The sequence below is a fragment of the Pelophylax lessonae genome (genome assembly GCF_965119305.1).
Source record: "Pelophylax lessonae genome assembly, chromosome: 9".
Classification (NCBI taxonomy): Eukaryota; Metazoa; Chordata; class Amphibia; order Anura; family Ranidae; genus Pelophylax; species Pelophylax lessonae.
In genome coordinates, this window is record NC_138776.1 from 96,553,847 (window position 1) to 96,698,025 (window position 144,179).

At 43.5% G+C, this 144,179-nt stretch overlaps 1 protein-coding gene across 2 annotated transcripts; it reads right to left on the bottom strand.

Moving 5' to 3' along the window:
• Window positions 1-25,979: 25,979 nt before the first annotated feature.
• On the bottom strand, window positions 25,980-117,728 carry WBP1L (WW domain binding protein 1 like). Of its 2 annotated transcripts, none has more exons than XM_082267516.1 (4): window positions 117,563-117,728; window positions 44,093-44,195; window positions 32,989-33,150; window positions 25,980-27,233 (listed from the first exon to the last, which is right to left on the bottom strand). In XM_082267516.1, exons 1-4 carry the CDS (start codon window positions 117,620-117,622, stop codon window positions 26,524-26,526), a joined length of 1,035 nt encoding a protein of 344 aa, XP_082123642.1. In that variant the 5' UTR covers window positions 117,623-117,728; the 3' UTR covers window positions 25,980-26,523. The 2 variants fall into 2 exon arrangements, with proteins under 2 accessions (XP_082123642.1, XP_082123643.1); XM_082267517.1 differs by lacking the exon at window positions 117,563-117,728 and adding an exon at window positions 72,674-72,827.
• Between the last annotated feature and the right edge of the window lie 26,451 nt (window positions 117,729-144,179).

Here is a 144,179-nt window from a genome sequence, read left to right on the forward strand (position 1 = left end):
CAAACTTTTCCACTATTAGTTGTAAATAAAAAAGGTTTTCACAGAGATTTTTACCATTTGATCACAAAATATACTTTAGGCCTCTTTCACACAGGCAGACTGTTCAGATCAGCCTGTAGTACATATTCCTATCGCACACCTTCCTGGTTTGTAGGCTCTTATGTGTTGGGTGCTGAAGCGATCACCAGTTGGCAACTGGATTAGATACAGGTAAATACATATTCGCCAGCACACCAAGGCTCTTGCAAAAGAAGTCCAAAATTTATTGAAGTTACGATCACATCAAAAATGGTGCAACATTTCGGAGCCGCACAGGACCCCTTCGTCAGGCATGTGATGACATGCCTGACGAAGGGGTCCTGTGCGGCTCCGAAACGTTGCACCATTTTTGATGTGATCGTAACTTCAATAAATTTTGGACTGCTTTTGCAAGAGCCTTGGTGTGCTGGCGAATATGTATTTACCTGTTCAGATCAGCCTGTCTGTTTTTTTGGCGGATCTGAACAGTCACCACATGCATCTCAATGGGGCATCGGATGTCAGCAGAGACATGTCCGCTGACATCCGATCTGATCTGTCAAATCTGGACGGATGGGAACCCTATTTTCCATCTGTCCAGCAGATCGGATCGGATCAGATGAGATGAGAACGGACAGATGATCTGTTCCCATCCAATTCACCCATAGAGATGCATGGGGACCTGACAGCTGTGTCTCCGCACACATCGCGGAGACACAGCTGTCATCGTCCTGCAGATCGATCCCCCTCTGAGAAAAACAGAGTCTGCCTGACAGACTCCGTGTGTGTGAGGGCCCTTACATTGAGAAGAACCTCTAGACCAGTTCTACACCACCAGGTGCATAAACAGAGAGACAAGCAATGTTAGCATAGGCCCACAGATAGTATTTTGGCCTTGTGATAATGTGGATCGGGCAACCCAAAAACAGACAACCACATTGTTCAGCATCCCAAAAAGTCTGCCATGACATTTTGATTTTATATCCTTTTTCTGTTCTGAACAAAAGACCAAGCAGCCCTGACTAGATCCCCCCCCCCCCCTTCAGCTATAATTCCAAAAGCGCATCTTCATAGGCATTCGGCTTGAGTAAACAAGGGGCCATGGATCTGGACACTGCAAAAGAACTTACTTAGGCTTAGCCATAAGCCACAGGTGTCAAACTGCTGCCCTTCAGCTTTTGCCAAACTACAAGCCCCATGAGGTTTTGCAAGGCTAACAATTACAAGCATAACTCCCAAAGGCAGAGACATGATGGGACTTCTAGTTCTGCAACAGCTAGAGGGCCGCTGTTTGACACCCCTGTAATGCGGGCCATTATTTAGCAGGTAAACCATAAACAAGAAATACGCAAGTACATTGTAATCTTCTAAAGATGGTTGTAGTTGGTTTGAATCTCAGCCGGTTTAGCAGGGACCAGTCGAGATTCGAACCATCTTTGGGCAGGCTGAATGTACCCAAGTCGATTCACTGTTTGAGTTGGGTACAACCAGCATGTTGTATTCCACACCTTGCTGGGAGAATCAAGCGATTTTCTTTCTGGTTACCAAGAAAATCACCCCATTTATGGCCTGCTTAAATGTCTGCTTACAAACATCTGGCAAGGTTATAAGTTTCCTCTGAGGGAATAAGAATTGACCCCTATTGTAAAACTAGAACACAAACTTTCAGTTCTGTCACCTATGGTATGCAGGCTAATTAAATACATGGCTGGATTTAAAATGTCCTACCTTGGCTGGATATGGTAAAGGCATTTAGGCCTGGTCCCTGACTAATACATATTCCCGTCTTGCTGGATATTAGCAAAGAATCCAAAAAAGTTGTGTATTTTATAACTGCTGAAATATTAACAGTACAGCAAGAACATTACAGACATATTTACTTCTATCAGAAAATTAGCAGCATTTTGAGCCCCAACACCACTACCCTAGGGAGTACTGGGAGCGGAATCAGCCCAACTCCCCTCCTAGGTAAAGTAGACATCCAACAACTCTCATGTTTATATCCATTTAATAATACGCAAGTTCGAAAACTGTAACATGTAGGTATTCAAAGATATTAATACCTATAGAGAACTTGATCTGGGACACAGTGACTGGTCTCAAACGTGAATTTTTACTACATTTTGGAGCCTCCACCTGCCTTTAGTAGAATAACAAATCGTATACAGGTTCTATTTTATAAGAACCAGCCAGGGCAAGTATGGAGGCAGCCACTGCTTCCCTCGCTTTCATAAAATACTAGGGAAATCAAGCTTTAACCACTTTAAGACCAGGCCTATTTTGACACTTTTTGTTTACAAGTTAAAATCAGTATTTTTTGCAAGAAAACTACTTAAAATCCCCAAACATTATATACGTTTTTTTAGCAAAGACTCTGGAGAATAAAATGGCGGTCATTGCAATATTTTTGTCACACTGTATTTACGCGGTAGTCTTTCAAACGCCATTTTTTTGGGAAAATGACAAAAAAAATCATATTTCACTGCATTTAAAAAAACTAAACAGTAAAGTTAGCCCATTACTTTTGTATATTGTGAGAGATGATGTCACAACGAGTAAATAGATAACCAACATGTTACGGTTTAAAATTGCGCACACCCGCAGAATGGCGACAAACTACGGTCAATAAAAATCTCCATGGGCGACGCTTTAAATTTTTTTAACGGTTACCAGTTTAGAGTTAGAGTGTAGCCCTTTTTTTTAAATTATTGCTCACGTTCTGGCGATACCTCACATTTGTGGTTTGAGCAGCGATTTAATTTGCGGCTCGACTTCCATATACGTTTTCTTTCGTGCGCGAGCTAATGGCCACGGGGGCGGCTACATTTTTTTTTCCTATTTATTTATTTTTTTTAATTTTAACACCGGTTTTAAAAAAAAAAAAAAAAAATCTGATCACTTTTATTGCTGTCACAAGCAATGTAAAACAACCCTTGTGACAGCAATATGCAGTGACAGGTACTCTTTATGGAGGCATTGCGACCCTAGACCCCTCCTCCACTACACTTCCATGTATTCAAAACGCAGAAAACAGCATTTTTGAATACATTCACTTTTTGAAACTGCCGCCTTTAGCAGCCGAGTAACCCGGATGTGACGTCATGGACGCCGCCTCCGGGTTATCTCATCAGAGACCCGATCAAAGCCACTTCCGGCTTAGATCGGGACTCCATCCAGCCAGCGGACGCGCCGGCTGGGTGCTCGGGTTTCCCGGTGGGACGGGAGACCCGGGCAGAACCGCGGAAGGCGGCGGGAGGGGGGGATGTCCCCTCCCAATCACCGGGGTAACGATCAAGCGGCTCCGGAGCCGCATCTGTTGTTACCGCCGGAAAGCCGACCGCCGGCTCTAAAAAACGGAACCGGGATGATGACTCTAGCAAGAGGCATCTTCCCGGTATAACCACGCAAAGCCAGCCGACGTAGGTCTACGTCGCTGGTCGTAAAGTGGTTAAAGCAGAATTAAACCCACAAACAAAAACATATTAAATTGCAGCTCACCAATTTTTAGATGTGGTGGCTGCATTCATTTTCTTTGGTGATCCAGCCAGTAAATCTGGCCATTTATGGTGCGATTATCTTTCCTGCAACCACAGTCAGTGTTTATGGTCAAAACCCTCCTGTGGAGCCATTGCGTTCTCCCAGCGAAGGGGGGGATCGGTCCTGGCCGAGAGAACACACAGTAATTATTGATAACGTCTATAGCCACTGGCAATCGCATGAGAAATCCTACAGGCTGGTTGTACCCAAGCTGATTAATCAATTAGCCTGTCCATACATAGTTTGAATCTCGGCCAGTCCCTGCTGAACGGGCCAAGTTTAGTACAGTCTGTGGCCAGCTTGAAGGAGTTGTAAAGTCAGAAAGTTTTTTTTTTAATCTTAATGCATTCTAGGCATGAAGGTAAAAAGCCTGTGTGCAGCAGCCTCCCCAGCGCTCCCTCATACTTACCTGAACCCCATCTGTCCAGCGATAGGAGGAGAACCTCAACCACCCATAGATCATGGAGGAAGAGAGAATTGGGTTGGGGACTTTTAAGTTGCCAATAAATAAAGATTTTTTAAAAAGTTTACAAAATTTTATTGTTATATTTAAAATAACAAAGATGTGAAAGACATAACACACATATATTATTAAAATCAATTTATGAGCTGCATATACACTCAGTTCAAAAACAGATTATATCTGTATTGGTATCATGGAGTAGCAATCCCGACATTTTTCACCAAAATGGTTTCCTCGGGGGATAATTTCTGAGCTACCTCAATGAGGAGACCAATAAGGATTTACTTTCAATATAGTACCATGTTTTGGGTTGGTTAGAAAACGGATCAAGGGGCGCATACATAGGGTTAATAGGTCAACTAATTTTGCCTGAATATCCCTTAAGATCATCCCAGAGGAAATGCAGGGACAACATATCCAGAACACCAGGATAAACAATTTGGGCAATTTACTGCGGCAGTCAGCCCCGGCCAGGCAGAGTGACGAAGGTCTACGTCGCTCGCCTGTCACTGGGTTTTGAGCCAATAGCGGGCGAGCGCGCGCTCGCTGAGGCGCGCGCCCGCCTCGGCTCGTTCACGGAGGAGTGCGGGCGTGTGACACTACGATCGTCGGTAGAGCGGGAGAAAGGCAGAGCGGCTTATGTAAACAAGCCGCCTGTCATTCTCCCCTGTGTAAAAATGGAGATCAGACTGTTCTACTATGTAGAACCGTTGATCTCTGTTTTTACACTAGTAGCCATGTCCCACTACAGTTAGAATCACGCCCCTAGGACACACTTAACCCCTCCCTGTCTAATACAGTTAACCCCTTCCCTGCCAGTGTCATTTTTACAGTAACAGTGCATATGTATAGCACTGATTACTGCAGTAATGTCACTGGTACCCCCAAAAGTGTCAAAAATGTCAGTCAAGGGTCCGATCTGTCCGCCGCAATGTCGCAGTACCGCAAAAAGAAAAAAAAAAAAAAAAAAAAAATCGCAGATCGCCGCCATTACTCGTTAAAAAAAAAAAAAACCACCAAAAATGACAAAAATCTTTCCCTTTGTTAGTAAACGCGATAACTTTTGTGCAAACCAATCAAAATACGCTTTTTGCGATTTTTTTTACCAAACATATGTAGCATAAAACAAATTGGCCGAAAATGTTAAAAAATGTTGATTTTTACATTTTTTTTGGGGGGGGGGGGGAATTTCATATAAAAAAAAAGTGAAAAATATTGTTATTTTTGCAAAATCTACGCTCTTTTTTTGTTTATAGCGCATGATCAAAAAAAAAAAAAAAAAAAAAAAAAAAAAAAAAAAAAAATCGCACAGGTGATCAAATACCACCAAAAGAAAGCTCCGTTTGTGGGAAAAAAAGACGTGAAATTAGTTTAGGTACAGCGTCGCACGACCGCGCAATTGTCCGTTAAAGTCACGCAGTAAAAAAAAAAAAAAAAATCGCAAAAAAAAAACCCCTGGCCAGGAAGGGGGTAAAATATTCCGGGGCTTAAGTGGTTAAATATAACAACATTTTGTAAACTTTTTAAAAAAATCTTTGATTTATTGGCACCTTAAAAGTCCCCAACCCAATTCTCTCTTCCTCCTTGATCTATGGGTGGTTGAGGTTCTCCTCCTATTTCTATAATTGGGATGTGGTGCCTTTGGGTCCTTTTTCCAGACGTAGTTTCCTAGTTTCTGTCCAGCGATGTCCACAAGTCCCTCAGCCATCCAGGACTCTCCCTCGTGATTGGTTGAGACACAGCAGTGGCGCCATTGGCTCCAGCGGCTGTCAAAGTCAATCAGGGGAGAGAGGGGGCAGGGCCGAATGGTAGCCCTGTGTCTGAATAGACACAAGGAGCTGCGGATCCGCTTGGGTGCCCCCATAGCAAGCTGCTTGCTGTGGGGGCACTCAACTGAAGGGAGGGGCCAGGAGCAGCAAAGCAGGACCCGAGAAGAGGAGGATCCGGGCTGCCCTGTGCACAGAGGTGGTAAGTAGAATATGTTTGTTGTTTTAAAAAGAAGACTTTACAATCACTTTGTTTGTTATTTTTTATCTTACTTTAACAGACCAAGCTGTGCAGACAAAGTGGCAGGTAGATGGTTGAGAGAAACCATAACCAGACATCCCAAGTCTTCCATGGCTCATGGACACCCGCAAGTGCCGTGCGATCTCCCGGCTGCCGCGGTAGACTTAGGATGTCTGCAGTCAGTGACAGAGCCGTTGCTTCTTGTATAGTTCCGGCTCTGTCACAGGCGGAGTGATATGAAATGCACTTCACCTGTGACAGGAGCCATAAAAAGGAAGCAGCGGCTCTGCTCTCTACTGCAGTCGCTGCTTCCACATATCACCCACCTGACAGCCAATCATAAGGATTCTTCTGTCAGAGGGTGCACTTCCTTTATTTATTTTAGAGGTGACAAAATGTATTTATGTTACAGTGAAGAATCGATTTGCCAGCTACAATGTTTATCACATTTCGCCTCTTATATTTTTATTTTTGAACCCCGTCCCATCACCCATATAAATTAACATCTTCTGACAAGTTCCATGTGCCAAGGGGTGATACTTAACACCTTTTTAAATTTGCAGCTAAGTAATCCTCAGACATCTCAAGTTTCCCGTGGCTTGCGGGTGTCCATGAGCCGCCGGCCAAAGGCGGTAGACTCCTGCAAGCCGCAAGTGCCGTGCAATCTCCTGGCTGCCGTGGGAGTCTTAGGATGCCTGCTGAATCAGTGACAGAGCCGCTGCTTCCTGTAAAATTCCCGGTCTGTCACAGGCAGAGTGATATGAAATGCGAGGCGGAGCCATACAGGAAGCAGTGGCTCTGCTCTCTACTGCAGCTGTTGCTTCCTCCAGCAGTACCCACATGACCCGCCAGCAGTGCCAGCAGTACCCACCAGCATTACCAGCCAGCAGTACCCACTAGCAGTGCCCGCCAGCAGTCTGCAAAATAAGTAGAAAAGATACGTGCATTGGCATGTGTAAATTGTTGCAATATGTTTTTTAATAACTAGTTGTGTTTTGTCATAATAAGTCATGTCCTTGGTCATACAGTATCTCAAAAAAGTAAGTACACCCCTCACATTTTTGTAAATATATTATATATTTTCATGTGACAACACTGAAGAAATTACACTTTGCTACAATATATAGTGAGTGTACAGCTTATATAACAGTGTAAATTTGCTGTCCCCTCAAAATAACTCAACACACGGCTATTAATGTCTAAACCACTGGCAACAAAACAAAAGTGAGTGCACCCCTAAGTTAAAATGTCCAAATTGAGCCCAATTAGCCGTTTTTCCTCCCCAGTGTCATGTGACTCGTTAGTGTTACAAGGTCTCAGGTGTGAATGGGGAGCAGGTGTGTTAAATTTGGTGTTATCGCCCTCACTTTCTCATACTGGTCACTGGAAGTTCAACATGGCACCTCATGGCAAAGTATTGTTGCTCTAAATAAAGATGGTCTAGGTCAGTGGTTCTTAACCTTGTTGGAGGTACTGAACCCCACCAGTTTCATATGCGCATTCACCGAACCCTTCTTAATTGGAAAAATAAAATAAAATATGATTTTTTTCAAATTCAAAACATAGGTATATATTTAGGTATATATTTATACATAGGTGCACAGAATGAACAAAACCATTAAAGAACAAAACCCCAGCATGATATTCGCCATCTTCAACACAGCTGGTTTTATGAGTGTTTCACCAATGGTGTGTGGTTTGCCCTGCTTTGCGATCAGGTAAGCAACTTCTTACGATGCTATGAGGATCGGTTTGTTGATGGGTACAAAGCCGAGAACAGGCAGACTAGCCTTTTCATCGAATCTGGCTCTCCTCACCTTGAATTCAGCGAGCGTTGTGTTCTTGTATTTTCCATCTCCATGCAGCTTAAGGAAGTGTTCTCTTAGTTTTGCTGGTGCTAGACTAGAATTGCTCAACTTGGCATTGCGAATCATGCAGTTAGGACACTGACTCCCATCACGTTCCGTTATACATGTGAATCCATATTGTACATATTCGTCCGACCACTTTCATTTTTTGCTCGACATAGTTAGTATGAAGGGATTAAAATATTAAGAAAGAAATCACACAACGTACCATCACGACAGTTACAATTCGACTACTGGGCGCGCCAAATTCCCTGCAGCACAGATAGGCCAAGCGATGTTGCGTGATCACCTGCAGCCAATAAGCGGGCCGTGTCATCACGAATCATACGAGTCGGGTGTGTGTCTTGACCTCCGCCGAACCCGCGAGACTGACTCACCAAACCCCTGGGGTTCGATCGAACCCAGGTTAAGAACCACTGGTCTAGGTTATAACAAGATTGCCAAGACCCTGAAACTGAGCTGCAGCACGTGGTCAAGACCATACAGTATTTTAACAGGACAGGTTCCACTCAGAACAGGCCTCGCCATGGTCGATCAAAGAAGTTGAGTGCACATGCTCAGCGTCATATCCAGAGGTTGTCTTTGGGAAAGAGACGTATGAGTGCTGCCAGCATTGCTGCAGTGGTTGAAGGGGGTGGGGAGGGTCAGCCTGTCAGTGCTCAGACCATACGCCGCACACTGCATCAAATTGGTCTGCATGGCTGTTGTCCCAGAAGGAAGCCTCTTCCAAAGATGATGCACAAGAAAGCCTGCAAACAATTGTAAAAGGTGATGGACAGGCCAAGCATGTCTCCACACCTAAACCCTATTGAGCATCTGTGGGGCATCCTCAAATGGAAGGTGAAGGAGTGCAAGCTCTCTAACATCAACCAGCTTCATAATGTCATCTTTTAGAGGAGTGGAAGAGGACTCCAGTGGCAACCTGTGACGCTCTGGTGAACTCCATGCCCAAGAGGGTTAAGAGAGTAGTGGAAAAGAATGGGGCCACACAAAATATTGACACTTTGGGCCCAAGTTGGACATGTTCACTTAGGGGTGTACTCACTTTTGTTGCCAGTTGTTTAGACATTAATGGCTGTGTGTTTAGTAGGGAAAGCAAATTGACATTATGTTATACAAGCTGTACACTCACTACTTTACATTGTAGCAAAGTGTCATTTCTTCAGTTATTTTATTATATATTTTCATATGACATTTACAAAAATGTGATGGTGTACTCACTTTTGGGAGATACTGTACATGTATGAATAAGGACATGATATTTTCTGGCTGCCCAAGTCATATGTGCTAGGGGTGCAACTAAATAAGTACTGTAAATATCCCAGCATGTGCAGTGTCTCTGACTCCTACCACCATGACCACTTCAAATCACTGAAGTGGTCATGGTGGTTAGAGTGTCCCTTTAATGTTTGAGGAGGATGGGGGGGCCTAAAGACCGAAAGTGACCAAAATATATAGGGGCTGGAGGGGGGGGGGGGGACCAACCATCCCATGGAGGGGCCCACGTCAACCCCAAAACCCACCAGGGATAGCATTACAAGCTGGGTTAGTGTAGCCCCCCAATTCTTTTGTGAAGACTGAACAGAATAAATTATTTAACACTTTCGCCTTCTCTCGGTCCTCTGTGGCCAGATTCCCTTAATCTTCTTTTATGGGGCCAATGTGTTCTGGCCTTGCTTTCTTACTATTTATATACTTAAAGAATTTCTTGGGTTTTTTTTTTTTTTTACTCTCTTCAGCTATATGTCTCTCGTGTTCTATTTTAGCTGCCTTGATTTTGCCTTTACATTTCTTATTACATTCTTTGTAATGCTTGAATGTTGCTAATGACCCCTCAGTCTTGTATTTTTTGAAGGCCTTTTCTTTAGTATTAATATGCATTTTTATGTTGGAGTTTAGCCACCCAGGGTTTAGTTTTGCGCTTTTAAATGTATTTCCATTTGGAATGGACTGGCCAATCCCTTTGTTTAGTATGCTCTTGAAGCACTCCCATTTTTCCTCCGTGTTCTTTGTTCCCAGGGTTCTATCCCATTTGATATTTTCTAGCAAAGAGCGCAGTTTCGGGAAATTGGCTCTTTTGAAATTCAGTGTACTTATATTACCCTTGTGTCTCATGTTACTAGGGTTAATACTGAAACTTATTGACCTATGGTCACGGTTTCCTAAGTTGCCCCGTATTTCTATATCTGTGAGCAGGTCTGTATTGTTGGTAATCAGTAGGTCAAGTAACGCATTGTTTCTTGTCGGTGCATTTACCATCTGACACATAAAATTGTCCTGCAAAACATTTAGGAACTGCCGAGCCTTGGATGAATGCGCGGTTCCTTCTACCCAGTCTATATCTGGATAATTAAAGTTCCCCATTATAATGACATTTCCCATCCTTGCTGCCAATCCTATCTGTATATACATGAAAACAGCCGCGGTCTCCGGGTTGGAACGCCGCTTCCGCGGGGAGCCAGAAGTGACGAGGTAGCGCGATCACGATCCTACGTAGGGACGTCCCTTCCCGGCTCCCGGTGGAATGAAGGTGGACTGCGGAGGTGGCCTTTTAACCCGGAGACCGCGCCTGTTTTCATGTATATGCTTGGTACAAGCCTTTTACCATGTAAGTGCATCTGAGTAATTTTATTAAATTATACTTCATTAACGTACTTCACCATTTGAGTCCTCTTGTTTCTTCCTGGGTACGATATATGAGAGTCCATCCCCAGCAACAGTAAGTTATACAGGGAGGATCTGTTTGTAGTATATTGGAGGTGCTGCCTTATCCTGGTTATCGGCCTGTTAATACCATCGGTGTCCTGTCTCTGCTTGTATTGACCCCCTGTAAGTTAAGGGGTCCACTTCATCTGGTAAGCCTTGAGTACACACCGGGTGTTCCTGTTATTTTGGTGGAGGTGTTTAAGCGTATCAAGTACTGAAGTCATTACCATCAATTATTTATTCACATTGGACATTTATTGCAATATATATACATTTTTATGCTCGATTCATATTTTATATATATTTTTCACTTGATTTTTATGGATTTATGATTGCACAGATATCTCAGTATTTAACTTTATTTATTGCACTATACTATTCACCCACCTATGCACTATAATATAAGGTCAGCGTTTCTCACAAGTGTTATTTGGTTGAGCGCAACTCTATCTAGCAATATTTAATTTTTTCCACTATACTGATCAACAGGCAGGCGATTTTGAGACTCTTTCGCCAGGAAAACCGGGACCAATATTTTACACTCAAGTTGTTTTTTTTTTTCTTTTATTCAAACAGCGGGTTGAATGAAAAAACCTACAGTTCCTTGTATCCTCATAAGCAATCTAAATGCAGGGATCTCCCCTGTTGTGCTATTATATTCCTACAGGGGGCCTGGATCCAGGGATCTTCCACCTTGCGCTAATTGTATTCTGAAAGAGGCAGCTTTGATAAAGGTGTATCCCTCGCTGTTCAACAGAAGCCGCTCTAATGTTTAGCTTCCGATAAACAGAGAGGGGTTCACATTTATCTAAATTTGGCCAGTTGCTCCTGAATTTGCTAAATTTCAGTATGTGTATACCCAGCTTTACTCTCGGTTTATCCTTGGCCAGCAAGGCACACAAGACCAGTTTTAAACTCAAACTCTCCAATGTCTTTACCCCTCTGTATCCAATCTATGTTAGCATGATCAACTCCAAAAGGGTACGTTGCTACATATTAGGAGGGCCTGTCCCTCTTATTAAAACAGTTTGGGCTCAGATTCTCCAGTTAGAGATGTGTCCATTCCAAATTCTCCACAAGTTGTACTTTCTATGATTCCTGGATCCTTTGGAAAAATTTAAAAAAAAAAATTGGATTTTTGTCTTACCGTAAAAGCCTTTTCTCTCATGTTCATTGACGGACACAGCTCCAGATCTTCTTGACCATTGGGTTATGCTGCCCCCTAAAGGAGTAGGACACTAGGCAGGAAAAATACTTTACCACGCCTATGGGGCAGTCCCAGGGGGATATACTCCCACTGCCTGCTATAGGCACTCCGTTTTGTTGCAAGCAGTGTCAGAAAAAATATAATCCAACTCAATAGAGGGGTGGGTGCTGTGTCCCTTAACTAACATCAGAGAAAAGGATTTTACAGTAAGACAAAAATTCAACTCTGTCTTCCGTTCATTGAGGGACACAGCTCCAGATCTTTCCGACCATTGGGACGTCCCAAAGCAGTGTCAAACATGAGGGGTGGGGAAAAAAAAAAAAAAAAGCAGAAAAATTCCCAAAAAGGCTAAACCTAGCCAACCAGGTAACAAGCGCTCAACCAGGAACAACTGGAGCTCACCTGAAAAATACACCCTCAAAGAGGATTAGTTCTCTCAAACAGCAGGCTGCAAAACCTTGCGGCCAAAAGGCAGCGTCAGCAGATGCCAACACATCCCCTTTGTAAAGTTTTGTGAAAGTGTGCACAGACGAGGTAGCCGCCCTTGCAAACCTGCACCATGGACGCCTGATGACAAAAAGCCCAAGAGACACCAAGCGCCCTTGTAGAATGCGCCTTACCACAGGGAAAGGAGGATCCTGACCCTTAATGGAATAGGCCTGCACCACCGTCTACCTGATCCATCTGAAAATAGTCGCAGCAGACGCAGCCAGCCCTTTACAAGGTCCATCCGTAAGGACATATAGTGAGTCAGATTACGACTCAGTCACTGCCAGATACACCCCGATTGCCCGAACCATATTCAAAGAATGTAAGACAATCTCCTTAGGGTGTTTAGGCTTAGGACACAAGGAAGGCCATACATCTTCATTTAAATGGAAACCAGAAACAACCTTAGGAAGGAACGACAGAGGGACGAAGTACCACTTTATCTCTGTGGACCACCAGATAATGTGAACCACAAGACAACGCAGCCAACCCCGACACCCTGCGTGCAAAAGTAATAGCCACCAAGAAGGCTACCTTCTGTGTCAAAGTGAGCAGAGGAATCATCACGAATATTCTCAAAAGGTGGTTTTTGAAGAACCGACAGCAGCAAGTTGAGGTCCCACAGAGGCAACGGAGACCTCACCGGGGGAACCAAGTGGGGGACCCCTGAATAAAATTATGTGTCAAGGAGTGCGTAGCCAAAAGGGCATTGAAAGAAAAATCACCAAGGCCAAGCATTGATATAACCCCTGTTGGAGGAACTCCAAAATTCTAGCCACCAAAGGGAATGGGGGGGAAGACCCCCCCCTCCGAGCCTCAAGACCACAAAACTTATGCCTTCCAGACGTGATGATAAATCACTGATTCCAACACCCCTCTATTGCTCAGCACCGGGATTTCAATAGCCATGCTGTTAAAGCAGGAAGGAACATTGGCCCTTGAGCCAGAGGATCTTCTCTGAGAGGGAGTCTCCAAGGGACGTCGGCGACCAGCCATACCAGATTTGAATACCAAGAACGGCGAGGCCAGTCTGGGGCCACTAGGATGACTGGAACCCCTACTGCTTCGATTCATCGCAGAAGTCTTGGCAGAAGTTTTAGAGGCATATATCAGACGATACTGGTCCCAAGGGGCCACCAGAGTGTCTGTTGCGTCGGCCAGAGGATCCCGAGACCTTGCTACAAACCTCTGTACCTTCCTGTTGAGATGAGAGGCCAACAGGTCCACTTCGGGAGTTCCCCACCGAAAACACAACTGATGAAACACCCCCCGGAGGAAATGTCCAGTATATATCGATCAGTAGTCTGGATTCTTCCAGAGTCCAGACACCCTGAGCACAATCTGTGCCAAAAACGCCATCCTACTCAGACTGGCTGGCATCTGTGGTGACCACTGTCCCATACAGGGGAAGGAAAATTTTCCCTGTCGAAGCCCCGGAGAGCGAAGCCACCGAATCAGAGACCCTCTCAGACCCCGACTCAACAGGATCAGATTGTGAGGATTCTTGTCCCATTTTAAAAGGATCTCCTTTTTGCCCAGGGAGGCCAGTCTAGGGCCACAAGAATGATCGGAATTCCTTCTGCCTAAATCGTTTGCATCAATCTCGGTTTGAGAGGAGGGGGGCATAGGTCAGACGGTATTGCCCCCAAGGAGCCACCAATACGTCCGTAGCGTCGGCTAGAGGATCCCAACACCTTGCCACAAATCTCTGCACCTTCCTGTTGAGACGAGAGGCCAACCGATCCACCTCGGGAGTTCCTCACTGGAGACACAGTTGACAAAACCCCTCCAGATGAAGTGACCATTCTCCTTGGTCCAAAGCCTGTCGACTGAGGTAATCCGCCTGCCTATTCTCCACCCCTGGAATATGTACAGCAGACAAGGCTGGAATAAAGTGTTCTGCCCACCTTAGAATGCCAGCTACTTCTCTGGCTGCTAGGGCACTTTTGGTGCCCCTTGATTGACATATGCCACAGCTGTGGCACTGTCTGACTGAATCCTTACCGGGCACCCCTGCAGACGGTCCATCCACAGGGACAGGCAAAGCCTGATCACCCGAATCTCCAGGATATCGATTGGCAGACTGGACGCCTCCCGAGTCCAAACCCCTTGAGCCGAATCTGTGCCCAAGACACCTCCCCACTCGGACAGGCTGGCGTCCGTGGAAACCACTATCCAGTAAAGGGAGAAAGGCCTTCCCCTGTCAAAGAGCCGAGAAACAAAGCCACCAAATCAAGGATCCCCTCGCACCCCGGCTCAACAGGATCAGATTGTCCAGAGATTGAGGATTCTTGTCCCATTTGACAAGAATCCCCTTTTGCAGGTGCCTGGTATGGAACTTAAACAGAACTACCTCAAAAAGGTGGAGACCATCAAGCCCAGCACCTGCATGCAAGTCCTGAGAGACAACTGATGGTTAGACAACAGGAGGCGAATCGCATGCTGCTACTTCAGCAGTTTCATCCCCAGAAGAAACACCCTGGCTTCCAGCCAGGTAGTTCAGGCTGTTGGACGGAGTCAGAGGGGATTTTTAAAAATTCAGTGTCCAGCCAAACTCTTGCAGAGTTCGCATGTGATGTCTACATCCTCTTAAGACAGACAGAGACTCTGCTCGCAGAAGGAGATCATTGAGGTACCCCAGTACCCCGATCTCCCTCTGCCTGAACAAGGCTAACACTGGGGCTAACACTTTTGTGAACACCCGAGGAGCTGAGGCAAGACCAAAGGGTAACATCACAAATTGACAATGCTCCTCTCCCACGGCAAAGTGAAGAAAAAGCTGGTGCCTGAGATATATTGGGATCTGAAGGTAAGCGTCCTTGATATCGATCGAGGCCAGAAAATCCTCTTGATAAAAGGGACGCCACCACCGGACCCGCACAAAGCGATTCAGCACCTTGAGATCCAAGATTGGATGGACCTTGCCTTCCTTCCTGGGAACAGTAAACAGATTTGAAAAAAACCCTGAAAAAAAAAAAAAAAACGTTCCAACTATGGAACCGGCACATTATGGAAATACGTCGGCATGCGTGAAAGGCATCGACGAGTCACACTCATCTTGCATGTAATGGCGGTAATAGCGGCTACTGCTCCTGGGAATGGACAAAGTTCCAGTCTACCACAAAAAGCTAGACCACGATTATCAAAAATATGGGAATTCTTTAAACAGAGGCCAGATAAATATAAAGTTACCCTTTGTTCCCTTTGCATAACCGAAGTGGCGTACCACGGCAGCACAACTGCAATGCACAAGCACCTAAGAAAACATCCTGGCGCTCTCCGACCTCAAAAGGATGAGCCATCTTTGTAAGTAGTACTATATTTATTATTGCATACAATTAATTAATATATGCTAGGTAATAATTATGGATACATCCTTTATTGGTGCATGCTCAGGGGTACCCATTTGTTGCTGCTTTGCTTTAAGCTTTGTAGTGGCCAGCTCACGTTTTTTAAATGTTCCACAAGGCACTTTGCAGCCCTCAGTGTCTTGCTGATCTAGGGATCCCTCAGGGCATGGTTGACAACTAACTGCAATCTGACCAGCACACCTGAGAGAAGAGATGCCATGCTTTTCTTTCTTAAAAAAAAAAAAAAAAAAAAGATAAAAGCAGCGACATTTGCATTTATTTTTTGGCGCTTTATGTATGTCTTTTATGTATTTTTGCACATACAATGTTGAGCAGTGCTTTTTTTTAATTTATATGGCATTTTGAATGCTTCCGCTTCTGAATTAATGTAATTATCCGTGCCTGATGCTAAAGTGTTGTTTACATTTTATTTTTGGCACTTTATTTTTGTATACTGTAAAAACTGCAACCAAATGGAAGTATTTTTTGGAAAAAATGTAATAAAAAGTTGATTATTAGATTAGAAGTTGTACTTATTTTTTGTAAAGTTATTCAAAGGATTATTTAGCTAATCAAAAAAAATTGCAGCTCCACGGCACATAGTCAGGTTAAAAAAAAAAAAAAAAAAAAAAAAAAAAAACAGCGATGAAAACCCAACCATACAATCCCATATACACAATCCTAGACCCACAGTTGATCCAGAAGAAGGCGAAAAAACCCCAGCAGAGCATAATTCAATTTGCTACAGCAGGGGATAAAAATTCCTTCCTGATTCCCCGAGAGGCAATTGGATATTCCTTGGATCAACTTTACCTATAAATATATTAGTACCCATTTATATTATGTACACCCAGGAAAGAATCCAGGCCTTTTTAAAGCAATCTAGTGAGATAGGCAGAACCACCTCTGGAGGGAGTCTATTCCACATTTTCACAGCTCTTACGGTGAAGAAACCATTCCATATTTGGAGACAAGATCTGTTTTAATCTAGACATAAACAGTGCCCCCTTGTCCTCTATGTTGACCTTAATGTGAATTATTCAACACCAAGTTCACTATATGGACCCCTTATGTATTTATACATGTTGCTCATATCCCCCCTTAATTTCCTCTTCTCAAGCGAGAATAAATTCAGTGCCTCTAATCTTTTCTCATTGCTGAGCTCATCCATGCCTCTTATCAGTTTGGTTGCCCTTCTCTGCACTTTCTCCAGTTCCCGATACCCTTTTTAAGAACTGGTGCCCAAAACTCAACTGCATATTCCAGATGAGGCCTTACTAATGATTTGTACAGGGGCAAAATTCTCTCTCTCTGGAGTCCATGCCTCTGTTAATACAAGAAAGGACTTTGCTTGCTTTGGAAACTGCAGCTTGGCATTGGATCAACCAGAACACCCAGATCCTTCTCCGCTTAATTACACACACACACACACACACACACACACACAATGACTCCCTGCAATAGTAGATCCTGCAGCGCCCCGTAAAAGCCCTGCAGCCGATTCGGGGAGAAGCGCAAGTTGGAAGGGAAGAACCTTGCCAGAGGCAAGGACCGAAACTCGATCCTGTAACCAAACCGAACCAAATCCACCTCGTGGATTCATTTGTCTTGAATGAAAGAGATCCACAGGTCAGGAAAAAAAGCGAAGACGTCCCCCCACCCTAGATAAAGGTGAGGGCACCCCTTCAGGCAGAGGAGGGCTCATCTGCGGCATCAGTGGCAACCGCTTTTGACTTACCAGCCCAGGGCCTCTTGGAACCTCCCGCGACATTACGGGTGGATTTTTGTCCTTGATCCTGCGAGCCCGCAGAACGAAAGGGTCGTTTGGAAGCCAAGAAGAAAGGACCACGTTTACAACGAGGCTCTTTGCTCTTGGTAACCTGTGGAAGCCGAGTACTCTCCCCCCCCCCCCCCCCAAAACCTTTAATGATCTCTTCCATAGAAGCTCCGAACAGGTAGTCTCCTACAAAAAGGAGATCAGTCAACACCTTTTTGGAAGCCTGGACAGTAGACCAGTATTTCAGCCAAATCATGCAGCGAAGGATCACAGCTGTCACATACACTCTGCAGGCTATAGGGGGCACATCCAGAGAGGCATCATAGATATACTGTAATCCCTGTATCAACTGATCCGCAAGCTCAGGAGGATATTGACCCCTTTTTAAGTCCTGGTGTAGACGCTTTGCCCATTTCATTAAGGTCTGGGAGACCAAGGTAATAACAGAAAGCGGCCTCAAAATAGAACCTGCCACGAATTAAAAGGTATCGGACCAGTGCCTCAGCTCTCTTGTCCACATGGTCTATAAAAGACAGGGAATCCTCCACCGGAAGAAGTGTGGCTTTATTCAATCTAGAAACCTGAGAATCCACCACCCAAAAGGGGCTCTTCAAAAAGATACCTCCTAGCGAAACGCTTAGGTAGCCCAACTATGCGTTTCGGGGATCCCCATTGACTTGCGACAATCTTGTCGAAATAGGTTGGAAAGGGGGAACACCTTATTCACCTTGCATGGTCTGCGGGAAACCAAATTGCACTGACGCAGGATTAGCGGTGTCCTCCACTTTTAAAGTTTCCTGCACTGATACAATTAGTTATGCGCGGCTATAGTGGAAGAGGATTCATTCTGTCAGAGCACTCAGACGTAGACCTGGTGGGCCATATCAACTTTGGACATTAGTGCCTGCAGGACCGCCGTCATGGCAGACTGAGACCCAGAGGGTCCCGCAGCTTCTAAGAGTGGGTCAGGTGGTAACATATGCTCCAGGGACTCCATGGTTAACCCAGAGGCCGCCCGCAATATGTGGAAAAATTTCAATAAAACCCCCTCTCACCGCTGCAGTGGTAATACTACAAGTCCCAATGCACCAGCGGCGCTGCTATAGCAGAAAGAGGGAGCTGTATACCCGCAGGGACTCACCACCACCGACTTAGGGAAGACTGCAGAGCGCCAAGTTGCTTGCCATGCGGTGATCAGAGAGAGGAGGAGGAGGAGGAGGAGGAAGTGCAGTCACTGCCATTAGAGGCCCACCGCCACATCACCGCCCCACAGGCTACAAGAAAACGGCCGCCGCATTTATTTTAATGGAAAACTCTGAAAACATGGCTGCCGGACTACACAAACATGGCCGCTGAAGCTTCAGAACACCCATCCACAGTAAAATGGCGGCTTAGCACCCAAGACCCCCGACGGCCCTCTAGGGGATTTTAGTCCGCTCCCGCCCCCCCACCTCCAGCCCAACACTGCATGACCCCGTATCTTAAAGTAGCCATGCCAGCCCAGGAAGGGGGGACTAAGGGGGGTAGGTGAGGATGACATGTGCAGGGGAACCCCGCTAGTTAGGGGGGGCACCAGGCAGGAAGGAAGGACACAGAGGACCCAACAACCCGAAGAAAGGGTCCGCATCCACCCCAACCTTTTCCCAGGAGAAAGGGAAATCACTCACCACACCTGGGAATGAGCGGGTACCTTGGGCAGTCCACTGCACCATCTTGGAATGGGGGTGCTGCGGCCAGAGGTACTCTGCGACTCAGGTTGTGACCAGGGCTATGTGTCCTCGCAAGGTGTTTTACTCGTCGCCCAGCCTCCGTCCAGTGGGGCTACATCGCAGCCAACCTAGAGCGGAGCTAAAGTTGGGTCACGCTCGCCTGCCGGACTGGGAAGACCGTAAGGATCTTAGGATATCCAGTTCGTCGCCCAGTTCGGTAGTTGATTGTACTTCTCACAGGAACAGGAAATAATGAAAAAAATTCAATTTAAAAGGGGGGAAAAAAATGTCAGGACCAGAGATCCCAGCAAGGAACCAGGTCTTCCTTACTCCTGACTAGCAGAAAAAACTGAAATCCTATAGCAGGAAGTATACCCCCTAGGACTGCCCTAGGGGCATAGTCAAAATTTGTTTCCGCCTAGTCCTACGGAGAGCAGCATAACCCAAGGGTCAAAGAAGATATGGAGCTGAATTGGTCAATTAGCGAAAGAGAAATATGGCCGCCGGACTACACAAACATGGCCACTGATGGATACAGCAGCCGTGCACAGCAAAATGGCGGGCCGGCACGGCTCAAGGGACCCCAGAGGACCCCCAGAAAATGAATGGGCAGGAAGGGGGGCCCCCAGCAGGAGCCCCCACCAGGACCATTCCCCCAAAAATCGTGATTGTAGCAGCCGGTGGCGCACCCCCCCGCCCCGATCGCCTGTTCACATCTCCAAAACAGTCAGACCTGTGTGGGCACCCGGGGGGTGGTCCACAGCGGGAACCCAATGAATGAGGGGGGGATGCATGCTGGATGGACGGAAACTCGGGGGATCCGACCAACCCAAGGAGGGGCCCATATCCCCCCCAGCAAAAACACTACTTACTGCACCATTGAAACCGGGTGGGCACCGCTCCAGGCAGACCACCGCACCATCTTGGAATGGGGGTACTGCGGGCCAGAGATAGAAAGTGGGATACCACCTGGGACTGCCCCATAGGCATGGTAAAGTTTTTTTCCTGCCTAGTGTCCTGCTCCTGTAGGGCAGTGTTGCTCATCTTCGTTTAAAAAAGTAATTAGTTACAGTTACAAATTACTTCTCCCAAAAAGTAATTGAGTTACTGACTCAGTTACCATATTGAAAAAGTAATTAGTTACTCAGCAAAGTAACTGACTTTTTTCGTCGCCATTGTCGCTGACGGCTGGTGTGGCAGGTCTACGTCTACACTGGAGACCTGTTACCTATTGGTACACTCATTAAGAGTGATTTGGAGGTGAGCGGCTATTTCACCAGTGTGCCACGCCACCACCATCCAGGCAGCCTGGTGTACTCTCCTCCAATGATCAGACTTGTCCTGACACTCCCCCGCTGCAAGGCCATTCACTGGCAAGCTCAAGCTGCTGCTTCTCCTCCCCTGCTCTTATGCAGCTGAGAACAGAGTGAATGTGATTGTTTATTAAAAAGGGAAAAAGATAGTGTTTTTTTTTCTATATCTATAAAAAAATGTTTTGCCTTTCATTTCTATTTTAAACTGAATGAGTTGTTATACAACGTGATCGTTATACTTTAAAATGAACTGCCAGGACCCACATTTCCCTTGAATCAGCTGACATATGGATGCAGTACATGCTCTGTGAAGTACAGAGAAAAGAAAAAATTCTGTGACTAACTTGTTTGAAAACTGAAAGTATTCCACACGTTTAATGGCTAGAAATAATGCTCAGATCTGCTGCACTGTTTCCTTATATCAGGCGGTATATAGCTATCCTAAGTCGCATGTATCCTGCTTTCCTCAGTATCTGTAGTAATTCCGGACTCTTATATATGTATCTGTGCCGGTATCCAAGGTCTTTGTGGAAAGGGACAAATTGCACTTTGTAATCACGTAAACTCTTTGCTGGGGCAGTAATGTTGTAAAGCTGAAGAAATACCAAAATTGAATTCATTACAAAAAAGGTAAAGGCTTAATAAATTTAAAGTAACATGTCTTTTCACTGATCTATCAATAGCATGAGAGAGACCACTTGGGAGAATAGAAGGAAATGAACAATCAGCTCTGTTAATATGTTGGCGTTTTAGTCCACATAAAAACTGGACCTTCGTTTTCTTCCGAAAAAGGCCCTATGGATCTCTGAAATTGATGCCACCCTCCCATTCAAGCCACTTTTGTATACAGTATGTTCACTGACGCTGCCCCCAGAAATATAACATTTGGCACAACTGGGTGGAACACAGTTTACCTGGCTGTGAATGCTGCTGCTGGCGTCTGTCTTTATTGTGGGAGGGATCGGATCGGCATCTGCGCTGTTACCATCTTGCTTGCAGTGAGTCCGACGATCCACCGCCGCTCCCGCCGGATGTGACGTCATGCCGCTCATAGCGGCTGACGTAGGAAAGTACATCAGTGTATCCAATTGGAGTGCAGCAGGGGCCGGGGCTGCAGCGGCCCCAATGCTTTAAGCGGCCGGGGGCCCCCAATTATTGCTTAAAGCGGCCCTGTAGAGGAGAGGGGGAATACAATTACATCTACTGCCATCTAGTGGCGGTAGATGTAATTGCGGTAACGCGGCCGAAAGTAGCGGCAGCGGCGTTACAGGGATAGGACGGGTAATCAAATAGATTACTCGTTACCCTGAAAAGTAACTGCGTTAAGTAACGCCATTTACTTAAACGCAGTTACTACCATCACTGCTGTAGGGGCAGCATAAGGGTCAAGAAGTTCTGGAGCCGTTTCAGTCAACAAACGAAAGAGAAAGGACAATTTAAGACACTTTCTAACATAAGCTCGGGCAGTTATTACATGCCACTGGTGGTCAAAACAAGTTCCTACCCTTCTAAAATGGGCTTCTGTGATGGATCATATTGCATAAATGGAAATCATTCCTGGCACAGGAAATGGCAATCTATGGATGTTCTAATCAAACTTGGATTACCTAGATAGTATTCAGAGTATCTCAGGAATTGAAAGAGCTTCTCGATGAAGCGATATGCCTAGTTTATTCACACTCTGATTTGCCCCCTTAGGGCCCTCCGCTGGTTCCCCATTTCTGTACATTTAAATTTAATTTTTTATACATTTCTACCCCTTTCTCTGTTTCTGGCCCTAATTTCATACCCTGCTTTGTTTCCCCTCCTTCTCTTTATTGTTCCACCTTTCTAAATTTTCTATTATTGTGTTGTGTTGGTGTCCAGTTCATATGAAACCCTCTACAACGGGATACACATCAGTTTTATACTGTAATATATTCCTTACCTTGGACTGCTTTCCCTGTGGAATTTTCTTTCATATAGGTCTTAGAAACATCATCATATTCTAATACCCACCGTTTTGGATCTTGGAAATACTCCCTATGTACCTCTTAATGTATGAGATCACCTGTGATTTAGAATCATATCTTCACCTGAATGGACTATTTCTCTCCTCAGGATTAGCAAATTCTTAATAAAACAAGACTGAACTAAAAAAAATGTTTAGTTTAATGTAAGATAATTTCCAATCAGCATGCACAGCTGTATGGCAATGCGATTTTTAGTGAAGGCTTGTGTGTGTGTGTGTGTTTGTGGTGTAGGTGTGGGATCCACTTTAACAAATACACGTGTACAAAAAGAATAAAACCGGTATTCCAAACACCACAGCAAACCAGCTACAGGGCACAAGTAAATAGATGTGCAAGTGATGACCTTACAATGATTACAGCAAGAATGAGTGGGGTGATTTTGGTGCAAAAGACTGATTTTGCCAACTCTTGATGTCCTACATTGAGCTATTGAGTCATAATTATCTTAAAAAAATAAAAATTATTTATTTTAGGGGGTGTGTTTGGGCTGCATTTAGAGTAGTTTAGCTTATGTAGTGTTCTTTGTAGTTGTAAGTTTTTCCTTTTTTGTGTATTTAAATCGTTACATTTACTTTTTTCTCCACTGTATTTTTGTCTCTTCTGTAAAAGAAAGTAATAGTAAATAGTAATAATAAAAAATAATAATTATGGAATCCAGTGCATTTTTCTAAAAAGACAAAATATGGGGAAAAATCTCATGATTTTTGACAAAATTTCAGTAAAATTAAATTTTAGTTTCCCTTACCCCTAAAATACAACTCTATAAACCAGACAAAGGAAAAAAATCAGCAGGAAAGTCAATTTTATAGGGACCTCATTTACATGTACGCCATCATCAATTTCTGTGCCGTGGCTACAACAGGATTGCGTTAATAAACTTGGCAACCAATAAAAATTTCACCTTTTCTAGAGCAGATAAAGTTTAGTTTAATGTAAGATAATTTCCAATCAGCATGCACAGCTGTATGGCAATGCGATTTTTAGTGAAGGCTTGTGTGTGTGTGTGTTTGTGGTGTAGGTGTGGGATCCACTTTAACAAATACACGTGTACAAAAAGAATAAAACCGGTATTCCAAACACCACAGCAAACCAGCTACAGGGCACAAGTAAATAGATGTGCAAGTGATGACCTTACAATGATTACAGCAAGAATGAGTGGGGTGATTTTGGTGCAAAAGACTGATTTTGCCAACTCTTGATGTCCTACATTGAGCTATTGAGTCATAATTATCTTAAAAAAATAAAAATTATTTATTTTAGGGGGTGTGTTTGGGCTGCATTTAGAGTAGTTTAGCTTATGTAGTGTTCTTTGTAGTTGTAAGTTTTTCCTTTTTTGTGTATTTAAATCGTTACATTTACTTTTTTCTCCACTGTATTTTTGTCTCTTCTGTAAAAGAAAGTAATAGTAAATAGTAATAATAAAAAATAATAATTATGGAATCCAGTGCATTTTTCTAAAAAGACAAAATATGGGGAAAAATCTCATGATTTTTGACAAAATTTCAGTAAAATTAAATTTTAGTTTCCCTTACCCCTAAAATACAACTCTATAAACCAGACAAAGGAAAAAAATCAGCAGGAAAGTCAATTTTATAGGGACCTCATTTACATGTACGCCATCATCAATTTCTGTGCCGTGGCTAAAACAGGATTGCGTTAATAAACTTGGCAACCAATAAAAATTTCACCTTTTCTAGAGCAGATAAAGTGTGTAAAACTCACAAGTTTCTATTAAATATACTTACATTTAAAGGGTATAGGAGAGTCAAAACTATATTCAAATCTACAGCAAGGGATCTCCAGTACAAAGTAATCAGCTATGCAAATATGTGATGTCAATGAGCACAATCAGTGGACACTACACAGCATTTTATTCTCAAAAGTTTCCTTTAATTAATCAACAAAATGACAAAATCCAGTGCAAGAAAGTTGTCAATGTCGATGCGTGTTGCCACATAGATATTTTGTTGTAACAGAAGTGCACATTTTTTGCATCTTACCTAATGAAATATTACAAAAAAATATTCCATAAGCACAGAGCAGTCAGTGCTCAAAAAATGTACACTTCAAGAGTAGATTTGGTAGGATTGAACCTTCTTTAAATGCTTTCATTACATGCACATAGTGAGGCAGCCATCTTGGGGCTGAGTCAATAAAGCCTACCAATTCACCAGTAAATAGTGAAATGACAGCGTGGACACACGTTCACTCATTTCTAAGGAAATGACAACCTAGATTTGTGGAAAACGTGCTTCAACCTACAAACTAGCTCCCTCTAATGGCCAGAGTGAAAGGCACACTTAAAAGGGATTTCCATTTTTGATGGAAATCCCCCGATTGCCCGAGACCCATCTATGTAATACCCTTAAATAACCCTTCTGACAGCAGAGGGACCCATATTCTTTACAGTGCCTAAGGGACCCCTATTTTTTATTTTTATGGTCGCACCAGAATACCAGCTTTCATCCACAGATGGCACCACTGGACAAGCCTGAAATTTTAGGTCCCAATGCTGGTAAATCCTTGCAAGCTGGGCTAGGGAAAGATTGCTACCTATCTGCACAGAGGAGTCTCAGTCAGAAAATTTCAGTTAAAAACCTAAAAAATCGCTTTACGTCAGCGTCAGTCAACAGTAACATGGGTTGAACAGTCACTATCTGAATACAAGTATAATATCTCTAGTAGATTCATTAAAGACCAATTCTGACCCTTTTGTCTAAATCAAGGGAATGTTCAACTGGTTTAAGAAAAAAAAAATTAAACAAAATCTTGTAAATTAAAACTGCAGTAACATTACTACCACAAAGCTTACTGTATGGAATACAGACTTACACAAGCATGCATTCCCATAGGCAAAATCAATGTGACCATATCCATTTTCTTTTAGTGGTCATTTCAGAAACTGAATTGTTTCCAATATAACACATGAAAATACTGCTCATACAAAGTAGCTGTGCTCATTGTGGACAATGGATGGAGGAGTTGGTGTTCTACTGCATATGATACCACTAGTGCCAAGTCCACTGGAAAAGTAAGCACCTGGGACAGCTCTTGCTGATCATTCGTGACTTCCAACTCATGCAATAATCTATGTGCGCTACAGCGGCCTCTGAACAGCGGTAAGAGAGGCAACTACAGTATGTTCTGGGCAGACCAGCTGCGCAATAGGATTTTTCATTATGTCCATTCGGAAAAAAAAAAAAATACAAGAAAAATAAAAAAATTAATATAATTGCTATTTTCCCATTTTAGTTACAAAAAAGGAAAAGGGGGGGAACAAAGCTTATACATGTTTAAGGCTAGAAAATGACCCATTTTCTAAAATAGTGAGAACGATACACAAGATTCCCCCCCCCTCCACCTTGAGGTGAATTATAGGATTCCACCATGTAACATTGGGATGTCAACTAGTAGTGGAAAAACATTTGGGGTTAGTGTTTGCTTGCACCTATAATCTGTAAAGGCAAACACTTTACATACCCCATGCTACAAAAACACTGAAGCCCCCCACCCCTGCCTGTGGTTTTATTTGTTCACATCCTTCCATCACAATACTGGCGCATATTCTGTATTTCTCTTCTCTCGTGCCAAGGTCCTTCCAGTTGACAAGAGTAATGCTCCACTCTCATTCATCTAATCTCAGCATTTCCAGGTAGCTCTTAGTCTATCAGAACCAACATGTTGGCATTCTGATAAAAAAAAAAAAAAAAAAATCTTCTATAGGAAAGGAGCAACGAAACAAGGAGAGAAGCTCTTGTTCATATAAAACAAACGCAACAAAATCTGGACATTTTGCATGCTGAAGCCTCCACCTGAACCTATTAAGCTCCAGCTTCTGCTTTTATTGTCCTAGTATTCCATCACCAAAGTCATCCATACCAAAGCTCAATCTAGAAAAGGCATTGGTTAAAGCGTTGAGTGTGTACTTATGTTGTCTTCTCTCCAGCTTTGGTTGAACAGTTCTGAGTTTTTTTGTTTTACGTACAGGACAATGAAAAAAAAAAAAAAAAAAAAGTATGTGGTATGGGATCATTCACTGATGCTTTCCAGCATGAACGGATTATCCTTTAGCCACGGGAGCTACTGCTGTTGTGAGAATTTGGCGAGTCTTGTTCATTGATGGTATTCAGTAAGCTCAAAGGCTGTCGTGGATGATCCAGATCATGAGAGACCTCTGCATGATCAAACATCCCTTCTTCTTCGTCTCTGTGGGGGTGAGTGTCACATGACGTACAGCTGTCACAGAAGTTTTCACCTGTGTCATCAATTAAACCGTCGAGTTCTTTAAAGTCATCATGATGGCTCCGACTGCACAGGCACACTTCAATGCCCGAGTCACCGGTAAATCTTCGGTGTCTGCCAGGTGTTTTGTCTTTGCCATCAAAGAAACCGCTCTGATCAAAGCTTTCAGAGCTATAGTCCTTCAAGAATTCTTTTGACTCCTTGTCTAAGAAGGACACTTGATCTGCCATCTCTTCCAACTCAGCACCAGTGGTTGGATCGTTCGACTCAAGGCTGCTTGGTTTGAATGCTACTCTCTCTAGACACGTTGTTGAAGGTTCACCATCTACGATACTTGGAGGTCGTGTTTCACTACAGCTTGCTGCAGCTGGAGAACTTGTTTGGCTATGCTGCCCGGTCCTAACAGGGTCAATGGCTACAGCACTAGAACATGCTGCAACGCACTGCTGATGAAGGACAGTATATGGAGGAGGAGGAGTTGGAGGTCTGTTCACCACTTCTTCATAAGGAGGTAGTAAATAGTTTGGCAGAAACCCTGCAAAGACAGATAAATACAATCATTAGTAAAACATGTCCAAGACCTCATTAACATCGGCAATGACAAAAATGCATGTATATGCATCTATAAAACACATTTAAACCACTATATAGTGCATTCATAAAGTATTCAAACCCCCTTCACTTTTTTTCCAATTGGTTATATTGCAGCCTGATGATACTACAGTTTTTTAAATTCATTTTCTCATTAATCTACACTCCGTACCCCATAATGACAAAGTGGAAACAGTATTTTAAAAAACAACATTTGTGAATCTATTAAAGAGTATTCAGACCCTTTACTCAACACTAGTACATTTAGCAGCAATTACAGCCTCAAGTGTTTTTGGGTATGAAGCGAGAAGCTTTGCACACCTGGATTGGGGGATTTTCTGCCATATGTCATTGCAAATCATCTCAAGCTCAGTTAGGTTAGATGGGGACCATCGGTGGACAGCCATTATCAGGTCTCTCCAGAAATGTTCAACAGGGTTCTGGCTGGGCCGCTCTAGGACATTCACAGAGTTGTCCCTAAGCTTGTGTTGTGTTGACCGGGGGTCACGTTGAAAGGTGAGCCTTCGGCCCAGTCTAAGGTCCTGGGCGCTATGGTACAGGTTTTCATTGAGGATATCTCTGTACTTTGCTCCATTAAGCTTTCCCTTAACTCTGACCAGTCTACCAGTCCCTGCTGCTGAAAACACCCCCACATCCTGATTCTACCATCACCATGCTTCACTGTTGGGATGGTATTGGCCTGGTGATGAGCAGTGCTTGGCCTCCTCTCGACAAAATATTTAAACTGTAGCCAAACAGTTCCATCTTTGTTTTAATCAGACCAGAGTATATATATATATATATATATATATATATATATATATATATATATATATATATATATGGAGAGAGGTTGGGACTTTTTAATGAGGTTAAAACTTACCATTGTACCTTCATCCCTGTAATCGAGGACAAAGAAATAAAGGGTTGGGACTTTAAGTGAGGCATATAACGAAGTCTGATTGTAAAACAGAGTCAGGAAAGTAAAAATAAATATCCATTTTATTAGGTACAACACATGAGGACAATATTAAAACATGTAAAAATTCAAGATAACATACATAAATGATGCCAGTCTGACTAAAACTTATTAAGAGTGTACAGTGTATCAAATGATCTAAATGCTGGAATTCCAAAGTCAAGAAAATGGTTGAGACAGACCTATATAAATGGTATTTCAATATTGTTCATGAAGATTGCATCCTGTAATGCTCTACGCGTTTCGTGTTTCTACACTCGTCAGGAGCAGAAGCAATCGTTTATCAAAAAACAATATGAATATCAAAAGATATGTCAAAGTGTCTAGTAGTATCATCGCCAGGGCATGGCAATGTCTGTCACAATTGGTGGTCTACTTACTAGTTGGTTCAGACTGTCGCCACATGGGGCTATGAAGGAAGGTACTCAAAAACCGTCTAACCCGGGAATTGAGGGAGCGATACTATGCACTTGTGGGGTAGAAAAACGGAAGTGTAGGATAGGTGTCCTCTCCATGGGAGGAAACCACAGCCTCAGCTAGTAATCCAATAAAGTTCCTGAAAATATATAAAATGGTTCAGACTGTCGCCACATGGGGCTATGAAGGAAGGTACTCAAACTCAGTCTCACACCACTACATCCCTTTGCATATATTCGCTTTTTGTTTAGCACATGTGCTCTCTTTTTCTCTTCCTGGGTTTGGCACCTATTTCCAGCCTCACCATGCATGGTACTCAGCATTTACAGCATACTCCATTAAACCTTACGTTTGATACATGAATATATTCGCCTCATTATATATTTTTTCAGGAACTATATAGGATTACTAGCTGAGGCTGTGGTTTCCTCCAATGGAGAGGACACCTATCCTACACTTCCACTTTTCTACCCCACAAGCGCATAGTATCCTCCCTCAGTTCCCGGGTTAGACGGTTTTTGAGTACCTGCCTTCATGGCCCCATGTGGCGACAGTCTGAACCAACTAGTAAGTAGACCACCAACTGTGACAGACATTGCCATGCCCTGGCGATGATACTACTAGACACTTTGACATATCTTTTGGTAGATAAACGATTGCTTCAGCTCCTGATGAGTGTAGAAACACAACGCGTAGAGCATCACAGGATGCAATCTTCATGAACAATACTCAAATACCATTTATATATGTCTGTCTCAACCATTTTCTTACTTGACTTTGGAATGCCAGCATTTAGATCATTTGATACACTGTACACTCTTAATATGTTTTGGTCAGACTGGCATCATTTATGCATGTTATCCTGAATTTTTACATGTTTTAACATTGTCATCATTTGTTGTACCTAAAAAATGGATATTTATTTGTACTTCCCTGACTCAGTTTTACAATCAGACTTAGTTATATGCCTCACTCAAAGTCCCAACCCTTTTTTTCTTTAAACAGACCAGAGAATATTGGTTCCTCAGAGTCCTTCATGTGCTTTTTTGCAAACTCCTAGTAGGCTTCTGTTCAGCCACTCTCCCACAGAGCCCAGATCGGTGGAAGGCGGAAGTCATGGTTGTCCTTCTGGAACCGTTTCTCATCTACACATGGGATCTCTGGAGCTCAGAGTGACCATTGGGTTCTTGATCACCTCTCTTGCCAAGCCCCTCTCACCCGATTGCTCAGTTTGGCCGGGCAACAAACTCTTGGAAGAGTCCTGGTGGTGCTAAACTTCTTCCATTTGGGAATTCGGGAGGCCACTGTGCTCTTGAAAACCTTCAGTGCAGCAGACATTTTTTTGTAGACTTCCCCAGATCGGTGCATTGCAATAACCCGGTCTATGTGCTCTGAAGGCAGTTCCTTTGACCTAATGGCTTTTGCTCTAATACAGTATGCATTGTCAGCTGTGAGACCTTTTATAGAAAGGTGTGTACATTTGCAAATCACGTCCAATCAATTTAGATTTAATTTAACCTCAGGTGGACTCCAATCAGGGTGTAGAAACATCTTAGCAACAATCAAGAGAAATCTGAGGCATCTGAGCTAAATTTCAAGTGTTTGTACAAAGGGTCTGAATACCATTGCCAATGTGATTATGGGGTACTGAGCATAGATTAAATGAGGCAAAAATGTATTTAAACAACTGTAGTATCAGGCTAAAACATAACAATACTAGAAAAAAAAAAGTGAAGGGATTCAGAATACTTTATTCTTTGCTATCCCTGTAATAAATTCAAAAAAGATACAGTGCATTCATAAAGCATTAATCTACAAAAAATAAAATACATTTTTTTTACGTGCATTTATATCACACTGGGATTTCAAGCATTTAGTTTAGCACAGTTTACAGAAAAATATACTTGTGTCCTTGGGCAGATTAGATATCCTGAATGCGTCTACACGCATGAAAAACGCAATTACATTCAAATGCAGGAGCACTTGATCTGGGAAGCATAACGTTTGCTTTATTTATACTTCCCAAATAGTTTCCCCTGTGTTTTAATAAATGAATGGTACAGGGCCTGTGGGTGTGGGTGGCTGGCTGGCACCCACAGCAGCCCGGTGCCAGCCAGCCACCCACACCCACAGGCCCTGTACCAGCCAGCCACAGGCATTGTACCAGCCAGCCACCCACCCACAGGCCCTGTACCAGCCAGCCAGCCACCCACCCACCACAGGGTGCCAGCCAGCCAGCCACCCACCCACCACAGGGTGCCAGCCACCCACCACAGATGCTAGCCAGCCACCCACCACAGGGTGCCAGACAGCCAGCCACCCACCACAGGGTGCCAGACAGCCAGCCATTAAACAAATATTAACATGTTCAGTTCCAGATTTGCGTCTTTATTTTTCAAAACTTTAAACTTTAAAAGTACAAAATATTGGCCCATATCGGCTGATACCGATATGCGATGGCCAAAATATCGGTATTGGCAACGAAAAACTGATATTGGTCGATCCCTACTTTGAATGTAGCCTATGTGCACAGAACTGGTGACTTTACGGACTCTTTGTTACAAGAGGCCAACATGCCTTGAAAGTTTGCACTAAAATCTATTTAGTTAACCAATAAGTCTACAAATATAGGTGTGGTTTTTCCAGGTCTTCATTTTCCTGCCCGCCCCAAAAGGGATCTCACAAATTATTTCAAGGCAGAAGCTAGGGAAATTTTAAAGTGACCTTATCATTCCATTGAGTAACTTATACACAAAGCCAAGGCAGTGTAAAAAAAAAAAAAAAAAAAAAAAAAAACACACACACACAGGTGGTATATTTACCTTTCTGGTTTTGTGTTGAAATGGAAATGCTGCCTCTTTGCTTTGAGTATTCCACATTTCTGGGATTGCGAAATATATGCTTCCTTACCGTAATGCCATGGCTCTTTTCAAATAAGACATAAAATCCAGCCCAAGGACAATGGGGATAGAATGAATGTTGGTGGCAACATCCTAATGGATTGAACTTCTTGACTGCATCGGCCAATACTGAACTTGAGCCACTGCCACATGATTCAATGCCAAGTGAGTGCTCAACTGCACGTCTGAGCCATGAGTGCACTTTAGTGATGGTAATATATTCATGTGGCAGAATGTCCATTTGCAAGAAATGTCCAAAACTATCACTACAGTGCACTCATGGCTCAGGCATGCAGATGAGCACTTATGTGGCATGGGATCCGTTGGCAGTGGTTCAAGTTCAATATTTGCCAACGCAGTCAAACAGTTCAATTTATAAGGCCATTACACTCATTAAAATCCCCACTGGATTTTGTGTGCCGTTTGTTTGGTTTTTTCTATCCTCATGCAGGAATTCCTGGCAGCAGGACTACTGGGATTAAGTTGAACATTGGCTTCACAGGTTTAGCGCCTTGGTTGGCTTCTCACCAGCTCATACTTCCACTATTCGATGTAGAGCTGGCAGGCGAAACTACAGCATAAAGAGGAAGTTCTAGGTCTTATGTGCACCAGAAGGATTGAATACCTGCTGTGCGCCAAGGATCAGCGAAGCAGTGGCATTTCAGCCCATGGGCCACCGGAAGAGTAAAGCTTTTGTTATTTTACAGCCGGTCATTGTGAATAAGTGACTCTATAGTGACAAAGTCACTAAAATATAGTGGTTTAACCATAGGTGTGCGCACAGGGTGTGCCAGGTGTACCCAGGCACACCCCAATCACCCTGTGCAGCACAGATTACCCCTAGTGCCCTGGCTCCCCTCCCCCTTACCCCCACAGCTCTTCCAGCTTCCCTCTCCAGCCGACTGTTGCTGTGGGGGATGTTTTAGGATGAGTGGGGAAAGGGACCGGTAAATATATAATTTGCCGGCCCCCTCCCTTTCTGAATAAACATCATGAGTGAACGGTAGGGTGTGTTTGAGCTTTGGTGTGCACACCCTAATGCATTAGGCTGCGCACACCTATGGGTGTAACCTTTGTAAACTGATTTTTTATTTTATGGAAGCAACCTAGATACTTCAAGAAATTACACATGCAGCATAGGTGTTGACACATTTCAAAATAATCATTTTTTGAATTTGCCAATGCAATAATTTTAGACCAATAAAAATAGGGGCAAGGTAAATTAATATTTGTGATATATTATTCAATTGCCTTTCGATCAATGGACAGAGCGGCTCTGAATGCACCCATCCACCTTTCCACTTGACCTCAGAAATAAACAGACATAGTCGGAGTCACACCCTAGACAGATGGTGACCTTTGGCATACACACAGGTTTATAAATAGATAGATCAGTAACATACGGAAGTAAAATGGCACTGATGAGTAGCTGTGCGCTTCACGGTACGCTATGAGGTTGATCTCGTGTTGCCGTTGCTGTGCTTGAAGGCGGTGCTTGGCTCGCCGATGATGACAAACACAACAGCAGCTGAGTATTATGATTATTGTCCACACCAGCCAAAACCCTGCATGAGAAAATAAAAACACGCAATATTAAAAGTATAACTATTGTCTACATTTTTCATGGCTTCTATTTTGCAAAGATGTGCACATTTCTAAATAGGTCAATTTTGGATCCAAGGGCTCCTAACAAATTCAGTCACTGGGCATGTTCCCTAAAGTCTTCCAGGCTGGCATCTGTCATTCTGCAGAGTATTACTTGGAGGAATCTGGCCTCAGAATAGCCTCAAAAATGTGTGTATGAGTTGGTCTGCACAAAACAATGTAAGGGAAGCAGCCCAGGAGACAACACAAGGCTTACATCATACACAGGTCAGTCATAGAATAGGTATACAGAGTTGCTCCCCTTTTTTTGCTTTTTAGGCAGAATTCTGCAATAAAAGCAATTGCTTAAAGTGTTTCTAAACCCACAACAGTAAAATCAGTCTGTATATGCAGTAAAGCATGCTTGTTATACTCACTGTGGAACCTAAGGGGTTAATCCTCTGCATTGTGTAAAAAGGATGTTTGATCCTGTGTGCACAGATCTCCCCTTCTGGCATTGTCGCCAAAACAACTCTGGATAAGACAGTCATTGGAGTCAGTCTGCACATGCTCAGTTTGATGTGTATTGCTAGAGAGTGCATGTGATCAGCACAGGGCCAATCAGCACTGTCCAGACAGGGGGTCAGGGGTCCTGCATCCTTATAGGACATTCATGGGAGAATGAAAACTCCTCCTACAAGCTCTAACCAGGCACTGATAGAAGTCACATGGCTGCTATATACTGATGAGAAAATATTTAGCAGTTTATATTTACTAAAATTATTGCATTTCCATGTTCTGTGTGTTGTGGGTGACCAGATATATAGTGAATGCCGTGTCCTGGGTTTAGTAACACTTTAAACCCTAAACATCAACTGTAATTAAAGCGAACTTATATTTCTGCATTCTTGTAGCACAGTGTTTTAATGATTAAATTAGAGAACCCCCCCCACTGAGCCAATATCTTTGTCACATATCTGATGTGCAAATATAGCTCCACCCCCACGCACACAGCTGGTCCATATACATTTACAATTCTAATCTATAGACAGATACAGATTTTTTTGTTTTTCATCCATACTGTAAGGCTATAAGGAAAGGACTGTTACTGTTTGGGCCACATGCATACTAGGCCTTCAACCTGTGTGTGGCCAATCCTGACCATTTAGTGCACTCTGGACACACAGCTGAGCCATCAATCCCCCAATGCCTGCAGCCTGTCAAACTCTGACAGGCTGAAAGCTTCTGCAGCTGGATGAGGCTGACCACTTTACCAAGTGGTACTCTCGTTTAGGGCCCTACAGGTATGTGTTTAGGGACAAAATTGCATTAACACAAGCATTCTGAACATGACTTGGTACAGTTTGAAAGGTTCCAGGCAGTTGGGCTGGATGGTGCAGCTGTACCTCCCAGTGCATTAAATGTCAGGATTATCTGTACACATTACAGAACACATGCTAAATGCCTAGTGTACATATGGCCATAAAAAACTGATGTAAAAATTACACAACATCCTAAGTAAAATTTTACAAAATATTCAGTAGGCTGTGGACCTGAACTGGATAAGAAGCCTTTAAAGATCTAAAAACTGCCAAACTATGGTCAATAGTCTGCTCCCAGTGTATGTACGAGTCTGAAAAGTGTTAGGATCCCAAATGGTACCATACCTGGGGTTTTCCTTAAAAGGTGAATTACAAGCCCATGAAAAATCCCCTAATGTGCAGCTAACCGCCAGCTTTTCAAATAAATATAAACCCATTTTTTTTATTATCAATGTTGCCTTTGCATGAGAAAGCTGTAAAAGTTATTTACCCATGATGCTTTAAACTCATTTTTTTAAAAAAAAAATATAAAATGGTCTACATGGGGAGGGGGGTGAAGGGGGTTCCATAGTGGGCATACATCTTGCATTTGAAATTACATACCCCTGTTGGCATATGCAGTTACGTATCTGGGTGTGGTCTTAGGGTCTGCAAAGTGTTTGTTTAGTGCGCATAAACACACAATACGCGTGGCTGCGTTGCTTTTTAAAAGCCATAACCCAAAAGAACCTCACTGTGGTCTTCCCCGCAAAAATCGGGCTCCATCCCTCATTTTTTCGCTGACCCAGGTGTAGACAGAAGTGTACCATGCCCAAGTTATAGCCTGACAATCTGATCTGGGAATCTAACCGGCTCCCAACCACTAGATGAGATATTAGGGGATGGCACTCAAAAGATTTCAGTATGAAGGAGTCTCCACAAAATGCATCCAGCTAGCCTACATCTGCATAGATTTGGTCTTCTTATCCTGTGATATGTGGATTAGTTCTTACACTTCTGTAATATGAGCAACTCTCCAAGCCACCCACCCATAGAAGGGACCTGCTTTGATATCCAAGGCATCGAAACATGGAGTCTGGCTGCATGTGTATTGCCACAGATTTATGATATAGATGGGTAGATATTGTTGAAACGTGTAAAAGAAGATATGCTGGCGTAAATTCCAGAGGAAGGACAGACTTCTACCGTCATGGTGTGGACATGGCAGGGACTTTTTCTTTGCATTTCCCCATCCAGCAGCCCATTTAAATGACTTGACTGCAGGAAAATGTAAAGATGGGAACCTAGCCTTCGACAACATTCAAAACTAGCATCCTGCATTAAGGTTATAAACACAGGAAAAACTATCTAGAATATCTTGTTTCCCAGGTCAAGTTCTAGTGAGTTTCAATGTATTTGCCTTTACATGTGCTTATTTTTTTATTTAGTGTTGCACTTTTTCCCTACTAGTTGGTTGAATTTGGTATCACAAATTTTAGTACCTGCAGCGTATTTTTACAGTGCCCGAGCGCAGAGTTTCTCCATACTTATGTGTGTTTAAATGTTTTCAGAGTATTTCATATAACCCTGGAGACACATAACTCTATTTTCTCTAAACCCAACTAAACTGAACACCCCTAAACACAGGTGAACTCATAATGTGAATTTTACAATTAAAAAGTATTCTACATTTTTATGCGTTTAGAAATGACCTTTAAATGCATATAAACACATACTGTATCATTGCAGGTTTGTCAATGCCAGTGTGAATGAGGTCATAGAAGTGTTACTTTCATCCTCATCCAAGGGGAAGTTGCAATTTTCACCCACTCTGGGGGAAAAGTGGCCATGTTGTACAAGGGGGCAGACCAGCAGGGGGATTTAACCAGCCATTGCACAATATGCAGTCTATCAGCAGCCAGGAAGCGTACACTGGGGCTGATCTAGTGCTAACTTTTGCCCTTTATTTCTAATAACATTAGATCACCTAATATGCATATTAGATTGGTGTGCGGATTCCTTTACTAGAAGTAATCATTATTAAAGTGGTAGTAAAGGAAGAAGTTTTTTTTCACATTATTGCATTCTATGCATGAAGGTAAAATAACCTGTGTGCAGCAGCCGCCCTCATACTTACCCAAGCCCCATCTCGATCCAGCGATGTGCATGAGACCAGCTGCTCTCCCTTGTCTCTTCCTCCTCATTACCTCACACAGCAGTGGTAGCCATTAGCTCCCATTACGGTCAAATCACAGCTAATGAGCCAGGCGGGGTGGGGCCAAGCCACGCACAGGGTGTGAATGGACACACATAGCAGTGGCTCGGAAGTGAGCTTACTATGGGGGCACTCAGCAGGAAGGAGGGGCCAGGAGTGGTGGTGGGGGACCTGGTTAATAGGAAGATTGGGGCTGCACTGTGCAAAACCACTGCACAGAGCAGGAAAGTATGACATGTTTGTTATTTAAAAAAAATAAATAAATCAATAAAAATCTGCTTTTATTTCTGCCTCGTAAGGAGTAGAGGAGAAAACACAACTACTTTTCTAGCAACTTGAATTCTGTAGGAATTGTGCTCCATGGTAAAGTATCAGAAAATCTACATACGCCTTATTCTCTTATTCTCTGTGATAAATCCTGAAATAAAGAAAAGAACCTGAATGTCTTTTCATTATAAGTATAAAATATTCAGTTCCAGGTTGACATTTCAGTGAACCTGTATTTCATACATTCCACTGATTTTGCCCTTCCAACCAGTTCTAGTCCTGGTGGAGCTGGAGCAAATTCTTCCACATTCAGCACAGGATCTACTTTTATACACATCTTCCCACCTGCTGCTGTATCATATTCTTTAATCCCTGGCCGCATGAATGTGAATTGGAGTGCCAGTGATAACTGCAGAGGGCAATCGTATATTATTCCTGAGAACATGTTTATAGGGAGTTGAAACAGTTTGCTGATCATGAGCGATGTCTGGAACTGTCAGGTCTTGTTTACCAGAACTGAACATCCAAATACTTTTACACCCACCACACATGCAAGGCGGCTGGAGAAAAAGTCTGTTTATAAGAACTGCTGCCTGTCTTTAACAGCTCATCATGTTACAGAGGTCACGTTCTACCAAACTCTGCATTCCCCTTTTTAAAAACAACAACCCCAGAGGTCCAAACATTACTGCAGATTAAGGGAAGAGACAAATCGGACACTGGGATGTTTTTAGAAAAGTAGTTGCTTTAGCCCTCATTCCTACATTGAAAGGAGAACTTACTATTTCTAGATGGAGACAGAAAGTATTCTCATACTCGGTGCCCAGTGTCAGCGGCCATCATCCCTAGTCAGAGTGTATACAAAAAGAATTCCCCTTGTGGTATGGGACTATAAATGCCGCTGAACACTGTATACTGCATAAAATAATCTTTATTGATACAAAATAGGACAAATCATAAAAAACACAATATTTAGAAAAAGACACAATTGCACATACAGGGCATTAAAAATGCATGCATTTGACAGACCGAATACCGAACCAGGATGGGGACGCTAGGTACATAGGGCAATCATGGAACCGGAACCGACCCTACGCGTTTCGGGCATGGAATCAGCCCTTCCTCAGGGGTCACCCAGAGTTCCAAGTAGAGCGCCTAGTGTATCCTTTGTGTCCAACCAGTGGATTGTATCGGTCTGTCGAATAAAAACGGTATTGCTACCGTGTGGAGGAATGCCCAAGTTTCCCAAAGCCCGTTCAGGGCAAGAGAACTCCGTGAGAGTATGGAAAGTATAGTAGCAGTAGCTGCCCGGAGGGACCCGCAGGGCACCACGATGACCAGTCAGTAATGGCTCAGCATGGACCGCTCACATATAAGAGAGTATAATCATTTGTGATACCTTTAGTATGTGGAGTAAATGCGACCGCAGAGGGTCAAATGAAGTGGCTAGAGGATGCCAAGCCCACGAACACCCAGGGACAACAACTATCACAATTATGTCTACGCCAACATAAGACCTGTACCATAGCCACTTCATTTGACCCTCTGCGGTCGCATTTACTCCACATACTAAAGGTATCACAAATGATTATACTCTCTTATATGTGAGCGGTCCATGCTGAGCCATTACTGACTGGTCATCGTGGTGCCCTGCGGGTCCCTCCGGGCAGCTACTGCTACTATACTTTCCATACTCTCACGGAGTTCTCTTGCCCTGAACGGGCTTTGGGAAACTTGGGCATTCCTCCACACGGTAGCAATACCGTTTTTATTCGACAGACCGATACAATCCACTGGTTGGACACAAAGGATACACTAGGCGCTCTACTTGGAACTCTGGGTGACCCCTGAGGAAGGGCTGATTCCATGCCCGAAACGCGTAGGGTCGGTTCCGGTTCCATGATTGCCCTATGTACCTAGCGTCCCCATCCTGGTTCGGTATTCGGTCTGTCAAATGCATGCATTTTTAATGCCCTGTATGTGCAATTGTGTCTTTTTCTAAATATTGTGTTTTTTATGATTTGTCCTATTTTGTATCAATAAAGATTATTTTATGCAGTATACAGTGTTCAGCGGCATTTATAGTCCCATACCACAAGGGGAATTCTTTTTGTATATACTATTTCTAGATGTTCCTTTTAACTTAGCAGATCTTCACTTTAGTTAATTGTGCCCTAAGCAGAAACTCCTCCTGAACAGTAGCAGGGCGATTCCTGGTATGCGATGCTCTGGGTACTCCTAGGTCCCTACAGCCTACTATCAGTGTATCCGAAGTGTGAGATCTAAGGCACTGCTGCCTCTGATAATTTCAGATTTGGATGCAACTACTCTGCTGCTCACTCCTTGATAGAAGCTGGAAAGGTATCTTATACAGGTGCCTCTCATAAAATTGGATCATCATCAAAAACTTAATTTCAGTAATTTAAAAAAGTGAACTCATATATATATTTATATATTTATATATTAGGGCTGCAACTAACGATTAATTTGTCTGTCGACTAATCTATCGATTATTTTTACGATTAGTCGACTAATCTAACGATTATTTAAATGTTTTCTTTTTTTGCTTAATTGTTTTTTTGATTAGCTAATTAATCCTGTAATTAATACAGACCCCTCAGTAAGCCCCCCTCCCAGTACAGACCCCACAGTAAGCCCTCCCACCTAGTACAGACCACTTAGTAAGCCCCCCTCCCAGTGCAGACCCCTCAGTAAGCCCTCCCACCTAGTACAGACCACTTAGTAAGCCCCCCCTCCCAGTGCAGACCCCTCAGTAAGCCCTCCCACCTAGTACAGACCACTTAGTAAGCCCCCCTCACATTGCAGACCCCTCAGTAAGCCCTCCCACCTAGTACAGACCACTTAGTAAGCCCCCCTCCCATTGCAGACCCCTCAGTAAGCCCTCCCACCTAATACAGCTGGCTGACCCCATGAACCCCAATAACAGATCCTATACACCCCCAGCTGGCAGACCCCATGAACCCCAATGACAGATCCCATGTACCACCAGCTAGCAGACCCCATGAACCCCAATGACAGACCCCATGTACCCCAATGACAGACCCCATGTACCCCAATGACAGACCCCATGTACCCCAATGACAGACCCCATGTACCACCAGCTAGCAGACCCCATGAACCCCAATGACAGACCCCATGAACCCCAATGACAGACTCCATGAACCCCAATGACAGATCCTATACACCCCCAGCTGGCAGACCCCATGTACCCCAATGACAGATCCCATGTACCACCAGCTAGCAGACCCCATGAACCCCAATGACAGACCCCATGAACCCCAATGACAGATCCTATACACCCCCAGCAGGCAGACTCCATAAATCCCCAACAACAGATCCCACACACCCCCCAGCTGGCAGACCCCCATGTACCCCCCACTGACAGGTCCAATAGACTCTAATGACAGGTCCCATGTCCCCCCAGTATTAGATCCCATGTCTCCCATGCACCCCAATTCCAATCCCAGCATATGACTCCGGACACTCACTTAGTAAATGCCTCTTCCAGGTCTATGACCACCGCGGTCTTCTCTCCCCTGCGGTCTTCTCTCCCCCCGTCCCCAGCCCCTCGTACGGCGGCATCTCCTCCCCGGGCCCGGTGTTCTGCTGCTGCGCACTGATTTCTCCCGGCCGGCAATACTTCAAGCGGCGCTGCGGCCGGCCAGGGGGCGTGTGACGTCACACGTTGACGCGTCGACGCCTTTCATGCACGTCAATGATTTTTTGTAGTCGACGCGTCGTGGCAGCCCTAATAATATATATATATATATATATATATATATATATATATATATATATATATATATATATATATATATATGTGTGTGTTACACATCAGCAGGTGACATGGCTCCCCAAATCATCACTGACCTGTGGAAAATGTTGCATTTAAAATTTGGAAATCAAGGTCCAAGAGTCTTGAGAAAGTGTGGAAAGGCACAGAATCTAAAACCTAGTGCACAAGCAGCGATTATCGACCGACCGATAGTCCGTCTTTTGTCCAGAGTGGTGTCTGTTGGTTGGAATGTGCTCTAGACTGCACACAAATTTTCTCGCCCGACAAAATTCTACTTCAGAAGTGATGTCATGTGTTGGTTTGCTTTCTTTGTGTTCTTTCATCTCTGAGCATGCCCAGTCTTGCTCATTAGATTTTTCCCTGTCGAAATCTGTACTGACTGCACAAAAATCGGCCGTGTTTTGACGGCGGACAAAAATTTTATAGCCTGCACACCAGTTATTTTTTCGCCGAAAAGTCGGAGTCGGTTGTCGGAAGCATCATACTAACAAGCCGAAAATCGGCAGATCGGTCGTTGGATGAAAATTCCCTGCCGATTTTCGACGCGTGTGTACGAGGCTTAAGTTGCATGAGGTCCAGTGTGAAGTTTCCACAGTCAGTGATGATTTGGGGAGCCATGTCATCTGCTGGTGTTGGCCCACTGTGTTTTATCAAGTCCAAAGTCGGTGCAGCTCTCTACCAGGAAATTCTAGAGTACTTCATGCTTCCTTCTGCTTACCAGATTTATAGAGATGCTGATTTAATCTTCCAGAAGCACTTGGCACCTGCCCACACTGCCAAAAGTACCAATACCTGCTTTAATGATCATAGTATCACTGCGCTTAATTGGCCAGCAAACTCGCCTGACCTAAACCCCATAGAGAATCTGTGGGGTATTGTCAGGAGGAAGATGAGAGACACCTGACCCAACAATGCAGATGAGATGAAAGCCACTATCAAAGCAATTCGGGCTTCCATAACACCTCAGCAGTGCCACAGGCTAATCACCTCTGTGCCAAGCCGCATTAATGCAGTAATTTATGCAAAAGGAGCCCCGAGTTCTGAGTGCACACTATACTGTACATGGACATACTTTCCAGTAAGCCAACATTTCGGTATTAAAAATTATTTTTTTATTGGTCTTATTAAATATTCCAATTTTCTGTAGCTGTAAGCTAGAATGATCAAAATAAAAAAGAAAGAAATGATTGAACTATATCACTCTGTGTGTAATGCATCTATATAAAATACAGTGCCTTGCGAAAGTATTCGGCCCCCTTGAACTTTGCGACCTTTTGCCACATTTCATTCTTCAAACAAAGATATAAAACTGTATTTTTTTTGTGAATTATCAACAACAAGTGGGACACAATCATGAAGTGGAACGAAATTTATTGGATATTTCAAACTTTGTTAACAAATAAAAAAATTAAAAATTGGGCGTGCAAAATTATTCAGCCCCTTTACTTTCAGTGCAGCAAACTCTCTCCAGAAGTTCAGTGAGGATCTCTGAATGATCCAATGTTGACCTAAATGACTAATGATGATAAATAGAATCCACCTGTGTGTAATCAAGTCTCTGTATAAATGCACCTGCACTGTGATAGTCTCAGAGGTCTGTTTAAAGCGCAGATTCCACTTCATGATTGTGTCCCACTTGTTGATTCTTCACAAAAAAATTACAGTTTTATATCTTTATGTTTGAAGCATGAAATGTGGCAAAAGGTTGAAAAGTTCAAGGGGGCCGAATATCGCAATGCACTGTATTGGAGTTTCACTTTTTGAATTGGATTACTGAAATAAATTAACTTTTTGAGGATATTCTAATTTTTGGGATGCACCGTATATTTAAGATATGAAAGTTTTTTTTTAATGCGCACATTTATGTTACCCATGTTAGAAACCTTTGCTAAAATGTATCTCCAGCTTAAGTTAGGAAAGTGCACTCCGTAGGGAAAATTGCACACCCCGACCTACTGCATACAGGGCAGCTGGGAAACGTACTTTGTTCCCTCGTCCCTTCTTCTTAGATTGCAAGCTTTCTTCTCCTCCTGTATCATATTTTTTTCTGGAGTCCATGTTGCTCAGTGTTGTACTGAAGAACCTTAACAACTGTGACTGTTGAATTGGTGCATGCACACTGCAAGGCACTCAAGCTGCAAGGTGCCCGGGGACAATGCTGGAGATGCACATAGTATAATATGTTGTCCACCTTACCATTTGACTGAGAAAGATGGGGGGAGGGTGAAAAACAGACCCTGGACATTCATGTGGGGGAAACCAGGAGTAACCAAGTAAGCCACCAAGCAAAAGGGTGAGTATTTTATAATTTAAATATACTGCAGCTGCACTTGCTATCTTGCACTTTGTGCGTTAATGACCTGATTCTTAGTTACTTAATCCTGATCTCTGCATTCTCTGTGCTACTTACTCCTGACCTCTACTCTCCATGTATTACCTAATCCTGACCTCTTCTCCAGACGGGACCTCTGCCCTCTCTGCATTTCTTACTACCAACTTCTGTGGCATCCACATTAAGTAACACAGAGTTCAAGAGTAAGTAATATTGAGCTCTGCACTCTGGGCATTACTTACTCCTGAGCTCTACTCTGAGTTATTTACTCCTAACCCTACAGTCTGCACATTACATATTCCTGACCTCTGCTTTGCTTACTCCTCCCATACTCTGTGTTACATACTCCTGCCCTCTAGTTTCTCTGCGTTACTCCTGACCCCGTAACACTCTTCCTTACACACTCTTGACTTCTAGAAGCATTGGCTCAGGTTTATTTTACCCATACCCCTTTAAGCCGCTCCTACTGTAAGTGAAATTCCACCACACCCACAATTCCCCTTCTCATGGTGCACAAAACATTTTGTCTTTATATCTTGAATGACTGCCTCTTGTAAGAGTCTCTGACCAATGGTTTCGGGGCATAGTTTTCCAGGGTGACTTCAAATGGAGGTGTGTGTTTTGGGGGTGGTAACAGTGGGCATGGTCAGTAGAGTGTCCCTGGATATTCTTTTGAAAAATGGTTACCTTAGCACATGTAGAATATCAGACTGTGCCCCAAATGCGTGATTTTAAGCAAAACTAGGGCTCAGCTTTAAAGTTGTACAGGTAAGTAGACCATGCTTTTTTTTCCCATGGTTTAGTTTTTAGATAAGGAAGTCATGTCTGAACAATTTACTCTTGTATGTAAAGTACAGCTTGGCTGAGGAGCTGGACATACAAATATGTAGAATATATACAAGTGTTAATTTTTTACACCAGAGAGCCTGCTTGGGCACCATTGTTTTCTACTATGCAGAAAAAATAAATTGAAAATGAAACTCAGACTTACACCATAGCTCATAGTAGTAGTTGCAGCACTGAGATTGTCCACAGCAGTGACCCGTTTCACATGTGTAACTCTGATTGTTTAGTCCAATGCAGGTTTCCTTATCCTAAGAAAAAAAATAAGACAAAATGTCAGGTAAATAACATACATTTTCTTAAACACTATTTAAAAATAGAATTGTTTATTTGAATAAGCTGGTTAAAAACACCATGGGCTTAAAGAATTTGCATGGTCATTCCCCCAGTGAAAATGTGTGTACATTCATTGTGTGAATGGGGTTTAAAACAAACAGTCTATGTCCTGTGCTGTTCCAAAATAAATATTGGATTTAAAAAAGTATAAGTTCACCTTTACGGAGAAAATAAATAAATACAAACATTTCTGCAGGGAAAAAAAAAAATTATATTTTTTTCCCTACATAAGCCAGTAAAGCATTGCACCAGCAATCAGTGGAGCTGTCTGCCGCAGTGGAAGTCGGGATTTGTTCATTCATAGATCCCTGTGAATATCTGATGGGGCTGTGTGGGCGGAGCTTCAGAGCCAAGTGGATAGATTTTAAATGTGACTATTGCTACAGGGAAGAAGAAATGCAGCTGTAACATGCTCAAAGGTGAACTCAGCCTTTAAATGGAGAATACTGCATTTGGCCATTAGATGGGGCTAGGCATTATCAGAATTTTGTAAAATACTTAGCTCCGTCTAGTGGTCAAACGCAGTATTTTTTTTAAATTAACAATTAATTATTTAGATTTGCACACCACTGGATATATTTTACATTCCTTTATTTGCACCATTTGCAGAGATGAAATATACATGCACTGTCTCTGGGTGAATGGCTATGCAAATTCTCTATATTCAGCAAAGATCAATACTTAACCTCACAAATTCTCTTCTGGGTGAATGAACACGAATGATCACAGACAGTCCAAAATCTTGTGGTACGCTTATGGTAAAGAGCGGAGGCTGGTATAGTAGCAAACTGGGGGAGGTTAGCAACTCTTAAAAATTTCAACCTATTTTCACTGGTAACCAAGTTCTTTGGGATAGAATGTACTAGCAATCTATACTTCCAAATGTTTTAGAAAGCACTGGGCTGAACTAAGTTATTCAAGAGGTGGGGAGAAATCTCCTGGAGGAGGAGGAGGACAAGCGCTTAATGAGGTGACTTCGTCACTCTAGTAATAGCTCTGGTGTCCTGCAGAACGAATACCAGGAAGACATGGAGGAGGCCAGCTCCAGAACATAGGGACAGCTTTTTCTTTTCCACAACAGAGGTACATTAATGGTATATTGGTACATAGGAGAGCTGAACTTTTAGGGGGGGGGGGGGGGAAGCACAGTTGTGCTTCCAGTTTGCATGAAGTTGGGCCATCAAAACACGCTAACTATGCATTTTCTGTACAAAGCCAGGTAAAATTAAGCAGGCTAAATTTTGCTCAACTGCAACACAAAAACCCATAGCCGGAAACAAATGTTGAACACAAGGCTACAAACCCTTTCTTGTCACAAATCTATGGCTTTAGTCAAAGGCCTAGCCCAAAGGCAGGTTTGAAATGGTCAGGCTAAGGATATGCACATCACACCTACCCTGTGGCACACTTGAAACATGGTGACCATCAGGTGTCAAAGAGCACCAAATGTCATCATAAGTGTGCTTTTATCTTGCAGCAAATGCATTGTAAGTGAGGTATGTCTATTCACCCTAAAACATGTGTATTAGAGGACTTCAAGTACAAAGATAAATTATTAACAGAGTACTAGAGTACTATGCATTTCACAACACCAAAAGGTAAGAGTTCACAGTAGAAGTTGTAGGCTAAATGAAGAGTGCTGCAAGTTCTAATCCACAATTTTTGCCCTTTAAATCTATCAGTGTCAACTTTTAAGGGGATCATATACAAGACTGCTAGTGGCACAGTTAGATACAGACAGCATTTCTCATTGTTGAGCATTTAGTCTCTGTGCCAGGAAAACCCAACAGGACTCATAACTTTCGGTATAGTATATCTTTGTAGGAACAAATGGAAAATAAGCCACACGCGTCTACAGCTTCAAACTGCCATTAAAATTAGGACAATGTAATGACTGTACTCAGTTTTTCTCCTAGGGAACAACAAACAGGCAATACACTTCATTATCTCAGAATGGTGTATACCTCGGGTCATTTGTGGTCTAAGTTAGCAACTCCTATCACAACACTGACAAGCTTAATTTTTCTAACCCGAGTTTGGTCACCTCTGTACAGCCAAGTTGTTGGACTGAGAACGTCTAAAAAGGAGGAAAGGATTACTGCAGGAGCCCTTAAGAAGGACCTTTGCAAAAAATAATTTGCACAGTTTGCCATAATAGGGTCCATGTCATGGTTGCCTAGAAATCAACACTAATATAACCAGCTGATTGGCTGCAGCTGCTAATCAAATGAAATTATTCCAAAAGTCCATCCTTAAATTGACTTCTCTCAAGAGATGGTTTGAAATTCAGCTGGTCCCTGTTGAACCAGCCAAATGTCGATCCATCTATGGCCAGCTCAACTACTTAAGGGCCGGAAGGTTTTTCCCCCTTAACGACCAGGCCATTTTTTTTTTTGCGATACGGCACAGCGTTACTTTAACTGACAAATGCGCAGTCGTACAACGCTGTATCCAAATAAAATGGATGTCCTTTTTTTTTCCACAAATAGAGCTTTCTTTTGGTGGTACTTGATCACCTCTGCGTTTATTTTTTGCGTTCTAAATAGAAAAAAAGTGCGACAATTCTGGAAAAAAACAAAAACAATTTTTTTGCCTTTCACTCCTCCATGACGACATCACAGAAGCTCCTCCACCTTCAGTTTGAGGATGCCCTACAGTTGCTCAATAAGGTTTAGGTCTGGAGACATGCTTGGCCAGTCCATCTTTACCCTCAGCTTCTTTAGCAAGGCAGACGTCTCAGAAGGTGAGTTTGGGGTCGTTAAGTTGGAATACTGCCCTGCGGCCCAGTCTCTGAAGGGAGGGGGGGGGGGATCATGCTCTGCTTCATTATGTCACAGTACATGTTGGCATTCATGGTTCCCTCAATGAACTGTAGCTCCCCAGTGCCAGGAGCACTCATGCAGCTCCAGACCATGACACTCCCACCACCATGCTTAACTGTAGGCAAGACACACTTGTCTTTGTACTCCTCACCTGGTTGCCGACACAAACGCTTGACCCCACATTAACCAAATAAGTTTATCTTAGTCTCATCAGACCAAGATAAACTCAGAAAACGGTTTGCGGGCTTTTTTGGGCATCATCTTTAGAATAGGCTTCCTTCTGGGGCGACAGCCATGCAGACTAATTTGATGCAGTGTGTGGCGTATGGTCTGAGCACTGACAGGCTGACCCGCCACCCTTTAAACACTGCAGCAATGCTGGCAGCACTCATACATCTATTTCCCAAAGACAACCTCTGGATATGACGCTGGGCACATGCACTTTACTTCTTTAGTCGACCATGGCGAGGCCTGTTCTGAGTAAAACCTGTCCTGTTAAACCGCTCTAAGGACTTCGCCACCGTGCTGCAGCTCAGTTTCAGGGTCTTGCCAATCTTCCTATGCTGCTATAGAAGATCACATACCCTGCAGAGGGATCACAGAGAGGATAATGCTTACAAGAGGGGAGGTATAAGAGGAAATTCCAAATCTGTGTACTGGAGGGTTGATGTTACTGTGGAAGGACAAGGAGGAGGCTATTTGCACAGTGGCAAAATGAAAGGGAGTTCTAAAATGATATACCAAAAAGAAAAAGCTGATGAAGGGATTGAAATTTCCCAACTGTGTACTCTCATTGCATACAGCATTGTCCAGATTGGAGTGATAAGCTCCTACAAGCTGCCAACACAACAGATGACTTTTCCTTTTACTGCTGATGGATTTGATCACCAGGACTAGAAATAACAGGAAAGCACCTGTGCCTCCTCATTTTCCCAGCGCACACATTATTCACACGGTAGTGAATATCCTGGTATAGGAATTGTTATCATTGGTTTACAACTTCTTCACACACCGTAGTCTTAGCAGTACACACATCACAACACTCTCCACAACCCATCTTCAGTGACTGCACTAGCTTCTGTCAAAGCCCTTCCCAGCTGTATGTAGTAGATTTGGCATTTCCCATCCTTCCACACCATGTTCTCCAACCACTGCCCCGTGGCTGCCATGGTTGAGATAAACTCCCAAGCAAACTATAGAAGCCACCTGGCATTTAATTATTCGGTAGGAGTGCCATGTCCTGCACCTTCCCACTAAGTATCCCTCATCAGATGTGTCTAACATCTACTGCACCACCACCTCATTCACCAAGGGAAAGGGTTTGTACATATTCCTCCCGCAGGCTAGCGATGCGACGGGTTACATCCACCACCTGACCCCAGTTACAATTAACTGCCTCTCTGCTTCCTAAACCTTCACTCTTCAATCCATGGCCAGTTCCACCTCTGTATCCTCTCCTTGTTGTACAGGAGCAGATGCCACTCAGTTCGCTCCTTTGCAGCAATATGTTCTTGCTCTGTCTTCTCACCCATCCAGCCACAATCATCACTTCCTCTGTCCCTCAACAATGCTCAGGTGCACTCTACGTATTCTCCAAATGGTCCATGATCAGATAACAGTCTACTACCTCTATCCCACTGTCTCTCTCCATTTCATCCAGCAAGGATCTAATTACTCTTTGCCTTCTCTCTCTCATTTAATCAGCTTACACTGCATCTCCTCTCGTTATCCTTCCATCCTAGATCTACCATTTCCCTCTAATTTATCCTGATGCCAGAGCAACTTCTTCTCTACCTCCTCTTGGTTTCCATCCTTCAGATCTTGCTTTGCCTCTCCCGCTGTTCTATGGTCAGTGGTCTCTCCTCCACCTGTTGCTATGAACAGCTTCCATACTTTCTCTTTGATCCTCCTGTTGGTGCGCAGGCTGTTGCCATTCTTAAGCCCCGTACACACGTACCGATCGTCGGCCGAACGATCGGCTGTCTTTTGTCCAGGGCTGTCGTGTCTGTTGAAAACTGCAAAAGACTGCACACGAATTTTGTCGGCCAACAACAGCCGACTGCAGAAGTGATGTCATGTGATGGTTAACTTTCCTTGTCTTTTTTCTTTTCTGAGCATGCCCAGTCTTGCAAATCTGCTGTCGGCCGAAATCTGTACTGACTGGCGAACAATCAGCCGTTCTGGTGTTGGCCAACAAAAATTTTAATGCCTGCACGACAGATTCTGTTCGGCCGAAAATGCGCTGTCGGCTGTCGGAAGCATCATACTAACAAGCATACAATCGGCCGTCAGCCGACGATTGGTACGTGTGTACGGGGCTTAATTCCTACATCAATCTTCCATAATCAGTTGCCGTTTTGCTCCTCTTTCTCCCCACTTTCAAATGAGAAGTTCCTGTTCTGTGTCCTTTAGACCCCATTCAGACTAGCGCGACTTGTCAGGCGACTTGTCAGCCTGACAAGTCGCGGTCGGTCACTCGCCATTGAGTAGTACAGGACCCGTTCTAATAGGAGCGACACAAGTCGCTCTGACTTAGAAAAAGGGTCCTGTACTACTTTGGGGCGACCTGGGAGCGACTTGCATAGACTTCCATTATGTGAAGTCCCTGCAAGTCGCGCCGAAGTCGCGGTGCATGCTGTGCACCGCGACTTCACAGGTCGCCCCTCGAAGTCGGATCGCCTCAGTGTGAACCGACTCTTAAACCCCTCCATGATCAATTTATTAGGATAACACACTTGACACTAAATCATAACAATGTGTTAAACATCTGAGAGGTAAAATAACTAGGCTGCTAAAAATGCCCCTATTCACAACTAAGCACACATGTACTATCTATCTATCTTCTCTATCTCTCTTTTTTTTATGTTGATATGCATGACCTGCTTTAATGGGAACCAAAGGACAAAGAAAACAAACTGCTATAAAATTCACCCTCTTTTTCAGCATCCCTCCAGTAAACAGACCTATAGTTATTCCTCACTAATCTAGTACTTGTTTTCTCATTGAATTCACAGCCACAACTCAATACTCCCTATGTTTTCCCACTGAAGACAAAACCGTTTGTTCTATTTTCATTCTCTGGGAAACGGATGACAAAAACATTTGCAATGAAATAGCTTTAAGATGAAAACAAGAATCCCACATGGCCACACAAGTCATTTTATGGGTAAACAAGAGCATTTCCCAGTTTCGTCATCCAATTATACTGAAGCGCAGTGAGCAGATGATCTGCTACTCCCCCTGGACACTGTGCTGGCTGTAAAAGGCCAACATTCCATCCTTCAATTATTCAACATGGGTCTAAAATGACGCAGAGAAATTTGTAAACATTGATCCTGCATACACATGCACATGTGTTTCTCATACCCCTCAGATTCCCACTGACATTTCTGCATAGGATAAAAGCCATCATTCGGTTGCTATAGTCCACTTCATCTCCATCTTTCATCATCCATCGGGAGAAACAGGACATTCGCTCTGCCCATAGTTCTTAGGGCACTGCTGCTGCTACCTACCCAATGCTATAAACCACCTTCAGGCATAGTTTAAAAATTTACAGGATGCATGTATACTAAACAAAATAATAAAAAAAACGCAACACCTTTGTTTTTGCCCCCATTTTTCATGAGCTGAACTCAAAGATCTAAGAGTTTTTCTATGTACACAAAAGGCCTATTTATCCGAAATATGGTTCACAAATCTGGCTAAATCTGTGTTAGTGAGTACTTCTCCTTTGCCGAGATAATCCATCCACCTCACAGGTGTGGCATACCAAGATACTGATTAGACAGAATGATTATTGCACAGGTGTGCCCTAGGCTGGCCACAATAAAAGGCCACTCTAAAATGTGCAGTTTTATCACACAGCACAATGCCACAGATGTCGCAAGTTTTGGAGGGAGTTTGCAATTGGCATGCTGACTGCAGGAATGTCCACCAGAGCTGTTGCCCGTGAATTAAATGTTCATTTCTCTACCATAACCCGTCTCCAAAAGGTGTTTCAGAGAATTTGGCAGTACATCCAACCGGCCACACAACCGCAGACCAGGTGTAACCACATCAGCCCAGGACCTCCACATCCAGCATCTTCACCTCCAAGATCGTCTGAGACCAGCCACCAGGACAGCTGCTGCAACAACCCGTTTGCATAACCACATAATTCCTGCACAAACTGTCAAACCATCTCAGGGAAACTCATCTGCATGCTCAGCGTCCTCATCGGGGCCTCGACCTGACTGCAGTTCGTCATCGTAACCGATTTGAGTGGGCAAATGCTCACATTCTATGGCGTCTGCCACTGTAGAGGTGTTCTCTTCACGGATGAATCCTGGTTTGCTTAGATCTTTGAGTTCAGCTCATGAAAAGTGTTGCATTTATAATTTTGTTCAGTACATCTATCTCTCTCTCTATATCTTCATTACATTTTTGCCTAATTTTGTGGACAAATATATTGAAGAATTTAAAGGAAACAGATAAGAGGGGAACACAAAATCTGTGGTTCTGAAATGTTTAATAAATATTGGAACTTGTGCATCAGACCAGATATATGAATTAAAAGGAACCTCTCTGTTGGTTTAAAACAAAATGTAAGTGAATAAATATCTGTTCAAATCCACAAAACTTAAAATCATGCAACTCATAAAATAAAAAAAAGGCACATAGATAATTGCATATATAAAAACATGCAATGTGCAAATCCACAAATAGAGCTAACGTACACCTAATATCTGTGCATTCAAATATTAACAGATACCATGATATATACAAGTAAAATAATTCAATGGCTACAACAGCTCAGATGTACATACTCCTCATTATATATTCATAGGGTATTCCTTCACCATTTGATTGTGAATGTTCATATAATAGTTCTTCCCTTCTTCCCAGTGACACCGCTGTGCTCTCTCTGGCCTCTCACCTGAAGGTTGCTTTAAATAAGCATGAAATAATAACTCCCTGATGGTAATGCTGTGTATTCAGCTCGCCTCTAGGGGTCCTCTGTGTTCTTTCCTATTTCACTGCTCTCTATGATGGAAGTACTCCATGGTGCTCCTAAGGGTTCTGGAATGGTCCCACATTCAGCAGTGTTGAATGGGCCAGTGAGCCCCCGGACTATTCCAAGACCCTTAGGAGTACTTCCTTCCAGACTTCCCAGAAGAGTAAGCTGTTATAGCTGCAAAGGGTGGGCCAACTCAATGTTAAACCCTACGGACTAAGTCTGGGATGCCATTAAAGTTTGTGTGCGTGTAATGGCAGGCGCCTCAATACACAAATGACAAAACAGTGTATATAAAATTTATTTTTTTTTATTTATTTTTTCCCCTCTTCTTCTCTCCTTTTCCACCCTCAGATAAGCACAATAAAGAAAGGTTTCCTGTAAACACATTTAATGTAAAAAAAACTGCTCATGCAAGCTGTCAGTGGGTCTCAGTTAAGGCCTGGGGACCAAGTATCTATAATATATAACACCCATAATATTTCAGGTGCCGTGTGGGAGAAAAGCGAAAATTGTAATATCTGCTGTAGACTCTTTGGGGGAGGTTTACTAAAACTGGTGCACACAGAATCTGGTGCAGCTGTGCATGGTAGCCAATCCGCTTTTAGGTTTTTGCCCCCATTCATACCAGTGAGACTTGTCATGTAATCTGACAGTACCTGAAAGAGTGTATCAATGTGCCTTAATGAAATATTACATTTCATGATACCAGAGAAAATTCATTTCAGCTAGTGCCCACTTTCCAATGGAATGTGGTCCCTTGCAATTACATATTAAACACATCTCATTCATCCTGGACACTTAACTTTTGCATATGGATTACAGACAACACCTGAACACATTGACAATTACTTACATATTAACACATCAGACAGCTGAGCAGAGACGGAACGGCTTTTCCACAAACGCAATTTCAGACACACTTCACCCCACATTTACAGCAATATGTTAGGGAAAATAAAAGCCTTTTCATGTATTGTCTTAGTAGATATATTCTATTGTTAAACTGACCCATGGATTGTACACTAGTTTGAACTGGTTTTTCCCTCTCGAATGTCCCATAAATATGTGAGCCGAAATGAAATAAATCAGATGTATCCGCATTAAGCTTAAGTGCTATATGTTTTACATCTCCTGGCCAGCAGAAGGAAAATTCACTACACAGGGTAGTTAGAACTGAAGGGTCTTAGGTCCGGGACCTAAATGCAAAATCATCTTGCAATTGCCTCCTGACGTAAATGAGCTAACAGTACCAAATCGCATAACAAGTTGCACCCCATTGCCGGTAATGGAGCAGTTCATATCGCTGCGACTCCTGTCCTGTCACTGCTTTTTAGGGATTTCATTGCAACTTGCATAGATTTCTGTTAAGTCAAGTCGCAATGGAATCAGCAGTGCAAAATCACACTGATGTGCAGCTTTGAAATGGCTCTGAAGTAGTGTGATTTCCAAGCCACACCGGTGTGAACCGGGGCTTGTTGTCAAAGCTAAAATTGAACAAGCTGAAGTTAGAAGTTTATTAGTTACTTTGCACAGCTGCACCAGATTCTGTGTGTTCCAGTTTCAATAAATGTCCCCTTTTGGGTAAGTTTTTTTCTAGCAGCAATAAAAAACACAGCCCAATGTACACAAAGTAACATGAAGATAATGGGCAGAATGTCTTCTACTAGACAGCTGAGCGGCTGTAGAAATGGGCACATTGTAACCATAACATTCAGCTGTTACAATGGGCAATGGACTGTAAAAGCTGCAATACTAGGAGAGACTCTTCTAGGTATAAATCATTGTGCCATGTTCCAAAGCATGCCACCTCCTAGAGGGTTAGCAAAGTTCCAAATTAAAAGTACATGCCAGGGTCTGCTAAGAAAACACACACTTTGTATATAGTTCTCTGCTTGAGTACTTTTCAGAGCCATTGCACAGATTGGTGCTTCTTGTAAGGCTCACTGAAAACTAAGGGGAATATATTTGCTGCTTTCCTAGTCAACTGAGCTAACTCCCAAAGCATTAAGACTTGTCACCACCCCCATATGGCATCTACAAGATCGTAGCACTGTGAGATTTGTATGCTTCTGGACGCCTGGACCATTTGTCCTAAAAAGATACATATGTTAGGGCCGTGTTGCATCAGTTATCTGGTCATTGGCGAGAACTTGCCAGCAACAGGAATCCCTATGCAGGGCCAAACAGGAAAGTAAAATACCTACTGTACATTCATGTGTCACTTGTTGCTGGATAAAGGAGACATCCCTTGCTCATCTGGTCTTAAAGTGGAGATGCAATCCACAATCCATATTAAACAATTAAGAACTAATGTGTATGCAGGAATATACTTTTCATATAGAAATAAAATATCAAATAAAAAGGAAACAAACAGTTTATGAACATGTGCCTCACACACCCCTATCAAACACTTTGTTCTCCACTGATGGTAGCTTCATCTCGTTACCAAGTAACATGACCGGAATCTAGGACAAATGGGTTTACATCCCTGGGTTTGCAAAAGCCTTTTACAACCTATGGCAGGCTTTGTTTTCTCATTGCAGTGAGTCACGACTACTAAATTTACCAAATGGGAGCTACAAGTCTTCACTATCACAGAAGCCTTTTTAGGTGGTACATGGCAAACCTAGCCTGGAACGTTAAAAAATCCTGGGTGTATTTTAAAACTGAAGGCAAAGCAAAGTATACAACAAATACACTTAGGCTCCTTTAACATGGGGCGGATCAGTTTGGACCAACTCTGCTAGCAGGTAGATGACAGGTCAGTCTCTGCTCACTGTGCAGAGACAGAGCTGTAAGAGTCCCACTCTCCTCTATGGGACGATTGGATGAAAACAGACAGCCTGGACCCGCTGAACGGATGGCGAACGTATCGCCATCTGTCTGTTTTCAGCCAATCTTGTCGGATCTGATGCCAGGCGGGTGTCAGCAGACACGTGTCCGCCGATATCTGCCTCCCCATAGAGAATGGGTGGCCCGATTAGGTCTGCCTGAAAAACAGACAGGCAGACCTGATCGCTCTGATCGTGTGAAAGAGGCCTTAGATTGTAAGCTCTAACGATCAGGGCCCTCGAATTCCTCCTGTATTGAATTGTATTGTAATTGTACCGTCTGCTCTCATGTTAGAAAGTGGTACCCAAACTGTTGGTGCTATATAAATCCTGTATAATAATAATACAAAGATAAAAATACAAACAAGAGTGGTTTACTTGCCAATAGATTAGTATTTCTATCCATTCATTCCAGAGTAATACTGCTAGGTCTAGTCCCTCCCCCTAAAAAGGTAACTCCACTTTCGTGGGGGGAAAAAAAAAATTAGCAAATAAAAAAATAATATAGCATATATAATTTTGACCCAAGTCATATTGTAATTGAATGTTAATAAAAATTACCTAGTAACAAAAAAAGAGTCGCTGCGCTGTGATCTAATGCTTACAAAATGGATGGCAGTTTTCACAAACAAGCAGTATACTAAACTTGGATAAAGTGCAAATATAGCATGTAGCGCCAATATTTAGCAAATTAAATATACATAAATCCTTAATATCATGTAGAAAAAAGTAATTAAATAGGTGTCCATCAATATTGAGGTCAATCTTCAGTGATATAAGAGAGCTTAGTCCAAACTGATGTGAAGGTATATCGTAGATCTAATCCAACACCATTAAGAGGTAATGAGGTGTCCCAGGTGTACTCAGAGGTCCATCGTCACATCCCAATGAAGTGGACGCTCGCCAGAGATGGGTGCCATAACAGCAGCAACACCGCTTGCATCTTTACATTTTTAGGCATCCACTGGAAACTCAGGGGTAACAACCGATCATCATAACCAGGAGCACTTCTTAGTAGTGTCAACCAAGGTATATAAAGCTCCTCAGGAGCTGATAAGTTTGTTAAAATCCTTGCAGTGTACACTAATCACAGTAAGGGTCCTTTCACATGATGTGCCATCCGGCTCGGTCCGTTCTCTGCTCAGAGGGGATCGATCTGCCGATCCCTGCTGAGCAGGCAGGTGAACGCTCCGTCTCCGCTCTGTGTGTGGAGACGGAGCAGTCAGATCCCATCTGTCCTCTATGGGGGAATCCGTTCGGTCCGTTCTCATCCGATCCCATCCAATCTGATCTGTGGGACGGATGGAAAATAGGGTTTCCACCCGTCCGGATTTCATGGATAGGATTGGAATCGGATAGCAACGGGTGTCAGCGGAGATGTGTCCGCTGCCCCATAGAGATGCATGTAGGATCCAATCATGTCCGCCTAAAAAAACTGACAGGCGGATCCGATCGTTTGTGTGACGGGACCCTAAGGGCTCTTTCACACGGCCGCTCCGCTTGTCCGCAAATCATCCTTTTTTTTGCGGATGATTTGCGGACATAATGTAAGTCAATGGCATTGCGGATGTCAGCAGAATACCATCCGCTGACATCCGATTTTCTTCCTTTCAGTTCTGTTCCGTTTTTTGGAACCCTATTTTTCCTCCGTGTAAAAAACGGAATGGAAGGAAAATCGGATGTCAGCGGTGTCGTCCGCTGACATCCGCAATGCCCATAGACTTGCATTATGTCCGCATATCATCCGCAAACGGATGGGATGATATGCGGACATATGGAGCGGATGACAGAAATGTCATCCGCTCCGTGAAAAAAAAAAAAAAAAAAAAAAAAAAGTCCCGCAGCGGAGCTTTCACACGGAGCGGCCGTGTGAAAGAGCCCTAAATGTTTTTTTTTTTTTTTTTTCTTAACAAAAGTGGAGTTACTCTTTAAGCTGGCCATACACAGATTGAAATTCATCTGGTTCAGCAGGAAATGAACACATTTCCATCCATGTATGGCCATTCCAGTTCATGAGAAGTTGATCTATCGATCGACTTCTCACAAACAGGACTGCTGGGAGATTTCAGTTTGATCAAAGCTACAGCGCTAATCAGTATTTTCTGAGAGCAGGGAGGCGGGGGAGTCTCCCCGCTGTCAGAATACAAAGACACTGTGGGGAGGGTTCCTGTATCAACACCGAATGTGTTGATAGGGGAATCGGGTCAGTTTTTTTCTGTTCAACCAGTTGGCTGAACCCAAAAAAAAAAAAAACCTGACCCATATATATGTGCAGCTTTACCCTTTGATTAAAGGAAGAAAAAGCAGACTGAAGAGCTTATCTTTCTATCTGTGCTCTCTCCTCCTGATAACATGTTCTTTGTGAGCAAAAAAACACTGCTGATGGCTTTAAACCTGTAGGTGTAGAAGATATGGAGTTTTCACTTTAAGCCCTAGTTCACACCAGTATGACTTGACAGTTCAAGTCACATGACAAGTCACGCCCCATTTGTGGCAACGGAACCATTCAAGTTGCAGCGACTTTAAAAATGGTTCCTGCACTATTTCTGTATGACTTGCATTGACATCTGTTAAATCAAGTCAAATCAAGTCACACAGATGTCAGCAAGCTGCACATGAAATCGCACCCTCAGTTCGTTTTGATGTAGTACCACTTCAAAGCTGCACTGATGTGAACCAGGGCCTAATGAACTATTTAACATAGGAAGCTTTCTGTATTGAGGATTTATGTTCACATTTAACTCTTTGAAGGACCATTGTCAAGCTATCTTGGCTACATAAAACAACATTCATGCGTGTGGCCTGTATATAGGAAAAACATTTTTTATATTATATATATATATATATATATATATATATATATATATATATATATATATAAACTGTAAGCTGCAATATATTGTATTGTTGTTCTTGGGTTCACTTATCCCTTAAAAAGGAGTAGTATAGCCAATGCTTGTTTGGCTGTAATTCTCCTGTGGATCACAGGAGTGCAGTTCGTTCTGCACTTCAGTGATTGGTTTTCAGCAGACGGCAGGCTGAAGTCTGCTGTCAGCTGAGGTTACAGAGTCGGTCCAGGCTAGTGCGAGATTGCAACCATTATGGTTGGGAACTGCCTGCATGCCTGGACTTAAAAAGGGACAGTGTAAAATTAAAAAAAAGGTAAAATAAATAGAAAAAAAATAAATAAAAGAATGTAAAAAAATTAAAGCGCCCCGTCCCTCCGAGCTCGCACACAGACGTGAACGCATTTGCAAGTCCCGCCCACATATGTAAACGGTGTTAAACCACACGTGAGGCATCGCCACAATCATTAGAGCAAGAGCAATAATTCTAGCCCCAGACCTTCTCTGTAACTCTAAGCTGGTAACCTGTAGTAATTTTTAAAGCGTAGTCTATGGAGATTTTTTTTAAGTACCAATGTTTGCCACCATTCTACGAGCTTGCGCAATGCTGAAGCATGACATGTTGGGTATCTATTTACTCTGCGTAAAATTACCTTTTCACATTATAAAATAAAAAAGGTGCTAACTTTACGGTTTTCTTATTTATTAATTAAAAAAAAGTGTATTTTCTTTAAAAAAATTGTGTTTGTAGCAAATACGGTGTGATAAAGTATTGCAACAATCTCCATTTTATTCTCTAGGATCTCTGCTAAAAAAATATGTTGGGGGGGGGGGGGGGGTTCTAATTTTCTAGCAAAAAATACTGATTTTAAACTTGTAAACAAACAAGTGTCTGAAATAGGCCTTGTCCCTAAATGGTTAATTCGGTCTTCTCTGATCCTCTTCTTGTATTGTCCCCATAACATGTCTGCATAAGACAGTTACTGGAGTCAGGCTGCACATGCTCAGTTTGGTGTTTATTGCTAGAGAGTTTTTTTCTTGTAAGAGTGCATGTGATCAGCACAGGGCCAATCAGCACTGTCCAGACAGAGGGTCAGGGGTCCTGGATCATGATAGGCCAGCTCAGTGCAGTATGAAAACTCTTCCTTAAAGTTTTACCCAGGCACTGATAGAAGTCACAAGACTGCTATATACTACTAATGAGAAAAAGTATTTAGCAGGTTATAATTACTAAAATGATTGCATTTCCATGTTGTGTGTACTGTGGGAGACCAGATATAGTAAATGCAGGCTCTTGGGTTTAGTAACACGACCTGTACTGTCCACATATGCTATTATATTTAGACATTAAAACCACGTTTAAAAAAAAAAAAAAAAAAAAAAAAAAAAAAAAAAACACCTGAGTCCATGGACGTTTTCAATAAAATTTTGCAACCAAACCTTTCGAATGTTCCACACCTGGGTGTTATTTTATTACAAAAAAAAAAAAAATTTGATTTAAATACCATGCTTGCATAGAATAAGCTGCTAAATCAATATTCCCTTGTGTCATGGTCACATTTCAATCAGTCCAATTGTTCTTTTATCCGGTTTACCTCATCACATTCTCAACTAAACCCATGTCTCATGTCTCTTGCCCCCTAAGCAGGGGAGCTGGGCCCGTGCAGCTTTGTTCTCTTTTCATTTATCAAGCTCAATAAATATATTTGAAGCTAAAAAGAAATGTGTTCGCTAGCAAGTCACATTCCTTGTAAATCAGTTTCAGCTCCACCATCCATCCAAGGTAAATTTTAAAGGAAAAAAACAATAAAATCATCATCCGGTTCTTGAAAAGGATCTCAAGGCCATAACAACCATACAATGCAGTGTTGACGTCAACAGATCTTCAGTTAATTTAATGAAAATTCTGCCGATTCCTCCACAGAGATTGGATTATCTTCCACAATAATAATGGACTCATGTTCATCAATTCCTTCATTTGTGTACTTTACTCTTTCCTGAACTCAGACTGGTTTCATTGAACAGTCCAGTTCCGATATTACAGTTAACCTGTGTACCCATTACATTGCAAGTGCAGTACTATTTACCAGATTTTTTTACTATTGGGTTTCGTTTTTACTTAAAAAAATTTAATAAAAACGACTGAAACAGAAAATGCTGCAAATATCAAGAAGCACAATGCAGAGCTGCCACAAGTCATGTGATCTAACATGTCCAGGTCACAACCAATAACCAAAGCCCGCTGACACCGGCCATACAGCTGCTGCACATGGCTAGCTCAGACACAAGACATGGCTTGCCAGAGATGCGAACAATCTTTCTTTATTGTATATTTATTCCATATGCGATTCAAAACTTTCTCTGGTCAAAAAAATAATGTTTGTTTTAAAAGAAAAACGCGTTTGTAGTTGCAGGAAATTTACAGCGCTATTATACAAAATGACTCAGTTCACTAAGGCTCCATGCACACAGGGCGTCATAAAAACGTGCTCCAAAGCTGTTTACATAACGCCGGGAAACAGCAGCTGTAAAAACGTGCTTTCAGTAGCTTTTTCTACTAGCGTTATTGCACGTTTGGCCACAGTAGCTGTTAGCAGCGTTTTTTTCTGCCTCCATTCAAAATCAATGGTTCCCTATGGGAGCCTATTGATTTGAATGGAAGTCACACCGCAGGTCGGATCAGGGTGATCCGACTTGCGGTGCGACCTGCACTGTGAGAATCTTGAGGGGGAACTCCACGCCAAAATGGGGAAAAAACGGCGTGGGGTTCCCCCCCAGGCCCTTCGGATCTGGTATGGAATTTGAGGGTAGCCCCGCGCCGAAAAAACTGCGTGGGGTCCCCCCCAAAATCCATTCCAGACCCTTATCCGAGCATGCAGTCCGGCATGCCAGGAAAGGGGAGGGGACGAGCGAGCGGCCCCACCCCCCCCTGGATCATACCAGGCCACACGCCCTCAACATGGGGGGGTGTGGGTGCTTTGGGGCAGGGGGGGCTCTGCACCCCGCACCTCAAAGCACCTTGCCCCCATGTTGATGAGGACAAGGGCCTCATCCCCACAACCCTTGCCGGTGGTTGTGGGGGTCTGCGGGCAGGGGGCTCATCGGAATCTGGAAGCCCCCTTTAACAAGGGGGCCCCCGATCCCGGACCCCCTCCCTATGTGAATGAGTATGGGGTACACTGTACCCCTACTCATTCACCCCATAAAATGCAGTGTATGGAAATAACGACAGGAGACGTTTTGGAAAATTTATTAAAAATCTTCATCCGGCTCTTGTCCTCTCCGGGGGTCTTCTCCTCTCCGAGGGTCTTCTGCTCTTTTGCTGTCCGCCCTTCTTGTCTTCTCCTCTCCGGGGTCTTCTGCTGTCTTCTCCTCTCCGGGGGTCTTCTGCTGTCTTCTCTCCGAGGGTCTTCTGCTCTTTTGCTTTCCGCCCTTCTTGTCTTCTCCTCTCCGGGGGTCTTCTGCTGTCTTCTCCTCTCCGAGGGTCTTCTGCTGTCCGCCCTTCTGCTGTCCAATCTTCTTGTCTTCTCCTCTCCGGTCTTCTGCTCTTTTGCTGTCGGCTGTCCTTCTTCCTCCGGTCCTCCTCCGACGACGTCTTCAGCGATTATGCCGGCCTCTGGTCTCTGCAGCTTATTATATAGCCATTAGGGGCGTGGCCGCCAGATGACGTCATCGGGAGACCACGCCCCCTTGTGTCACAGATGACGTCATCTGTGACACAAGGGGGCGTGGTCTCCCGATGACGTCATCTGGCGGCCACGCCCCTAATGGCTATATAATAAGCTGCAGAGACCAGAGGCCGGCATAATCGCTGAAGACGTCGTCGGAGGAGGACCGGAGGAAGAAGGACAGCCGACAGCAAAAGAGCAGAAGACCGGAGAGGAGAAGACAAGAAGATTGGACAGCAGAAGGGCGGACAGCAGAAGACCCTCGGAGAGGAGAAGACAGCAGAAGACCCCCGGAGAGGAGAAGACAAGAAGGGCGGACAGCAAAAGAGCAGAAGACCCTCGGAGAGAAGACAGCAGAAGACCCCCGGAGAGGAGAAGACAGCAGAAGACCCCGGAGAGGAGAAGACAAGAAGGGCGGACAGCAAAAGAGCAGAAGACCCTCGGAGAGGAGAAGACCCCCGGAGAGGACAAGAGCCGGATGAAGATTTTTAATAAATTTTCCAAAACGTCTCCTGTCGTTATTTCCATACACTGCATTTTATGGGGTGAATGAGTAGGGGTACAGTGTACCCCATACTCATTCACATAGGGAGGGGGTCCGGGATCGGGGGCCCCCTTGTTAAAGGGGGCTTCCAGATTCCGATGAGCCCCCTGCCCGCAGACCCCCACAACCACCGGCCAGGGTTGTGGGGATGAGGTCCTTGTCCTCATCAACATGGGGGCAAGGTGCTTTGAGGTGCGGGGTGCAGAGCCCCCCCTGCCCCAAAGCACCCACACCCCCCCATGTTGAGGGCGTGTGGCCTGGTATGATCCAGGGGGGGGTGGGGCCGCTCGCTCGTCCCCTCCCCTTTCCCGGCATGCCGGACTGCATGCTCGGATAAGGGTCTGGTATGGATTATGGGGGGGACCCCACGCCGTTTTTTCGGCGCGGGGCTACCCTCAAATTCCATACCAGATCCGAAGGGCCTGGTTTGGAACCTGGGGGGGGAACCCCACGCCGTTTTTTTCCCCATTTTGGCGTGGAGTTCCCCCTCAAGATTCTCACAGTGCAGGTCGCACCGCAAGTCGGATCACCCTGATCCGACCTGCGGTGTGACTTCCATTCAAATCAATAGGCTCCCATAGGGAACCATTGATTTTGAATGGAAGAAAAAAAACGTATAACGTGGCTTAACGCACGTTAAGCAACGTTATGGAGCCTTATGGAGCCTTTAGCAGCGTCAGACGTTTTTTGCAGCTTGACGCTGGAGCTCCTGAACCCACAGTTCCTGGGTTTTTTTTGGAGCTGTAAAACGCCTATGCCACTTGGAGCTCCTAAAAGCTCTATGTGTGCATGAGGCCATAGAATAACATGGATGGGCGTTCTGCAGCTGCAAAAAAAAACGTCTGACGCTGCTAACAGCAGCTGTAAAAACGTCCAGTGTGCATGAGGCCTAAAAACAGATGGAAAGTGTAACATGTCCCCATAGGTGAACTTATTCTTTAATCATTTACCAAACAGGTGTAATGATCATTCATTTCAAATGTAGGTTGATTGTTGGCTTGTTAGTATGATGCTTCCAACAACTGACTGCGACTTTTCGGCAGAACAAAATCTGGTGTGCATGCTATAAAATTTTTGTTGGCCATCAACAGAACGGCCAATTGTTCGTCAGTCAGTACAGATTTCGGCAGACAAAAATCAGATGAGCAAGACTGGGCATGCTCAGAGAAGAAAAAACCCACGGAAAGTAAACCAGAACATGACATCACTTCTGAAGTTGGTTGTTGTTGGCCGACAAAATTCGTGTGCAGTCTAGAGCACATTTCAACCAACACAACAACACTGGACAAAAGACGGCCGATCGGTCGGCCAACAATCGGTGCGTGTGTACGAGGCTTAAGATGAGCGTGTGGAAGACCGTTTCATGTTACAGGTCATATCATGTCCCATGGCAAGACTGAGCACAGCAACAAGACACAATGTAGTTATACTGCATCAGCAAGGTCTCTCCCAGGAAAAGATTTCAAAGCTCACTGGGGTTTCAACGTGTGCTGTTCAAGTTCTTTTCAACGAGCATAAAACAAACAGGCAGATTGCACAGCTAAAGTGAGCACTGCCAAGAAAGCATTCACATCTAAAGGGATGCTGGGGACGTGTTCTTTCACATAATGCTCAGGAACAAAAATGCTTAATGGCAGTGGAAAAAACACAAAAGCTGTAAGAGGTGGGCAATGACCATATGGATCAAAAGGAGGCAAGACTGATAAATGACTGAAGTTGCCCAGATAAGAAATGAAGGTGGGCTCAAGATAGATAGATTCTGCAACTTTAAAGGGTTATTTTGTGGAAATGTAGAACAGTTTGCAGGGAATGGAGCATAAAACTAAATCTATTAAGAATAGCTCTTAGATGAAATGAATATATATATATATATATATATATATATATATATATATATATATATATATATATATATATATATATATATACATATACATATATATATACATACACACACACACACACACACACACATAATATATATATATATATATATATATATATATATATATATATATATATATTATACACACACACACACACACAGCTAAAAAAAAATAATGACACAAAAGCTATAACATTGACAAATTCATGAAATAAAGGGAATGAGAGCTATTTTCAAAACCGCTTCATATCTACACCATCTACAAAGTGGACATATAGTGGCCTCACATGCATTCCTTCATTTTACTGGCATCAGAAAAACTATAGAACATTAGGATTTTGATATTCCCAAGGATCACAGAAGGGCCTAAATGCAACTACGAGCTGGATGCAGAAGTGTATTTAGCACATGACTTCAGGAAGAGATCAGCGAGCAAGAGGAATGAGCGTGGTACAGGCACAGCCAATAGACATTGTAGACAGCGTTCATCTAGCCAAGATGGATTTTGAAGTGAAACAGATGCTCTGCTAACCACTCATGTGCACCGAGCCATTCTGCTCAATACAGCCTTCCAGGCCCAGCATCTGGAGAGCGCTCAGTGGGCATAAGTAACACATGACACCTGTGAATACGGGACATTAAAGTATGAGGAACCTCTTTTAATGAAGAAAAATACTTTAATAGGGTAGTAAACTCTCGCTCATTATTTTAAACTACAGGTAACCTTAAAATAAAGCTTTCCTGTAGATAAAATGAATATTTTGATTTTCCAGCAAGCAGCAGCCAGTGACGTCATCGGCGCATATATCATAAAAAAAAGCAATATCATAATTTAAAAAAAAAAAAAAAAAAAAAAAAGTTTACTACAGCTGAAAGATTAACTCTATATAGATATGAAAATATTTTTTTTAGGTTTCATGTTCATTAAAATCATTTAGGGCCCAAACAGATTTGCGAGTTATGGTAATGCGCAGAGATGTATAGTAACTAAGTAGAACTACTTCACTACTGTACTTAAGTACCGAAAGGCAGTATCTTTCCTGGAGTAGAATTTTTTTCTCCTACTTCCACTTTTACTTCACTACATTTTTTCGATGATTTCAATACTTCTACTCCGATTTTTTTTTGTGCTGCATAGTTACTCGTTACAATTATAAAAATTACCGCTGCCAGAACAGTAGATGGCAGGTTTCATGAAGCACAAAACGTGTGTATTATCAGCGCATACGAAAATAAATGCTACTGTATGTATAAATAAAAGCTGCATTTGAAATAATAAAAAACAATATGATGTTCAAACTTTTGACTTCTTTCTTTAATAACTAAATAACACAGGACTTGTACTTTTACTCTCTACTTGAGTAGCAATTTTTTTTTTCAAAACTACTGGTACTTTTACTTTCAGTACTTGAGTAGCAAAATCTTTAAAAAAAACTAAGTACAAAAAATGTTGAAAACTTTAGTACTTCTACTCAAGTCACCTTTTGATCGAGCACTTCCACTTCTACTCAAGTCACTTTTTGATCGAGCACTTGTACTTTTACTTAAGTATGGGTTTTGAGTACTTTATACAACTCTGGTAATGCGCATTTTACCATGCATCTGCAATGCGTGGCAAACCATAGTATGGTGGGCTGCAGGGCCGATCATTGTGACTAGCACCCTAAAACACTGACAACACAACATTCAAGGCTTACAAAAAGCAAAAAAAAAAAAAAAAAAAGAAGTGCACAACCAATTTCCCCATGCATCATGGTGTGCTGCCTGTCCATTGAAAATCATTTGGGCAGCCTTGATTCAGCGCATCTTAACACACAGTAACGTGTCACCTTAACATGTCTTCACTGAGCAGACCTGAATTGTACGAGGCGAAACATGTCAGAGGAGCATAGCCAGGAGGAGTTTAGGCTAAAGCCATATCTGTACCTCTCCATACAGTGTCTGAGTTCCATTGTGTAGAATATTTACCTGTCTTGATCTGCTTGTAGTTCTTAGCACACAGAACACAGACTGGAAGAGGGAAAGGCACTAGGAACCATTCCGATGCGTCTCATGCAATATATTGGCAAGGAACATGCTGACAGCAGAGGAGTTCATTAACCTGCTGCAATCTCTTCACTGATCAATGACCGGCTAGGGGCAGACTGTACTGAAGGATCGCAATGAAGATAAGGGAGGTCACAGGTGTCTGGCAAAGTTATTTAAATCTCAGGACTGGATGGACAGAAATACAAAAGTTTCAGCAAGACAAATATAGGTTATACTTGTCTGTAATGCAGCTACGCTGAGATCATTGCTCTTCAGAGGCTATAGATGAGCTTTCTAATAAAATGAATGGATTCTGCACACATGGGGGGCACAATCAAGGTCTGGGATCTTATTTTTTTTGGAAAAAGGCTGCACAGCATCAGACAGGCCACTGCACAATCCCAGGAATCTCAGGTGGTGTCCATATCCATCCTGAACAGCACCGCAGTGGAGGGTTCACATGTAAGTGCCCGCATCCCTTTTAGTTTTAAAATTCTCAACTATACTAATCTAAAACAAGCAGCAGCAAATCTGTCATAAAACAGAAGATGAACTCTGCACCTTCCACATTTGTGGTGACAATATAGAATGCTTGCCCTATTATTTACTCAGGTGTTCTGTATGAGGAGATCTAGACGGAGAATAATACCCACACACTAATCACTTCCGGCAACCAGATATGTGCAGATATAAAAAGATCCAATGTACCAGCCCAGGGCAACACTAACAAAACAATAGACATGTACATACCTTCTAGTCTGCAAATCACAAATGATACAATTTAGCTTCATGCAACATTATAAATGTAGATCCTCCTATTCATTTTCAGTATGCACAAAACAAAAAAAAAAAAAAAGAAAAAAACCACAAAAAAAAGCATTTTGGCAAAATTGTCAGAATTCCCGAAGGGGAGGTTGAGGGGCTTAAAGCAGAACTAAAGGCAATTTTTTCCCTTAATTTCTGAGTAAAAGAGGGTTATAACCTGTGACCCACTGGGGAGATTTACCTTCATTTTCTGTCCAATAGCCAAAACATGAAGTGAGAGGAAATCACCCGCCTCCCTCCCCCCCCAGGTCACCAGAACTAGTGTTCCCATTAGGAGATCCCAAAAGTTGGGTTTTTTTTTTTCTTTTGTTTTCCTTTAATTTTCCATGATAGCGGTAAACAGGTTAAATAGAGACGATGACTTGGGCACAGACCGCAATAATAACCTGGACCGGTGTTCCGTGAGAATTACCTACCCGTGAGAAAAACCTACCCCTCGTCACTTCCGGTACTCCGCACTGTATGTAATGCAGCGGGTACATTAAAACAGCTGTGCTGAAATACGAGTGATCTCCGCTCCTGTCCCGGTCACTTCCCTGCTCTCGGATAGTAAATATAAAAGCGGCGGCGGCTGTATGAAAACATAAATCACTGAGCCGAAAGCCGCTTTTATATTTACTTGCCGAGAGCAGGGAAGTGACCGGGACAGGTGCGGGGATGACTCGTATGTCAGCACAGCTGTTTTAGGTAAGTGCCGCGTCGGTAGGTTTTTTTCACGGTACACCGTGATCGTTTTATACTAGTGCGCATGCGCACTAGTAAGCTCCTCTGTTCTGCCATTAGGTATCCGGCGCTCTGAGCATGCGCACTGCTGCGCTGCTCAGATGCTTCTGGCCGGAAGTGACGAGGGGTAGGTAATTCTCACAGGGTAGGTAATTCTCACGGAACACCGGTGCTCTAATCCCTCTCCACTCTGTCCAAAAAAAAAACAAAAAACAAACAAAAAAAAAAAAAAACAACAACAAGCAAAACAAAAAGAGTTTTGCCTTGAGTCCCGGTTCACACTTGTGCGATGCGGGAAGGCTGCGAATTCGCAGCGTGTTCCCGCATTGCAAACGCACATCTGGCAGTTCACACTGCCATATGCGATACGCAGGGGGTGTCAATGAAATGTTAACGACACCCCCAGTTTGATCGCATATCGTAGTGCGATCTGACAGTTCACACAGGATCGGATCGCACAAGTGTGAACCACTGTGCGATCCGACCCTGATGCGGCAGGAAAAAAGGGTCCTGTGTGTCTTTTGTGCGGGTGCAGTGCGAATTTCAGCCATACAAAGTGTATGGCTGAATTTGCATCCGCACATCCGATCGCATGTAATGAAGGAGCAGTGCGCTCCGAATTACATGCGATCGCCGCACTCGCTATTGTGTGAACCGGCCCTTAGTCCTGGTTCACATTTCTGCAATGCGGGAATGCTGCGAATATTCAGCGTGCTCCCGCATCGAATCCGCACCCCTGGCAGTTCACACTGCCATATGGGATACGCTGGGGATGTCAAAAGTTAACGACACGATCTGATCGCATATCGCAGTGCGATCTGAAAGTTCGCACAGAATCGGATCGCACTAGTGTGAACCACCATGCAATCCGATTCTGCTGCGGACCAAAAAAGGGTCCTGTGCGTGTTGGGTGCGATTGCGGTGCAAATTCAGCCATACAAACTGTATGGCTGAATTTGCACCGCACAGAGATCGCATGTAATTTTAGGAGCAGTGCACTCCGAATTACATGCAATCTCTGTGATCGCAGAAATGTGAACCGGCACTTAGGCCTCATGCACATTGGGCGTTTTTACAGCTGCTGCTTTTGGCGTCAGACGTTTTTTTTCTGCAGCCAATAAACTCCCCAGCATGTTATCCTATGTGTCCATGCACACATAGGCTGTTAGTGCCAGTTCACACTACTCCGACTTGTCAGGTGAGTAGTGTGAGTATGCTATGGTAGATAATCGCCTAGCATGTTTCCAGTGAATGTTCATATAATATTTATTTCACCATTCGTGGGGTTTCTCCCTTTAAAGTGATATTAAGTCTTTTTTTTTTTTTTAAACAAAACAGGTCATACTTACCTGCTCTGTGCAGTGTTTTTTTTTTGCACAGAGCAGCCCTGATCCTCTTTTTCTCGGGTCCCCCGCAAGTGCTTCCAGCCCGTCCCTCCTGCCGAGTGCCCCCAGAGCAAGCAGCTTGCAATAGAGGCTCCCTAAATCACACACAGAGCAGTGGCTCTGCCCTGCCCCTCTCCCTTCTCATTGGCTCACTGACTGACAGCAGCGGGAGCCAATGGCCTCTGCTGCTGTCCTAGCCAATGAGGAGGGAGAGTCCCCAGAGAGCCAAAGCCCCTATGCACATCACTGGAGGACGATTGGGCTCAGGTAGGTATTGGGGGGGGGGGGGGGGCTGCTACACAGTTTTACACATTTTATTCTGCTGAAATGGAAAAAAAAAAAAAAAGGGGACAGAGTTCTCTGTAAAGCATTCATACAGGTATGTTCAGGTTGTGTATATTGACATGAAGGAACAGAACATCACACCTATTTTTCACTTCAGGAAATAACTGTAGCCAGCTAGCCAGAAACTGACGGCAACAAGCAAAATCTGACTTTTACTAGGAAAAGATGCTTAAAGAGCCCACACATTAACGGGATTGCTGTTTAATACCTGATTTTCTTACAGCCCTTGTATGTAAGCAGGTAAAGCTGCATTTTAAAACCATCTGAGAAACCAGGTCAGATCTGCCCACAATGAAGATAGCCTGCTGAGCTTTATAGTTCATATGTCAGTAAAGTCATGCCAGATAGAAGAATATTGCTGTGCTCTGTGTGCAGTTCAGAGAAGCGTCAGGACAAATACTTGGCAGGGCTCCTGATCCCAATCGGGAACCAGCAGAGTCATTTGCTACTGTTTCCCCTTTCGAGCCGCTGCCTGTAAAATTATTTACTTTCTTATTTGGATAGTGGTTGCTGAGCTCACTGAAAAGTTAAAGTGAGCACAGTGCAAGGTCCTTCAGGGTGACCCAAAAAACATACTATTTATTTAGGGCTAGTACAGGCAGACTTCCATTAAAAACAGACTGAAATAAGAAAAATCCAGGGTCAAACAGCTTGATGTTTTCATTTTAAAGACAGAAAATTAGGTATAAAAGGATGTTAGAAAGCAGGATTTTGTTGTGTTTTTGTGTTAATTTAATAATAGAAGACTTTGAACAACCAGGGAGAAAATCAGTGGTATATGGAGGTCAGAATAAACAAAACCAACCACTGATTGTTTGCTAAAAGAAACGCTGGCCAGATTCCTCCATCCGCGCTAACAGTGAAGATAAATTATTACTCCTACTGGGCTATTGCATTCTGACAGCCAGCTCCCCCGGCTGTCAGAATACCCAAACACTGACTGCATTTCATTTGGATGAAGGAAGGGTTTGGCAGACAATTTTCCAACATGCTCCTTTGACAACAGTCAACTGGATTATTAGGTTTTGTTGAACAAAGAGAAGCTAGGAGGGCCATACGCCGCTTGAATTCTGACTGAGCCAGCAGATGAAATACAAGGGGTAATTGGCCAGCTTTACTTAAATCACTAGATTGATTGTCCTGAATGGGCAGATCTTTTGCCAATGCCATTGAAGCAGAACTTCAATAAGGATCACCAAGCAGTCTACAGCCCAGAGACAGGTTTCCAAACACACAGGTCTTAAGCTTTCAGCATGTTCCTAATGCACAGGACAAAATTCACTCAGCAGAAAGCCCTGGCAGCTGCATTTCTTCTGATAATTCTTTAATAAAGCAAAAAAAAAAAAAAAAAGACGGATGCACACAGAAGAGTGTTAGAATCAGATGAAGATACTATTTTAGTATATTGACAGCTGGCGGAACTCGCTGTTTAAACACAACAGCCGCTGTAGGAGATTGGTCCAACCGCACTGTGTAGCAAGGATGGAGGAATCTGCTAGATTTTATTCAACCAGCAGGCTAAATGACACAATTTTTTTTTTCCCCCAATGGGCAGCCTTATCTTGTGAAAACAATGCAAAGTGCAACCTGGGATGTGCCAAGTGCAATGTCAGTAGCTCATTGCAGCCAAATTTCAGGTTACTGTAGTCATAGCAATCAAGACCCAATATCTGAATATCTGAATGGATGTGTTAGGTTCCTGCATTCTTTATTGCCTTAGCCTAGTCTTTTTCAGCCAGGATGCCTTCAAGGGTGCCTTGGCTAAATGCCTCATATTTGCCCAAAAACTGTACACAAGCCAGCAGGTGGATCAAGCTTGCCTTTTAGTTAGACAGGGGAAAATTACTAAAACTGGTCCACTCAGAATCTGGTGCAGCTGTGCAAGGTAGCCAATCACCTTCTAACTTCAGCTTGTTCAATTAAGCTTTGCCCATAAAACCTGGAAGCCAGTTGGTTTCTCTTCAAGCGGTAGTAAACTCTAATGACAAAAAAAAAAACCCTGCAAGACAAAGGCATAATGAGCTAGTATGCATCGCTACTTACCTTAGAACGAAGCCCCGACACGGACCCCCGTACACCGCTGTGGGAGCGGACATGATCCCACGGCGTCTCTTCCGGGTTCCGCAGCTCCGGCGCTGCGAGTGGCCGGAGCCGCGATGACGTCACTCCAGCGCATGCGCGCGGGAGTAATTTTCCGGCAATTCCCGGCAAGGAACTCTAAAGGTCCGCCGGACTTCAGAGTGCATGCGCCGCACTCGTCAGCGGCTGCATGCAGTGGTAATATCTCCTAAACCATGCAGGTTTAGGAGATATTAATTGTACCTACAGGTAAGCCTTATAATAGGCTTACCTGTAGTTAAAAGTCAAAAAAGTGGTATACTACCGCTTTCAGAACTGCAGCAGATTTTGCATCCTACAGTTTTAGTAAATAACCCCAACAGTCACAGATTTTCAGTGTGCACCATTGCAGCCTTCTAGCTGCCGGCAACCTAACAACCAATGATGTCATCAGTTGATAGGGAGGTCGTCGGGCACTTGCACAGCATCCTTGTGTGCCCATCCTCTGCCCATCTCCATCATCATTGGGGTCACATTAGCTGAATGAGGGAGAAAAGAAGTGTTTGAAAACAAGTCAGTAACCAGAGTGTATATACTATGGAAGAATAAATCACCCCTAACGTTGCGTGTCCTACGTATGTGGACGTTGCTGCATTATGTAAAACTAAGAGGTTAGTATTTTACATTTAGAATGGGGTGCCTCAAGATTATAATAATTAAGGATACCTTGGCTAAAAAAAGGTTGAGAAACACTGCCTTAGCCTAATAAAGTATAGTGTGGTATCCCACACAAAACAAACAATCAGAACTCTATCAATGAATAAACTACAAATGAGTCAATTGGCTACTGCACTTTCCACATTGGTGACCACTTTCTTCGTTAACTTATAGTGCCTGAATTTAATTGCCCCTACATAGGCAGGCCAGGCAACCCAGTACCGCTCTATACCTTGGGTGCAGATGGCACAACCTGTGCCAAACTATCCCTGCCAATCAATATTTCAGCAGACATATTTAAACTTTGAACATTAATAATGGCTTATACATGGTCAAGAGCCTAATATGGATGAAAACAGTTGCACTGCTTGCAAAAAATGCTCTTGTATACATAATCTTTTCCCTTTACACCATTTCATGGAAACAAAGTCTCACAAATTGAGACCAAACATTTTAAATTCATGGCAAATCAATTCGGAAAGCCCTATGGGTCTCGGATTCAGCTGTCCGTTACAAAAAGTCTATTTCTGTCCTAAACAGACAAAGTCCATGATGAGCATTAGAACGTTCAGGCAGACACGAGGCAGCCATGCACATGTCTGTCTGCTGTACTATCTTTGTACTAACTTCTCTGAAGTCTAAATACCTAGTGACCGACCCTGGGACACCCAGACGGCTTCCTCAACCGACAGGCTTGTCGTCCAGGGGGGGCCTTACCTGTCTCAGGCCTAGAAGAAAAGGCATCCTGCAGGCTCATTCTCCACAGCGGCGTTTCATCTGACAAAGAGCTCCAGCCGCAATGTTTCCTCATCTATGCTGGGCAGCCGTGCTGCCGTCCTATTTAAACAAGGCCTTTATTGGCAGGGAACATTAAGTAAACAGGGTCCCGGGACACAGCATGCAATAGCTGTACCCCCTCCCTACCATGACAAATCTGAGACGGCTGCCAAGCTGGAAATGACATCACTTCACAGGCCAAAACAGTTAACAGTTTGAGGGCCAGGACAACTTAACCTACATTAGTTCCCTAAAATCACCAATTTATGAAAGCGTTAATGGCAGTCTATTAAAAAGATGAATTTTAATCTGCATATATATTGCCTTCCTTGAGGCTCGCACACACTTGACGAAAATCTAACAAAATATCCTCCGATTTTGCTCTCTCATGCTCAGCGGTCATAGCCATTTTTAGTTGACAGAGCATAATGTTCACGAAATTTCTCGTCCGATTTTTTTTTTTGTTTGGGACGTTCGTTCCTAGACTTCCGGGTCTTCAGCCACTTCAGCTCATGCGCAGTCTTTCATATGCGATTTTCGCAGATGTACTGCATACACATTAAACGAAAATTGGTCGTGCTGGGGACGGATGATAAAAATTTTGGTGTTTGTCCCTCCGTTTTTTTAATTGAAAAATGTCGACATGAAAGTTGTGTACACACTAGCCGAAAATTGTACGATTTTACCTCGGACGGGAATTTTCGGCAGATTTTCTACTAATGTGTGTGTACCCCATTATGGTCTCCCCCCCAAATCAACATGCCGATTAACATTTTACATAAACTTTTTTGTTTTATACATACGTTATTTCAGGCCTAGGGGATGTCTTGTTTCTCTATGCTGTGACAAACAATGTGGGGATGGCATTCAGCTTTAATCCTTTTGCTGCCAAAATTTAGTTTTTTTGCACACATATAAAAAAGGCACAATGTAAACCTGAAAATTAGACCCTGGCGAATAAAAATCCTGGCAGGTACATGTTTTTGGACACATATTAGTAAAAAGGTGTATTTTCAGTAAAAAAATACATATTTAAAATTTCAGCTTACAAAAAAAATTAAAACCCAATTTTGAAGCATTGCAGAAGCCTCCTCGCCTTCCATCGCCACTGGAATGGGATAGCCCAGGACCACTGGAAGCAGTTGGGTAAGGCTGCCCACAGAGGAGATTGAGGAACATCTGCTCCTCCACCATGTCCTCTGTGACAAATGAAGCCAGAAGCGATGAGGATTTTGAATAAAACCCATGAGAAAAACGTTCTGATTCTGAGACTCCTTGTAGTAGCAAGTCTTTCATCACCCTGAAGAGACCTCGCAGGCGGTCAGGGGATAAACACAGGTAGGAAGGGAAAAAAAAAAAAAAACCTTTCTGAAAGATAAGCCCAAAACTCGATCTTGTAGCCAGCCCGAATAAGCTCCTGGACCCACTTGTCTTGAATCAGGGAGGTCCATGGGTACGGAAGGACCCGCTCTCGGCTTACCAGACCAGGTCCTATTGGAACCTCCAGAGGAGGTACTTACAGACTTAGATCCCTTGTCTTGAAATCCTGCTGAACAATGTCATCCAGGGAGGACCCGAACAGGTTGATCCCCCCACAAAGGGAAGATCAGATAAAGGCCTTCTTGAATAGTCTGGTCCACAGACCAGCATTTCAGCCATATCCTGCGCCGAAGCACCACCGCTGTCACGGACAGCTTAGAGATTAACGCATCCAAGGGAGGCCAGAAGACCCACAGTGACTGTTTAGAGGGCCTGGGGGGGATGGAGGGGAACCCGGGGGTTCGAACCATCCCAGGGAGGGTCCCAAGTCCACCCCGAAACACCACCAAGGGAGAGAGGGGGGGGGATACTAATTACCACACAATGGAACCGGGTGATCACCACTCCAGGTGGACCACCGCACTATCTTGGAATGGGGGTGCCGCAGGCCAGAGGTACGCTGCGACTTAGGTCATGGACCAGATCTGAGTGTCCTCATGAGAGGTTTAACTCGCCAGCCGGGCCCTCGTCCAGTGGGGCTATATTGTGACCCACCTAGCACAAAGCTGAGATCAGGTCACGCTCGCTGGTAGGATTGGGGAGACCGTAAGCATCTAGAATATCCACTGCATTGCCCAGTCCGACAGTTGATTGCATTTCTCACAGGAACATAATTATAAAAGAGAAAAAAAAATTAGTTTAAAAAAGAAAAAATGCTAGGACCAGAGATCCAAGAAAGGAACTAGGTCTTTACTCCTGACTAGGCAGGGGAAAAAAAAAAACCTGGAGTGCCTATAGTACAGTGGTTCTCAACTATGGTCCTCTGGACCCACTAACAGGCCAGGTTTGCAAGATAACTAGAATTACATTACAGGTGATCTCATTTGCTGCTCAGTGATTGCAGTATTCTAGTCTGCATCTCCCCAAGGTAATACTTAAAATCTGGCCTGTTAGTGGGTCCCAAGGACTGGGAGTTGAGAACCACTGCTATAGCAGGTAGTGGGAGTATATCCCATGGGACTGCCCCATAGGCGTGGTAAAGCTTTTTCCTGCCTAGTGTCCTACTCCGCATAACCCAATGGTCAAGAAGATTCTGGAGCGGTGTCCGTCAATGAACGAAAGAGAAAAGATTTTAACCCCTGTGTGAAAAATGTCAAACTTGTCCCAAACAGCAAGTGGATACCAAACATGTCAGGTCTTAAAACTGCAAGCTTGTGAAACTGCAAAATCTATAGTCCCCAAAATAGTCTATAGATCAGGGTTTCATGGAACCCTAAGGTTCCTCCAAAGGTTGCTAGGGGTTCCTTAAACCACAAGCAATTTCTGCCTAGTTCCCAGTGGCAGCATTGATCTTTCTATCCATCTATCTATCTATCTATCTAGGGGTAATTCTTCCCAAAGACCACAACCCTACTGCAAATGTATAAGATGCTAATACTAATGTATCATGATTTGTAGATCTAGTCATTTTTAGCAGGGGTTCTTCGAGACTAGAACGTTTTTTTCAAGGATTCCTCAGTTGTGAAAAAGGCTGGTATAGAAGAAGCTTTAAAATAATTTGCAGCTCATTAATTTTGCATTAACCGTGAATGAAGCACACCTACAATGTAGGACACACATTGTTTCATATGTGTGCACATCTAATGCATGCATGTGTACACGGAGGGTTTTAATATGTTTTTGGGGCATTTTTAAAATCTGTTCAACTTTACTGACCCAGCATGAGGCAAGTAATAGACTTGGAGCTGCTTTACAGCACTGATAACTGGTGACTTATCAGCCAGTTGGGGGCAGTGTTACAAACCGTGCTCAGATTAGAATTAGATTTATTTTTTATTCTGCAGCAAGCAAATGCAGAGTGATTCCAAATCCAAATTCAGAATTCAAGACACTGACCAGCATCATAGCCAAGAAACTATTTTAAGAAAAAAAGAAAATTTTTTTTTAATTTTAAAGAGTTTTTTTATATTTCTGCCTGGAATTTTTTTTTTACATTGTAGACATTTATTCTTGAATAATAAAAAAATTATATATACTAAATTCTGAAAAGAAGTAAATGGCACGGCCTTCTAAACGTGATAAAGCACACCCATACTGCCTCTCTTGGGTCAGATCCACAGCCACTGATAACAATCGCTTCTGAAGGCAGAGATCTTGATCAGTCGGGCTTGTTAGAACACAGACATTGTTTTTTCCACAACAGAAACTAGTAATATTGTAACATTCGGAGACAGGCAGGCTGTAAGGAGCATAAACAGAATCCTGCTTGACTTGAGAAGTATTCTGTTTTCAAATACATCAAAATGTACCCAACCAATGGTGTAGTCACAAGGCTTTACCTTATTCCTAACAAAACATTTGCTGAGAAATTAATGCAACCTCCTAGGAAACCTGAAAAAAATCTCCCATATCAATGCAATCCATGAAAAGACTGGAAGATAGATTAGATAGAATAAAAAGCAAAAAAGGTTTAGAATATAGCATACTAGAATATTTGTAATTGAAGGGTATAAAAAAAAAAAAAAAAAAAAGAAAAACCCACACACCTTTCCAATCTGCAGGACTGTAATTTTTCTGTAAAATGCAATATGGCAACCTGGAGGCATTCTGTAGACAGATGGTGTCTCTTTCTTGTGCGATTGGCTTACTGATTTTCCCAGATGCCTGCACTAGGATAGACATTCGATTTTGAGCATCCCATGCAACGAAAATTGCATTTGTGGTGAAATAGCCCCCATGTCTAAAGGGATGCAGACCCTGCAGTTTTCCTCACTAGAGCCCCGCAGGTGCAGCAGCTGATTGATAATTAAAAAAACCACTACTATACAGATTCACTTTGTACATGGACACAGACAAACAGTTATTTCTACAGGATAACAAAGGGTAGGACTCTGCAACAAAGTCCGTTAAAATACTTGCAATGTATATAGATCACCTAGAGGGCAATATTTCCCCCCCCCCCCCCCTAAACAAACGTGGAGTTACTCTTTAAAAAGTTAAACTCAATTTTCCTGTTCTGTATTACCAGACTGCTGTTTTTTTCAGTTTGTTTTAGAGACTTTTCAAATGGAAGCTGATCAGGAAGGGCTATTAACATGCATGGCAATGGCAGCCACCGAGCACTGCTGGCTGCAACCTGGCTGTGCTAGTTCCGGGGTAGAGTACCCAATACAACAAAGAACAGGAAAGCTTTGGGAATATATTTTGTATCTCGCCTTGTTTTGATTTAAAAACAATTTATAAGTTAACCCCCCTACAGAAATTCCATACAGTTTGACCCCTCCGCAGCCACCATAGATAAGGAGTCCGACCCCCTTTGCAGTATACAGGCAACATCCTCCACAGAGCCCTATACATACTTCTATGGCAGGATACCAACCAAGTCAGAAGAGCAGGAATGACAGTCTCTATTCCTCTGACAGGTTTGCTTTAAAATTATCTGGTATGAAAAATTCACAATAAAATTTGTTTAAAAAAAAAAATTATCTGGTATTCGCCGAAAAGCAACAGCTTCATTTTATTGCAGGCTCCATGATGCACTGTTCTGTGGCCAGGAGTAAAATAAATGCCCTCCGTAAGCTAAGTGTCTAAAGACTTCAATCAATGCCATCAGAAGGTGTAAAAGACCATATATTGTCTTTGGACTTCTGTGTTGAACAAAATGGTGGGAGTAAAAGAAAAGTAGGTGCTTCTGTTGCCTTGAAGGAGCAAAGCACAGGTATGCTTTGCATCGTATATTACAGGTGCATCTCAAATTTTCAGTTCGTGAAAACCCAAAATTCAGTGTCTCAGAAAATCAGATTACATAGGACCATAAAAAAAAATTAAAAAAAAAAAAAAGAAGATTTTTAATACAGAAATGTTGGCTTACTGACAAGTATGACCATGAACAGATGAACAGTATAATATGAACTCAAAACTTGGTCAGGGCTCCTCTTGCATGAAATACTGCATCCATGCGGCGTGGCATCGAGCCAATCAGCCTGTGGCACTGCGGAGGTATTATGAAAGCCTATGTTGCTTTGATAGTGGCCTTCAGCTCGTCTGAAATGTTGGGTCTGGTGTCTCATCTTCCACTGACAATAATCCACAGATTCTCGATGGGGTTTAGTTCAGACGAGTTTGCAGGCAGATCATAACAGTGATACCATGATCATTAAACCAGGTATTGGTACTTTTGGCAGTGTGGGCAGGTGCCAAGTCCTTCTGTAAAATAAATCAGCATCTCCATGAAGCTGGTCAGCAGAGGGAAGCATGAAGCGCTCTAGAATTTCCTGGTAGGGCTGTACTGACTTTGGACATAATAAAACACAGTGGACCAACACCATGGCTCCCCAAACCATTACTGAATGTGGAAACCTCACACTGGACCTCATACAACTTGGATTCTGTGCCCCTCTACTCCAGACTCGGACCTTGATTCCCAAAAAAAACTCGCCTGAGCTAAACCCCATAGAGAATCTGTGGGGTATTTTCAGAGGAAGATGAGACACCAGACCCAACAATGCAGACAAACCTGAAGGTTGCTACCAAAGCAACCTGGACTTTCACAACACCTCAGCAGTGCCACAGGCTGATCACCTCCATGCCATGCCACATTGATGCAGTAATTCATGCAAAAAGGAGCCCCAACCAATTATTGAGTGCATACTATACTGTACATGGACATACTTTTAAGTAAGCCAACATTTCTGTTATAAAATTTTTTTTTTTTTTTTTTTTTTATTAGTCTTATGCAATATTCTAATTTTCTGAGATACTGAACTTTGGGTTTTCACTAGCTGTAAGCTATAATTATCAAAATTAAAAAATAAATAAATGCTTCAAAATGTATCACTCTGTATGTAACGCATCTATATAAAATAGGAGTTTCACTTTTTGAATTGCATTACTGAAATTAAGTTTTTTATGATGTTCCAATTTTATGAGATGCACCTGTAATTCCTAGCGTACGTTAATTTACTACCAATATTAATTTCCAGCACATATCTCTTCAACTCTCAAGTGCAAACATTCAGATGCAGTTAGTAAATACAAATCATGTCATTACAGAGGAGGAAGCGAGGGTAAGAACAAGGGTGACCACATGGATTACTGATCACGGTAAAGAGAATGCAGGGAGACACAACATTGTTTTTCAAGCAACAAAATAAGACAAGTGAGGAACCTATCAGGGTTTAAAGGAGGATATGAAACCGGTTAGATCAGTAATTCTGTGCTTTGAGGCAATAAGAAACTGCTGATGAAAATACACTTGCCTATGAATGCCACTCTTTTGTGTTTATCAGTGATGTACTGTGTTTTTCACTTGACCATGCAGCTGCTCTATACACGTGACGCTGCACCCATGTGGAACAAATTACGTACACATGAACCCGTGGGAGTACATAAACAAACACATCCACATTTAAATGCACACACTTCACCTGTGCATATTTATGGGTGATAATTTGTGTCCCGATTTTACCCTTGTGCACCTGGGTGGCGACAAGTTCTTCTGGCTGCCGGAGCCATACTCGGTCACAGCAGAAACCAATTCTTCCTTTATATGCAGAGAAGGGAACGATGTGTTAAAGTGATTGTAAGGTTTTTTGTTTTTTTTTTGCAAAACAACAAACATGTTATACCTACCTGCTCTGTGCAGGGGTATTGCACAGAGCAGCCCCGATCTTCCTCTTCTGGCGTGCCCCCACAGAGAGCCGCTTTCCATGAGGGCACGCGCACGCCAATGGCTCCTGCTATCAATCTGTTCAATGAGGACCAGAGACAGCAGCTGGAGCTACTGGGCTTGTGCTCATCGCTGGAACGATTGGGTTCAGGTTAAAATAAGGGGGGGGGGGGGTGTCTAGGGGAAAGCTGCAGCACTAAAGGTTTTTCACCTTAATGCATAGAATGCATTAAGGTGAAAAACCTTGAGACTTTTCAACTCCTTTAAAAGTATAACTATGGCCTCCCATATAACAAGAACACAAAAGAAATAAATATTACAGGAAATGTTTTATATAGAAAAGCACAGCCGATTCCACGTGGACAGCAGAATACATAAAAAAAAAAAAAAAAAAAAAAAAATTTGTCTTTGAGTCCCCTTCCCCCAAAGTACCTTGTCCCCATATTGAAAAGGACAAGGGCCTTTTCCCCACAACCCTAGCCTGGTGGTTTTAGGGGTGCAGTGGTGGGTAACGCATCAGAATATGGTAGCCCCCCTCTAACAAGGGATCCCCCAGATCCCAGTCCCCCCCATGTGAATGAGAATGGGGTACCTCTACTCATTCTCACAAAAAAAAAAAAAAAAAGTGTAGGACTGATTTTTTTTTTAATAAAGTCTTGATGTAGATCCATTGTTCAATCACGATGAACACCACTGGCCACTCGCAAGCAGGAAAAAAGCCGCTCCCAACACTTGGCTCCTTAAGCTATTTAAGTAAATGAAGGGGCCGGGTCAATTACATCACAAGGAGGCAGGACACCCTGTGGTGTCATTGATGGGGGTGGGGTCAATGATGCCAGAAAGAGTGGCATGTCAAATGTCGACGATGAATCTGGGGACTTTTTTTTTTTTTTTAATATAAAAAAGGACTCTAGAAAGACGGTCTGCTGTTTTTTTTTTTTACACTAGTCATTTTTTTGGTGAATGAGTAGGGGTACTATGTACTCCATTACTCATTCACATTGGCGGCCACAAGATTCCGATTAGTCACCCCCCCCCCCACCTGTACCCCTACAACCACCGGGCCAGGGTTGTGGGGAAGGAGCCCTTGTCCTCCACTCCACCTCCTCCCCCCACCATGTTGAGGGCATGTAGCCCATATAGTTCCGGGGAGGTTTGAGGGAAGGGGCTGCATGCTCTAGACCGCCCCCTCTGCTTTTCTGGCCTGCCAGGCTGTATGCTCAGATAAGGGTCTGGTATGGACTGGGGGGTACGGACTTTGTTTACATTCTGCTGTCAGCGGAAATTCCCTGCTGACAGCAGAGGTAAGTCATGGTAGATAGGATGTCACCAGGTGCCGTGCCGTCTCCTTAAAACCCAGCAGCTCTGAGCTGAACTGTCACATTTTAGCAATGATGGGAATACCACTGCAGCTCATGCTGTAAAAAACGTGTTAAAGTGGAGTTCCGGGCACAAAAACGATTTTTTTTTTTTGTGCCCCTCCGCTAGGTAGAGCTTACCTGAAAAGGAATTGGATAGTTATTTTTATTTTTTTTGTTTACTCACCTTTTTATTGAAGATCGTAAATACTCACCTCTGACTGCTTCCTCCCTCGGCGGCCGCGGCTCACCCCGTCACTTCCTGCCTCGCGATGATTCCTGGGAGCTAAACGTCATAGCTCCCAGGAATCAATGCGACGGCACCGGCCCCGCTCATCATATGCGGGCAACGCCGCATTCCCCTGCTAAACAGCTTCTGGGCATGCCCAGAAGCTGTTTAGGAATGCGGCGCCGCACCGGAAGTGACGAGAGGGGCCGGTGCAGTGCATTCTGGGACACGAAGACGCGGAAGAAGACAGAGAAGAGGACAGAGAAGAGGACCGCGCCGGCTTCAGCTGCCCACAACAGAGATGGAAACGCTGTGGAAGAAATTTTCTAAGTAAGTATTTCTTCTAAAAGGTAAGTGCGAACCGGGACAGATCAGAGGCTAGCCATTGTGGAATGTGCTAGCCCTGACTGTCCCGGGGGTATGTTCAGCATAAAAATCATTTCTGTGCCCGGAACTCCGCTTTAAATACCGTAAAAAAAAAAAAAAAAATTCACTTATGCGGTATTTAATATGTGCCATTTTTGTAATTTGCACATTCATGAATTAAAGTGGTTGTAAAAGTAAATTGAAAAAAAAACAAACCTCTCTATACTTACCTGCTCTGTGCAGTGGTCCCGAATCTCCTCTCTCCAGGTCCCCTGCTGGTGCTACTGGCTCCTCCTCTACATCCAGTGCTGCTTCTCATGGGGGCATTTGTGTATGCCTACACCCAAGCCCCGCCCCCTCATCACTGGCTTTGATTGACAGTAATGGGAGACAATCTGGCGAGACCCGGAAGTAAGGGGAGAGAAAAGCTGCAGATATGCACAGCACTGGATCGAATGAGGACTCGGGTTAGCAGAGAGGGGGGGGGGGGGGAATACAGATAACTAAACATTTTTTACCTTGATAAAAGAAATGCATTAAAAAGGTAAGAAATGTTTAGGCTTTAGAACCACTTTAAATACCGCATGAGTTATTTTAATTCAAATAATCATGCAGTTTTTACCTTTTAGTGAACCGAGCCCAGTGTGGCAGGCCCAGATAAGAGCAAAGGTCTCCATATTATTTTTTATGGAAGGTTAACTTTAAGATAGCGGGGTCAGATGTAATGATTACATCAAGGATCCATTACTGGAATATTTCTGTGAATTCTGCTAATTATAAGCTACAAACAAGGTTACTGTAAGTATCTTCATGGAGTTCCAGCAACCAGTCACAGTGCCTCTAATTGGTAAACACTTAACTTGAGTTAACATTCAGTAACGTGCGATCACCAATTAAAAGATGTGATATAAAGGGTTACTTTGACCAAACATGTTTCAATTCCCTGCGGTTGCTGGCAAGTATAATTAAATACTAGCTTCCTATTTGTATCCTCCACTTCAATAGAGGATCATATGATCCAAATTTTTATGATTCTACTCAACTGCCACAACCATAACAAAGCCCAATGATGCTGCAAATTCTATCCAGACTGAACATGGATAGATGACACCTCACAAATTACTTTAGGGAAATATCACCACTGGATTTCCATAAAAGTATAGGTAGCCATACTATTGGTGCCGAACCAACTAGATTAGAGTAGAGCTGACTTTTAAACTTTAATTTTTCCTCGTATTTCAATGTGCAACTTTGTACAAGAGATCCTTTCTATAAAAGTATATACAAGTCTGTCTACAATGTGCATTACTGCATGAATGTTCTTCCCACCCCACCACATTTCTTTGTTTGTGCTTCATGCAAAGTGAGGGAGAAAATACCAATGATCTTTTTTCTGCAGCAAACTGATACAATTGTGCATTACTGCTCATACAATAGTCATGTGGCACCATTCGTTTCTTTGGATCTCAAAGTGCAAAAATATATTTAAAAAAAAAAAAAAATGAGCAGTATTTTTTTTTCCTTGCACTGCAATTCAGTGGAGGGATTTGAACAGCATTCACAAGAACTCTGTTTGAACCATCCCTGCATCATCCTGCATTGAAAACCATATGCTACACCACAGGCAAATGCACAGATGTGAACAGGCCCTACTGAAGGCTGAAAAATCCCAAGAGTTAGATTGCTAAAAATGCCGGAAGAATAAAATCTGGTGACTTACTTTTTTTTTTGCTGGCCTTCTGGCTTCTATACTGTAAAAACTACTTGCAGCTCAAATAAAATTGGAAAAAAAAAACCCAATGCATCACACATACAAATTTGCTTACTTCTATATTCTTCTCTTCTGTATATTTAAATGTACTTATTTTTTATTACAGGTACTAATATAGTGCTGTCAATTTACACATAGCTTAACATATTACATTTATAGTACATTCACATCAGTCCCTGCACTCAAGGAGCTTAAAGTGGAGTTCCGGCCTATTTTGCAACTTTAGTGATTCCTGGAGTGCTCGCTATGCTGATCAAAAATTTTTTTTCGGGGGTCCCTTACCTTATTTTCAGGGCATTTTTGATTATACTTCCTCCTTCTCCCCCCTCTGTGACTGCAGCCACCGACATCACTTTCGCCTTTGCATTGCATCCTGGGAGCTGTTTGTCATCACTCCCAGGAGGCTGGAATCAGGAAGAACTCCCAGAACACTCCCTGGAATCAGGAAGAAGTACACTGCGGCTTCAGATGCCCACATCCAAGATGGCCGCGCTCAGACAGCGTTTTTAAAACTAAGATTTTGACTAAAATCCAATACTGTACACCTTGTAAGTATGAGAATAGCGGTTCTGTAAAGGGCGATGGATTAGTATTATAGGGGTATTTTTTTAGTTAAAAAAAGGTATTTGATAGGGATGCACCGAAATTTTGGCCACCGAAATTATCGGCCGAAAATGAGCCTCTCTCATTACGGCCGATAATGGGTTAACGGTGCCGAAATTAATATGGCCGCCGTGAGGAAGGAGGAGGGCGCAGCGCAGGGCAGGTTTTAAAAGTCCCGCCTCTGGCCGGCCGCCCGCCTCTCAATGACGTCCCTGTTACTATGATCTCTGCATTAGTGAATGGACATACCAGGCAGGAGGGCGGGGCGAGCGGGGCAAGCGGCCGCTAATACATAGTACTATGTGATCCTTCCTGTCAGCTCAGCGGGACTATGACTATGTGTGAATGAGATCTGATCTGACCTGACAGCGGGCGGGGGGGTGGGTTGGAGTGGCCGCTATTAGCTGTAACTATGTGAGCCTTTCACTTCCTTGTCAGCGGAGATACATGCCTGACAAGGAAGTGAAGCGCTTGCAAATAGAGCTTTCTTTTGGTGGTATTTGATCACCTGTGCGATTTTTATTTTTTGCGCTATAAACAAAGAGCGACAAAAAAAAAAAAAAAAAAAAAATTTAAATTAAATAGACCTCATTCAATTAATGTATGCAATGCCATGACCAATATTTGCTAAAATCTATATTTAAAGTCTTTACTTGAGATTTAACAGAAGGAGCGACACTTAAGCAAAAAATAGGAAACTGCAGTTTCAAACCAGAAAAAGAACAAAAATAAATACTTAGTGGTGACATCTGCTGGTCAGCGTCAACAATGCAGAGGGACTCAGTCGCTTAACAGAGATGGTGGCTTCCTATTTTAAGGCTATGCTTATTTCCAGTCAAAAGGTACCCATTGGATTTCTTCCTACACCAAGCTGGGTTAACAATTATGAAGAAGTCCCTCAATACTAGCATACCAACATTTCCACAACCAGGAACTTTCACACTGCAAGTACCCCTAAAGTGACTAGAAGCAATGGATTCTGCAAGGTACCAACTGTTGCCTAGAACAGCCTTTTTCAACCAGGGTGCCTTGGCAAAATGCCTAGAAATTGCCCAAAAAAATTGTATATAAGCCAGTGGGTGGATCAAGCCTGCCACAAGTTTTAATTGTGCACCATTACAATTATCGGTTGATAAGGAAGATGTTGGGCCCTTGCACAGCATCCTTGTTTGCCCCACCCCGGCCCCTCTCAATCGACTCTGGGGTCAAATTAGCTGAATGAGGAAGAGATACTGAAATAGAAGAGAAACACTGGAATACTAATTAGTACCAGTGTGCAAAGGTGTGTTTGCTTTGGAAGAATAATCTTCTCTAACGGGTGTCCTACGTGTGTGGTTGTAAAACTGTTAGTTTCGTTTTTAAGGGTGCCTTGACTTAAAATAGTTGAGAAACACTGGTCTATACATCATGCCTCCATTACGATTAGCCTCCAGGTATTTTTAGCAGTTTAAGAGATGTAAAAATGTATTTTGTGTCTGAACCTGGGGAGGACCTATGCAGAAGGCATACAGAATTTGTCGTCTATACCCACCCTGTCTTTGTTGATAGTCAGCAGATACCATGTTTCTGAGCTTGCTCCCACCATGCCATCATCGTGGCACATGATGTGCTGAATGGAAAGATTGTACCGAATTACGGTTTTCTTGTTCCCATTTCTAATCTGCTAAATTAAGAAATACTGAAGAGGAGACATGATGATTACACACAGGTCTTGATATTCTTTTTTTTTATATATTCTTCTACATTTGTATGACTTATCAGCAAACCCCAAATGACACCCTTTGTGACGGTACTGACCAATTAGGTCTCTTTTCTGTATACTCAAGATGATACGAATTAAGCCATGGGGATTTCACAAACCGGGACCGGTGAAGCGGCATCTGACAGAGGGGGGGGATCGCGGGACTTTGGTTTAGCGGGAGATGGAGATAGTAAGATGACCTTACACTGGACCCCCTATCTAATGGCCTTACCACCCCATGCATACTGGAGCCAGTTTAGGTATATGACATTTAACCTAGAAGTAGGTTTATAGACCACAATGGAATAAACTCACATGAATGAGCAACCAACAACTTGTTTCCTTGGTTGGGATCAAACAAAGCACCATCACTACAAGGCAAGATTGGTACTGACTGAGCACCTGCTGAACTAAGAAAATAAAAAAACGTGCAAGCAGGAATGTGTGTTGGGAAAGAACAGGGCCAGGGCATCACTGACAAACCTCAGCGCACTTATTAATCAAGTAAGCAATGATGAAGCAGACACTTCAACTATTGCAATACTATTTCCTCATATAAAGAGGGGGAGGAATTCCAAGACAATGACCAGACACAAGACGGTCAGGTCACATGATGAAGCTTATGTCTCCACTTTAATTACACAGCACAGGAAAAGATGCTGAAGGAAGAAATATCACAATGAATCATAATGTAGAAATAAAAGCTGACACACCAAGGATAGCTGGAGATCATTTTTCAGTCTAAGATACATGTCCCAAATTTGACTGGCATATCATTGCAATCATCGTTTAATGCCCCCCATCGCAGTTTATTGACTTAGTATATATAAAAAGCGGACCATACAATTATATGTATAGTATAAGGCGTGAAAAATGACATGCAACATTTTTTTATTTATTTATTTATTTTTTTTTAATATTTCATACTTCTTGTGTAGGGATTGAGGAAAATGCTGTAGGAGTTGGAACCTGGAACCCATTTCAGGCCCCATTCACACTTAGGGATTTGAAAATTGTGGGCGGAATTGCTGGAATCCCAAATCGCATGGCAATCACTGCAAAATGCACATCACGTGTTTGGATGCCATTCATTCTAAATGGCAGGACTATGCCAAGATTGTTTCGCCACAAATACGCATTTAAATATCCATATCTGCTACGCAAAGTGTGAAAAAGGCCTCAAGATTGGGCAAACCTAGTAGATTTGCTGATCTATGGCCAGCTTTGACACGTCAACAAATATTGGTGGATGGATTCATGTGTAGGCACAACCCAACCCGCTTTCCATTTCAGCAACAAGTTTCCTCCCAAATAAGCATGCTTAGATAACCCAAAAGAACACATCAAGTGACCCAAGGGAGAGGAGAAACTGCGGCATAGGGCATGCATTAGCAATACCTTAGGTTGGCAGTCATCTCCCAATCAAAAGTAGTTGTGTCAAGCAATCTTATATGAAGATCGTGTAACAAAAAATGTCAGCGCTGTAGAAAAATAAAGAAAACTAGAGCGGCTAGCAAAATAGTGCAAATTATACATACACCCAAAGAATGAATATAAAACAGTTGCAGTGCTCAAAACTAGTATAAACATAATAAAAAAATAAAAATAAAAAGTCCAATGTGTGTCCAAAAAAAAATATATATAAATCCAATACAAGAAAGAAGTGTCCCAGTGTAAAGAACAAAAAAAAAATTATATTAAGCAAATCTATTAAAACGTGAACGTTGTCCTCCACTGTATACTGTGCACACTCACCGGAGCTAGTTGCTGTCAAAGTTATAAGACCGCAATAGAGAATGTAGCTACTGGCGTCTAGGTCCTGAAGAGCAAAATTGGCCAATACAGAGAGTCTCCTCATGTGGAACCGTGGCATCAATTAAGTGAATACGCACATCCAAATAAAGAATATAGAGATACTCCTAGTGTAGTAATCCATACAAAAAATATTTAATAAAAAATGCAAAATAGTTAAAATTACACTGACAAATCGCAGTATAAAAGAAATGGAAAGGAGGTACTACCAAATAAAAAAGGCAAAGATGTATCTAGTCACATCAGGAGCCACCACCTCAGATATTAAAGTGGTGGCTGGACCTCAGGTATTTCTCAAAAGCCCTACGGCCGTTTCGCTTCACTCGCATTATCAGGAGCATTTTTTTATTTATTTATTTTTATTAAGTTTAATCTAGTTTGAGCGCTGTAACTGTTTTATATTCAATCTTATATGAAACTTGAGCTTGCTTCTGTCTCTTGAGTGCATGTGTCCAGTGGCGTCACCACTGCAAGTACAATGTGACTGGTCCTGTCACTGCCCTTTGATACTCGAGCCCTGAATTTTTTGATTGGCAACCTGCGCAGCCAATTGGAAGCCCAGGCTACAGTATGAACCATTGGTAAGGAGTTTTCTTACATTCGCAGCAAGTGACATGAAAAGAAAATTTCATCAAGCTTTGCAGGTTTTATGCAAGCCTTGTTACTAAACCCAGGACCCTGCACTCACTATATCTGGTCTCCCACAGTACACAGAACATGGTGACCAAAAAAGGCAAGCAAGCGGTAGTTGATCTTTTCCCCGTTACTCAATTACCATGCCTTGCGCTACACGGAGTCTCTGTGTGAAGACAGCCATATTGAAAGGGGAAAAGGGCTTTTCTTTTTTATTTCAAAGCGGTCCACGGATGACTGGTGGAGTAATGTTGGAGAGGGGCAGAAGACCATATGTACTGATAAATGGGGATTGGTGGTTTAATGTTGAGGTGGAAGAAAAATTGGGTTCTAGTAATCACCAGTGACTTTGATTTGATAATAAAACAAGAACTAAAAAAAAAAAAAAAAAAATCATACAAAAAAACTTTTAGATTTAAAAAACGATACATTTTTCTTTATGGCTGGGTTCACACTAATGCTATTGCAGACATCACATGTGATTCGCACTACATTCCTGTGTACATCACAGGCTATGTCTGTGCGGTCCAAATTCAGCCAGTTTGTATGGCTGAAATTGCATTGCATCAAAATGGTGCAGGACCCTTTATTTTTGCCGCTCTAGAATTGGATCGCATGGGTGTTCAGACCCATGCAAGCCGATTCCATCCAATTCCACAGTTCGCACTGCGTTTTACAAAATTAGAGGCCTTAACAACTCAAATTGACTAAACTAATTGATCAACTAAATTGACACCCGCAGTGGTTCGCAGAACAGTGTGAACTGCCTGCGATTCTGATTAGGTGCAGGATCCCATACAGGAATCGCTGTTGCTCTGGCATCGCACCAGTGGGAACCTTGCTAAATGGACACATTTCTAAAAATCTAAATAAAAAGGTTAAAGTAAAAAGTGCCAGCAGTCAGTAATCAGTGGGCAGTACTAAAAAGTCTTCTGCCCAGGACTATTAGATTAAGAGGAAAAAAAAAAAAACACAAAAACAGGATTTAGGAGATAAAAGGAAACAGAAAATGTAGCAGATAAAAAAAAAAAAAAAAGAAGAAGTATAAAAAAACAGACAAAAGGATGTCACATATTATCAGTATGGCCAAAGCCCATAAAGAGGAGGAAAGGACCATCTATGGGTACAACCAGCAGGTCAAACTTTTACTTGAAGTTATTGCCAGTGGCTAAAGCCACGCGCAATAATCACGGTGTTCTCCTGGTAGGGATGGTGCCCCACTGGGATAACACAATAGCTCGGATGGACGGCTATCCCTTCAACACGGCAAGTTTCGATTGGGGAATTAAACAATTTTCTTTTCCTGCAACTTGCGGTTGCAGGACAGAAAATCATTCAATCGATCTGCCTAAGACTATCAATCACTTTCTGGGCACTGGAAGGAGGGTGGCCTCCCCCCCCGGGATTCTGTGGTGCCTCATGCAGATAGAGGAAGGAGAGGGCAAACAAACCACACTAGTTCCTTTGGATTGAGGCTAGTACACACTATAGAGGAATATGCTTTGTTTTATTTATTTCAGAGGCTTACAACCACTTTAAGCCAGTCTGCTGAACCATGCAAATTTCAATCCATGTATGGGCACCCTGGTTGTACACAAGTCAATGTATTGATCGCTTTGTGTACAACCAGCCTGTCTGGTTTTTCCTGAATGATTAGTACCACAGGCAATAGCCGGCAACACTAATCATTGGGAATACTCCTATTATCACAGACTATGTTGATGGGGGAAATCTAGCATTGTTCTTTACTTCCACCAATGGTGGAACAAAAATTGCATATTATATGGCCTGCCCCAATGGAGAAGTTTCCCATGGCTGCTGGACAACTAAAATTGTCCACATATTTCACTAGAAAGGCAACAAAGAAGAAGCTGGCAACTACAGGCCAGGGTGTTTCATATCTGCTGTAGTTAAATTAATAGAATCACCAAAAAATGATCACTTAAAACCACAGAACTTACTGGACTCAAACAGCATGGCTCTTCAGAAAGGGAGCGATGGCCAATAGTTGCAAAATCACCTACTGGCCCCCCTGATCCCGCCACTATCAGAGGCCCCTCCTCCTTCTGCAGAAGCCGCTCACTGACAAAAGGGAACCAGAGTTGCAGGATCATCTCATTGGACCAGATTAAAAATAAGCAAGTACATACAACTTTCATGTATACAGGGTAAGGCAAGATAGGTAGGAGGATCTTGGTGGGGGTGGGGAGTGGCAGATGAATTCCAGGAAGTAAATGGTACATGAATCTTCTGCCCTTACTCAAGATGGCCACAGCCAGAAATGCTTGGGAGGAGTGTTTTTCAAAGAAAAATAAAAGCATGGAGACCTGGATGGATAGGTAGGTTTGCTTTGTATATGAAAAAAATAATTAACCATTTTTGGTTTGTGGTGCTCAGATGCAGTCATGTTTTGCATTAAGTATGAATGTGAAATAAAATGGAAACTAATTTTCTTTCAGAAATCTCCATAGTTGTTAACTGTTCCTGATATCCATGGACATTCCCAGATTTCAAAAAGGTATACACCTGGGTCCTGAAAAACAAATATGGCAAAATCTGTTTTACAGGCATGCTCCCTTCGGTATTATTATAACAGAATATTGTAGGGAAAAAAAAAAAAAAAAATAGGAGGACCATAAAAATGTCATAATCGAATTGCAGTGTATCAAAGTCCTTTAAATACTACGATGAGGCACACAGATACCCCATTTCAAGGGAAAATCTTTCATAGAAATAATTTTCAAGGCTTCCTACAGACAAAGGAAACACCCCCATTGAGTGAGAAGGAATGGTTCCTACCATCATAATGGGATCAGATCTAATACAATGCTATTTTTGGAAACATTGGTTCCAGGCTACATTCATGACTGCGGTGTCATTAATAATGTGGTCAGGATTGGGATTCAGGTATGAGCCTCTCTGCAGGATGGTACACTATGAGCAGTTCTGTGATCAGTAACATGTCAGACGACGTGTTATATAATAGGAAACCAATCCCCGTACATGTAACATGCACACTTGCATAACATCAATCATTTGCCCATTCTCTAAGGGCTCATTATTAGATGTATTGTCACGCATGTTGATTTTTCAGTACAGATAAAATAAATTGACTAAAGAAAAAAAAAAAAAAAAAAGTGATTGTTGAACAGAGTGTATTCACACCAACAGGTTGTGTTGCAATGTTTGCAATAGAAGGGTAACAGGAGTATTTAAACATGTACGAAGCCTAGAAGTCAACATTAGTGTATGTTTCCTGGTGTATACGAGCCTTAGGCTCCATGTACACGGGACGTTGTTAAAAGTCCCTTTGAATGCTGGAATTTTTAGGACGTTTGAAACGTCCGTTCGGTCGCGTTTAGCGGGCGTTTACATTTAGAAGCGTTCCTAGAGGTCAAAAAAATGATTCCCCTTTAAAATGGAAAAACGCGAACGCTAAACGCGGGTCATCGCGTTCAGACGCGTTTGTGCGTTTGAAACGCTGGGAAACACACGTTCGAACGCAAATAATTGCGTTCTAAAAAAAAGTCCCTGAACTCAACTGCCTGCAAATGACTGTAAACGACCTGGTGTACATGGACAGATAAGATAAAATGTAGATGGGTTCAGGGGCTTCTGAAAAAAACGCCCAACTGCTCCTAAACGGTCATTTCCAGCGCCCCGTGTACGTGGAGCCTAAAACATGAACCAAAACAGATTAACGCAATGTAGGTTATTTTTTTTGGGGGGGGGGGGGGGATATTTGTGCAGATGACGTCTAAACCACAGTACGGAATCTTAAAATAAATAAATATATATATATATATATATATATATATACACACACACACACACACACACACACACACACACATACATACATATACATATCCCTCTATGTGTTCCTTATACTATCCAAAAAAACTAACACCTCCACTTCTTTTTATGGGCTCTCAGACATCAGTCTCCTTACACAGTATGTGTGCCCACTTCTACCTAATGCCATTTGCTCTTATTTCTACAATGTGTTGTATATCACTGTCTTGTTTTCTACATGTTCTGGTCCAAACTAAGATATTTACTACTCCCACCTTACTCCCTGTACAGCAATCACAAACCATTTTGCATTGCATCTCCATTAAGTCATTTGGCAAAAATGTCCTACTCAAGGAATCTTGAGATATCTTCACTTGCAGTAGGGGTGGTGTCTTCACTGCAGGGGTTAACTGCTCTTTTAGGTCTGGGGGCATGGAAAAGATGATTACTTACAGGATCCTGCAAAGTCTTCTCCCCCCTTCTCCTAAGGTCTAAGTCCCGACATCATCAAGACGAAAGCAGGGTTTATAACCATGCATTAGATGTGAGGACGCCCTGCATTGGATGTGAAGACGATAAGGAACAGTCCACTGCCATAGCATGGGGGAGCAGAGGTTCAGGTTGGTAAAACAGTTTTTCATACTCTCCTAAACCTAAAAACTATCAGTGCGGTGGAACTTTCAGATTTCCTAGAGTTGGGCAACAACCTGGTGCACTTCATTTTTATATCAAGAGCTGAAAAGAGCCGATAAAATAGTTATTTTTAAAGCCTGCAAAAATCACTATGTGACACTTCCAAAAAAAAATAAAATAAAATAAGTAAACAAACAAAAAAACAAAATCGTGTGGTGCACTGAAACATGCATCACACTGGTCCCTGATGTAGCTCATATGGACAGCGGCCCGAGCAGTAAATCGCTACCATGCTGCCTAGTGTGAACCAGTCCTAAGGGTTCATTTACAGATACTGCGATGACCTGCGACTTTTCCGCATTGCATCAAAGTTCACTGCTAGGGTAGAGAGAAAACAATTGTTTTCAAAGTGCCCTGTATAGCGTTTTAGCATGTGGTGCTGTGTGAACAAACACTGGAAGGAACCTGCTGTAAGAAAAACCCCTACTGTTCCTCGTGAGGACATCGGACTACACATCATCAACAGTACATAAATGTGATGCCTGGATACCTTTCAGTTTTGTTTATTCATGTTGTCAGTGCTCAGCAAGTTACTTTCACTTGCGTTTTCCTAACAGTTATACACCAAATAAAGAAACAGTTATACACCAAATAAAGAAACAGAAAGTAGTATTGCTTGATGTCGCACTTCATATCTGGACATATCTGACAGTGATCAGCATTATTCCATAACGACATAAAATTAACCTCATGACATCTCACAATAAACATGGATGGTATAGAGCAGGGGTAGGGAAACTATGGCTCGCGAGCCAGACGTGGCTCTTTTGATGGCAGCATCTGGCGCGCAGACAAATCTTTAATAAAAGGGGGGCGTGTCCCGACGTGAGCCGCGCTGGACATGTAGACCCAGAGCTCCGCCGCGTCTACCACTCAATCCAGTGCCATCCGCGTAGCTGTGCCAGGTGCCAAGGAGATTTCTGCACCCATCGATGGTACACTTTGTGGGCTACCCTCAGTTCGTCTCTGGGTGACCGGATTGCCGCACTACGGACCCCGCGGCCTACTCGCGGTACCACCGCCGACTCATGTGCTGTGCATCTGAGGGCCTTGAATCACCGCCCGGTAAGGAGACCTGCCATCCGCTCCCTGTGCCCCGACAGACACAATCTCCTTCCCCTCTGACACCCAGGGACCCGCCTTTCACATCCACTTCTGAGGCCTTCACCGGCCTGCCGCCATTTTCTCAGGGCCTATACTCGCCTCCATCACTCGCAGACCTGCAGGTGGCCTCATTGCATACCTGCCTGCTCTGCTCTCTTCCCGACCGGACTCCAGGCACTTTCACACGGCTCCATCTACTCACTGTATAGCTGCGGCCCATGAATATGAATATTAAATAAAAGGTTCCCGACCCCTGAAATAGAGTGTATGGCTCTCATGGAAATACGTGGTGTTCATGGCTCTCTCAGCCAAAAAGGTTCCTGATCCCTGGTATAGAGGCACTCACTCTATCCCATTGGTGTCCAACCTTTTGGCTTCTCTGGGCCACATTGAGTGTAGAGAAATTTTCTCTGGCCACATGTAAAATATATACTATTAGTTAAAGTGTGTGCAGTAGCCCCCTCACACTTGAGGTCCCTCTCTGTCCACGAGTGTCTCAGCTGTCCGAGATTCTCCTTCCTGATTGGCTGAGACAATCCCGCTGCTGTCAATCAAAGTCAGCTAGCCAGAGGAGGGGGGGGGGGGGGCGCGGTCGGGGTCAGGTCAGGGGGTCCATGTCTGAATGGACAAAGGGAGCTATGATTCAGCTTGGGTGCCCCCATAGCAAGCTGCTTGCTTTGGGGGCACTGAACAGGAGGGAGGGGAATGGATCACAGAAAATGGACAGGAAAAGAGGAGGATCCGGGCTGTTCAAATCCACTGCAATAGAGAATGCTTGCATGTGACTTACCAGAACTCAAGGCAAATCGTGCTGAAGTCGCACCAAAGTAGTGCAGGAACCTTTATCTTTTTGAGTCGCACCAATTAGAACGGTTCCATTGCCGTTAATGGGGCGTGACTAGTCATGTGACTTTGAATTCTCAAGTCAAATGACAAGTCATGGCAGTGTGAACTGGGGCTAAACAACAGCAGCATGAATTTAGAGTGTAAAGAGAACTTCTACGACAAGGATTTATATGTGACCAATTCTTTTTTAAATTTATGATTGTGCCAACAAGTACTGTATACAAGATTTGAAAAACAGGAAACAGAAACGAGGAAAACACAGTAAATCAATTATCAGAGACGTAAGGACAAACACACACAAAATAAACAGCAGAACGTTCACTCCGTATTGTGAACTATTTTCATAGTTATAAATGATCTCCACAAGCACTGGAAAGTTTCAATATTTCATTGTGCTGGTAAGGAGGAGTTCCCGCTGCTGATTATTACATGATATCTAAGGAGAATACATGTAAAACACCTGAGCGTTTTTCCGTTTTTTTTTTTGTTTTTTTTTCAGTTTTCTGCGCGACACGCAAGTTTTTATACAGCGTTTGAGTTTGAGTGTCTTTTTTTTTTTTTTTTTTTTAAATAGCCAATAGAGAAAATGTGTTGCATCATTTGTTGCTAGGTATTTCAGCTTTCTAAAAAAAAAAAATCCATTATCTTTTATTTCTTTTCTTTTTTCATTAGGGTAAGGGGTTAGAGTAAGCCCCCATTCACACTGGGGCAACGCTACTTCGCACCGCGACCTCCGAGGTCGCGGTGCGAGCAGCGCGCCGCGACCTCGGAGCGGCCGCCACGGACTTCGTAACATTGAAGTCTATGGCGGTCGCCTCCTGGTCGCCCCAAAGAAGCTCCGGACCCTTTTTCTGAGTCGGAGCGACTTGTGTCGCTCCTATCAGAACGGGTCCGCAGCTTCCCTATGGGAGGCGACCTGCGGCGACCTGTGAGGCGACCAGGTCGCCTCACAGGTCGCCCCAGTGTGAACGGGGGCTTAAGGTTAGGATTATTATTTGTTTTCATGTTACGGTTAAGGTGTTAATACTACTACAAATACTTTGAATGTAAAATAAATACAAATATATTATTCATTAATAAATATAAGAAATTAATACTTAATAACATACATATATAACACCTTATAACAAAATCAATTAAATATACATTTTTTGGGGTGTTAACATATTTCATATTTTTAGGGTTATTCTTAATTAAAGGGTCGCACTAGTATGAACAGAGCCTCAGTTTTCTTTATTGCAGAGACATTGCAATTGGGTGGCTTTTTCTTTGATACTCCCATTTTGTTTAATTTAGGACTACAAGTCAGTTAGTTAGTGTTTATGCTTTGAAGATGAAGACAGAGTGGTTGAGTAGCTTAGCAAAAGTAAAACTAGGCAAAGTTGCAACAACGCAGCTCCAAATAAATGCAGTGTGTTGTCCGCTTACTATAGAAAATGAACAGTCGCAAGCATTTCTGGCAGGTCAACAGGTATTCTTTTGTACTTGCAGTATCTAATTTATTTTAATTTATTTTTTTTGCCTTGGCTTTAAACATTTAATAAAAAAGAAAAAAAGAAAATGAAGAAAGAACACAACACGAGTGGGAGAAACAACTGGAAGCCTGCTATACGTATTAGCAAAATATAAGATTTTTTTCTTACAGTGCAAATTAATTTCACAAGAATTCTTTAAATCCCTAAAGAGCCATCGTGACCACGTCAGGCCTTCAAAAGCCTTCACACAAGTCTGCCCAAGAAAGTTTGTCATATGCCTGAACAGCCTATAAAAGTTTGCTATGCAAAGTAAGACCCGGTTCACACTATTGAGGGTGATTACAGCGATTCCTGCACCCCGAGTCAAAACGCACTGCTGTTTAAAAACACTTGGGGCTGCTATTCCTTCTTAATGCCAGCCCTAAGCATCTCAAACCACAGCACATTTGTGGGTGCAGGGAGGGAAAAAAATCGCATTGTGCAAAAGCACCATGAGATTTACCAGCTGCTGCATTTCCAAAATGGCGTATAAAAACTTTTTTCTGTGGGAAATGCTGGCATGGCAGCCCCTTCAAATTAAGGGGCTGGTGTTCGGTTGATTACTGCCGATCGGTGGATAATGCCTCCAACAATCTGCACATGCGCAGTAGTGATGTCACTCCAGCGCATCTGTCGATAATAATGCCTCTGGTGATCAGCAAAGCGCCTCCGGTGATCAGCAAAGCGCAGAGGCAGAATGTGAGTCAGATTCTACCTCGCTCTTCCTGCGCATGTGCAAGACTTCACAGGCAAAAGACGGTAGAGTCCCACCAGAGTCGAGTTTTGCTCCAGGACGGTCAATCTACAAGTAGGCGAGTACAGAGGAGGAGGTCCTAGGAGCACATGGTTGTGTGTAAAACTACTTGTAATAGAACCTCCTGTGTGCAAGCTTTGCTGATCGTTGGATAATGCCTCCGACGATCTGCACATGCGCAGTGTTGATGTCACGCCAGCTGATCAGAGGCATTATTTGACAATCTGCAGTAATCAACAGAACACCGGAGCAAAGCGAGCCAAAAACCCCACAACAGTGGTATGTTGTTCAGCCAGTAGAAAGACATCTAGACACAGCTGAAATATTTTAACACAGTGCTCCCGATATAAAGCAGACCATAGAGCGGCCAAAGTGTAAACATTACCTCTTATATACAGTTGTGCTCATATGTTTACATACCCTGGCAGAATTTATGATTTCTTGGCAATTTTTCAGAGAATATGAATGATAATACAAAAAAAAAAAAAAACTTTTTCACTCATGGTTAGTGTTTGGCTGAAGCCATTTATCAACTGTGATTACTTTTTTAAAAATCATAATGACAATAGAAACTACCCAAATGAACCTGTTTAAAAAAAAGTTTACATACCCCAGTTCTTAATACCGTGTTTTGCCCCCTTGAACATCAATGACAGCTTGAAGTATTTTGTGGTATTTGTGGATGAGGCTCTTCATCTTCTCAGATGGTAAAGCTGCCCATTCTTCCTGGCCTCCAGTTCCTGTAAATTCTTGGGCTGTCTTGCATGAACTGCACGTTTGAGATCTCCCCAGATTGGTTCAATGATATTGAGGTCAGGAGACTGAGATGGTCACTCCAGAACCTTCACTTTATTCTGCTGTAGCCAATGACGGGTCGACTTGGCCTTGCGTTTAGGATCATTGTCATGTTGGAATGTCCAAGTACGTCCCATGCACAGCTTCCGGGCTGATGAATGCAAATTTTCCTTCAGTATTTTTTTGATAACATACTGCATTCATCTTGCCATCTATTCTGACCAATTTTCCTGTGCCTTTGTAGCTCACACATCCCCAAAACATCAGCGATCCAACTCCGTGTTTCACAGTAGGAATGGTGTACCATAGGCCTTGTTGACTCCTTTCCAAATGTAGAGTATATGGTTGTGGCCAAAAAGATCCATTTTGGTCTCATCACTCCAAATGACTTTGTGCCAGAAGGTTTGAGGCTCGTCTCTGTGCTGTTTGGCGTATTGTAAGCGGGATACTTTTTGGCATTTACGTAGTAATGGCTTTCTTCTGGCGACTCGACCATGCAGCCCATCTTTCTTCAAGCGCCTCCTTATTGTGCATCTTGAAACAGCCACACCACGTTTTCAGAGAGTCCTGTAATTCACCTGAATTTATTTGTGGGTTTTTCTTTGCATCCCAAACAATTTTCCTGGCAGTTGTGGCTGAAATTGTAGTTTGTCTACCTGACCGTGGTTTGGTTTCAACAGAAAAAAAACCTTCATTTTCCACTTCTTCATTCGAGTTTGAACACTGCTGAGTGGCATTCTCAAATTCTTGGATATCTTTTTATATCCCTTTCCGGTTTTATACAGTTCAACTACCTTTTCCCGCAGATCCTTTGACAATTATTTTGCGTTCCCCATGACTCAGAATCCAGAAACGTCAGTGCAGCACTGGATGAAAGATGCAAGGGTCTGTCAGGAGGCCAGAAACTAATTGACCTTTTATACACAAACACTAATTACAAGCAAACAGATCACAGGTGAGGATGGTTACCTTTTAATAGCCATTCAAACCCATTTGTGTCCCCTTGTGTGCATGTTATCAGGCCAAAATCACCAGGGTATGTAAACTTATGATCAGGGTCATTTGGGTAGTTTGTTGTCAGGATTTAAAAAGAGTAAAACACAGCTGATTGATAATAAACGGCTTCAGCCAAACACTGGCCACAAGTGAAAGAAAAGTTTGCGTTATTCATATTTTTGGAAAAATGACCAATAAATCATAAATTCTGCCAGGGTATGTAAACTTATGAGCACAAGTGTATAAAGCAGGAAGTCAGACTGCCAACTCTGTACTGTACTGGGCGCTTAGGAATTAATTTGCCAAGCCCTACAATCTGTGCCCTCAAAACATGTGCCATTTCTGACCCTAAAGACATTAGTGCCATCCACAATGCACTTTCATTCACGTCTTCATGCTGCAACAAATTTATACTGCAGCCACCGCATGCATTCGTTGCACAATGTGGTCAAGAGTAAAGATGGCTGCAGGACAATATCGTAGCCCTGCCATACACAGTTTAAAGGCCAATTCCACCTGCTTTCAGGTTATACTCATGTTTAGGGGTAACAAGAAACATGGTCAGTTCACAGCCCCTCACCTTAAACCATCCTTCCTTACAGAATCTGGCAGTTCTTATCCTTGCTGAATCCGGCCAAATTAGAATTCAAACGCACAGCTATATCATTGATACACAGAGTTGTGAATGAAAAAACTCCCATCTGCCACAGTAGCAAAGGGACCACAGTTTTCAATACAGCAAAAGTGTGTGGATATCTCCACACTTGCATTCTATAGATACTTCCTCCAGTTCTTCAAAGTGGTTGTAAACCCTTTCATATACCCAGTGAAGTGACTTGTCTCAGGTAATACACAGATTAAATAAATCCTCCTACATAAGCTGTACCTGTCTAGCTGCAGTCTTCTCTTCTCTACATCCCTTCAAAGTGCTGATTTTTTTTCAAGCTGGTGTGAGGATTCAGAAAAAAGAAGGGGGCAGAGAGCTGAGGTTACACTCTGCAGAGCTTAGTGGAGAGAGCTCTGAGAGCTGATTGGAGAGCAGAGACACATCCCATCCACACAGCACACAGGATCAGAGCTGAGGCTGTCAATCAGCTGCAGATCCCTCCCTGGTCACCTTTTTGCTCTTGGTGTCAGGAAAACTTGTCAGAAGGGTTTCATGCTGATAGAGGAATGAAGCAGCAGACAGAAATGACACTAAGAGCCGGTTCACACTACCACGACCAGAAAGTCGCCCCGTGACTTGAAGAGACTTGTGAAGAGACAGGTGACTTTGTCTGTGGGGAATGCCTGGCTAATCTCCTTCTTCCTGCAAAGTCTGATAACAAGTCGTGTCAATTAAGATAAGGAGGCGACTCCCATTGAAGTCTATGGGACAGTCGGATCACAGGTCGCCTCAAAAGTAGTACAGGACCCTTTTCTGAAGAAGTTGGAGCAACTTCAGTAGTGCCAATTAAGACGGCACTGATTGATTAACATTGCTTTTGTTATGTCAAGCGACCTGGGGCTACACAAGTCGCCTCACAAGTTGTGCTAGTGTGAATGGGCTCTAAAAGGCCCGTACACACGTACCGATTGTCGGCCGTAAATATTCGGCCAACGTCAGATCGGCCGATTGTCGGCTTGTTAGTATGATGCTTCCGACAACCGACTGCGACTTTTCGGCCGAACAAAATCTGGTGCGCAGGCTATAAAATTTTTGTAGGCCAACAAAGAACGGCCGATTGTTCGTCAGTCTGTACAGATTTTGGCCAACAAAAAGCAGATGAGCAAGACTGGGCATGCTCAGAGAAGAAAAAACACACGGAAAGTAAACCAGAACATGACATCACTTCTGCAGTCGGCTGTTGTTGGCCAACAAAATTCGTGTGCAGTCTTTAGCACTTTTCAACCGACAGGACAGCACCGGACAAAAGACGGCCGAACGGTCGGCCGACAATCGGTGCGTGTGTACGGGCTTTAATGCTCTTAATTGAGATAAGTACACACTGTAAAAGGGATATGCTTTTTTCATATTTCATGTCTGACAATTACAACCACTTTTACTGAAAGCCCAAAAAAAAAAGAAAAATATATAAAAAAAAGGTACAGCTGTATGCCGGAGGTAGAGTCTGCAGGAGCCAGAGCATTGCACCAACAGTCCACTAATAGAAGTTGTAATGTAAACACAAAATAATTATAAAATAGAACAATTATGCAATAAGGGTACATTTATTTAATTTTTTGCAAAAGGTGGAATGTTCCTTTAATGTTCCTTTAAGTGAAGTATATTGCAAAAGACAGATACAGTTCCAGTGTGGATATAAGAGAGTAAATGATGACTGTTTATTAAATGCAGAGCTGATCATCCCCCAGGATCGTACACCAGCCAAAAAATTTGTCTCGGAGAGATGAGCCCTTCGGGCGAGTGCCAGAGCTGACAGACAGGCATCCCATGCCTCACCTTCCCAAAATTAAACCTGTCAAAGTTGCAGATTTCAAAGTACAGACAAAGTCAAAACTTTTTTTTCCTCCTTTGAATAGAGTAGGGAATGTTTAGAAACCCATACTTACCTCCCCCTTCCTCTGTCAGTATTGGTGGAGATTTCCCTTTCCAGATGAGAATTTTCTAAACATAGGCAGCTCCCAGGTTCTCCGCAAAAGGAAAACAACAATGAACAGCCCAGAAAACAGACAGGCCAGCCGGCTATCTCTTCCCAAGATCCATCCTGTCTTACAAGACAAAGGCCTTTTCACACCACACATCCATTATCTGTACATTGGAGCATTCACTTGAATGGAACACATTCAGCTGACACAGGAAAGAGGAAGAGGGAAGGATTGATAAATAACTTGCAATGGAAAAAATAAATAAACAAAAAAAAAAAACACACACACACGATGCTCCCATGTAGAGAGTGTGATCTACTATAAAAATAATGGCGAAAGAAGGTGGGACCTCTAATCCAGCACATGAATAACTGGAAACATAACAAAAAAGTATCCATGAGCGTGACATAACTGTCTGGTAAGGCGGTGGTTGCCAGGACAGAAGGAGAGATTAGGCGCCACAATGGGTACAGGGACCACAATAATAAAGCGGTCTAAAAAAAAAAAAAAAAAAAAAAAAAAAAGCTGAATTAAAATTACCCTTACAGCAAAACAAATCAAAAAACTTTAAGGGTTACTTAGCAACAAAGCAATTTCTTGTATATATCAACTTGGAATCCAAAGCCAGGTACACCTGATGAGATTATCAGACGAATGATCATCTTTTTTTTTTGCATTCTGGTCTTGTGTTGAAAATGAAGAGGTTATTCAACTTACGAAAATTCTCATATGACAGAATACAACTTCAGAAGTGACATAATTTGTTAAAGCGGAGTTCCAGCTGGGGAAAATAAATAAATAAAGCAGCTACAAACACTATAGCTGCTGACTTTTAATATATAGACATTTACCCGTCCAGGGAGTCCTCACCACAGCCAATTTTCGGATTGGCTGCCGCCACCATTTGTTCTAAGAGAAACCAGCAGTGATGCCCTTCACTTCCAACTTCACAGCCCAGTTCCCTACTGCACGTGGTTGGGGGGGGGTGGCGCCGAACTTCCGCTGTCTCCTGGAAGTGGGAAAGGGTCCCTATCAAAAACAGGTACCGTTTTCCCCCCCTACCCCCTGAAAGGTGCCAAATGTGGCACTGGAGGAGAGGGTGTAGGAGAGGAAGCAGATGAGCAGAAGTTCAACTTTTGGGTTTAAACTTAAAGCGGAGTTCTGGCCTCAATTACCTTTAACTAAAAATACCCCTATAATACTAATCCATCGGCCTTTACAGAACCTCTATTCTCATAATTACAAGGTGTACAGTATTGGATTTTAGTCAAAATCTTACTATTAAAAACGCTGTCTGGGCGCGGCCATCTTAGACGTGGGCATCTGAAGCCGCAGTGTAATCTGCTGTGTCCTTCTTCCTGATTCCAGGGAGTGTTCTGGGAGTTCTTCCTGATTCCAGCCTCCTGGGAGTGATGATAAACAGCTCCCAGGATGCAATGCAAAGGCGGAAGTGATATCGGTGGTCGCGGCCACAGAGGGGGGGAGAAGGAGGAAGTACAATCAAAAATGCCCTGAAAATAAGGTAAGGGACCCACGAAAAAAAGTTAAAAATGCCCAATTGTTGATCAGCATAGCGAGCACTCCAGGGATCACTAAAGTTACAAAATAGGCAGGAACTCCACTTTAAACTTTTGGCTTTTTGCTTTAAAATGTCTTGTAATGTATTCTTTCGTTTCCAAGAATGCGTAGTTTTGCTCTTACAAATGTTTTGTTTTTCGGATGAAAACTGTACTAAATCAAACAAAAATCAGACCTTGTGTTCACCAACCATAAAAAAGATATTCTAGCCTGCACCTTCAGGTTTTCATCCAAAAAGTCAGATTCTGCCGTCAAAAGCACTATACTAACGATCAAACAATTGGCCAATCGTTCAAACAAAATTTTTCTTCCAATCTTCATGTCATTTGTACAGATCTTTAGACTGCAAACAAAACGCATGAGCATTTAGACTAGGTTCACACATATGTGGTGTGGGAAACCGTGATCCTGCACAGCATTGTGATCGCTTGCCATCTACTGCGGGTGTAGATACAAAGTTAACTACCCAAACGAATTGCAGACGCAGTGCAGTTTGCCTGCACCAGATCCCATGGTACAAAAACCACCATGCCATCCAGTTGCAGTGCAGCTCCAAAAGAGGTGCCTTCACCTTTTTGGTGCGATTTGAGCCCATTCAAAATGAATGGGCACAAATTGCACAAGAATGCAGTGTGGTTCCTGTGCAATTCACATGCCAGTTATGGTGTGAACGGGGGCTTAGTATAAATGTGAACTCTGAAAACAGAACCTCAGGTAAAAAATACAAAAAACAGTGCAGCGAAAAAAAGAAATAAATCACCTGCAGCAATCCCCTCTCCACCACTAGATGTCATCTTCCTTCCAGGATTAATGATGGTCAGCATCATTTCACCCACTTTTTTGGGAGATTAATTAAGCTATTATTGAACAGCACTGACACAAGCACCACTCGGTCCAGGAAAAAGACCACACACTGCTGTTGGAGAAAAGGAGGAATCCTGATGTTACCACACTATCCAGAAGACCTTTGAAGGATGATATTTAGATAAGCACTGTCACATGTGGTGAGTCACTTAGGCAGGCCATACATGTTCAATTATCCTATACAATTTTCCTTGAGATTTACTTTAAACTATGTAGTGCAAGGGTCAGCCCAATTGGATACAATTGAAAGTGGTTTAGTTTGTTGGACCTCATATTATCTGGTTTTTGGTAAATCTAAAGGAAAATTGTACATGTATGACTAGCCTTACTCCTCCATATCTGGGAGTACTTGGTACCTCCTTCGACTCCCAAGACAGAATTCCTCATCCAGCCAAGGCATGCAGAATATGGGAATTATAAACAAACCTGTCCTTTAAAGAAACATTTACTGAGAGAAATATAGAACCTGTCATAGATATCCTCCTGGAAATGCTAGTGCCCAGTAGTTTCAACCTAAAACTTTCTGAATTACTGACCTGGAACAAGCAACCTAAAAGTAATTCACGCTGTATGCTACAATATGAAGTCAGAATGCCTCCTCCCTACTTTAAAACGGAGTTCCGGCCACAAAATCGACATAACCGATTTTGTGACCATCCACTTGCTTTTCCCCACCTGAAACAGAATTGGATAGTTAGGATTTTTTTTTTTTTTTTTTTACTTACCTTGTAATTGTAGAAAGAAATACTCACCTGTCTTCCACTTCCTCCCTCGGCGGCCACGGCCCGCGCCGTCACTTCCGGTTTGCAATGATTCCTGGGAGCTGAACGTCATCGCTCCCAGGAATCAATGCAACGGCACCGGCCCCGCTCGTCACTTCCGGGGGGACGCCTTCTGGGCATGCTAAACAGCTTCTGGGCATGCCCAGAAGCTGTGGAGGAATGCGGCGCAGCACTGGAAGTGACGAGAGGGGCCGGTGAAGGCGCATTCTGGGAGAAGAAGACGCGGAAGAGGACACAGAAGAGGATCGCGCTGGCTTCAGCTGCCCACAACAGAGATGGTAACGCTGGAGAAGAAAATTTTAAAAGTGAGTATTTCTTCTTGCAGGTAAGTGCGAACCGGGACAGATCAGAGGCTATCCATTGTGGAATGTACTAGCCTTGACTGTCCCGGGGGTATGTTCATTGAAAAAATGTTTTTGTGGCCGGAACTCCGCTTTAAAGTAGATATGAACTCTTACCTTGTAAAACAACCTATTATTATATAGGATTTATATAGTGCCGACAGTTTACGCAGCACTTTACAACGTGAGGGTAGACAGTACAAATACAATAGGAATCAGAGGACCCTGCTCGTTAGAGTTTAGAATCTAAGAGGGAGGGTCAAGATATACAAGAGGTAATAACTGTGGGGGACTGATGGAGAAAATAAAAGTACAGTTGTTAGGTAAATAACAGATCGGTTTCTCGGAAGAGATCCGTTTTCAGGGATCGTCTGAAAGACAAAATAGGAGATAGACAGATTGGGGTAGAGCATTCCAGACGATGGGAGAGGCTCAGGAGAAGTCCTGGAGGTGAGCATGGGAAGAGGTTACAAGGAAGCTAGAAAGCAGAAGGTCTTGGGAGGAAGGAAGAGAACGAGTTGGTTGGTATTTTGAGACCAGATTAGTGATGTAGCTGGGTGCCAAGTTATGGATGGCTTTGTAAGTTATGGTTAGTAACTTGAATGTAATGTGTTGGTTGAATGGCAGTCAATGGAGGGATTGGCAAAGAGGGGTAGCAGATACAGAGGTGTGTGAGCACAAGTCTCAGCTATTGGAAAACAGGTAGGCTGTGCTCCCAGCCATAAAACTGACCATCCTGGGATGGATGTGCTCGAATACCTACCATAATCTGTTTGAAATACTAGAACTGGCAGGATCAAGTATTTTACATGAAGGAAACAATACAATACAAAGAAAACAGGATATTTTTTTTTTCCAAGTACGCGATGATACAGACACATATGAGGAATATGAAATGTTGGAGCAATATTCTCTAAATCCTGGGTAAGGTAGGGCTACCATTAGTGCTGCCTCTTTTTAAAGACAAGTCATGTGATCAGTACCAAATAGATACATTAGAGTCAGTTCACACTATGGCGACACGACTTCGGGGCGACTTAATGAAGTCGCCGTGCACCGCGACTTCGGCGTGGCTTGCACCGACTTCACATAATGGAAGTCAATGCAAGTCGCTCCGACTTCGGCCAAAATTAGTACAGGAACCTTTTTCTAAGTCGGAGTGACTTGAGTCGCTCCTATTAGAACGGTTCCAATTGCACAGAATGGAGCACGACGGAACAGTGTGAACCGGCACTTAGTCTAAAGTTTAAAAAAAAAAAAAAAAAGATAAAAATCCTGTATACCATCATCCAATACATTATGCAGATATCCAATTTCACATGACATCCTTCCATCCCAGATTTGCCATTTTCAGGCAATTACTACTACCCACAAACACAATGAATTGCCTATTCCGCACCAGCGGCCGTTCCTTCAGAGCGCATGCGCCAGTGAGGTCACTGACTGCATTTATGGTAAATATCTCCTAAACGGTACATGTTTAGGAAATATTTACAGTACCTATAGGTAAGCCTTATCATAGGCTTACCTATAGGTACAACTTGCAGAGGAGAGTTTACTTCCTCTTTAAAGTAGAATAGTTATTAATTCTTTTCTCCACATAGGGACCTGCCACCACATCCTTTGTTTGCGCTCTAGGTCACAAAGCCTCCTTAGGCCTCCCTAATAGATTTGTTTAGACAGCAAAAAAAGTGAAAACCAAGCCACTGTAAAATAAGATAATCCTGTTAGAGCGAAAATAGATTTCTGCAAAACATTTTTCTTTTAATCTTCTTACTGAAACCACGCATTACATAACTTTCTATATGGCCCGGTTCTAACGAAAAACAGGATTACGATTTATTAGAAGTGCACAGTTCAAACTGATTTAAAACAAAGTAAAAAAAAAAAAAAAAAAAAAAAAGAGAGAGACACATATAAAAAGTTTTGTTATTTGCACATTAAAAGCATATAAACGTACACGGGACAGCCATAAATCTGTATGGATGTAAAAAGGTGCTGTCCGCTTTCTAACCCGCTCTGTACCTCTCTAATTTATTTATTTTTTAATTACCAAGGCATCCACTCGAGAGGAAAAAAAAAAAAATAATAATATTTATGCCAGGGCCAATAAAATATGGGAACAGACACTGCCGATTTGCCACAAAGGTGCAGGCTCCTGGCTTCATTGCCTAGGGAACCACTCATCTGAAACCAGGCTGTATGGCATTACACCAGACTTCGCCATTTGAGTGCTTGTTCCAGGTTTGCGACTCACTATAATGAAGCCACTATAGTCCCTCGAATCTGCACCTTTATACCCAAGTAAATATCAGCTCCTGTATTTCTGCACACTAAGCCTTTAGGCTCAGTTCGCACTGGGGCGACACGACTCTGTACTACTTTGGGGACGACTTGTGCATTTCCATGCACCACGACTTCAGAGCAACTTGCATGGACTTCACATAATGGAAGTCTATGCAAGTCGCTCCGAGGTCGCCCCAAAGTAGTACAGGACCCTTTTTCTAAGTCGGAGCGACTTGTGTCGCTCCTATTAGAACGGGTCCTGTAGCAGTCAATGGACTGCGAGGGAGCGTGACTTGTCAGGCTGACAAGTCACGCTAGTGTGGACCGGGTCTTACTGAGAAAAAAAAAAAAAAAAAAAATGTAGTCCGCTACTGCCAACTTCTCCCTCCAAACCTCTAGTTCCCCATCACTCCAATTTAGTTGCCCTCAAAATGTTCTTGGTCAGCAAGATCCGTTCTGCCTTTACCCAGACTCTTCTGATCCACGACCCAAAGCTCTGAAGCTGGAGACAGCCAGGAAATATAATTATCAAAGACAGTTAAGAAATGGAAAACACCGTGCTACCTGGAAGCTTAGGATTCTAAAACTGAAAGTGGTTGTTAACCTCAGACATGAAGACTGTACAAAGCATATCCTTCTTCTAGAACGTGTACTTGTCTCAATCAAGAGCACCAAGTGTCATTCCTGTATACTGCTTCATTCCTCTGTATTAATCTTCTCTGACACCAAGTGGAAAAAAAAAAAAAATGGTTATAGGGGAGGTTTCTCTAGCCGATTGCTCGGTTCCAGTGTGCAGGGGGGGGGGGGGGGGGTGTCCCTTTCCTCCAATCAGCTCTCAGATCTCACTTCACTGAGCTCTGCATAGCATACATTCAGCTCTCCATCCCCTTTTTTCTGAGCTCTCAGAAAAGCTTTAAAATTCAGCACTTTGAACGGATGTAGAGAAGAAAGACAACATATCCATTATTAGAGCCCATTCACACAGAGGAGACACGACTTGCCGGGGCGACCTGTGAAGTTGCGGTGCACAGCGTGCACCGCGACCTCGGCGCGACATGCACAGACTTCATATCATTGAAGTCAATGCAAGTCGCCCCAAAGTAGTACAGGACCCTTTTTCTAAGTTGGAGCGACTTGCGTCGCTCCTATTAGAACGGGTCCTGTGCTAATCAATGGCAGGCTACCCACCGCGACTTGTCAGGCGACCAAGTCGCCTGACAAGTCACGCTAGTGTGAATGGGGACTTATCTTTTTTGTTGACTTTTTTGGCCTACAACCAGCCCTTCAATACATCCCTGCTCCCAAAGCATTCCGGCCCATTCCCATGACATATGCCAGCAGGAGCGGTGACACAGTGATTGGAGAGCAGACTTAAACAGTGTGTCACTGGGGGCAGGCTGCAAGAACCCGGAAGAGAAAGCCATCTCCTGATAATGCTGGAAGGGAAGCTGGAGGCACGGGACCCAGTGTGTAGCAAGATTTGCTGGGCATGCAAGTATGTATTTTGAAGTGAAATGTAAAGGGAATAGGAAAAAAAATAAGAAGAGCAGTATGGAGATGGGGGTTTGCCACTGATCTCTACTGTCTAAAGCTGGCCATAAACGAAAAGCATTTTGTTCAAAATTTTTTATTTGAGAACATTCCATTTTCTAATCATTAGCGGGGTAAAACTGACATTTTACAGCTATAGTAACAAAAATATGAAGCAAGATGGAAACTTTTCCCCAACAAAACTAACTTCTAACAGTAAGTGGGGGGTGAGATTTACTAAAGGCAAGTACAGTAATCCCCCGCTCCATCGCGGTTCAGTTTTTGCGGTCCCGGTAATTCACGTTTTTTTTTGTAATGTTATTTTACTATATAAATCATTAAAAATGAAATATTTTTGTGTTTTCCATAGCTCTTGCTATGTCTCTTAGTATCTTTTATGTGTTTAAATGAGTTTCTATTGTTTTAAAAGTGTGTTTAAAGACCTTAAAATGCTTTTACACGTACAGTGACAGTAAAATAAACATGCCTACAATGCATTTTAATAGGGTTTTTCTATTTTGCGGAATTTCACTTTTCGCGGCTGAGTCCGGAACGTAACCCCCGCAATGGAGGGGGGTTTACTGTACACACTATAAGAAAATCAGGAGAACATTTTCATCCAAAGAATTTTCGTACAGTGTACACACAACGTTCTCCAGACGTAACGTCCACACGCCCCCTTACGGGGACCGGCTTGTTTTTACTGTTCCATGCTGTTTGGACACACGCGGGACGCCGTGATCGGATCTACAGCGGTCTATTTTATGTGCCTGCATATGCCTCTCATATTGTGAGTAGTTCTTTTAATAAATATGTTACATGTGTTTTACAGGATTACACTATGGTCCTCTGTCTTCATTCCCCTCCATATACTTATCGCATATAACAAGGTAATCAAGAGAGATTAAGAAGTGTCATCCACTTTCTTGGCATCCACCGAATACATTGATCTATATCTTCTTGCTGGGAGTGGCTTTCTCATTCATTTGAGTAGCCATGGAGCTGCTTATAATACTGAGGTGTCCCCATCTTGCACTTTCTCCTGGGTGTCACTGGAAGGAGCGTTCCTCATGGTATCTTGCACTATTTTTTGGGACTTTATTCACCATTATTTACTTTGGACACTACCCTATCATTACTTTGCAGATCATTTATTTGTTTTTCACAAGTTTTTCAATGTTTAAAATCATTTAGTTATTTATAGCGCTGCACTTTAAATATTATTATGTCTATGGATCACTGTTAGTTGATTTTGTGCTAGCTGCTTCTATATTTATTCATACCCATATTTTTTATCCTATCACTTTTTAGTGCAGAAATATCTCCTTAGAAATTTATATGTACACAACTTTCGACAGTAGATTCATTATTTCCGTACGAAAATTCTTGAAGGGACAAACTCCAAAATTTTTCTCGTATGGGAAAAAAAACAAACGATTTTCATTCAATGTGTCCCGTTTCCTTAAAATTTTTGTACAAGGAAAATCAGAAAAGAAAGACTGCGCATGATCAGAAACAAAAAAAAAAAAAAAAAAAAAAAAAGCCTTTGTCGTACGAGAATTTCCGTATAAATTTTTGTCCATTGGTTCCGATTTGCTGCGAAACCACGAGGAAAATCAGATGATCGTTTGTCCGATTTTCTTATAGCGTGTACCCCACTTAAAACTTGTGTACAAAATCTGATGCAGCTCTGCTTAGAAACCCATCAGCGTTCAGGTTTTAGTGCCAAAGCTTAAATCGAACAAGCTGAAGATAGCCAATCAGCTTCTATCATGCATAATAACTGTACCAGATTCTGAGTGCTCCAGTCTTAGTAAATCTTCCCCAATATGTTTTTTGTTCAGGAAAGGGCTTTTACTCCCCAAATAGAAATAATTATATATATGTATGAGAAAATGAAATTTTGAAATTCTATTGAAAAAATTGTAGAAATGTTTGGCCAAATTTTAATACAGCGCAGGCAAAAGAAAAGAAGAGGAGTATTAGACCCAGTTCACACTGGGGCGACCCGACTTGCCGGGGCGACCTGTGAAGTCGCGGTGCGCAGCTTGCACCGCGACCTCGGAGCGGCCGGCACGGACTTCATATCATTGAAGTCAATGCAGGTCGCCCCAAAGAAGCTCCAGACCCTTTTTCTAAGTCGGAGCGACTTGTGTGGCTCCTATTAGAACGGGTCCTGTGCTGCTCTATGGCAGGCGACCCACGGCGACTTGTCAGGCGACCAGGTCGCCCCAGTGTGAACAGGGTCTTAAAAGCACTCTGCACTCCATTCCACCTTCCTGGCTTTCAACGTCTCTTAAAATCACTGCCGAATAGAAACCAGGAACAAAATTATACTGTTAGCTTCAACAATTTATTATAAACAAATTGAGAAAGAACCTAGTAGTCGTGGGGAACATTTCTGCATATATCTTTTAGATGGCAATTCCAAAGTTTTAATATAAAACGATGGCCAATTTTCCATGACCATTCAGGAATCTTGGGTACCTGAAGTTTCAGGATTCCCATCAGATCCGATAGATCTACAGCACAGTTCGGTAAAATCTAAGTTACCGTTTTATTGAGATTTGCCAACATTTGGCTGATTTCTCCAACTTACCATCTGATTTGCTCATCTTTAATTACTAACCAAAGAGAAAATGTTCTCTCTCAAAAAGAAATGTAATCAGGAATTAACTGAGGCGGTAAGAAATTTAAAGGACTGCAAATCAGTAATTTCATTTGCTAAAACAACAATGATCATGGAAAAAAATTAAACTGCAAGCATGGAACCCCCAGCGCGCACCAAGAACTGAACATTATGTAATACGGAATTAAAGCGTCACTGACAAACAGATTTAAACCTTGCCACATTATTATAATCAAACAAGTCATATCTCAAAGTTCCAGAACTGACTGATGCAAGATATTTGCATTAGCCAATGACAGCGATGTGACCTCCAAATTATATTACATTATGATAATGAGCAACTATTTCAGGGCAAAATAAGCAGAACAATTAACACATTTGGGAAGTGAAGAACTTTTGGAATTAAGGGCTCATTCACACCAATTCAATTGAGCTGCGTCAATATGTACAGCACAACACAGGCCCAACGTTATGAACACAGAAAACAATTCTTCTTTATATGCCCTCTTCACGCCATAACATCGCCATGAGGTGGGTTGAGGGGAAAAAAAAAGTAGCATTTTTTTCTGCAACGCAACAAAGTTCATCTGAATTCGTTATTGGTCACTGACAAAGGTTTGGTTTCAAATTTGCAGCGGAGGCAGTAAAAACAGGCTGTTAAACCACGTTTGTACTAGCCATAAGCAACATTGCCAACAGACATATCTTTATAGACTGCCGTGGCGCAGTAATTTTTTATACGGCCTGACGCTTTCTTCCATGAAACCACTCCCATTAGACGCACTCAGCACAGAGGAACAATCAATGATTTCTTCATAATAACAAAAGGTAGGAATCTGCAACAAAGTTTTTAAAAGCGGAGTTCCACCCTGAAAAGAAGTTTTTTTAGATAAAAATACCCCCGGGAGAGTCAGGGCTGGTGCATTTAAGCAACGATAGCCTCTGAACTGTCCCGGTTTCACTTACCTTTTAGAAGACTTACCTTGAAAAATGTCTTGTCCAGCGCTGCCATCTCAGGTGTGGGCAGCTGAAGCCGGAGCGTCCTCTTTGGTGACATCGGAGTCCCAGAATGCCCTGCTCGTCATTTCCAGTGCAGGGACGTCATCCCTGCATGCCCAGAAGCTGTTCAGCAGGAAATGACGCACCTGCACCGGAAGTGATGAGCAGGACCAGTGCAGGCGCATTGATTCCTGGGATCGATGACACTCGTCTCCCAGGAGTCAATGCAAGCAGGAAGTGACGTCGGCGGCCATGTCCGCAGAGGGAGGAAGAAGAAGGAAGGTAAGTATATTTTCTTTAAAAACAAGGTAAGTGAATAAAAAAAAAAAAAAAAAAAAAAAAGTATTTATCCAATTGTTTTTCAGGTAATTTAGAGCAAGCGGACAGGGAAAAGTTTGTTTCGAGGGTGGAACCCCGCTTTAAAATCCTTGCAATGTACAGAGATCACCCAGAGGGGAATGTTGTCATCAACAAAAGTGGAGTTATGCTTTAACTGAACATCTAATAAATGCAGTTGTGTTGCAGTGCAGCAGGGTTACCCTACCCCCCCCCCCCAAAAAAAAAAAAAAAAAAAAACACACACACACACACACACACACACACACACACACACACACACGCACACACACACACGCATTTAGGAGACAGCATTATGTCTATGTCAAGTGATCCACCACATTGCTTCTCACAGCTGCCAAAATAACAGCCCCTTGTAAACAAGGCTCTACAATATATCTAAAATTAAAAAAGGTTTCCTCAACCCCATACTAGGTTTCCTCAACCCGTATGCTGCCAGGAAGTGGTACCAGGAAAGGAAAATGACTAAAGTATTTGATACAACTTAAGAAGGGAAGAGGATAGCTTGGCAATGTGAGCAAAACCTCCTCGTTACATTTTAATGCACCCCCCCCCTTCCTCTGTAATAATCCGAACTTTTTTTGGGGGGGGGGGGGGGCTGGTTTGTTGACAGGTACCTGCACCCACTTCCGCTCCAATTGAAGTTCCACACCCCCCCCCCCACCGGTCCCCGCAGCCTTCGGAGACACATCAAAGGTCCCAAAAGACTTTGGGACTGTTCACAAAGCACAGCGCAGCTTGCACATGTGCAGCAGGCAGCCGGCTGTTAAGTTGCAAGCTGGGTGCCCACAGTCAAGATGCCGCCTGGGACTGAAGACCGCTGGAACTAAGGGCTCAAGTGAGCACAGCGTTGGATCCTGAGACAGGCGAGTATCTGATTAATAAAACTCAGCCGCTACAGTTTTTATAGCTGCTGGCTTCATTTTTAAAAAATTTGACTGGAGCTCCTCTTTAATTGTCTCCGAGGGAACAACTGTCCCTCACTGGATCTCGACAGAAAAAAAATTGCTTCAAAGTTATATTCCTTTATCGATAATAGAACTATTTGTCATCGGTGATATGCAACTGTTAATGTATGGCTTTGTACTCTGTCTCTGACTGTTTTATTTCTACCACCTACTGTTCAATAAAGCAATCCTGGTATATATAAAAAAAAAAAAAAAATATTATATTATATTATCTTCTGGAGTAGGTGTGAGGCCGGCCTTGTGAGAGTGTGTCATTGTTTTTATGTGTCATGTATGTCTTCTGTTGCTTTCTTCGAGCCTGTTGATATTTGTAATGTATTCCCCAAGACGGGGTTATTTTAGACCATGTGTCAATTCTGATCCTCAATAAAGTTTTTCATTTTTTCACTGAGTTGGTTTGAGCATCCCTTTTTGCAGCCGTTCCAAGGGGTTTTCTATGGCCCCTTAATCTGTATTTTGTAGTATTGTATTTGGCTGTGGTGGCTCCCTTCTTACATTTTGAGACCAACTGGATTTCCAAAAGGTCTCTTGACGGTTATGTGTCCAGTCTATACAGGACACAGTTGTCTCACATTTTGGGTGCCCCCATTGTCTCAGAACAGAAACCAACTCCCATCTAGGATCTGACGATTATATATAATCTTACTTCTCGCTCCCCTGACACTCCAGTTTATGGGGGGGGGGGGGGGGGGGGAGACCCTCGCTGTCCTCCCATACAATGCAGGACATTTGTTCCTGCATTGTACTCGACGATGATGACCGTATGTTACTGCCAGCCAGAAGGCCTTAGAGAAGAGTCTGCCGGGGATCGGTTATACAGGGTGGAGGAAGCCTGTTGTAACAAGGGATAAGTAATTTCAACTTCACAGAAAATCTGTAAGGCGAACTTACATTGGACCCCCTTCTTCACTGGTCCGGTGATTTGAAATCCCCCTGGTTTTCTCTCCTCTCAGCGCTAATAGGACAGGCTACATGGATTCTGATTGGTCAGCACCATCCATGTGACGGAGCTGACCAGTTATAATGCCTCTTGCCTGTACACTCAGAGGTATGGATAGGAGATTGAGCTGCTGGTATTTTCATATACTCAAGAACAGTGAAGCAGCGCCCCAATCCCTGAGAGCGGGGGAATCGCAGGACTCCGGTACCGCAGGACTGGGGAAGGGATGGGTCCAATGCAAGTTCCCCTTAAAGATTTTCAGTAAATGTAAACTTACACTTGAAGTATTATTCCTCTACCTTTAGACTTAGCAAGCATTTACCCTTGTAGTGCAGGGAGGCCCCACTGTAAGGGTGTTGTTTCTGGTGCCTGAAAAATAAGAATGATACTTGTTGACAATGGGCTGCATTGGTGCCTTTATGTGCCATTGTACACAAAATTAGCGCTGTAACACACCAACACCTGTAATGTGCATTGCATTTCTGAAATACATAACAGGAGTTACATAGTTAATCTGGTTAAAAAAAAAAAGACACAGGTTCATCCAGTTCAACCCACAAAGAGTTGTCATCCTCATTTTAACTGCACTCCCTCATAAATCACTGACTTGAAGCAAGCATACAGCCAGTGAAGAGCGAAAAAAATAAACTCCCATTCTACATGCTTGCTCCAGGTTTCACGGCATACAGCTTGACAAACATGTCTGCTTCCTTACAGATACTCCCATCCCCCCGGTACCCCGTATGTTCACAATGTATACCAGACTTTCTCTGCCTCTTAGATAAGCTGCTACTAACACTAACAATCTTCTTTCTGGCCCTTCTCCCCCCCACAAACCACCAGAGGGGGCGGGGGAGGGGGATGCGGCCCTTCTCCCCCCCCCCCCCAACCACCAGAGGGGGCAGGGATGCGGCCCTTCTCCCCCCCACCACCAACCACCAGAGGGGGCAGGGGAGGGGGATGTGGCCCTTCTACCCCCCCCACCAACCACCAGAGGGGGCGGGGGAGATGCACCCCTTCTCCCCCACCAACCACCAGAGGGGGCGGGGGAGGGGATGCGGCCCTTCTCCCCCCCCCCACCAACCACCAGAAGGGGCGGGGGGAGGGGGATGCGGCCCTTCCCCCCCCCACCACCAACCACCAGAGGGGGCGGGGGGAGGGGGATGCAGCCCTTCCCCCCCCCACCACCAACCACCAGAGGGGGCGGGGATGCGGCCCTTCTACCCCCCCCCCCCAACCACCAGAGGGGGCGGGGGAGATGCGCCCCTTCTCCCCCACCAACCACCAGAGGGGGCGGGGGAGGGGATGCAGCCCTTCTCCCCCCCCCCCACCAACCACCAGAAGGGGCGGGGGGGAGGGGATGCGGCCCTTCTCCCCCCCAACCACCAGAGGGGGCGGGGGGGATGCGGCCCTTCTCCCCCCACCAACCACCAGAGGGGGCAGAGGGGATGCAGCCCTCCCCCCCACACCAGAGGGGGGGGGGGGGGGGGAGGTATAAGCGGCTCTTCCCCCCCCCCCCCCACCAACCACCAGAAGGGGCGGGGGAGATGCGCCCCTTCTCCCCCACCAACCACCAGAGGGGGCGGGGGGAGGGGAATGCGGCCCTTCTCCCCCCCCACCAACAACCACCAGAGGGGGCAGGGGGGGATGCGGCCCTTCTCCCCCCCCACCAACAACCACCAGAGGGGGCAGGGGGGGATGCGGCCCTTCCCTCCCCCCACCAACAACCACCAGAGGGGGGAGGGATGCGGCCCTTCCCTCCCCCCAAAGGATAATTATTACTTATTTAGTGTCATTAGTATAAATAATTTTGTTGTATAGAACGTCCCTGGGAGTCAAATACTTTAAAGAGGTTGCAAACCCTCACATATAGCAGTGAAGTGCCTGGCCTCCTACATAAGTTGTACCTGTTTATCTGCAGTCCTCTCTACTTCTGTAAAAATTCCAGCATTTAAAAAGCTTGTGTGAGAGTTCAGAAAAAAAGGGTCCGGGGAGCTGAAATTACAATCTGGAGAGCTCTGAGAGCCAATTGGAGGGAGGGAAGAGGCACACCCCCTCCACACAGGTACAGAGCTGAGGCTGTCAATCTGCTGAAGATCCCTCCCCCATCACCATTTTTGTCTTGGTGTCAGGAAAAACTTGTCAGAAGTGATTTATGCCGATAGAGGAACGAAGTAGATAAAAAAACGGCACTTAGTGCCCTGGATTGAGACAAGCACACACTATAGGGGATAGGCTTTGTTCAGATTTCATTCCTGGGAGTTCCAAAGGTTCCACCAAGTTATAACGGCTGGTGTTCTCCGTGAAACTTTTACAGAAAGTAGAACAAATTCTCTAAAGTGCTGAACAATAAATATACAGCCCAGCCCTGAGCTCAGCGGCCCCAATATCACACATTATGTCATTTATAATAATAATTTATGTTTTGCAGAGCATGCGCAAACTGATCGATTGGTTTGTAAATATTAATCAGTATATGGCCAACCTATACAATCCGATTGTACAATCTTCGGAAGATCTACACATACCGAACAAAGCAGAATAAACATAACAGATTTTTTTAGGATCAGATTAGTTTGCAATAGAAAGTTGTTGGTGAATCTCCAATCAGATTGTATAATGTATGGCTGGATCACTACAGAAAAACAAAATCATGACAGCTGATGGAAAGGAAAGTGATACACACACAGCTTATTTATCAACAAGCACAGACATGCCTGGACACAGGGGACTCCATCCCAGCCAAGCTGGGGACACAGTGACCCTAGCAGTGCTGTCCCCCATCTGTACAGGAATGTGTTGCTCTTACCTGGGACTCCATACTGCCTGACGTGCTGCTGGGGACAGCCTGGGACAGCAGCAGGGACATGTTCCAGTGACGATCCCTTGTCCCCGGTCCTTCCTGTACGTGCAGCTACACAACAGCAAACACAGCCCCTGCAGCTGTGCACAGGCGACCGAGGCCACCTAACTTGTACTTCCACACAGCTAGGCAGACCCGGCCACGCCTACCTCTGTCCAGGCACGCTAGCCCATTGGACGGAAGCGAGGGGCTGCAGTTTAAAGCTAACAAAGAGACCGGTTCTCATTGGGCCGTGCCGGCACAGGAAGTCACTGTGATTGGAGGAAGCAGTGTCAGCTTTGGGTGGCCATATTGAGTGGGGCATCTCAGCTAATATGATGCTGTCTGGACTGTAGGACCTCTACAGCTAGTGGTTATGTTGTATTTCCTCAGGCATAGGTTAAAGTAGAACTGCAGACAAAACTTTTTTTTATTTTGAATAGAGTAAGGGAAAGGTTATAAACCCTGTTAGATTTTTTTTCTTAACCTGTGTCCCCTTGCGCAGATTTCCCTTCACTTCCTGTCCCATAGCCAAACAGGAAGTGAGAGGCAATCCCTGCAATTTAAAGTGATTGTAAAGCTTTATTTTTTTTTTTTTTCATGAACCACTTGCCAACTGCCATACACTGCAGCAGGTCGGCTCTGTCCCACGGAGCGACGTAACTGTACATCGCTTCGCGGGACCACGTGTGCCCATTTACCACAGGGGGAGCTAATCAGCGGATCCGGCCGCCGGGCACCCGGGATCACTCCCCGTGGAGACAGCGGCGGTCTGTCGTTGTAAACACGGTAGACTTCCTTTCTGTCAGTAATGAACACAGGGATCCTGTCTGTGTTCCTCTTATTTAGGAACACAAGTCTCTGTTCATTCAGTAAATACATCCCCACACAGTTAGAAAGCACCCCCTAGGGACACATTTAACCCTTTGATCGCCCCTGGTGTTAACCCCTTCCCTGCTAGTGTCATTAGTACAGTAACATATTGCATATTTTTAGCACTGATTACTGTAATAATGTAATGATTACACAGAGCGCCTGTAATCCTCCTATTTAGGATCACAGGTCTCTGTGTTGATTTCACAAGTCCCTCCCCCATACAGTTAGAAAACACTCCCCCTAGGCTCACACTTAACCCTTTGATCACCCCTGGGTTAACCCTTTCCCTATAGTGACAGCAGGAAGTGAGAGGCAAGCCTTCCAAAGTGAGGAAATCCCTGGTTGATACCAGAACTAGGAAGATTTCCTTTCTAGTTCTGTTCTGTTAAAAACCCAAATTATGGAATTTACTTTCACTTTTGGTCATAACAGTAAACATGACAAATAGGGTGAATCTCCCTAATGGGGACACAGATATCAGGAAAAAACATGAGATTCAATTTCTCTCTATCCAAAACTAAAAAAAAAAAAAAAAAGGTTTTGCCCTTAGTTACCCTCTAGTAAACATTTTAGAAGTCAGGTTGGACCTTAAGGCTCCGTTCACATGTAGGCGTTTTGGGGCGTTTTTGGGGCGTTTTTCTGCTCTAGGATCAGCTCTCAAAACGCCCAACAAGACAAATCCTATTCATTTCAATGGCCCCTGTTCACATCTGAGCGTTTTGACGCTGTATACAAAACGCCCAACGCTCAAAAAAGTACATGAGCTTCTTTTTGGGCAGATTACAGGCGTTTTCCATTGATCTCTATTCAATCTAAAAACGCCTGCACAAAAATCGCGGTAAAATCGCGGTAAAAAACGCCGCAAAAATCGCGGTAAAATCGCGGTAAAAAACGCGCGAAAAACGCTACGCTCAGGTGTGAATGTAGCCTTATTTATTTTATTTATTTATTTGTTTATTTTATTTATTTATTATTTTTTTGGCATGTCATTTTGTATATTATTATTTTTGCATTCTTAAATAAAGTTTATTCAAAGCCAAAACAATGTATTTTGAATATAGAGGGGAGGGGTTAAACCCCTATCAGATTTATTTATTTTCTGTGTCCTTCAGGGGAGATTTTCCTTAAAGCGGTAGTATCCCGCTTTTTTACTCTTTTACCTACAGGTAAGCCTATAATAAGGCTTACCTGTAGGTACAAATAATATCTCCTAAACCTGCATGGTTTAGGAGATATTTACAGTGCATGCAGCCGCTCGCGCGAGCGGCGCATGCGCTCTGAAGGTCCGGAGGGACCTTCAATCTATTTGCCGGGAGCTTGCCGGAAAATCACTCCCGCGCGCATGCGCGGGAGTGACGTCATCGCGGCTCCGGCCAATCATCGCGCCGGAGCCGTCTCTTCCAGCCAATCACCGCGCCGGAGCCGCCGAACCCGGAAGAGACGGCGAGGGATCATGGCAGCGCCCGCAGCGATGTCCGGGGGTCCGTGTCGGGGCTTCGTTCTAAGGTAAGTAATACATAATGAGCTAGTATGCGATGCATACTAGCTCATTATGCCTTTGTCTTGCAGGTTGTTTTTTTTTTTTTTTTTTTTTGAACTTTGGGTTTACAACCGCTTTAACTTTCTATTTCCAGATGCAACAGGAAATGAGTGGAAGTAGTAAGGGTTTATTCACAATTGAGGTTGGGGGGCTGCAGTTTTACCCCCCTTTTGACCGCCTGCATGTCCCCTGTAGTGCATTTGCACATCTTTCCCAGCAAGGAGTATTATCTCCAAGGGTTAGAAAGGCTGGATTCATCTCTTTTTCATGGATAGTGTAGGACCCACTGATAATGGGGTACTTTGACGCAGTAGTGGGCTTGAGCACGATATGGCCATATGGTGGGACCAAATCCCCATTTTTATTTATGGATTGTCTTCATATTTGGTATTAATTTCTTTTGCATTTGCACGCTATTCTTTTTTAACCACTTTAATACAGGGCACTTCCCTCCCTTCCCGCCCAGGCCAATTTTCCCCTTTTAGCGCTGTTGCATTTTGAATGACAATTGCGCGGTCATGCAACACTGTACTTACACCAAATTTATATAATTTTCCCCCCACAAATAGAGCTTTCTTTTGGTGGTATTTGATCACCTGTGCGATTTTTACTTTTTGCTAAACAAATAAAAAAAGACAGAAAAGTTTGAAAAAAAAAAAAAGTTTTTTTGTTTATGTTATACAATTTTGTAAATAAATAAGTTTTTTCCTGCACTGATGAGCACTGATGAGACTGCACTGACAGGCACTGATGAGGAGGCAATGATGGGGTGGCACTGATGGGGTGGCACTGATGGGGTGGCACTGATGGGGTGGCACTGATAGGCGGCACTGATAGGCGGCACTGATAGGCGGCACTGATAGGCACTGATATGTGGCACTGATAGGTAGCACTGATATGCAGCATTGGTGGGCACTGATAGGCGACACTGCTGGGCACTGATAGGCGGCATTGATGGGCACTGATAGGCGGCACTGACGGGCACTGATAGGCGGCACTGACGGGCACTAATGGGCACTGATAGGCAGCACTGGTGGGCACTGATGGGCACTGATGGGCGGCACTGATGGGCACTAATGGGCACTGATAGGCGGCACTGGTGGGCAATAATGGGCACTGGTGGGCGACACTAAAGGATGGCAATGATGGGCACTTGTGGGCAGCACTGATAGGGAGGACACTAGTGGGCATCACTGATGGGGAGGGCAATGGGGGGCTCCCTGAGCCCTGATCGCCATCCCTGGGGTCATAGTGGGCATCCCTGGGGTCATAGTGGGCATCCCTGGTGGATCTAGTGGCATCCCCCCCCCGAGGGTCTGCACTGGTAATCAATGATCTGATTACCAGTGCCGACCCCCCCCCTGTCAGGGGAGCCGCCGATCGGTGCTCCTTTACTCGTGCCTGTCAGGCACGAACTAAGGAAAGCCGATCAACGGCTGTTCCTGTTTTACTATGTGACCAGCCGTGATTGGACACGGCTGACCACATGGTAAAGAGCCTCCGTCAGAGGCTCTTTACCGAGATCGGAGATGCAGGGTGTCAGAGCGGTGTTATCCTGCCGCCGTCATATGACGTCCGGTCAGGATAACTCAACCACATTCCCGCCGTCAATTTGTAATAGGGCGGGCGGGAAGTGGTTAAATATACTAGAGATACAGTTACTCCCAGCTGTACACATGCCATGGCTGCATCAAAAATTAAACATCATGGCGCTTTTGGCCGGGTGTGCCACCTCCGATTGTTCAATTAGGCAAGTGCAATTGAGGTGTGGTAGTACAGCATAGAGATGAAGGCCTTATGTACACTGGACGTTTGAAAACCTCTTCTGGACGCTGGAACTTGACAACCAGTGAATGAAGTTAAAAAAGGTCAGTTTGACCACTTTTGCATGCCAAATTTACCAGCATTCATCAGTGTTTTTGTTTAGAAACGTTTTTGCAGATAACAGATTTTACTGATCCCAAATCTCTCTCTCCCTCTTTCTCCCTCCCTCTCTCTCTCCCTCTCTCTCCCCCATCTCTCTCTCTCTCTTCTTCTCTCTCTCCCCCTGTCTCTCTCTCCCCCTCCCTCTCTCTCACTCTCTCTCACTCCCCCCCTCTCCCTCTCCCCCTCTCTCCTTCTTTCTCTCCCCCTATCTCTCTCTCTCTCTCCCCCCTCCCTCTCTTGCTCTCTCTCTCTCCTTCTTTCTCTCCCCCTGTCTCTCTCTCCAAAAAACAACAATATCTCTCCTGCGCTCGAGTGGTATGCGGGAAGGTGAATCTTCTAGGCGGTTTTATGACACAAATGAAGTGGCCTTGCTGCCCCCCTCAGGACCAAGGGTATCCAAAAGGCACTACAAGAAAACAACAAGAGAAGGGCGCACCGACCTTGTGCATTACCACTTAAAAGTTTATTAAAATCAAAGAAGGGTAGCGTACAATATACTCACAAACGTAGCATATGAACAAGCATATAGGAAATGGGCACCGCTCGCATCCAGGACACTTCTCTACTGCTGGATAGCGTGGTGGCGTCCTCAAAACCTGATGTGGCTTGCGCGTTTCGAGGGAGGACCCTCTTCCTCAGAGCCAAAATCGCCACTCGAGTGATGCGTAAGCCACATCAGGTTTTGAGGACGCCACCACGCTATCCAGCAGTAGAGAAGTGTCCTGGAAGCGAGCGGTGCCCATTTCCTATATGCTTGTTCATATGCTACGTTTGTTAGTATATTGTACGCTACCCTTCTTTGATTTTAATAAACTTTTAAGTGGTAATGCACAAGGTCGGTGCGCCCTTCTCTTGTTGTTTTCTCTCTCTCTCTCCCCCTGTCTCTCTCTCTCTCTCCCCCCTCCCTCTCTTGCTCTCTCTCTCTCCCCCTCTCTCCTTCTTTCTCTCCCCCTGTCTCTCTCTCTCCCCCTATCTCTCTCCCCCTGTCTTTCTTGCTCTCTCTCTCTCCCCCTCTCTCCTTCTTTCTCTCCCCCTGTCTCTCTCTCTCTCTCTCCCCCCCCGTCTCTCTCTCTCTCTCTCCCCCCTCCCTCTCTTGCTCTCTCTCTCTCTCTCCCCCTCTCTCCTTCTTTCTCTCTCCCTGTCTCTCTCTCTCCCCCCTCCCTCTCTTGCTCTCTCTCTCTCCCCCTCTCTCCTTCTGTCTCTCTCTCTCTCCCCCTGTCTCTCTCTCTCCCCCTCCCTCTCTTGCTCTCTCTCTCTCCCCCTCTCTCTCCCTCTCTCCCTCTCTCTCTCCCTCTCCCTCTCCCAAAATCAAATTCAATTTCAAATAAGTTTTATTGGCAGGACCAATTACATTTTAGCATTGCCAAAGCAGTTGTGTTTGTAGGGGGGTTTAATGGGTAATATGAAGGGGAATAGAGAATGCGTCCATGTAAAGGATTTTAAGATCCTCCGTTTTTCATGTCCCTCTCAGTCTGTGACATGCTGTCACATATTGTGCAGCTATTTTCACCACTGGCTCCTCTTCTCCCAGTAGGATTTGGAGTTTCCTCTTCTCTTCTATAGAAATGAAGTGCGGGATGAAAGTGGAGAGTCTCTAGAAGTGAATGTCCCTCACTGAGGAATAGTTAGGGCACTGTTTGCAGGAAGTGGTCCTCATCCGCTCTCTCTCTCTCCCCCTCTTTTCCTTCTCTCCTTCTTTCTCTCTCTCCCCTCTCCCCACCACATTGCAAATGGTCAGCAATGTTTTCCTATTACAAATGCCTATAAAGGAAAATGCCTGTAGACGTTCCTACTGCGTTTAGACACATTTGCAAGCTGTTAGAAGCATTTGGCATTTGAAATGCCTATAAACTTCAGTCCTGAATGCATTTTTTTGCTTTCAAGAAAATACCTTAACGCCTATAAAAATCTCAGTGTACATGGAGAGATAAGAAACATAGAGGAGAGTTCAGGGGCTGCTGAAAAAAGGCCCAGCTGCTCCTAAATGTCCATTCATCAGCAGCAGTGTACATGAGGCCTAAAATCAGGAGGTGAGGAGGCAACATATGACTTACATACCATCCGTCATGCAGAGCCGGTCTCACTTGTAAACGGGCCCAGAGAACTACTTGAATCTCACGCATGTCAATACTGGTACAGAAACTGTCACTTTCATAAATTAGGTGCAGATTGTGGTAAAGTCACCACAGTGGCAGAAAAAAGTCCTTGGAACTTTATTGTGTTTCCCCCATTAAATCTAGGGGGAGAAGAAAGCTCCTGAATTCATGAAGAGTGTTTTAGATACTCATTTAAAGCATTTGTTACCCCAGCATTTCATATTCCTGATATGTGCCTGCTTTCCTATTAGAAACTGACCACACTAAGCAGGAGAAAACAGTGTGGACAGTTCTCTAGCTATGCTGCTCTCCTCCAATGATCAGACTGGTCCTGACAGGCACGCTCCTCCTCCCCCCCCCCCCCAGCACAGCCATTCACTGGAGAATTCAGTGTGCTGTTGCTTCCCTCCTGCTCCTATGCAGCTAAGAACAGAGGGAATGTGATCGCTTATGAAAAAAAATAGGGGGGTATTTATATATTTTTTTGCTTTTTAATTCACTTTTAAACTGAATGGGTTGTATTGCAAGGTGATTGTTTACATTGTCTCACAGTAACACTTGTACATTCAAAACAATGCACTCTGACATAAAGTCTTATACATCTCCACTTTCCATTATCTCCGCTATGGCGGTATTTCTTGATGAATCTCTTACAAAAATAGTGGCAGACAGTAAAACATTGTGCAGGCTTCATGAATTTGATGCAAGGCTTCCAACTACATCCATACCACAAGAAATATATCACAAATACCTTATTGCATGGCTCCCCAAGCATAATAGTATACTTATTCCTTGTTCCAGCAGGCTCTGGCACTCACCTCTCCTCTATGAAACTCTGAGTTGTGGGTGGTTCTTCACCATCATTGCATACAATGCAGAGCTATTGGCCCTGCATTTTACTTGATGACATCAGCACACGATCACTAGCCAGAGCACCCTAGAGAAGAGGCTAATGGGTATGGTGTAAAGATGAAGGGAGCCTGCCAGTTACACCGTATTATCCTTGCAGTGCCACCCCCCATTACAAGTGTAGGTATAGAGGATGAGCAATAAGGGTAAGGGCTCATTTACATAGACAATGATACAGCGTAAAAAATGGTCATATCTTAGTACCTAGGAACTGTATGTACAGCCATCTATAAGAACCAATTAGGCCCCATTCACATTGGGCGATTAGCTCTGTGCCCTGTGCAGGGCCATCTTTTGCTGGCATGGGGATGCACAGGTTTTGCATGCATCCCTGTGACAGTGTCCCATTGTTTTCTATTGGGACACATGACTGCTGTGTCCCAATATGATATGCAGGTGCATGAGGGTGCAGGTCCCCAAACACACACATGGTGAGTTTGGGGACACACATTATTACATAGCTCCCAACTGGCCCTGATTTTGAGGGACTGTCCTTAATTTGGAACAAGGTCCCTCTATCCCTCTTTCCTCCTCGTTTATCCCTCATTTTGGTCTGATCTATGAAGTTGTAAATAAAACACACTTTTTATCTTTCAAAAAGTGTTTCCCAGTACTAAACCTTTCATCCAATTTCTAAATTGCTGCATTTGTAATTTTTTAAAGCCAGTATAAAGGAATAGTAGTGGTAAAAAAAAGCACTTGAGGGTTTAACTAATAATTTTTTGTATAATTCTCATTTAACCACTTGCCGACCGCCGCAAGTACATATACTACAGCAGTCAGCCCCTCACAGGCAAAGTGACGTATGGGTACTTCACTAGCCTGTGAGGCTCTGGGGAGCGAGCGCGTGCCGCAGGAGGCGCGCTCCCGCGCGGTCACGGACCCCCCCCCCGCGCTTGTGCCTGGCGGACCTGATGTCCGCCGGGCACTCGCGATTGTCCGTGACAGCGGGAGAAAGGCAGGCGGCTAGTGTAAATAAAGCCGCCTGTCATTCTCCCCTGTGTAGGAATAGTGATCATACGGTTCTACTATGTAGGACCGTTGATCACTGTTCCTACACTTCAAGCCACAGCCAATCACAGTAAGAATCACGCCCCTAGGGACACACACCACCCCTCCCTCTCAAATAAAGTTAACCCATTCACTACCAGTGTCATTTTACAGTAACAGTGCATATGTATAGCACTGATTACTGTAGTAATGTCACTGGTAACCCCAAAAGTGTCAAAAATGTCAGTCAAGGGTCCGATCTGTCCGCTGCAATGTCGCAGTCCCGCAAAAAAAATCGCAGATCGCCGCCATTACGCGTTAAAAGAAAAACAACAAAAATTACAAAAATATTTCCCTTAGTTAGTAAACGCAATAACTTTTGCGCAAACCAATCAAAATACACTTTTTGCGATTTTTTTTTTTTACCAAAAATATGTAGCATAAAACAAATTGGCCTAAAATGTTAAAAAATTTTGATTTTTACATTTTTTTGGGGGAAATATATAAAAAAATGTGAAAAATATTGTTATTTTTGCAAAATTGATGCTCGTTTTATGTTTATAGCGCATGATCAAAAAATTGCACAGGGGATCAAATACCACCAAAAGAAAGCTCTGTTTGTGGGAGAATAAGGACGTCAAATTCGTTTAGGTACAGCGTCGCACGACCCCGCAATTGTCCGTTAAATTCACGCAGTGCCGAATCGCAAAATACCCCCTGGTCAGGAAGGGGGTAAAATCTTCCGGGGCTTACGTGGTTAAGGAAGCATTGCAGGGGGTGTGTCTTATTTCTACATACTTTTGCTAATAGGTGTCCCTCGTTCCCATAATAAGAAAGTTGGGAGGTATCATATTAGAACTCAGCGGCTGTGTCTATGCAACTGCATATCCAAATAGACATCAATAGAATGGCAGCACAGGGATGTACACAACACCTGTGCCAGAAAAAGATGGCCCTACGCGGGGCACGCAGCTAATCGCCCCATGTGAACGGGGCCTTACAGGATTCAGCTGTATGTAGCTATACACCAGTACATGTGTAAACATAACATATGCACACCCTGCATGCAGATTGGCTGCGTCCTGTGGTGTACAAGTGTTTATGGAAGTCCAGCGAGAGCCGCATCCGTTAATTGATTCCTATAGATGGCTGTGCACAGCAGCTGTGGCTCCCAGGTACAGAGATATCACAGTTTTTTTATTCTGTACTGCCCTGTGCAAACAAAACGTACGCACGCATACATAAACGTACGCACACCCTGCATGCAGAGTGGCTGTGTCCTGTGGTATATAGGTGTTTATGCAAGTACTGGTGTATAGCCGTGTACAGCAGCTGTGGCCCCCGGCTACAGAGATACCTCTGTTTTTATTTACTCTGTACGCCATGTCCCAATAGATGTCCTGTCTTTGTAGCACTATATAGCTGTCCTGCAGTTTTGCAAAATGCTTGCTGCTCTTTCTTTTCAGAGCTTCCTGGATAATAAAGGTTGTCCATCAGGGTGATACATCACTCCTATCCTATGCATATATGAAGACACAGGCATTGGAATATAATCAGTGCCAGGTGTCTGTCAGCAACATGATCCTGAAAAAAACACCTGGATTGCAACATATTAAACAGAGATAATATTGTGCAAGATGCAGTCAGACTGTCACGGGGATGAAGCCTGAGGTCTTCTCGCTTCTGTCAATGGAGGATCTCTTTTAGTGCCGGTTCACACTATAGCGATGTCAGACATCGCATGCTATTTGCACCGCATTGCTCTGCAAATCACATGTGTGATCAGATTCCTGTCCGAATTGCGAACTGCGATATGCAAACTAATCTGGGGTTTCATTAACTTTGTATTGACACTCCCAGCAGCTTGCATATGGCAGTGTGAACTGCCTGCGAGTCGAGTGCAATGCGGGAACCCGCAGTGGATTCGCAGGGTTCCCGCATCGTACCATTGTTAACCGGTTCACACTATAGCAATGTCAGATATTGCATGCTATGCGCACCGCACTGCTCTGCAAATCACATGTGATGTCTGTGTGATGACAATTCAGCCATACAGATTGTATGGCTGAATTTGCATCACATTTGAACCAAAGTCGCTTAGGACCCTTTTTTTGTCTTCACCAGAATCGGATGTTCACACCTATGCAATCTGATTCCATGCAAACTAATCTGGGGGAGTCATTAACTTTGTATTGACACTCCCAGCAGTTCGCATATGGCAGTGTGAACTGCCTGCGAGTCCGGTGCGATGCGGGAACCCACAGTGGATTTGCAGGGTTCCCGCATCGTACCAGTGTACCTTAGTGCTGGTTGACACTGTGGCGATGTCAGACATTGCATGTGATTTGCACCGCACTGCACTGCAAATCACATGGGATGTCTGTGCGATGCAAATTCAGCCATACAGATAGTATGGCTGAATTCGCATTGCATTCAGACCAAAGTCGTGCAGGACCCTTTTTTTTTGGGCAGCACCAAAATCAGATCGCAATGGGTGTTCACACATAATAATGTTTCATTTTACATTTCTCATGATGTATATTTTCAAGTGTGTTTGTTCATGTGTTTTAGGGTTTATTTGCACAAGCAGTTGGGGGTGGTAAAAGCAGGGGGTGAGCTGCTATTTTACTGTTTCCCGACCACACATCTAAACATGGGTATGTAGCCGCTAAGGGCTGTAAACATGCTGTGCTGGGGGCAAAACCACTGCCAAATGCAATCCATTCAGGCGACTGTTGCTGCGCTGCAACCACCCTGCAACTGTGCAATGCACGTGGTTGTGGCGCAGTGGGACAGCATTGTCAGGATTAAAACAAGCAGTGAGGAGATGACACATCAAATGCTCTCTGGATGAACGTCAGGAACCCTAACTTTTCAATTCAGAGAAAGCCTTGTATTCTGTGAAAAGAATAGAAGACGCTTTCTGAATGGAGGAGGTGAAGAGTGAGCGACCACCCCCCCCCCCCCCCCCGAGTCATTACTGTATAAGTAGAGAACTCGCAGAGTCTGAGCTACAAGGTCTCACCCAACAATGGTACACAATGAAGATTTTTAGCATCCCCAGCTACCCTCTGGATCCGTTTACACCTTCCAGGGGTGCATGCAGAAATTTGCATCTTTGCATGCATTCCCAGAGTGCGCATAAAAATGCACGTTGCACTTGCGGTGCCATTAATTGTTAATGACGCCCCAAATGAGGGAAGCAATCACGCATTTTGCCGCTTGCAAAACATACAGAAAAATACACCATAAAAACACCCAAACCAGAACACAGCAAAAAGCTCCATGAGCTACCCTGTCGCGTTTGTCACACGTAGTGCAGACCATTGAAATCGCTGCATGCTTGACATATGCTAAGTGTGAATGGGGCCATAGAGGTGTTGTAACCAAGTTGGAGCCAGCACACCGCAAAGTTTAATTTTATGAGCTCTTTCACATTTGCAGTGCCCTCTGATGAGTGATTCCCATTGAGATCGCATTTCAGAGGCCATTTGACAGGCTATGAGGAGGAGTTATATTGCCTTCTCACTGCATTGTTAAAGCAATTTTAAACCCCCAACCAAAAATGTAGTAAAATAATCAATTTCAGCTTACCAATCATTAAATGTGGTGGCTTTATTAGTTTTCTGTTTTTAGGCTTTTTTCTCTGCTGTTACCCAGTGATCTGGCCAGTAACACACCTCCTGTATTAGAGTGCCCTCACTCTGGATGAAGCATCAGAAAATAATGCCTCGTACACACGCAACGATTATCGGCCGACCGATCTGCCGTCTTTTGTCCAGTGTTGTTGTGTTGGTTGAAATGTGCTCTAGGCTGCACACGAATTTTCTCGGCCAACAAAAACCAACTTCAGAAGTGATGTCATGTGCTGGTTTACTTTCCGTGTGTTTTTTCTTCTCTGAGCATGCCCAGTCTTGCTCATCAGATTTTTGTCTGCCGAAATCTGTACTGACTGATGGAAAATTGGCCGTTCTGTTGACGGCCAACCAAAAATTTTATAGCCTACACACCAGATTTTGTTCGGCCGAAAAGTCGGAGTCGGTTGTCGAAAGCATCATACTAACAAGCCGAAAATCGGCCGATCGGACGTTGGCCGACAATTCACGGCCAACTATCTATGCGTGTGTACGAGGCATAACTCATTTAATCCGCCCTCACCATCACCTAACCATTGACCCACAGCCGACTCAGTCAGTCCAGCTTGATCTACAACCCTACAGAAGCTCACTATGGATGAAGGAACACAGGGGGCATTAGGTGTGTGCAGCCTAGTGCATTACAGTGTGCATGTGCACCCCCAAAGCTCAAACACATGCCTTTCTCTGCAGCCTCACCTGCACTGGACAGTGAATGAATGGGAACTGCTCTGTGATAAAAACGGCTTCTTTTCCATTCACAAACTGAAGCATAGTAAACTCAGTTTATTGTGCTTCAGATATGTATGAAGTAAGCGTCTTCCCTGTATTCATTTAGAAAAGGAAGGTTCTGGTAAATGTCATATTTACTAGCTCCTCCCCCCACTCTCCATCCTAAAACATCCCCCGCAGCAGCTTGGGGGAGAGAGAAGGAGGGAAGCCAGCAACACTGTGGGACAGGGGACCAACAGGGGGGAAGCCCGGGCAGTAGGGGGAATCTGCACTGCATAAAGTGATTAGGGTGTGCCCAGGCACCCCTGGCACACCCCCTGTGCACGCCTATGGCAAGGGGCACCTTTGGACAGCAGCATTGTCAATTTTTTTTTTGGGGGGGGGTGCTAGATGGATTAGCAGATTTAAATACACAAACAAATTGAATCCAAACTCCAGTAAAACTTTATAAGCATTACAGCTGCTTTGTTTTTTGTGGTTGGTTTAATTGGGGGGTAACAGAGTGTGGTTTTTTTTTTTGGAAGTCTCAGTGCAGTTTTTGTGCAGGGTGATCACACATAAAAGTGCATAAAGGTGTGCAGTCATTTAAAATATTTGCAAGTTTATTGAAAATATTTCAACATAGACATTTTTTCTTACTGGAGATAAAAATCTATATAACAATATTATAAAAAATTATAATAAAGACAATAATATTCATACTGTATGTATTTTTAAAGTGCCGTGCAGAGATCTACAACACATCTTTGATTTTTCTCATAAAACATCATTGTGTGTACGCCAGCTGCAGCCTTCAGGGTTTATATGATATGTGCTGGTTGTACAATGATGCATTGACTGTCTCCTCTCATCTCTATGGCAACCACAAAGTGTATCAGTCACCTCTTGCCATTCACACATCATGAAGGTTAGAGGGGCCAGTTGAGCAGGCTTGGCTGCGCCGACAGTCTGGGCGTAGTCAGGTTGTTTTCTTGCAGAAGTCAGCTGACTTAGTTTAAAGGGACAGGATGTGGGAAGTCCCCTGGTGATGTGTTGGTTTTTTTGTTTTGTGCACTGCTGCTACTTTAGTCATATTATTATTGTTATTATTATTATACAGGATTTATATAGAGCCAACAGTTTGCACAGAGCTTAATAAATAGAGAGACAGTACAGTTCAATACGAGAGGAATCAGAGGGCCCTGCTCATAAAAGCTTACAATCTAAAAGTCACATCAATTCAATCAATGATCCAAAAGTGTGCAAAATATTTGAAATATTAAAAATTCTACAGAACCATTTCACTTTTTCTATATAGAGGTATTCAACCCAAAACCAAAAATGTAATACAAAGTATATTGCAGCTTAACCAATCAATATGTGGTGGCTGCATTCGTTTTTCACACGGTCCGCCTCAATAGGCGGATTCGTTCTGCTCCCCGCTGAGCCGGCGGATGACAGCTCCGTCTCCGCTTGCAGTGCGGAGAGGGAGGTGTCACAGCCCCCGCTGCTCTCTATGGGGGATCGGATGAGAGGGATCCCATCCGATCCGATCCCCAGGACGGATGGAAAATATGGTTTCCATCCGTCCGGATTTCACGGACAGGATCGGATGCGGATGGCAGCGGGTGTCAGCGGACATGTCTCCACTGACATCCGCTGCTCCATAGGGCTGAATGAGGCATCCGATCAGATCCACATAAAAAACTGACAGGCGGATCTGATCGGACCGCCTGTGTAAAAGAGCCCTTAGGCTTTTTATCTGGTGATCTGGCCAGTAGTACACCTCCTGTACTTGGCCTCATGCATTGCCAGGAGAAGGTCACCTAGAGCCCAGGGCAAACATGCCAAACTGCGCCCCCACCCAAGATGTAGGAACATCAGCAAAAATCCCCCCCACAAAAACACTGACCACTAATTTGCATGCTTAGCCATAAGCATAAATTCCCCTTCCCCCCAGTACAAATCCTCCCCCCCTACTGAAATCTCCCCTCTACGCACAATTTTTATGCCCCCCCCCTCAAACCCCCCAGCTCCACTGCTACCCCACCTCAAAAAAAAAATTCACCCCCTCCTAGCACTACCCCTAAAAATTCCCCTCCAACTACACATCATCTTCCTCACCCACACACTACAAATCCTCACCGTCCCAACACAAATTCCCCCCAGATCCCCTCCCTCCTAGCACAAATCTTCTTCCCCCATCCCTGCTCCCAACACAAATCCCCCTAAATTACCACTCTTAGCACCCTAGCCTCTAATTTCCCCTCCTAGAACAATACTTAACCTCTGCCGCCGCCCAAATGCCCCCTTCCAGCACAAATACTCTGCCCCCCAAATCTTCTTGTGGTGCCACCCCCTACTTCACATGATACCACAGTGCCCAGGGCAGCCTCCTTTCCTGCCCACCCCTTGTCCTGGCCCTGGCCTCATGAACACTGCAGCTCTCCAATGCCCATTTTTCAGGCGTTTGACAAATTTATTAAAGTTGTAAAATGTCATATAAATAGCATAAACTTTTGCCACACATTCCATAAATATCAGTATACATGCTTGAATATGAATACACAGTGCAATAGCATAGTGAATGAGAAGCATCTTTATAACTTGACGCGTTTCGTGAGTCAGTGCCCATTCTTCAGGAGTAGATGCGCCCAAACATATCTAAAATATATATATATATATATATATATATATATATATAGCGTAATGTCAATTGAAGGGTATGCATTGTGGCAACAAGTAAGATGTGGAGACTCATGTGAACCCTAGTAGGGAGAAACCATACTTACACATTAGTCCAACCTTGATGGACAATACCATTGCTCACCACCACCCCATCATAGGGGATTGTAAGGGTAAGATTTCTTGCCACACCGCCTCTGTCAGATCAGTCATATCTTGTCACCAATATAACACAGTATGCTCAAGGCATTCGGTAGTAGTGTGTATCAGGGAGTTGAAGTAAGTGGAAATAAGTTTAGAGTGATCCGATTAGGAAAGCATCTGCTCCAGCCTGGAGATGTGGAATGAGACATTAGCCAGTCCAAATTGAGCAGCCACCATTTGCCGAATCTGTAGGTATCTATAATATGCCGAACCAGATACAGTAATCACATTAAAAATCAGCAAAGGATTTAAACAATCCCCCTTGATATAATTGCATATTTCTCTCTTTTAATCATTTTGTGAATTTTTAAGGAATTAAACAATAAAAAAAGTTCATGCTTTTAGAATCCAGCTTACAAGCTGAACTCATATGCAATGTTTGATTAGGCAACTGTTTGGTGAATAAGGTTTAATGTTGATCAATTTGAAGTTATGCCCTTGGGGGCTAAAAACGTGCATGCATCTTACATACTGGGAGGAGAACAGCTGGGGGAGTCAATGGTGGAGAAGGATCTGGGTGTTCTGGTACATAATAAGCCTAATAATAGCATGCAATGCCAAGCTGCGGTTTCCAAAGCAAGCAAAATAATTTCTTAAAATGTAATTTAACCACTTACCTACAGTGCACTTTCACCCCCTTCCTAACCAGACCGATTTTCAGCTTTCAGCGCTCTCACACTTTGACTGAGAATTACTCAGTCATGCAACACTGTACCCATTCAAAAATTGTGTCCTTTTTTTCACATAAATAGAGCTTTCTTTTGATGGTATTTAATCACTACTGGGTTTTTTATTTTTTGTGCTATAAATAAAAAAAGACTGAAAATATTGTGAAAAAACGCATTTTTCTTTGTTTCTGTCATAAAATTTTGCAAATTAGTAATTTTTCTTCACAAATTTTGGCCAAAATTTATACTGCTACTTATCTTTGGTAAAAATACCCAAGTAAGTGTATATTATTTGGTCTTTGTGAAAGTTATAGAGTCCACAAGCTATGGTGGGAATCATTGAAAATTGATCACACCTGATGTACTGAAGGCCTATCTCATTTCTTGAGACACTAAAAAGTCAGGAAAGTACAAATACCCCCCAAATGACCCCTTTTTGGAAAGTAGACATTCCGAGGTATTTAATAAGGGGCATGGTGAGTTTTTTGAAGTTGTAATTTTTTCCCACAATGCTTTGCAAAATGAAGATTTTTTTTTTTTTTTTTTTTTTTACAAATTGCCGTATTAACAGGTTATTTCTCTCACACAGCACATGTATACTTGCAACTACACCCCAAAACACATTCTACTACTCCTTCTGAGTATGGCGATACCACATGTGTGAGACTTTTTCACAGCCTGGCCACATACAGAGGCCTAACATCCAACCAGCACCGTCCGGCATTCTAGGAGCACAAATTACACATATAATTTCCTGACAACCTATCGTACTTTTGAAGGCCCTGGAGCACCAGGACAATGGAAACCCCCATAAAATGACCCCATTTTGGAAAGCAAACAGCCCAACGTATAATTTTTGAGGCATAATGAGTCTTTTGAATATGTCATTTTTTTCCACAAGTTTTTGGAAAATGTGGAAAGAAAATGAAAACACATTTTTTTTTACACAAAGCTGTCCATTTATGCAATATTTCTAACACATAGCATGTACATAGCAAAAATTGCACCCCAAAATACATTCTGCTATTCCTCCTGAGTATGGCGATACCACATGTGTAACACTTTTTCACAGCCTGGCCACATACATAGGCCTAACATCCAAGTAGCGCTTTACACAAAGTTGTCCATTTATCCACTTTAAGACTGGGCCTATTTTTGACACTTGGTGTTTACAAGCTAAAATCATTTTTTTTGCTAGAAAACTACTTGGAACCCCCAAACATTATATATTTTTTTTTAGCAGAGACCCTAGAGAATAAAATGGAGATCGTTGCAATATTTTTTATCACACCATATTTGCGCAGCAGTCTTCCAAATGCTATTTTTTTGAAAAAAAATCAGTTTTTTGATCTAAAAAATAAGAAAACAGTAAATTTAGAAAAAAAATTTTCCATAATGTGAAAGATAATGTTACGCCGAGTAATTAGATACCCAACATGTCATGCTTCAAAATTGCGCATGCTCACAGAATGGCGCCAAACATTGGTACTTAAAAATCCCCATAGGCAACATTTTAAAAATTTCTGCAGGTTACTAGCTTAGAGTTACAGAGGAGGTCTAGGGCTCAAATTATTGCTCTCGCTCTAACGATCGCGGCGATACCTCACATGTATGATTTGAACACCGTTTACATATGTGGGCGGGACTTGCGTATGCGTTTGCTCCTGCGCGCGAGCTAACGGGGACAGGGCGCTTTAATTTTTTTTTTTTTCCTATTTATTTTATTTATTATTTTCTTATTTTTACACAGTTTAAAAAAAAAAAATGTTTTGATCATTTTTATTCCTATTACAAGGAATGTAAACATCCCTTGTAATAGAAATAGGCATGACAGGTCCTCTTTATTGTGAGATCTGGGGTCAAAAAGACCTCACACCTCACAACTACACTAAAAAAGAAAAAAAAAATTGTTGAAAGAGGAAAAAAAAAAAAGCAAAAAAAAAAAAGCGGCCCTTTAAACCGGTTGCTAGGCAATGTCCCTGCTTCCCCTGCACCGTAAGGGTAATTCCGCGGCGAATCCGCCACTGGGACCACCCTTATCTGAAAGCCGACCACCCGCCGTTTCAAAAAATACCGGGGTTATGGGGGCTATCTGCTGCCATAACCCCAGTATTTAGCTTTTAATGGCCGACGCATATAGTCGTTAGGCGGTCAGTAAGTGATTGCATGCATATGGCAAACAGGTGACGATGACTGATGGGGTGACAGGTGACGATGACTGATGGGGTGACAGGTGACAATGACTGATGGGGTGACAGGTGACGATGACTGATGGGGTGACAGGTGATGATGACTGATGGGGTGACAGGTGACGATGACTGATGGGGTGACAGGTGATGATGATTGATGAGGTGGCAGGTGACGATGATTGATGAGGTGACAAGTGACGATGATTGATGGGGTGACAGATGACAATCACTGACCGGGTGACATGTGACGATGAATGATGGGGTGTCAAGTGACGATGATTGATAGGGTGACAGATGACGGTGACTGATGGGGTGACAGGTGACGATGACTGATGGGGTGACAGGTGACGGTGATTGATGGGGTGACAGGTGACGGGCGATGGTCACTGATGGGTGACAGGTGACGGGCGATGGTGCACGGCGGTACTGATGGCAGTCTCTGGTGACCGGTGAACTTTAGGCTACATTCACATGTGAGCGTAGCGATCGCGGGCAGAATCACTGCGATTCTGCCCGTGATCCAGAAATCATTGCAAATGGCGGGACGCCTGTGCGTTGCCCGTGATTTGCAATAGCACCCCTGTGCGATGTTGCTGCGATTTCCACCTGCCAAATCGAGGTAACATCAAGCAAACAATGCATGACGCCCCAAAGAAGCTCTTGTACCTTTTTTGGGCGTCATGCGATGTTTGCGCGATGTTACTGCGATTCGGCAGGCTGAAATGGCGGCAACATCGCACAGCGTTTGGGGTGCTATTGCAAAAAACGGGCAACGCACAGGCGTCCCGCAATTTGCAATGATTTCCGGATCGCGGGCAGAATCGCGGTGATTCTGCCCGCGATCGCTGCGCTCACATGTGAACGTTATGGGTGTCAATTTCTGGGCACTGATGAGGTGACTGTTGGGTGACAGGTGACATTGGGGGGTACTGATGGCAGTGTGATTTTTACTTTTGCAGGTACACAGAGCAGAAACTCCCTATTTCTAGCTCTTCTCCCCTCATACTGGAAACTGTATGAGGGGAGAAGAGCTAGTAACAGTCAGTTACTGCTCTGTGTTTACATTTTGTGATCGGCTGTGAATGGATTCACAGCCGATCACTTAGTAAACAGTCACTGTCAGTGACTGTTTACTACCGCCGGTGACAGCTGTGTTCCTACGGAACACAGTGCCACCGACATGACCGCGCTGCGCGCTCCCGATCGCGCATGCGCGGTCATCTCCCGGGCGCCTTCATTGTGATCGGCTGTGTCATTGGAACACAGCCGATCACGTGGGAAACAGCCATGCCTATTGGCTGTTTCCACCCTGCCGGTGACCGGCTGTGTCCCGGGGACACGCCGACACCGGCAGTGCACGGCGGCGCGCCTGCCGTGCTTGAATGGGCGGACGTCATATGACGTCCGCTGAGGATAATAGCCGCACCGTCCCGCCGTCATATGACGGCGGGCGGGCGGTAAGTGGTTAATTAAATTTATTAAAAGAGGTATGGGCTGCAGAGAGAGAGAGAGAGATAATTTTCACCCTGTAAAAACCATTAGTAAGACCTCATCTGGAATATGCAGTTCAGTTTTGGGCACCAGTTCTTAAAAAGGATATTGGGGAACTTGGAGAAAGTGCAGAGCGCAGGGGCAGAGATCTGAATGCATCAAGATCGTGTTCAGGAGAGCTGTGTTTTGGGCAGAAAAAACAGTTGCGCCTAAACACACCTAAACACTTGGTGCATTTAGTGCTTTAGTATTCTTTAATTTCAATGGCCAGAATAAATACATTTTCTGGCAAATGAAATGATGAATGAATGCCCAAATGCTTGAAGCACCTGAAAGTGTCTAAAAGCACCTAAATGTGTTTGAAAAACCAGGGCCAAATCACTACAGCTGCAGTTTAAAAATAGTGGTGGTTTGTAGCCTGTTGATTTTTACTTAGCGCAGACTCACTCTGTACAACATAAACTGAAGTCATTATGCAAAAAAGAATGAAAAGAGTATAGACGTTCCATAACCAAAGGGAATCACTTAGAACAGACTTTGTTACCCTTATTCCATTACAATTTTTTGCACCTAAAGTGTTTGTTACCCCAACACTTCATATTCCTGATATGTGTCTGCTGTACCATGTACTTGTATGAGAAAGTATCCTGTTATCTTTGTTTTGCTTCCTTTATGTGAAATCCCTGGTGTTCCTGCCAGGCCCTCTGCTTTCCTAATAAAAACTGACCACACTAAGCAGGAGAGCACACCGTCATCAGCTCAGCATCTAGCTATGCTGGGAACTCAGTGTACTCTCCTCCAATGATCATTCTTGTCTTGACATGCCTCCCCTGCACAGCCATTCACTGGGAAGTTCAGTGTGCTGATGCTTCTCCTCCCCCCAGCTCTTATGCAGCTGAGAACAGAGGGACTGTGATCACTTATAAAAAAGGGAAAAAAGGTATTTATAATTTTTTTTCTTTAATCTACAGGTATACTAAAATCAGGGAGTTGTAGTAACTGGAAATAAGTTTAGAGTGATCCGATTAAGAAAGCACCTGCTCCAGCCTGGAGATGGAATGAGACATTAGCCAGCCCTAATTAAGCAGCCATCATATGCCGAATCTGTAGGTATCTCTAATATGCTGAACCAGATACGGTAAGCACATTGAAAATCAGCAAAGGATTTAAACAATCACCCTTGATATAATTGCATTTCTCTCTTTTAATAATTTTGTGAATTTTTTATGAATTATAAATTAAAAAATGTTCATGCTTTTAGCAGTGCCATCTTAAGAGCATTATAGGACCCCGGGCAATGCAGTGCACTGTGACCCTGCCTACACAATCACCCATGAGAATAAAAATGCAAATTATCACTAAGGCTATATTTATTTGTACCTCCAACAAAACCAGTGCTTAAACATTAAATTAATAAATAATTTTAAAAAAGACTAAAAAAAAGTAATAAAAATAAAAAAATAATACAATAATAAATAATTAAAAAAAAAAAGGCAAATAAAGATTTATAATTTTTAAAAAAGCGACAAAAAATAAAATACACTGATATCCTTAATAATTTGGGCATCAATTGCATGCAAAATGAAAGTGACATGCAGATGTTTTGGCTTTCTGAACATACAAAGACAATATTAATTTCTTCACATAAAAAAAAAATAGTACTTACCCTTTTTGTCTTTCTTTCCTTTCTGCCATGCTGGCTTCCAGTTTAGACTTCTACAGCGGCTTGCTCTGCGGCTGTCCTGGTGTGTGCCTGTCTCCCGGCAGACCTTGGAAGCAGGCAGGCACTCATGCTGCTGTGGGCACCTCTCCATGCCTGATTACCCTGACAGCAGTGGCAGACTAATGACAGCTTCCAAGTTCAGCGGCTGGGTCCAGTGAACACACACACGGACAGGAATCAGACTCGACTGTTCTGTGTGTGTGTTCAGTGATTTGAAGTGGTCATTGTGGTAGGAATCAGAAACACTGCACATGCTGGGATATTTACAATTATGTGCTGTGTGTTAGTTGCACCCCTAGCACATGTGACTTACTGCTGGCGGGTACTGCTGGCTTGTACTGCTGGCTTGTACTGCTAGTGGTTACTGCTGGTGGGTACTGCTGGTGGTTACTGATGGCTAGTACTGCTGTGGGTTGTGCTGGCTGGTACTGCTGTGGGTACTGCTGGCTGGTACTGCTGTGGGTACTGCTGGCGGGAAATGCTGGCGGAGAGTTTAAAGAGCAGCGCTGGAGGAAGCATGCAGAGCTGATGCTTCCTGTATCTCTTGGTCTTCTCACTGGAAGAGTGCATTTGATATCACTCCGCCTGTGACAGGACGGAGCCGGAACTATACAGGAAGCATCGGCTCCGTTCTGACAGCTGACACAGACAGCCGGGATAACGCTCGGCACTTGCAGGAGACATGGGATGTCTGTTGCCACCTGCTGAGTTCTCTGGCGGGATGCACATGGGAGTCAGGACTAATACTTGGCTGTGGCTGGGTCGCTGGCCAAGCGGGGCCCAAGTCGCTCTCTATGAAGGGAATGATAATATGAGGGGGAGGGGGGTTGAGAAGTGTCCATGAGATCCAACACAGGGTTATTATTGATGAACATTGGTCAGAAGTTTCCTTAGGAAAGATGCAGAAAGTGATCGCCTTAGACTTTTAACCTTCCTAATGTGTTTGCTATTGAGGCCATCAGATACCATTCTGTAAATTGGAAAAGCTTCATCAGTGTTTTCAATTCAGCGTCATGGAAGGCATGTTCCAAGAATGGGCGCCATCTGGTGAAAATTTTTTTGTAGAAGTAAGTTTGTCAATGTCAAGGTTTCTTTTTCCATATAGAGAAGTGAGATGGAGATGATTTGGCAGTGCAAGAGTCTATGAGCAAAGTCGGTCTGTCTCCACCACACTGAGGGCAAATTGCCGTGTTTCTTGGGTTCTTGGTGTAGAGGGCAGGGACGAATGCCCTATGAATCAGCTTAAATTGAGTCTCCCTCCAGGTTTCTATTAGCATGTTTTTTCTTATCTCCTGTCAATATATTCTGAGCCAGATCGTTCAGGGGGAAATCAGTACCCCATTTGCCAAACAGGGTTTCCGTTGAGATTTTATTAGAGTGTGCTACCAGTTGATTATATATGAGGGATATGGAGTATCGTTTATGCTGAATTAGATCGTCCACAACTGATTTTTGGAAGCTTTTAGCAATGCTGGAGGAGCAAGATTTGACATAGGCTACTGCCTGACAGTAGTAGAGCTGATGGGATGGGGGTAAATGATATTCCCCTGCAAGTTCCGCGTAAGATTTTATGGACAAGTCTGTGGGACGGACCAAGGAATGGGCCAGTTTCAGACCATTCTGAGACCAAAGTTGGTATGATGCATAGTCCATGGATTGTGGAAATAGCAGGTTGCCATGGAGTGGGAGATATTTGGAAATCGTTGATGGGACTCCCAGGTGCTTCCTTACTTCCCTCCATGCTATCATGGTATCGCAAAAGAGTAAATATTGTTGGAGAGACGCAGGCAAGGCTTTCAAGGTACTGTGAAGCACTCCAGACATTCAAAGCAGTGAGCTATATTAGCCTCAATGTGGTAGTTGGAAAAAGAGGAGGATTCGGTGATCCAGTCCAGGCCATATCGCAGGAGGCATGATAGATTATAAAGTCTAATACTGGGCAAGCCAGCTCCCCAATCGCTCTTCAGAAGGTGCAGTTTGGCAATAGATATCCGGGGTCTCTTCTTGTTCCAGGGGAAGGAGGTAATGGCCCTATTCAGGGCACGAACATAGTAGACTGCTTAAAAAAGGTCTGGATTCTTTCCTAGATACACAAATATCTGATTGCCTTTTGGAGGATCAGGGAGGATTTTTTTCCCTGCTGGAGCAACTGTGGGTATAGGATTGTGTATATAGGATTGTATAACATTTTTCCCCTCATCTATTGGTTGAACTGTATTGACTTGTGTGTTTTTTCAACCAGACTAACTATGTAACTATATTACTATGAATCACTTTTCCTATTTATTCCTGGGGTTAAAATATAAGTACCTTAAAAGTCGCACACTCCCATGCTTTTTATATGTGCTTTTTTCCAGGTTTATTTTCTGAGTGCAACAACCATCTGAGGATATTTACAGCAACAATTTATCCAAGAGATTATTTTTCTCATATTATAACATTGTTTCAACTCAAACAGCACTGCAACTGTCCAGCAATGTTGGATACATTGCAGAGTCCATGCCCTGATATGAGCCTTTGTTTACTGTTAATAGCTATTTAAACCACAGGGGGCAGTAGGGGGAGTGCAAGCTTTAATCCACTGTTGTTTTTCTTTTCAGGGGGTCCTGTATTATATTGTCATTGCAGACCTTGTTACTTGAAGACAATCTTTAATTTGCAGTAGAAAAACAAAGTATTAAAATTAATCTGATTAGTTGCTATGAAGAGCAAAAATATGCCAGGAAGAAAAAAAAACATATACTGTATATATAATCACACACACACTGTATATGTAGCACTGTCCCCATATGGCTTGCTCTGTGTTGACTTGTTTAGCCTCTTCTAATTACCTGCAGACAGTCATTTAGGGACAGTTCACACATTCATCCTTACTCCCAATGGCTCATTACTCAAGGGGTTTTGTTTTTTTTGGTACTTATTGTGGAACCTGGATGGGAGAGGGAAATAGTGGGATACTCAAACTTGAACTGTTTACAGTTGATAAGGACAACTCTCACTTGGCCTCACCCAGCTACTTGTGGAAGTAGTCACACTGCTTTAACCATACATTTAGGCTGCATTCACATGTCAGCTTATAATCGGGGGACGCAATACGCTCCAAAAAAGTACAAGAGCTTCTTTGGAGCGTATTGCGTCCAGCGATTTTGTTTGCGCGATGTTGCCGCGATTCGGCGGGCGTAAATCGCGGCAACATCGCTCGGCGTTTGGGGGGCTATTGCAAATCAACGGGCAACGCTAGGCGTCCCGCGATTTGCAATAAATCTCCGAATCGCGGGCGGAACCGCGGCTGTTCTGCCCGTGATTATAAGCTGACATGTGAATGCAGCCTAATGGAAAAAGTTAAGTCTTCTTGCTCCCTCTCCAGCAAAAGACTTGGTGAACTACAGTATCTTCAGGACACTCTCTAGCATCCCCTTTACTAACACCTGTCCACTGACTCTTCTAGCTGAAGGGATGGCCCCTTCACATAGATCTGTTCTCATTGTATGCAGAATCAGACCCATTCCAGTGTCTCCCTTCCAGTCAGCTCTGCAGGTCCCCCTGGGTTCAGTTCCTCTCGAACTCTTTAGGCCCTCAGGTCGACCACCTGAGGCCGCATGGCAACTTCTACAGAGGAGGAGGAAGCTGCCCCCTCCCTCCGGGACTCCGCTCTCAAGCTGAAATACCCCGAGCACATGTGCCCTTGACATTTATACAGTATCCCAGCATGCACGATGCACTTTTCCTCTGCCATTTACCAGGGCTGTACTAAATGCCTATGCACTCATTTGTCAGGTTTCCTCCCAATGTCTAATATGCCTCCATATTGGACCAGTGTGAAACACTCTGCAGACAGACTAAGTTGCACCTTAGCACATTGAGCAGACCACACTAGCAGATCCTGCTCTGGACAGAGAACAATATATATCTACCCGGCAATCTTTCTGGTAAGCAGAAAAGATCCAAAACTATACTCTCTCTCTAGCACCTACCTAGGAGGGTGCTATATATATATATATATATATATATATATATATATATATATATATATATTGTGAGGGATTAGCTCGGTGGTAGGCGTATGGGTGACCCCTTTGGGGGGGGGGTCGGCACACAGGGAGATAGCCGAGGAGTGGTTGAAAACAATAGTTTGGTTTATTAGGTCAATTTCTTCAAACAAGTGCATGCAGCAAAACAACAAAATAAAATAAAACACAAAATAAATCCTTGCCTCTGTGGGCGGCTACCTTCTCACAGCTGGAACCTGCCTAAGAAGTCTTCCCAACCTACTGTTGGGCCGACACTGCTGATCCTACAGCAGACACTCAAATGTCCATTTGTTTTCTTTTCACATATAAACATTGTCCATTGAACATGTCCCTTTGTTTTCTTTCACACAGAAACACTTCGTCTTCTCACCTTTGAGACGTCTTCACTCGTTTTTACCCTCCTGAGCGCACACCGCTTCAGGAGGTCTTCCCCATGCTCACTCAGCTTTCAGGGGGCACACAGGACTGTCCTCTACCCACATGGCGTCAGGATGCAGCCGTTTGTCTGCCTTCCCTGTCCCAGCCCACACGGCGACAGGAGGCAGCACTCAATAGATTTTCTCTGGACAAATTATAGAGGCCTTGATCTCCTCATTCTGAACAGCTGAAGGCCTTTCAACTTCTTTACACCTTCCTGCTGCCTTTGGCAGCCGACACCCTATAATAATTAGTGAACTTTTCAAAGCAGGTGGGAATGTGTCTCCTCTCAGTGACTACATTCCCAGATTTACCTGACTTCCTGTCACATACCCCCCCCTCTTGTTTCAACCCTAGGGTTGGGACACATATTTCCAGGCACGCATGTGTCAGGCACTGCTGACTCACTGATAAGCCTCCTATTATCCTCAAGCTTCCGGATGAAACTGTTTTGTCATCTTCATTGACGGATTTCTCATAAATGCCACACAGT

Coding starts and splice junctions, on each gene's coding strand:
- WBP1L (XM_082267516.1), bottom strand. CDS start 117,622: ATGTCCCTGCTGCTGTCCCAGGCTGTCCCCAGCAGCACGTCAGGCAGT. Junction 33,151..44,092: donor CTACTACTATGAGCTATGGT/GTAAGTCTGAGT, acceptor TTTCTCATGCAG/GGTTTTGGCTGGTGTGGACA. Junction 27,234..32,988: donor ATCAGTGCCATTTTACTTCC/GTATGTTACTGA, acceptor CTGTCTTTGCAG/GGTTTCTGCCAAACTATTTA.